Source organism: Rhipicephalus sanguineus, chromosome 1 (assembly GCF_013339695.2).
Source record: "Rhipicephalus sanguineus isolate Rsan-2018 chromosome 1, BIME_Rsan_1.4, whole genome shotgun sequence".
In the NCBI taxonomy this organism is placed as follows: domain Eukaryota; kingdom Metazoa; phylum Arthropoda; class Arachnida; order Ixodida; family Ixodidae; genus Rhipicephalus; species Rhipicephalus sanguineus.
In genome coordinates, this window is record NC_051176.1 from 190,580,999 (window position 1) to 190,725,177 (window position 144,179).

The 144,179-nt window shown below is 44.8% G+C and overlaps 3 protein-coding genes across 4 annotated transcripts in view; 1 reads left to right on the plus strand and 2 right to left on the minus strand.

The window, feature by feature from the left end:
- Positions 1-28,033: 28,033 nt before the first annotated feature.
- On the minus strand, positions 28,034-81,924 carry LOC119404298 (DNA topoisomerase 3-alpha). Its single transcript, XM_037670857.2, has 19 exons — positions 81,531-81,924; positions 76,565-76,752; positions 76,316-76,459; positions 75,804-75,974; positions 71,226-71,332; positions 71,061-71,135; positions 68,958-69,138; positions 67,425-67,531; positions 65,735-65,845; positions 63,838-63,912; positions 62,375-62,425; positions 58,202-58,280; positions 55,476-55,589; positions 53,627-53,696; positions 46,346-46,374; positions 44,495-44,553; positions 41,875-41,941; positions 28,661-28,789; positions 28,034-28,246 (listed from the first exon to the last, which is right to left on the minus strand). Exons 1-19 carry the CDS (start codon positions 81,869-81,871, stop codon positions 28,209-28,211), a joined length of 2,136 nt encoding a protein of 711 aa, XP_037526785.1. The 5' UTR covers positions 81,872-81,924; the 3' UTR covers positions 28,034-28,208.
- Positions 81,925-88,840: 6,916 nt separating this feature from the next.
- LOC119404310 (tRNA-specific adenosine deaminase 1) lies at positions 88,841-114,154 on the plus strand. Of its 2 annotated transcripts, XM_037670866.2 has the most exons (11): positions 88,841-89,127; positions 91,982-92,050; positions 94,254-94,308; positions 94,685-94,720; positions 96,937-97,070; positions 97,228-97,345; positions 99,913-100,143; positions 100,690-100,853; positions 105,124-105,223; positions 107,983-108,069; positions 113,991-114,154. In XM_037670866.2, exons 1-11 carry the CDS (start codon positions 88,986-88,988, stop codon positions 114,133-114,135), a joined length of 1,281 nt encoding a protein of 426 aa, XP_037526794.1. In that variant the 5' UTR covers positions 88,841-88,985; the 3' UTR covers positions 114,136-114,154. The 2 variants fall into 2 exon arrangements, with proteins under 2 accessions (XP_037526794.1, XP_037526801.1); XM_037670873.2 differs by lacking the exon at positions 94,685-94,720 and having other exon boundaries at positions 88,842-89,127.
- A 14,337-nt stretch (positions 114,155-128,491) lies between these two features.
- LOC119404343 (gamma-aminobutyric acid receptor-associated protein-like 2) overlaps positions 128,492-144,179 on the minus strand; it is a 16,932-nt gene continuing 1,244 nt past the window's right edge. Inside the window, exons 2-4 of the mRNA XM_037670890.2 lie at positions 139,806-139,861; positions 132,485-132,657; positions 128,492-129,454 (exon numbers count right to left, since the gene is read on the minus strand). Coding sequence (XP_037526818.1) covers positions 129,331-129,454; positions 132,485-132,657; positions 139,806-139,861 — 353 coding nt within the window. The 3' untranslated portion in view covers positions 128,492-129,330. The remainder of the gene's footprint in view (positions 129,455-132,484; positions 132,658-139,805; positions 139,862-144,179) is intronic.

Genomic DNA, 144,179 nt, shown 5'->3' on the forward strand with positions numbered 1-144,179 from the left:
CCGGACATGCCAGCGCGGGACGGAGCCGACGCTTGGCTCGCCCAGACAAAGAGGCGCCCTGGCCGCCATCTTGGCGATTGCCGGTGCCTAAGTGCGCCCGGGCTACGCGGCCGGCACGCGCGCGGCAGCTGGGGAACGAGGCGCCAGGTAGGAGGACGCTCTCGATCCCCACATTCCCCCCTCCTAAGACCGAGGCCAGCCTGTGAAAGAGGCTGTCCGAGGCCAAGTGGCAAGGTCAGCTCAGCCGCAAGGGGGCTGGCCAACGGGGCAAAGTCCAACAGGGGGGTGTCGTCTTCCCGGAGGTACAAGTCCATAGGTCGGCCATGGCCACGCAAAAGTTCCACCACAAGGGAGAGCCCACAAGGGAGAAGGTCCGCAGCCCAGGAGGAACGGGGAAGACTGCACATGGGCGGGCAGCCGGCCCGCTTGAAGTTCGCCGGACTGGAGAGGTTGGCAGCCGGGAACGTACGAGGCGTGGCTGCAGGTTGCGAGCGGCAGCCAACCGCCGGAAGTCGCTGGGACGGGGGCCTCACAGGAACGGCAGGCCGGAACAGCAGGCAGCCAGGAACGGAAGCCGGAGCGACCACGCTCGGGCCTGGGCCAAAGCTTGACTGGGCGGACCAGCCACCGAGGGCGGCTGCCGAGGCTGTCAGGTGGGCAAGGCAGGATGGAGGTGGCCGCAGGGCAGAAGGCAGGAACGAGACCACAGCTGGGAGGACCAGGGAACGGCAGGCCATCAGGTCTGGAACAGGCTGGTGGCACGGTAGGCGCAGGGAGACGACGGGGCGATGCAGGAGTGGACAGAAATGCCCCCGGCATAGCCGGCTGCCGAAAAGGGGTGCCTGCCTGACCGTGCTGCCGACAAAGGGGGCGCTTGCCAGGTCATGGCTTGGACAACACGTCAGAGGGTATTTTCGGCCAAGAGGGGGCCTTCTACCACTTCCAGACGTGTGCCGCCGCACCTTAGCGGTTATTCTCCATTCGCTGTCATGGTCTGGAATAAAGTCCAGCTACCTGTCAGTGGGAGAAAGGTTGCTTAGGTGCGTTTCCGAAGGTTGTACCGGTGGCGTGGCTTGGAGCCAGCCTTCTCACGGCTTTCCTGCAGTTGTGCGACCGCCTCCCCCCTCCCAAGTCGTTGCTGCGGGCAACGAAAGGTTTGAGGTCGGCTGCATGAGCCCGGGGGTTTGCCCGCACGAGACTGCACGCATTGTCACACGAGGAGCGAAGAGCGTCACGTTTAATGCCTGGCCAGGTAGCAGAGCGGCACAACTTTTGGAAAGTCTTACGGCCACTCGCATGTCCGGCCAACCGCGAGTCATGGAAATAGCCGAGGGTGGCTTTCCCGAGACTGCGGGGTACCCCCACCTTAAAAGACTCCTTGGGAGCTTCCTCTGGACCGAGCAAGTACGCTTGCCAGCGGCGCTAAGACTACCACACAAAGGGCAGCGGTCGAGCACACGAACGAGAAGCCGCCTGCTAGAGCAGCGCGTCAACCTCTCGTGCTAGCCTGAGAGCATCTGACGCCACGAGCGAATCGTCGGGCGCATCTTAGCTCGTAGGAGAGGAGGATGTCACCAGCGGCCCAATGGGGAATGGCGCTGCGTTGTGACGTAGGCCCGCGCAGCGCGCCAGCGTAGCGTGTCCGGACATGCCAGCGCGGGACGGAGCCGACGCTTGGCTCGCCCAGACAAAGAAGCGCCCTGGCCGCCATCTTGGCGATTGCCGGTGCCTAAGTGCGCCCGGGCTACGCGGCCGGCACGCGCGCGGCAGCTGGGGAACGAGGCGCCAGGTAGGAGGACGCTCTCGATCCCCACAAGTCCCAGTGAGTCCGGTTGAGAAAAAATTCAGTGAGTCTGTGTCCGAGTGAGTCCGAATGAGGAACATTTTGGTGAGAGTGAGTCCCATTGAGTCCTAAAGGCAAAATATATTTCGTAAGTGAGTCTGAGTGAGCTCCACATTTTTTGCCGACCTATGTATAGGACTCATGTTGCGACATGCAGCAAAGTGGCATTGCTCAATAAATTAGTTTACCCGCTTAAGTTTAATATCTTTCCTGACAAAACAGTTTAGCCTCGCGAGTTATTTCAATTCGCACGTCCAGCCTGTGAAGACTTCTTTATTCTCACTCATGCGTGCGGTGAGTTAATTCTTTAAAGGGACACTAAAGAGAAACGATGAATCGGTTTAGATCTCTAAATTGTACTCTGAGAACGCTAATGTCGTAAATTTCGCCATCATAGGTTTATCAATAGAGGAGAAAATCAAGTTCAAAGTTTCATTTTTAAATTTCGCGCCGAAATTTCCCCGCGTGACGTCACGGATTTCTAAGTGTACTTATCGTATTTTGGCGCCATTGGCTCAACAAAATTACCCCAAACTTGGTATGTTAAGTGTGTGGCTCCCTCAGAGGGCAATGTACTTTATTTTTACCGATTAGGAACTATACGTAGTCCCTAGTAGGCGCCGTCAAAACTTGTGACGTCACGGCGAATGGTGCGGAAACTTCAAGGTGGCGTCGTCACCCACATTTTATTTTTGCGCGTTTTCTCGCTTACTAAGCGTCTTCTCGCAGCAAGCGTGGTGTTTTTGGTATCGTGAAAGTGTACATTACTAGTATGAGCAAAATCGTTTTGCTCTTTAGTGTCTCTATAATGGTACATTCGACTGGTCGTTTGAGAGCGCTCTGACTTTGTTTAAAAGTGTTAAATTCAACAGCTTTAAAGCTCTCTAACAAGAATAAACAGGTATGCAAGTCATGTTTCTCCTTCCTGATCATACTTTGACCCGATAATGTTAGTAGCAATGGTTAGTTGCTATTTTACGTAATTTTTTTTAGCGTCTGCGGAGCGCTCGAAAACGACCGGTCGAATGTACCATAAGTCGTTCTTGAACGAGCAAGCTGCGAGAAATCCGGAAGCAGGGGGGCCACATGCGTGAGCCAACCTTCAGTGCTTGCCTTGGACAATGAAATGCTGTTCCTTAAAAACAACGGTACTGTCATGTACTTTTTAACACGAAAGTGTTTTATGCCGGGGTCCACCAAGACTTCACTGACGTATTTCCGTCACGGAAATGACGTTCTTAAAATGTACACGAACATACTAGAAAGAAAAAAACCAGAAGAAAAAAGTTCCACAAGCATGGAAAATTTGGGAATCGAACCCACGACCTCTCGGTCCGCGACGATAGATCGCCGAGCGTTGTTGGGAAACAGGTGTCTCAGCTTGCGACTGCTTCTGCGCAGAGCTGATAGACGGAGCGATCAAGACGACGGTGAGTTAAGGCAAATTTATATACATATATACAGAGGCTTTACATATTCGGCGCTGGGGCCGACAGCTTATTGGGCTCGCACAGCGGTGCGACGACGACCCGCGATTTCTTCGTTCGCTGTCTCGCTGTCTCCCTCTCTCCGCGCAGCTTGGTTCTTTTATAGCCCTGGGCGATCGCTTGCATCAGCCAGGAGCGCGAAGCCTCCAATCAGGAACCGCCGTTGGTCGCTGGCTCGAACCGGATCCGCGGGGAGGAGGGCTTGCCGCACGTTGCGGGAGAGATTTCCGTCGGTTGCGTCAGGCGCAGCGCCGGAGTTGCCGGGGATTGCGTAAGGCTCCCGCCTCGTTGCATCAGCGGGTGTCGACGCTGGTTGCGTCAGACGTTTTACCAGCTTGAATTCCTTGTCGAAGCAAGGAAGTTTGGGTTGGGAGCCCTGGCATAACAGCACCCCCGCCGCCAGACAATGCGCCGGAAAGACGAGCTGCTTCCACGTGGCTCGGATGCCGGGCGCGCTCGTTCGCCAGGTCCATCCAGGTTCACCTCCAGGGCCATGGGGACATTTGGCTCCACGCTTCGTTCCGTGAACAGATCCCAGTCGCCAGGCCGGATCCCGGCTCCAGTGGCTTGTCGCCAAGATGTGTCGACTTGCTTTGCTCGTCCCTTCTGACGATCTTTCGTATCAGCACTTCTTGATCGTTCTGCAACTTGTCAAGAACGGTCCGACAACAGACAACACACGACACAAGCAAGTGCCCTCGGTCACCCGACAGAACACCAGACCTAAATAGAATAATATATTCCTAACTACGTTTCTGTCGAAATTTCGTTCCCTCTATATCAAGAGGCACATGTGGGACACCAAGACTCTTAAAAACAGAACTCAAAATATTACACGTGTAACAAACGCAATGAAACAGAATTCAAAATAATCTTGGCCCCTTGAGATCACTCAGGACGGAAGCGCTCAGCTGAGGCCGCAATGAGGACAAAATTTTGCCCCAATTTGCCAGCGAAAACCGAAAGGATAGCCGAAGACGGCACTGATTAGAACGCGCGACTCAGTGCGTCTGCGTTCACGTTTAGCTTTCCTTTCTTGTAACGAACGTTCAAGTTGTGCTGTTGGAGTATCATGCTCCACCTTAATAACCGGCCGCTTTTGGACGACATGTTATTCAACCAGGTAAGAGGACAGTGGTCCGTTTCGACCACAAACTTGGAACCGGAGACGTAACAGGCCAGCTTTTGAACGGCCCACACGAGGCAGGCACATTCCTTTTCAGAGGTACTATATGCCTCTTCCCTGCAGCTCAGTTTTCGGCTTAAATACAAAACTGGTCTTTCGTGACCAGTGTCATCTTCCTGGCACAATATAGCTCCCATTCCGCGATCACTCGCGTCGCACTGAATGATAAAGCCCTTGGAAAAGTCGGGTGCCATGAGAACGGGTTTTTCGCTTAAGGCTTGTTTAAGCTTGCAAAACGCATTCTCTTTCTCCGAATCCCATGTCACTTTAACTGGCTCCGACTTTCGAAGTGCGTCAGTTAGAGGGCTGGCAATGGAAGAGTAGTTTTGCACATAATGCTGATAGTATCCCGCTAGCCCTAAGAAAGCCCTTATCTCAGACTTGGTGGTTGGTCGTGGATAGTTCACGACGGCGGCTACCTTGATCTCTGAAGGTCGACGCCGGCCACGCCCCACAACGTGTCCCAGGTAAGACACCTCGCCGCATCCTAGGTGACATTTAGCAGGTTTCGCTGTAAGACCCGCTTCTTTCAACTTGTTCAGCACGACTCGTAAATGTTCGACGTGTTCTTCCCAGGTGTTCGAGAAGATAGCGACATCGTCGAGATACGGCAGTGCGAACTCGGACAGGCCATTAAGAACGCGGTCCATTAGACCCGAAAAGCAATAAGGCGCATTTTTCAGTCCAAAACTCAGCATAAGGGGACGATACGTTCCGAATGGAGAAACGAACGCGGCGTAGCGGCTAGCACGCTCGGTAAGAGGGACCTGCCAATAACCTCGCACGAGGTCTAGCGTGGAAATGTAGTTTGACTTTGACACTGTTTCCACCCTTTCCTCTAGATTTGGTATCGGATAGGTCTGGTCTCGAGTTATGGCGTTAAGGCGCCGATAATCGATGCATGGCCTAGGATCCTTTCCCGGCACTTGAACCAATATTAGAGGAGATGTATAGTCACTCTCACCCGGTACTATGACTCCCAACTCAAGCATTCTATCGATTTCCTCCTTCATGATCTGCTTCTGCACAGGGGAACATCGATATGGCTTACTACGGATTGGTTCCTCACATGTCAGCTCGATGTCGTGCTTAATAACCGTCGTTTTTCCGGGACGGCTGGAAAACACGTCTTTAAACTCAGAAACAATCCTCCTCAAGTCCTCCTTCTGGACTTGACTTAACCTTGGCTCCAGGTTCAACTGTTCCAACATCACCTCTGAACCCCTTTCGCTTACATCGCTAGAAGTCAGAATTTCTGCTCCTTCCTCCTCTGAAGCATTCTTTTTCCTTACTCGCACTTTTACGCGTTCCGTTTTTATCGAGATGTCTTCACGCTGCTCTCGAATGAGCGTCGCTCGATCAACCCTCGACAGCTCACACCAACTTTCAGCTACAGGCTTGAGCGTATTGCCCGCCTCGCCCAACGGCGCCACTTCGGTTTCTCTGCCGACGGAGACGACGCTACCCGCTTCAGCTGCCGGCGGCTCGAGTAACCCACCCCGAGAGTTTCCTGTCCGAGGCTCGCTCGACTCGCTGCCAAGGTCACGCAGCTCGGCCGCTTTTGCCGGTGGTGGCGTACTACATGGAACGAGATCAAGTTCCTGTGAAAGCTTCCGCGCTTGCGATCGCGTGAGGGCCATGTACGCAACGCTGGGAAAGAACGATTTACCCTGTTCTTTGAGAAGCTGCTCCGAGTTGTTCGAAAAAAGATAAGGAAAACAATCTGGGAGAGCAGCAGACACAGCCGCTTCGGTGTGAAGCTTACCGAAAGAGCCTTCAATGATCACCGTAGCGATCGGCAAGCAAGTGCTCTGCTCCTCGGCGACTTGCCTGATCCATGCGCATTCTCCTGTCAAGTCGTTCGGAGACACTAATGAAGGATGGACAACGTCCATAGTTGCCGCTGAGTCTCGAAGTGCTCGACACGTTTTCCCATTGACGCTAATCTCCTGAATATACGGTTCTAACAACCGCATGTTCTTTTCTGATTCACGGATCGTTGCGAAAGCAACCTTTTGTTTACAATTTACCGCGATGTGCCCTTCTTTTAACACGAAAGTGTTTTATGCCGGGGTCCACCAAGTACATCCGTCACGGATATGACGTTGATAAAATGGACACCAGCGGGTGAGAAAGAAAAAAAACCAAGAAAATAATACCCCGCTGGGATTCGAACCCACGACGTTGCGGCCGCGACGGCAAGCGCCATCTCAGGAGATGCTAGACACGGCGCGAACGCGCGTTATATCTTTCACACATTCTCTTTCGCGGCGGGCGGAGCGGGGCGGTGCCGCCGTCTGTGAGAGGTGAAAAGAAGTAATACTTCACGATCCACACTTACTAGCGCTTACTCCGAGATTGCACGCGATATCTGAGGTCATGGTTAAAGCGTCTCGATACCAGACAGGTAGAGTGGCCGCGCTGGCGTCGCCGAGGCACCCTTGACGCAGTTACGTTCTTTGCCTTTGGCTTCGTGTTAGCGTGCGTCGGCTCAACGGAGTAGTGCGGTAGTGCATCTTCCACGTGCACCAACGGGATTTCTCCGCCGCCGACTGCTTCAATTGCGAGAGCACCGACTAACAAAACTGCTGCAATATGCGTTGCAGAAAGGACGCGATTTCGACGGGCGAATGTCGTGCCTTGGTGGAGCGAGAGCAGCGCCTGCGAGACAGAGGCCAGCGGGACGCACGCGTTTGCGGCTCAGGCTACGAACCTCTTACCTCCCGTGTTGCTGAAGCGGAGTGCGTGTATGTATGCATGAGCACAGGCGTCGGCTACCCATTACTAGAGAGCGCACACCGTGCCGTTTGTCTCCTTAATTGACGACGCTTTGAAGAAGTGCATAGCGGGTACCAGTGTTGATTATGAGCTTGTTGATATCATCCTTACGCGGGATTCACGATTGGCTGTGTCCAAATATATGCTCACACCGTCAGCTACCACAACAGTTTAATCATGATCATGGGCGTTAGTCGTCGCGATAGACATGCTGTCAATATGGGTGCATCCATGTCAAACGGTGCTATAGCTGCCAAACACGAATAGACGTTGTACAAGCTCTGACATATCATTACACAATAAGCACTACTTCTGTGAAGACGCGTTTCACTTTCGTGTTATACCGATTCCTATGACGGAGGGATCAGCCATGTTTTTTTTTGCAATTGTAACAGATTAGCGGCTTCCGTGACTCAAACGCCCGTGTAGCATCAGTGCGCTCTTTTGGGAAGCTCACTCGACTTCTGCGCTTCCGTTTGCCCTTCCCTCACAGTCTCCTTCGTAAAAGACGGGTCTCTTCTTAAATTACGGTGCGAAGCATGTTTCCGGTCATCAGGTTTTTTTGAAAAGCCCTCTTTTCTCTCAGCTTTTTCAACACGCACGGCCCTACTGTGCAAGTTTCTACGAGTGTAGTACTCTTCAGCTAACTCTGCTGCCTTGTTTAGCTGTACTTCTCCAAGCCTATCCTGCAGCCAAAGCTTGACATCATCCTCGATACAGCGGTAGAATTGCTCCAATGCTATGCACTCTACCACTTTATCGCGATCGTCATAGACATCTTCGCCCTTGAGCCATTCAATTAAATCGGCTTTAAGACGAAACGCGAAGTCAACGTGTGACTCATTCCCCCTTTTTGCATACCGGAACCTTTGCCGGAAAGCCTCGGGTGACAATTTATATCTTCTCAACAGAGCCTCCTTAACCTCGTCATAGCTCTCAAACGCCTCCCTCGACAAGCACGTTATCACGTCGGATACTTCTCCGGGAAGTAGAGCTAACAGGTTCTGTGCCCAAAGAGACCGCTCGATGCCATTCCTATCGCAGACGTGTTCGAACTTCACGAGATACTTCGCCATGTCCTCGCCCACTACGAACGGTGGCAGTTGGTCCCGAATTCTATGTCCACTAGCCTGAACCGTCGCAGAAGCTACGCTAGGCGCTTGCGAACACTGACGGAGCGCCAATTCTATTCTTTTCATCTCGAGGCGCTCTTCGCGTTCCTCGCGCTCGCGGCGTTCTCGCCTTTCCGCCTCTTCACGCTCACGAAGTTCTCGTCTTTCGGCCTCCTCGCGGCGTTCTTTGATATCCGCCAGGCCTCATCGACTTCCTCAGCCGTTACTCCCTCCTTCTGCATGATCTCAAGGATCGCTTGCTTTCGCTTCGCACGGCCCAGAGTAAGGCCGAGTTCTTCACAAATTTCGATGAGTTCCTTCACTTTAAGGTTCTCCATCGTTCACACTAGCCTCTTGCTATTTGCCCTCGTTAGAATCTACTTGCCGTATCCCCTATAAGTCTACTAGAAAGACACGCAAGCAATTCTCAACCTGCCGTGTTTACACCCTCCGCGTTAACTTTGGTTTCAAAGCGCTCCGACTTGGCTCGAAACAATCAAAGCTCACTCCAATGCTTCACACAACCTTCTCTAAACTACGATAACCTGTGCTAGAGAAGTCTGGTGAACTGAAGGGAAAACATCAGGCACTCACCGCATCGAGGTAGCTGACGCCGGCCGATCCCGCAGCTGCCATCAACTGTTGGGAAACGGGTGTCTCAGCTTGCGACTGCTTCTGCGCAGAGCTGATAGACGGAGCGATCAAGGCGACGGTGAGTTAAGGCAAATTTATATACATATATACAGAGGCTTTACATATTCGGCGCTGGGGCCGACAGCTTATTGGGCTCGCACAGCGGTGCGACGACGACCCGCGATTTCTTCGTTCGCTGTCTCGCTGTCTCCCTCTCTCCGCGCAGCTTGGTTCTTTTATAGCCCTGGGCGATCGCTTGCATCAGCCAGGAGCGCGAAGCCTCCAATCAGGAACCGCCGTTGGTCGCTGGCTCGAACCGGATCCGCGGGGAGGAGGGCTTGCCGCACGTTGCGGGAGAGATTTCCGTCGGTTGCGTCAGGCGCAGCGCCGGAGTTGCCGGGGATTGCGTAAGGCTCCCGCCTCGTTGCATCAGCGGGTGTCGACGCTGGTTGCGTCAGACGTTTTACCAGCTTGAATTCCTTGTCGAAGCAAGGAAGTTTGGGTTGGGAGCCCTGGCATAACAGCGTTTAACCCATTGCGCCACATACGCATTTGCAAAGAGCGACACAGACGCGCCTTATATATCTAACACTCCTCCGTGTACCTGCGCTCTTGCTCGGGGCGGTGCCGCCGCCTACGAGCAGAAAAGAGAAGTACTGCATTATGACACTAACGCGCACCGACAGTGAACGCTTCGGTCGCTTCGGTGGTCTCAGCACCACGACGCCTCGATACCAGCATTCGAAGGGACGCTGGCATCAAGAAGCACTACCAACGCCACCTAGGTGGCGTTCGCCCTACTCAGCGGAGAGGACTTATTGGATGACAGCGATGGAAAAGAAGCCGGCTCTGAGTAACTACCGAAAAGGAAAAAACGAAATAAGGAGGGAAAGGTTTTATGATAATTCAAGGGGAAGCGCTTTACTGTTTGAAGCAAGGTCGGGCTGCCTTAGAACGCGTAGTTATAAAGCGAGATTTAGTAACGAAGAAGAACAATGTACATGCTGCGGGGGAACTAAGGAAACGATGGAACATGTACTGATTGAATGTGGCGATATTCACCCAGGTATACGTGTGGGCACGAGTCTACATGAAGCCTTGGGTTTTAGGGACAACAATGGAAAGCTGAACACGTCCGCGATAGAAATAAGTAAGAGACGGTTAGAGTATTGGTGGCAGAAAAGTAGAGATAAAGAACAAAAATAAATAATGGGGGAAAAATAAGGTCATTCTGCCTTAAGAGGCAGAGAGATGGACCGTGAATTTATATTTTTGGTATAATAACATAGATTTAATCAATGTAGATAAGGTATTAGGCCAACATGAAACAAGGAAGCTTTTTTTTTTTTTTTTTCTTCGAGCCTGGTGGCAGACATGTCACCGCCCCGTTTTAAAGGGGACGCTCATAGCATCCATCCATCCATCCACAGCGGAGCGTGGCCTCCGCAATTAGCTCTGAAAATGTTTCTGAAGTTGATCGCGGAGGCTGCAATTGCGACGCGCTTTACGCGCTGATTTGACTCGGTGACGATTCAGTTACGTGCTTTGTCGTTCGCGTTGTGCTAGCGTGTGCAGCGTAGTGCAGCCTGCATATGCACCAACGGTGTTTCTCCGCTGTCTACTGATACGAGTGTGATGGCACCGACTACGAGAACTGCGGCATTAGGCGCCGTCGAAAGACAACGACGTCGGCGAGCTAACGTCGCGCAAGTGAGTTTGGTGCAGCAATGGACACGCCAGGGGGGAGCGGGAGGCCTTCGCGCGTTCACGGCTCAAGCTGAGAACTCTGCCTCTCGCTTTCCAGAAGTTGACCGCATCGTGACCCAACTGGCTGCCATACACACACCGAACCAAGACCGAAATGATCGTACCTTCGCCGAAGCGACCCGCGAGCGGGACGCCGCTCGACAATACGACGCAGGATGCCCAGCACCCCCACAGGATGGTCCACGACCCGCAAATCATGCACCCTTCGCTGCAGCGGACCGCGAGTTCACCAAACGATTCATTGACAACCCGTTCGGTTTCGCCTGCACGGTTTGCGAACGCCTGTGGTTCACGCGTGATTTGCGCGATGCTCCGGCGCGTGCAATGCAGTGTCTCCGGACAATGTATCCCGGTCGCGAGTCTTTGCAAGACTTCCGCTTATGTGCCAACTGCTCACTTTCGTGTTCTATACCGATTCCTATATCAGAGGGATCAAGCACAATTTTTTTTTTTACTGTTGCTAACCGATTTACATGTTAGACAGCGCTTTTTGACTATTTGCTGAAGCAGATATACTCGGTTACAACCCAAGAAAAAAATTTACACATCATCTCCTCCTACGGGCAACCATGGTGGGATGCGAAAGCATCTTGGGGGGTGCGCATCGAGTTTCCGTTTCTCTTATTGTGACTTATGACTCATAAATCAAGGACAGGCGCGCTGCGGTTCAGTGGGCGGAGCTGGCATTTTTTTCTTGGCTTGTAACCGAGTATAGTGTTTTATCGTTTTTAGCCATTTAGATAACTAATATGTGAGATAATTGTTATTGCAACATTATATATTACATGCGTGCTTCTGAATAAATGTTGGTTTGAAGCCAGCGCCTTTCATGTGTAACTTCCTTCACTGTCCTTGTCGTTTCGCATTATTCAACGAGTCACCATGCAGAATACGACATAGCACTCTACAAGGTATGTTTTTTTGTCGTTTTTTTTATACAGGACAGATTTTTAATAAAAATGCTACGACAGTCGGGCACCTGTCGTCTTCGCAAGCGAACTCTACGTCGAGGCGGAAATACTTGGCCGCACCTACAATACCTAAAGTTACATAGAAGTGAGCAATTAACAAAAACTCGTTAGTTAACACTTTAATTACTAACTTGTGGGCAGTTGTTTATACGTTGTAGGACGTGACAAATTATGGCACGTCCTGCAACTTTTCGGTGGCGGCGCCGTAAGCGAGAAACCCGGAGCCTGCGCGCGAAAAGAAATGTGTCCCATTGGCCCTCGAAGGTGCTCCGGTCACAAGCGCCTTTCTCCAATAACTGATGCTCTCTCGATCGTAGGCTTGTCGGCGATCAGCCGTTTCTAATTTGTGGCAATCTGATCTGTCATCGAGGTCACTTCCGTCATTTTACGTTGCCACATTTCATTGTTGCCCGGATATACGAACGCATGACCCTCGTAGTTGACTGTATACGAACTGAAGTGTATAGGGCTGCTAAGCAAATCCTTTGGGAGCAATCTAAGTGATGCGTAAGCGCTGCGTTTTATTGTACTTAACGTCCGTCCCTGGAACGCCGTTTCCGGGTGGCATCGGCATGGCGTGTATCTTCTCTCTGGCACTCGTCGGCGTTTCATTTTCTCTCTAGCAGTCGTGCGCGTGCCATGGGACAGCGTCCCGTGCCACTGGCATCCGGCTACCACTGAAACGCGTGTTTGACACCAAAATTTTGCCAAGTTTGAATTTTCCTGATGTGTACAGCTTCCCCCCGTCGGCTTTACATCTTGTCCTGCAGAGGGATTTTATTCTAATTCCACGAAATTCAACGAAGCCTTAAAATTAAGGCATCTTCGCACTAGTGGTGCCAAGCCTGAAGGAGCAGCGGAGCTGGGAGGCCTTTCTCCTCTTTATTTTTCTTTATTTCTTCCTCAATTTCTTTATCTTTCTATTTTTCTATATCTTTATTGTCTCGCTCGTTTCCTCTTTCTCTCTATTTCTTTCTCTTCCTGTCTTGCTCTGTTTTTTCTATCTCTTTTTTGTTCCTGTTTCTCTTCATCTCTTTCTACCTCTGTGTATTTCTTTCTCTGCTTTTCTACCTTTTTTTTCTTTCTTCCCTTTCTTTCTCTCTTTCTTGCTCTTTCTCTCTCTCTCTCTGTACTCGTTCTCTCGCCCATCCGAGTTATTGCATCCCACGCCGGACAAATCGGCGCAGCGGGAGAGCGCGCACCGGGCGCACATGTTCGGGGAGCGAAGCAGAAGATGAAGAAGAGGATGGAGACAGAGCGCGCCGGCCGAGTTATTGCGTTGCGCGCGCTAGAAAGGCAGAGACCATTCATGATGACGATAGTTTTTGCAAAATATCGCGTAACAGCTCCGCTGTGAAAAGTATTCTCTCAAAAAGTTGTTTTCATTCATTCATTCTCGCTACATTTGTTTTGCACCGCGGGTGCAACTGAATCACGCAGGGTGTTTACATTTTGCAAGCGTGGATGCGAGCACAGTGGTTAAGACATCCGCCTTCGGAGCGTGAGCTCAAGCCGCGGAGTGGAAACCTATATATATATATATATATATATATATATATATATATATATATATATATATATATATATATATATATATATATATATATATATATATATATATATATATATATATATATATATGAGGCGTTTTTTTTTCGAAATGGGTCAAATCCATCCAAACAGAATTTGAGAAAACGGCAAAACTTTGCTATACAAACTAAATACAACGCTGTAAAATCTATTCTAGGATATGTTTTACATGTCGGCTAGGGGAAGTTTCTGGCCACAATCAATTAAAAAATATGCAGCGGATTTCACCATTATTAGCATGATAACTTTGGATTTGGCTCATTTCGAATTGAGACATGGAATTCAATGCGGTATTCTTGAAAAAACTTTATTCAAATTCGGGCAGTGGCACATTCTTGCTTCGTCGGCGTCGACATTGCTTCTGTTCACGATGTCGTCGACGTCTCGGGACCGATCTATCGCCGATCTCTTCACTTCCATCAGAATCCATGATAATACAGCTCCGAAAGGGCAAAAAAAAAAAAAAAACTTGCGCAAACACCCAGAAAACAGGCAGAGTAGTCAGGCTAGGCGGGAAATAACACGGAGGCTTCCACGTTCGCCGAATCACGTGATCGCCGAAGCGCTCTACTATCGGCATACTGGATTTGACCCATTTCGATCCATACAGCGCATGGATCTGGCTCAATTTCGTTTTGAAACGGGATCTGTGAGCACACGTAGCTGTTGGTATTTGACTCATTTCGTTACAATCTCTCTTTTAGAGGAAAGTTGAGAGAATGTACTTGCGAATGGAGCAATATTTGAGCTAGTTTCGGTTTCTGGATTTAGCCCATTTCGAAAAAAAACGCCACATATATATATATATATAGTGTGATGACGAGAACGACAACGGGGCTCTGGCGCGAGAGCAGGATGCGCCTCTGTCACCTCTGTGCGACGCTAAAATTATGGACACTGATGACTCGGCAGCGCTGAACCTTCTTCCAAGGTCGCGCAACAAGGGTCATCCACTAGCGTCATTTCCTGCCGCTCAGCCTGTTCAGTCACCGCGTGACCAAGGCCTCCCGACACAGCCACGACCACCCCGACACAGCCAATGTCGCCCTCCGGAATGCTCGGCAGCTCAGCAGGACAAGTCACGGCGTATATACAACACCGACCACCGCGACACAGTCAATGCCGCCCGCCTGAACTACGTTTGGCACCTCATCAAACCAAGTCACTGCGTGGCCGAGATCGGCCTCGATGCAGCCAGTGCCGCCCACCAGAGACACTGTCGGCAGCTGCGGCCGCTCGCAGTCGTGGCCGAGTGTGATGACGAGAACGACAACGGGGCTCTGGCGCGAGAGAAGGATGCGCGAAGAAGAGAAGAACGAGGTTCGGAATAGAACAGCCGGCCTAGTGAACAGGCGTTGTCTCTGTTTCTTCTTCACAATATATATATATATATATATATATATATATATATATATATATATATATATATATATATATATATATATATATATATATATATATATATATATATATATAAGCGTTCTTTCGTTATAGAGTCAAATCACAGAACACTTATACCCTCTGGTCAAATTGTATTGCACGGAGTTTTCCAGATGCTGCCCCACACACCCTTCAGAAATGCGATAACCACATCGGCTGCTAGCGCAAGATTTTTGCCTATAATTGTTACACGATCTATCTTTCCCCACGATTTACCAGGAAAACGGTCTAGGACTTTTATTTATGAATCTGTAATGTTTCAGATTGAAATGAAATAAATATGTCATTGGCCTACAAATTTGGGAAAACGCAGCCCTAAGAATCCAGTATACGATGACCCTGCACTATATAGTTTAGATGCCAGCTGTTAAGCGCATTCCTATTACACACTGCGCAAATTGATGCTCTTGTTCAGCTACCTCACCGGCATCTGGGCCGACCGACCGGGACTCATATTAACACCGGATGAATATTAAATAAGATGTTAAAATGATTTAAACTGGGATTATCTAGCACCGAAGCTTGATGCGACAAACCACAACGCCACAGAATCATGCCTCAGTACACATTTAATGGGCCCGCGTGCAAGCAAGCAAGCAAGCACGTTAAGACGCTTAGCGCGTTTTCCACGACACTGTTGGTTTCCTTAAGAATTATCACAACGCTGACGGCGTCTGAACGAGTTGTCGTGGTGCACATAAGTACTTTCAGAGAAACACTTAACCAACCAAAATGGTATATATACGCAAGATTGGCGTCTGACCACCGGGAGCGAATGGCCAAGAAGTGCGTCTGATTTTGCAGACCGGCCATACATATTTCATCGTACACAGCCGCCTGACGCATTCATAGCATTGACGCATTCCTTTGGGACATCCAAGTCGTCGACGTCCATCAGCCTCTCGACCTTGCCTATCTCCCCTTCGTCCGGGAGACTTTCGAAAGTCTGTGGGTTGAAGCGAACGTTGTTGAATTTGTAGAACGGACTCTGGAAAAGGACTTCTATTAAATTTAGAATCTGCACCCTTGAAAAGGTTGATGGCATAGTACCTTCGTCGCTTACGCTGAGCGCATACGAGCAGCGGCGTCGAGCACGTCTATTAAATTTAGAATCTGCACCCTTGAAAAGGTTGATGGCATAGTACCTTCGTCGCTTACGCTGAGCGCATACGAGCAGCGGCGTCGAGCACGTATGTTAAATTTAGAATCTGCACCCTTGAAACGGAGCGTCTGAGCACGACGCCTTTTTTTTTTTTTTTTTTTTTTTGCCCACGGAGGGTTCGCTGTAAAAATAATTTTTCTGGTATTAGTAAATTACCCGTTCATGACACCAAAAGCACCACTCTTGCCGCGAGAAAGCGCGCGAAAAGATTATGGAGCCGGCGGCGCCACCTTGAAGTTCCCGCAACAACTCGCCATTACTTCATAGATTTTGACGGCGTCTGCTAGGGTTGAAATGCCTTTTAATCGATGGAAATTGGGTACATATGATCCTCTAAGGGGCTGACCGGACTACAGCTCCCCCCCACCGACCGAAAAAGCCACCTGCGCCGGAAATTATCTGGATTTATTCTAGAATTCCTTTCCACAGTCGAAAAGACACATCGGTGCGAACATTGCTGATTTGGTCTGGCTGTTCTCGCTACGCCTATGGCGGCCCTGTAACTGCCTGCGCAGCGCATGACCCTGCAAATAGAGGCGTAGTGCCATGGATTGCCATTTTGCGACGCAACGACACGCTGATTAACGGACTCCGCTCTATCACGCTGAGCCGTGCTACAGCGAATCAGTAACTATTGTTGACTAGCCGGACGCTCGGGATTAAGCTATAGAGATGGTATTGTGAATACACCGTTGCGGCGGGGACGTCTTTGAACTGAAAGGATTATATTTTCGACGGTCAATCGGTCGGGAGGGAGCGGCGGTGCACACAGAGTCCAGGCCAACATTCGAAAGCTCATGACGAACGATGGTATGCACTAGTGGCCCCATTTGCGAGCTGGAATCACAGGAACGAGAGCACGTGGAGGCAGGAGAGATAATTTCGAGTTCACGTCGGACTATCTTCGTCACGTGCTCCGCAGTCAGTGGTGCCTGTCAGGGGCGCAGCAGAAATTTTTTTCGAGGGGGGAACCTCCTTGATCTGTAGTGGGAGTCGGGCAGGCAGAAGGGGTCGAGTGTCATTTTCTGCTCTGTATGCTATGGCAAAAAAAAAAAAAAAGCATTTCGGGGGGGGGGGGGGGGGGGGGGGGGGGCTTGCCTACGCCACTGGTGCCTGTGTTAGGGGGGCGTCTTCGCACGACCATGTTGCTGCTGTATTAGGAAGCCGAGTAAATTCATGGGCAATACGTCGGCTTTTGGCGGTCTCGAAACGCTGGCACTCACGGATGATGGCATCTACTGTGTCACAGTCCTTGCAGATCAGGAGGTTGAATGCATTAAGGTATGCGCCACTTTTTCAGACTCCTCCATGCTGTCGTCCGCTTTGCGGCAAAGAGCGAGCACGTCTTGTATATAAGACAGGTAGGATTCCATCGATGTCTGAGCACGAGACGCCAGCTCTTTTTGGCCGCTATCTTTCTACCAATCAATTTGCCAAACAGGGCACGCATCTTTTCTTTGCACGCATCCCAGCTGCCAATTTCTGCTTCGTGATTCTCGAATCACACTTTGGCTGTCCCTTTCAGGTAGAACAAGATGTTCGCCAACATAAGAGTGTCGTCCCAGCGATAATTCTTGCTGGTGCGTTCGTACATCGGCAATCATTCTTCGAAGTCGACATTGTCAGTCCCGCAGAACGTGCCCGGGTCTTTCAGCTGTGTAAGGACAACTGTCGTCGCTGCGGTTGCGGCTGCGGCTGCAGTGGCCGAATCCGGCTCTTCTGCCATCGTGGGTTCAACCAAGTGTCGGCCACTTCGGAGCTCCGTTGTACCGTGTTGGTACCCAGCACCTCCACCAAAATGGGGAGTGAGAATATCCGCAATAAAGGAAGAAAGAATGTAATGTATTTACAGGATGTAGACGGGGAGTCCTTCAGCCAAGATGGCGGAAAACCAACAACAACAACGCGAGCGCTATTGCAATCGTCGTCTTCATCGCCTCGATGGAGCATTCCTTCTTGTTCGTCACGGCTTGTAACAATATTGTGGTAACGGAGGGCCCAAAAGGGGGGTGGTCATCTAGCTTTGACAGCTGTCCAGAGACGTTTCGTTCTCTGTACGTAGAGCGGGGAGTCGACAGTCATCTTCGCCTTTTTAACTAATGCCCCTCAAACACGGCGTAAAGTACAGTACTTCACAGTAAGCCCATTTCGTAGCACTGCAGAATCCTTTGCAGAAAAGGTGCGCCGATAACACGCGGCACCGCACTATAAGTTCCTTAGTACGTGGCCTCCGCTATTAGCTGCGGTTTCTCAGCGCCACAAAAAAAGAGAGTGAGAGAAAAAAAGTGGCTCTGCTCGTTAAATCAGCAGGAGAGAAAACACTTTAAAAGACCACGTTGTTGCAGTTGCGCCTTTTGTTGACGGCGCCCACTGAGCAGACTACGACGCACCACACTATTTACAAAGCAAATGACAATGCCGGAATTTAACATGAAAACGCTAGCGAGTTGATGCGGGCGTACAAAGGGCGACGTCACTGCCTCGGCAGTGCGTTTTAGGAGGGTCACGCATATTTAGAACATCACAGAGGGGATTAGGCGGCACCCACGGAGCCTTCGCTGAAAGGCTGCATTGTTGAGTTGTGCACGTTGTGTGCGAGAGCACCCTTAAGCGGTATTCACACGAGGGAGAAATCCTCGGGGGATAAAGGCGGAGCGTAGTGACGTCAGCTCGCGAGGAGAATTCCCCACAAATGTACCCCATTCACACGGACAAGGCGAACAGAGGGGAAGTGTCGAAATCTGGGCCAGTTGGTTCATGTTACTTGAAGAAAAGCCAGCAAATTCAGCAAACTGACGGGCACATGCGTTGTGAGATTTCTTGGGTAAATGTTCCTTTCAATAAAGACACAGTCGTTAGTTCCAGCGTTGTGTGCGTTTGCTTCTTCCTCATGTCCCGTCAATTTGTCGGCTTTTCTTAAAGAGGGGAAGACTAGTATTACCAGACTACTCTGGTGGCTTGTACCCCCCATTTAACCTACTGCTGACGACGAGCTGCAGACTGGACACCCACTGCCGCTCTCTGCAGGAGCAAGGGCAATAATGTGGCCAAACAAGTGCCCGAAATTCCGCTATATCCCCCACCGCCGGGGGGATCGTTTGTCCTGTCGGGGGAAAGGTCCCCGTGTCCTCCGAGGGGGCGCGGGGAGGTCGCGCCCACTCACTAATCCGTGACGTCGCGGCGTGTGAATACGAAAGGATTGCGGATCACGTGACCGCGACGTCACGGATTAGTGAGTGATGTCACCACCGGTGACATGCAGTTTTATTGTACGTGTTGTTTGAGAGTGGCATTTGACCCGTTTGACGAGCGCTTTAGAAAAAAAAAACGAGTTTACGACGACAGTTTCCTGTTATTGTGTTTGTTCTAAGTTAGATCGTTTATCCATAATCCAAGGCATTTGTATTCTGCAACTTCTGTTAGAGGGACGCTAGTATTGCCACACTGACAACATAAAGAATATTTCTTTAGTATTTCCCTATGGACTTTTATGGTATTTAATTTCCATTTGCCATTCCTGACCCCAAGTAATGAGCTTGTTAAATTGATTATTCAGCCTAACCTGATCCTCAACTGAAGATATTACATTCCTATATCTCACAATATAAACTACAATGAGCGGCGTCGAGGAAGACGACGTGATTTAGGACTGGCATGTGATCCGCCATCTTGTCCACGCTTGGGCATAGTGTAAATATATTGTAGATATGCCTTGCTTCTTGTCTGCCTTTACGTAACAAAATTTTCATGTAAACACAAATAGTCCACATGCAGCTTCACATTTACGTAAAGGTCGGTGACGATGTCATTAATAAATAACAGAAATAAGAGAGGTCTGAGGACGGAGCCCTGGGGTACAGCAGAATAAAGAGGAACTTTACTAGAACAGGTGTCATCTAGAGAAACATATTGCCGGTTTGAATTTTCGAAATAAATTCCAATTTATGCAGTTATTTTTTTATGCGAAACTTCATCAAAGCCCTTTTGAAAGTTCCAAAACATGGCATGTACCTGCTGTCCTTCATTCATTGTGGTAGCAAAATCGTGGATGGTTTCAACCACTAGTGTGCTGGTTGAATATGCACATCAAAACCCATGCTATGCCTTTGTTTGTAAATAATAATAATATCTGGGGTTTAACGTCACAAAACCACGATATGATTATGAGAGACGCCGTAGTGGAGGGCTCCGGAAATTTCGACCACCTGGGGTTCTTTAACGTGCACCTAAATCTAAGTACACGGGCCTCAAACATTTTCGCCTCCATCGAAAATGCAGCCGCCGCGGCCGAGATTCGATCCCGCGACCTTCGGGTCAGCAGTCGAGCGCCATAACCACTAGACCACCGTGGCGGGGCATGCCTTTGTTTGTGTTCTTCAAGAAATGTAGCGATGTTTGTATTAACTATGTGCTCTAAAACTCTACAGGCTGTTGAGGTTAACAGTCTGTTGAGGTTACAGACTGTTGTGGTCAGTGGCATAAATCCAGTTAAATCACAAGGAGGGACACACATCTTACCATGGCGGCCATCTTGTTTTTACAGGGTGTCTACCGAGTCGACATTTCTAAATTCCCTGAATTTTCCAGGATTTCCCTGAGTGTTCTTGCTAAAATTTCCTGAGTGAAACAGAACTTTCTTTTATGTAAAGATGGGTAGACACCATGTTGTTGATGATGTCACTCTCCACTCTCCAGTAGGCACGTTCAAAAATAAAAATGACTTAATCCCATTTGAATAGTACAGAGGACAGTTAAACCTCAACATAGCGAAGTTAGTAAAAGCGGCAATTTACTTCGTTATATTGAAACTTCGTTGAACTGAAATTTGACGTTTCATGCAAGACATAGTTACCGACGGATTAATTTTGAACTGAAAATGCCACAATGCTTGACTAACACGGCAACACGAAAAAGCTTTTTTTTTTTCGCATGAAAAAAAATCTTGTTGAGCCTGAGGTGCAGCAATCACAGTTGGATGCATGCCTTGCCAGAGTGTCATGTGTAAAGACGAAACAAATGCAGGTTTAACGCACTGTGGAATTGCGCTTATTCTGCTGCTGCGGCTTGTCAAATCCTTGTGCGCTGCCTAGAGCAGTGCGATGCCTTTGCTATCACGTTGCCCAGCCGAACCATTTGCTCTCCACGAACGCGCAACATCGAAAACCGTCACACGTAAGAAAAAAATAGTCACAGCTTCACCGCGAGAGCGAAATAGTGAATCCGATAGCAACAAATAGGAATTTTATATGAATATAGGCTAGCAGCTCACTCCTTCAGGAAACGCAGCCGCTGCAGTAAGAGAAGTGACCGATATATGGCTCAGGGGCGGATCCAGGTGCCTACTTTGGCGGGTGGGGGGTTCCATCATCCGATCGGGCAGGGGGGGGGGGGGGGGGGAAGGGTTACAAAGGCTGAAGCCACTGCCTTGGCAGTGCATTTTGATGGGTCACGCATATTTACAACAGCCCAGAGGGGATTATGGCGGCGCCTAAGAAGCCTTCGTTGGAAATGTGCATAGGGAAACCGGAAAGGGTAGCGCGATGAGGAGAAAGGTAGTGAGCAGGGACAAGATTCTCAATCTTTACCCCTTTTGGGCAGTGGTAGGCAAAGCAACCTGACAAAGGGGGCAAACTCAACAGGCAGCCTGACAAAGGCGGTGGACGACAGGCACTGGAGGGAGGGAGCGGGAGCTAGCTCGGGGGAGGGAGGGATCGCCGCTACCGCCCCCCACCCTCCTCTGGATCTGCCACTGCTATGTCTTCGACGGAAGTTTTGCAATTACAGCACAACACCTACAAAGGTATGAGTTGTCTGCTGATCCCCTCTAAAACCGCGGCACACGCGACCACACCCGCTGGTACAAACTACACACTTCCTGTCGGGCTCACGCAGCCCCCCCCCCCCCTCCCCAACCCTCCGGCTCCTATCTCCATGTGCCCATCGCGCGGAGGAGGCTCGTTTCATCTCTGGTTACGCCCCGCTCGTCGGCAGCGCTCGCGCAGTTTCACTCGCACACAGAGTATACGAGGCGCGTGGTGATGTAATCGCGATTTAGACTTAACTGATAAGGAATTCAGACCACGGCGAAGGCCAAAAATTCGCCTGGAGTGGAGTTTCTTGCTATCGCAAAAAAAAGCAAAATAGCTGCAGGCTAAGATCGCATGAAAGCACGGCAACAGCCTGAATTACGGCACATCCGATTATGGTGGTCACGTTACTGTTTTCAGACATCGCGCGCCGAATCGAGCAAGTGGGACGCGTGCCGCTGTCGCGAATTTCAGTTACCGCTATGCCTTGACTCTGAAAAGTTTTGTAATTCGGCTTTGTTGCAAAACACCCACATAAGCAGTGGTGTAGGTGGTAATTGTGATGATGATGATGATAATAATAATAATAAATAATAATAATAATAATAATAATAATAATAATAATAATAATAATAATATCTGGGGTCAAACGTAAGAATAGCAAGGATAGCAAGGGGGTCGAATGAGAAGTGAGGGTGAAGAGGAGGGAAAGGGGGAAGGGAGAGGGTAAAGCATAGCATGGCCACGTACACCACAGTATAGCGAGGGGGTGTGAAAGGGAAGTGAAGGTGAGGAGGAGGGAATGGAGGAGGGAAGGGCCACCAGCTCCGCTGCTGTTTCCACTTCGCACCAGTAGTGCGTACCTGCACCAATCTTTTTACAGGGTGTGGGGAAGTGGGGTTCAATTAACCTTTATGTGTGTTCATGCGTGTGTTTGTATGTGTGCTTGTATACAGGGTAATAGTAATAATAAAAAAACAGTTTCGCCGCAAGGGCGAAGCAATGAATGCGATAGCAAGAAACTAATGCTAGACGAAATGAGGCTCGCCAATGGATACTCTCAGTTTGAACAGCGCTCCTGTTGCAAAGGCGGCCGAAGCAGCGAAGGAAACTATATAGCGTCGCGTGCTTCAAGTGTCGAGCTGTGACACTTGATAGTTCGCGCTCATCTGTTTGTTCGTTTGGCGGCGTCCCTTGAGCTCGAGTGACTTTCGTACGCTCCGTAACATGAGCGCGGACATCACGGTGAAAGCAGTGAAAGCTCGAAACATATTCTTCCCCTCACCACGAGAAAACCGCGCGAGCAGACAGCGGAAGGGCAAGGTTCTCCCTGCGCAAATGTAAGAAGCGAGCGAGCTCGCCGACGACTTTTAAATGCGCCCGTCCAGAGTCACTGGAAAATTTTTCCAGTGACTCTACGCCCGTCGCGCTCCTAGCGCCATCTTGCTGGTAATGAAGAAATTATAAGCGCCTGCCGTCTCCGAGTTCGTCCAGCGGTAAAGGGTGTGCATATAACGCTCGCCGTTAGCTACGCGGAGGAGCTGCGTTTTGTGGCGTAGTGGTAAGCGTCACTCGCTGCGGAGCAAGAGGTCCCTGGTTCGATTCCGCGCTTCGGAAGCATTTTTCTGAATTATTTTTCTTTGGGGCACATATACGGTGCATGACGGCGGCGACGGCAAAATTCAGCCGAGACTGTCCATATAGTTGCTATCGCAATAAAATAATATCTGGGGTTTAAAGGGGTAATGAACCACTTTTCCAAGTAATGATCTAATGACCTCAGTATCGGAGTTTACTGCCTCCCGAATCGATTGCCGCAAAAATTTCTCGAATCCGTCAAGAATGAGCGGAGTCACGGGGGTCTGGCGCACACTCTCAGCGCTTTCTCTCTTTTCTCGTGCCGACGAGCGCACTGGAAGCTAGACAGGGAGGGATGACACGGGGGTAAGAAGTTACGTCAGCGCGCGTCATGAAACGCGATCGCTCTCCCGCTGTGATTCGCATGCGCGAGTGCGGCTACCGTGTAAATTTAGCAGACTGAAGCCTGTTTCACATGCAGCGATTTTGCTCCAAGAGCGGAGCGGCTGCCGTCGCGGAAGCCCGAAAACAGGTTTTTTAGAGCGACCAGTGGACGCGCGATCGAGATCGCCGGAGTTGGAAAAATTCGCTAGCGGCAGAGCGGCTGCCCAAGGTCACCCAATGGGAGAGCAGCGACGTGGGGAGCACGTGATTGCAGGGGCGGAGTCGAGGAGCGGGAGCGTCCGCCAGGAGGAACTCGGTTTCCTAGCAGACGACATTCGCTGTAACGAGCTGGCAGTGTAGAAACGCCTTTCTTTTCGTTTTGTTGTTCTCTACTGCGCTTCCATCACAGCAGACAAATCGTTTGCACGTGTCATTTTGTTCTTTTGTATCTTTATCGAATCGTGGCACCAACACAGGTCCGTACAGGGGGACCCTACGGCACTGCGCACTTGTTGGTCGCATGTTTCAGTTTTTTTTTTTTTTGCTACTCTGACCCAGCACGTTCGAATAGTTTACTGTTTTCTTTTTCTTTTTTTCAATGGTCACGTACCCCGAAGACGACAAATGCGAGCCCCCCAGACGACGACATTGTGGGTTTGCAATGGTTGCCGGCCCAGACGGCGCACCAACGCCTTGCGGCATTCGAGAGCAAAAGCCACCGAAAGCACTCTGAAAGCTTAAAACCACAAAAACCAATTCTTTTTTTTTTTTTGCTTTTCCATGGCCAAGTGTATGAGCGTGCAAGAAGACTTGCGTGGTAAAAAAAGAAAGCTGTAACAGAAATAAACGTGACTACTGAAGTTGTTTAATTGCACTCTGATACACTGCACATTTTCGTCATTCAAGGTTTAGGCGCGTGAAAATCGAGCACCGAAGCAGAAGGCTTGTGAAACTCGCAACCCAAGTGCACCAAAAGAAGCGAACTCGGAGAAAGGAAACCGGCGGGTAACGGGCGCTTTCCACAACCATCACTGCGCATCGCAGAGGCGCGCGCCGCGCAAAAGCGGTGCATGTGAAACGAAGCCGCGTGCGAGCGTCCTGTCGCCGCTCAATCGCCGCGGGCCCCGCCGCTCAGTCGCTCGCATGTGAAACAGGCTTGAGGAGTGCGGCGCGGGCAAGTGGCGGCACCCCGTGGCAAGAAGCGCATCTCATCCGGCTATCGGCCAATAAGCATGCTATATCTCTTGCGACGTAAACTGGCAGATCCGCGACGTCAACGTGCAGACGCCCCGCCCACCGACGAGAGTGAGAACCGGCCTCTGTTTGAAAAGAGGGCGCCTGAGGAAACGGCAACTTCGTGCTCCGCTTGTGGCATTTACGCGGCGCGCACGACTGTAATATTTTGCAGAGCAGTTCATAGCCGTGTCAGCTTTCCGCAGGATGTGTTTTTTCAACAAGCCCAAGGGGTGTTTCATGACGCCTTTAACGCCCCGAAACCACGATATGATTATGAGAGACGCCGTAGTGGAGGGCTCCAGAAATTTCGACCACCTGGGGTTCTTTAACGTGCACCTAAATCTAAGTACACGGGCCTCAAACATCTGGTAATTGCGAGCTGCAGAACCCCCCAAAAAATCGATCGACTGCCTAAAACTTGTTTCAGCAGTGCCCTCACCGGAAGAAAGAAAGAAAAAAGCTTTCACTTATGCGATCCGACGGCCGACGCGGCGGTGCGGCAGCCGGAGCGGTGACGTTTCACGGCTGCTATCTTGCAAGCCATCCCGATCGGCGACAAAAAAAGAAAAAAGAAAGACGACGCTTGTTGGCGGTTATCGGAGTGCTCACTCGCTGTGATCCCGAGCTTCAAAGATGCTATTTGGGACTCTGTGAAGAATAGAATAAATTTCCAGGCGTGAGCGAGCGGGCCTGTTAGTTACGCTCGCTCACGTCTGGAAATTTATTCTATTCTTCACAGAGCCCTAAATAACATCTTTGAAGCTCGTGATCACAGCGAGTGAGCACTCCGATAACCGCCAACAAGCGTCGTCTTTCTTTTTTCTTTTTTTTTGTCGCCGATCGGGATGGCTTGCAAGATAGCAGCCGTGAAACGTCACCGCTCCGGCTGCCGCACCGCCGCGTCGGCCGTCGGATCGCATGGAAAATCGAGACAGACGGTAGATTTTCCATGCGATGCGCCGGCCGACGCGGCGGTGGGGGAGAGGGAATGGTGGCTGTCCGATGCTATGAAAGGTCACCATTCCCGTTTCCCCACCGCCGTGTCGGACCGTCTGTCTGGAAAATCGTACCGCCTGTCTCGCCCTTTACCGCGACTTTCGTTGCCTTTCAATAAGGTTACTGTGGATTTTTCCTGATGGGAACAAAATTTCCCTGAGTTTTCCCTTAGTATTTCCAGACGATCCAAAATCCCTGAGAATTCCCGGTTTTCCCGGTCGGTAGACACCGTTTTATTTTTATTTATATAAAAATTAAAATCATGCTCTCAAATAAAATTAAAAAGAAAACGAGCATGGGTTCCCAGCTCATGTAATTGCATTGTTCTATTGAGTCTTCTCCGAAAGCGGTCAAGCGGCAGTTGCAGTTTCAGTAGTCTCACACAGCTGAAGGGTATTGAACGCAGGCAGGAAGTGGGCAGGGCAGCAACACTAAAAAGTGGTTATCACTGCAATAACATGGCACAGGCAAGTAAGCACTAACCTTCACCGTAAAGACAAACGGATTTGTAAGCATTTCACCTGTAGCACACTGCCAAGCCCAGTGAGGTTCAACAGAAAGATGCAACTTCCTATAGCCTTTGCAGGATCAGAGGTCCTGTCATCATTGATGATGGCGCATGTGTGAGAGTCGTGACTAAGGGAAGGGTGGCTTCTTCTATAAGGTAACAGTGACTATGCAGTGGTATCTCGATGCCGTGTTGATCCTTCCATTAATGTGAAGGGTCAGTTGCGATGTGAACACAGCAGTGGCAACCTGCACCACAAAGACAAACAGATTGTGAGCATTTCACCCGTAGCACTGCAGCCAAGCCCACTGAAGAGCGACGGAAGGAGGCAGCTTCTTATAGCCTTCAGAAGATGGGAGGGTCCTTTCGTCACTGATGTTGGTGCATGCGTCAGAGTCGTGGCCAAGGGAAAATTGGCTTCTTCGATAAGGCAATAGTGACTGTGCAGTGGTATCTCGATGCTGTGATGATCTTTCCAGTAATGTGATGGGTCTGTCACAATGGAGGCAGATTCAGCAGTTTGCGTTGTGAACACAACAGCCACAACCTGCACTACAAAATGAACGGATTTATGAGCATTCCAACCACAGCACTGCTGCCAAGCCCACTGCTTGGGAGCAGTGCTGCTTTATTTAATAGCTTTTTACTTACATTAAATCTATGGTATAGCTACGAAGTTTGCAGTTTTGTAAAAGCAGTGCATTGACAGTGATAGCATAGCTAAGCGCTGCGATTAGTTGGAATCATCGGGCAGTGTTCTCTGCAGATGCATCATGTTGGCACCACGCCGTGAGAAAAACCCTAACAAGGTGTCTCATAATTCACAACAGGAAATACATAAACATGGAGGACAGGACAAGTGCACTTGTCCTTTCCTTCATGTCTATGTGTATTTAAATTTCCTGTTGTGACATTTTAGTGTGAAATACGTACCGACTAGCCCAACAGCACGTTTTGGTCAATTGCATCTCACAACAACGGTGTAAAGAGAAGACACACACACACAAACACACACACACACACACACTTGGCTCGTTAATACAACCAAAATGTGCTGAACACTAAGCATCAGGCCAGGTGCTTTTAGCGGTTTCGGACAGGACAAGTGTGCCGCGTAACGCTGCCGGGTTGGTGCCGGCAACGCTGGAAACTGAGCTCAGTACTTTTCGCATCGGAGGCGGGCGCTCTGACTAACCACTCGCCCACCGCTGCGGTACCAATATGTAGTGTCTTGTCGATCACGAAGTAGCCCCCTCTCCTGCCATGCCCCTCCCCCAATAAATTTTTTGGCTAAACCTCATTCACGAGTCAGTATACTTGTGAGTGAGTATGGCAACCAATAGGTTTGTCTCAATGCAGCTCACAGGTTATCACCAGAGATGGTGTGGCGGCGAATTATTTATGACAACCTACGCATTTCAACTCTGTACTGAAAGTATGAAGCATGAGTGTTTTTGTATTACGCTGCTACTGGAATGCCACTACCAAAGCTGGAAAATGAACCCATCAATCCATGAACAGCAGAATGCCACTGTCAGTGAATCACCAGGGAGGGGTAGAATAAATATTGGAGTTTATTCTCAAAGCTGTGTAAGTAACAGGATAAAAATTCTGTAGTTTTTCTAAGATACAACACTAAAATCAGTGTAAAGATTATATTACAGTAGCTATTAGCCTCTCACCCAAAACGAGATTTGTCCAATGTGTGCTGCATGCTTCCAGCTAACACCTTACGGGGGCCTTTGTGGACAGCGTCGTCGATCATGTCCTAGAAAAAAGTAAGAAGTGTATCAGTTTGAATATTCCAAGAAAATAAGGACCCTCTCCTATATGCAGAGAAACATTTTTCATTGCAAATACACAACTGTAACATATGTGAAAAAGTGGTAGTAGTACTTTCTAAATGCTGCCTCCCGGCAAATGAAGCTATAAATGAGCAATATATTATGATTTCTTAATTTTTTATGAACAACCAATTGTTCCCTAATTAGTCCAAGTGGAAAAGTGTTTTGCTTAGCATCAAGCTTGATTACACATGTTACATGTGAGCTTGACTGCCTTCCCAATCATATTATGCTGAGACGAAACATTTCATAACATATTAAAAATGAAAGATGGTGTACACACACAAGTTAAAATAATGAGAGACAACAGGCACCCATTTCGAAATTCAGAAACACACCTTCTTCATTGCAAATGCCACATCTACGACCAGTGCCACCTGTGGTGCCTCCTCGTCGATTCTGTGGTTGAGCAGCAGAGTTGTTGCTGTTCCGTACAGAGCCTGCTCGTGCATTGTTTTGTCTGGGTCCTGCAAGCAATCAGGGGTAGACCAAAACACAGTTATGAGTACTTAAAAGGAACTATGATTATGACCCATGGGTTGCTTAGCAGCATGGTCATTGGTTTGTAATAAAATGAGAAAATCCACCAGCCAAGAAATCAACAAACTGGTAGGTTTTGTGCCCACCACTGCACTGCAGAGGAGAAAAGCAAATGTATAAGTTACATCAACTGCAGTTTGTCTTCTTCAACATCTGGTATATAGTTGCCCTCCTTTTGACAACCTTAACTTGTAGCAAAATTAGCCGGTGGCACAAGAGAATTCTAAGCTGTATCTCAGCACAATGAACTCTAAAGGCAGCCCCTCAATAGGGAAAGAGTAGTGATTGAACTGACAATCTTCGCATTATATGAAGGTTGTTGTTTCGGTCCCGACCAGTGACCAAGCTCCTTTTTTTTTTGTCCACTTTCATTTCCCTTTACCTCATAATTACTACACTTCAATTAAACAAAATTATTACAAATAATGCCTCCTATGCTTTTCTTGGGCTCAATCTTTTCATTATCTTTAATTTCATTTTCATTAAATTCATTATCTGTTACCTTCAAATGGTTGTATAGATCAGTTATGATATAACCTTGTCACAGAAATGGAAAATTTCTACACGAAATTTCTACACAACATCCGAAGTAGCAAAGCGATCACTGTTTGACACTAGCACTGCTAAAAAGGATCTTTCTAAGCAAGTGCTCCTACCATCCATTCAGCGACAAAACACATTGGCCAAAAAACTCTGTATTTCACAATAAAGAGACAATAAACCAAAAATTGTTTGAGCTGTGTAGCTGTGTGTTCAACCTCAGAAAAGCCGCTCTCACTGCAACAAAACATTTGGTCAGACAGAAAAAAAAACATTTCTGAAAAAAAAAAGGAATGAAAGGGAAGCGGCAACGCTACCGTTAAATTCCTGCACCAGTTCACTGTGACATCACTGACTTTGCAGGCCTAATTAACTAGTTACGTTTTTTTGGGGTAATGATCCACTACATTACATAGTATTTTAGTTGAGCCACAGATTGAACTTTAAAAGTTTCAAGGACATTTACTGAACCACAATGCCTAAAATGCAGAAAATTAACATTTGTGACGTCACACTGACGTGCTGGACCAGTGCTTCAGCATGAAATTGCAGAAATTAAACATAGACCTTCATTTTCTTTTCAAGAATCAACCTATTACAGTAAAAGCTCATTAATTCGAACTCGAAGGAGACTATAAAATTGTTCGAATGAAGCGGATTTCGAATTAGTAAGCAGGCATGACAATGGATGGACATCGCACCACACTGCGCGGGCAGAACCCAAAGAAGCCACCTCTAGAGTCGTTATCAAGAACTAGGCGTTACTACACATTTGTGGCTGGTGATTTCACAAATTAAGTTCATGGAGCTCTAACAGTGCACAGAATTAATTGAGATCAGTCACAGTAAGTGATACACCAGAAACAAGCTCCAACATGCATTCAGGTGAGCAATGAGCCTTAATGTGAAATATATGACGCTCTTTATGCTCCAAAACACGTTTACTTACATGGCAAAGTTAACGCAATCAAAATTAAAAGCAATCAGTAATTTGCATTTGCTTGCGTTCCTTCTTTCGCGACTCCATGAGCATCGTTTGCAGCTTGCCCAAGAGCTCCAGCGCAGAGTCCGAATTCTCATCTGCTGAGAAATGCTGCTGTTTTGTTGTCTTGCATCTCTAGTAAATTTGGTTTGGTTTTGCAACACACTGTCATCACTTTGGGCCGACTTCTGCGAGGAGCAATGAAAACCAGGAGCTCCCAGTTCGAATTATCGAGAGTTTTTTCCCACAGAAATATAGAGGGCTGTGCCGGGACCAGGGCGTCAGTTCGAATTAAGGAGCTTTTACTGTACCATAATATCTATGGCAATAGAGTCCTTCAGGAATACTTTATCAATATAAAGTGATACTGTGTTGGCACTGACTACGGTGACGGGGCCCGTCAGCGCAGTACCGTCGTAAAAGTGACGGGGCCCGTCACCTTAGTGTAAATTGTAATAGTGACGGGGTCCGTCATAATAGCGACGTATTTATAGCGACGGGCCCCGTCATCGTAAAGCAGTGACTACGGTGACGGGGCCCGTCAGCACAGTACCATCGTAAAAGGGACGGGGCCCCTTTACCGTCCTCGTCGTGTGGCGTTCGGGGCGCAGTAGTTACTTGTGCGAGGCAATAAAGAAAAAAAAAAGCGTTCATGGCGTAGTTGGTGGGTGCGCTCTCCATGAAGTGTTAGGGCTGCAGGTCGTCAGTTCGATTCCTCCCGTTTTTTCTTCCTTTTTTTTTCAGGTTATGCGTCAACATCAACGTTACTGCTCTCACGGAGTCGTAACTTTTTCGTTCATGTCTGCGGCGGTTAGACAGCCCTAGCGTTCGGATGATGCGTTGTTCCTATTTGTGCGAATATTCGAGCAATTCGAATATACGAATGAATATTACAGTATTCGAATTCGCTTCGAAACGAATTTAAATTCTAGGAAATTTCAAAGTATTCGAAATGAACGAATATATAAATATATAAACCGCATGTAACTCCCTGTAAAGGTGGTTTCACTGCAGTGAAGGTGTGCTATACCGTGAACACACCTTTCCAAGAGAAATCCGCACTGCCGCGAAGCCCCACTTCAAGGTTAAATGAACATGCAGTAAAACCTTGTTAATTCAGAATCACTGGGAGTGTGACAAATTTAATTAAGCGGGTTTTCGAATTAACCAAACATACAAAAGGCGGGATGCAAGGAATTTTGTATTACTGGAAGTAAGCAGAGGTGGTCGTTTGCTGTGCCTGCTAGTTTGCGGTTACAAGGATTTTTTCCAGCAATACTTGGTCCGAATTTTGCCGCTAAACCGGGGAAACGGCGGGCCTCGCTGAGGCCAGTGCAAGAAAAAAAAAGAAAGAGGAAAAAAAAACGGTCTCGTGGTAAACTGAAATGCGCGCCTGTGAAAAAGACGTGCTTCGCTGCAACACAGTGGTGACACACGGGCAGCATGTCACCTGCTCCTCGCAGCGTCAGTGCGTCATGATGCGGCCATTCGCCCATTCTTTCTGGTAAAATAAAGAATGTAATAATGACCAGTGTGACGGAATTTGCGATGTGTTCTGGCTGGAAAAAGAGGTTCATTGAAGCTTTCGACTGAGTTTTCGAAGTAGGCGTTGCAGGCAAGTACTCCGCCAGCAGTGCAAGTGCGCAAATTGCCGGAACAACCGCCAATCGGAGGTTCACACACATCACGAATTCCGTCAGACCGCCCTTTATTAATTTCTCTATTTTCCTTGAAAGAATGGGTAAATCATGCCGCACTGACGTTGAGAGAAGCATTCGTCATGCTGCCCGCGTGTCACCGCTGTGTTGCAGTGAAGCACGTCTTCTTTTCCGCAGGCGCACATTTCAGTTGACCACGAGACCACCTTTTGTTTTGTTTTTTTCTTGCGCTGGCAGCAGCGAGGCTGGGATACTTCACTTGTCACTCATTAGTATCGCTACATTGCATTGCCTTGTGGCTCCTAAGGGCCATCGTTTCTGCGGATTTGCGGCTAAATCGGGATCGGGAATTGGCACATGGCACCCAAAGTTTTTGAATTAACCGGGCTGTATGGTACTCACCGCCGCTTCAAATTATCCACTCAAATTTACATTGCAAAATACAGGGCCATAGAAATCCTTCTAATTATGCGGGATTTCGAAATAAAAGTTCGAATTAATGAGGTTTTAACTGTATTACCCTCACATCGATTCGTCATTCTTTAAGTTTAAAAGCTTGTTATGCCGGCTTATATGCTCTAATTACAGTAAATTTTAATTAACATATTTTATATGTTATCACTTGCATTCAACCGAAAGTCAAATCCTGCTACTACTCAAAGTTGCTTCGAATTCGCTTCGGACCTAAAATTTACTATTCGCACAAACCTAGTTTGTTCCTATGCGACCTCGGTTCCAGTCGCGCTGAATAAGAAAATATATATGTTTCCATTTTTTTTTTTTTTTCAGTATTGTTTCACAATACCGTTCCGAGCTTCCGGCTAGTCAACAAAAGTTACTCATTCGTGGTAGCATGGCTCAGCGTGGGAGAGCGGAGCCCGTTAATCAGCCTGTCGCTGCGCCGCTGACGGTCATGCGCTGCGCAGCCAGTTACAGGGACGATGGGCGCAGCGAGGACAGCCAGTCAAATCAGCAATATGTTCCCTCCGAGATCTATTTCGCGACCATGGACTCTAGAAAAAATCCAGGAAGACTTCAGGCGCAGGTGGCTGTTTTGGTCGGCGGTGCACGTCAGTACGAAAACATTTCGGAGGTGGGGGGAGGGGGGGGGGAGCAGCGACGCAGCGACATTGGCGGCATGCTGATATGCAGCGTCAGCGGCGCAGCGACATATGCTGATTAACGGGCTCCACTCTCCCACACTGAGCCGTGCTACCACGAATGAGTAACTATTGTTGACTAGCCGGAAGCTCGGGACGGTATTGTGAAACAATATTGAAAAAAGTAAAAAAAAAACGGAAAAATTTTTTTATTTAGCGCGATTAGAACCGAGGTCGCATAGGAACAACGCACAACCGCCGCAGACATGAACGAAAAAGTTACGACTCCGTCAGAGCAGTAACGTTGACGTTGACGCATAACCTGACAAAAAAAAAAACCGGGAGGAATCGAACTGACGACCTGCAGGCTGATCAACTATGCCACGAACACCACACGATGTGGGCTAAAACGACCAAAAATCTGCGGTAAAGGGGCCCCGTCACCATAGTCACCGCTTTACGACGACGGGGCCCGTCACTATAATGACGGGCCCCGTCACTATTACAATTTGCACTACGGTGACGGGCCCCGTCACTTTTACGACGGTACTGCGCTGACGGGCCCCGTCACCGTAGTCAGTGCCTACTGTGTTTCTTTTTAGTGCCACTATAAGCACTTGCAAGTTTACTTCCAATGGTTTACATTCAACACAGAAATTTGGGCTAGTTGGTGGTAACAGAACTTATACATCTTAACAAGCACAAAGGAACAAACACACAAGGAAGAGACACGTCGTAAACTGCTAGCGCCCATCCTGTTTACGTGTCTCTTCCTTGTGTGATTGTTGCTTTGCGCTTGTTAAGATATATAAGTTCGGTTTACTGTTCTTGTTTTACCACTTCCAAACCACTTTCAAGTGGTTTACTGTCTTGGAATTAGAAGCCACAATGAGCAAGAAAAAAAAAGGGGGGGGGGGCATTCATGGTAGAGGAAGACATCACTCAGAGGAGTACAATCAGAGAACAGCAACGCCAGGAGTTGCTGTGAAGGTGGAGAGCGAATCAGAGCTGGCGAGCCAGTGTGAAACATGACCAGTTACTCCTCACTCTTCAAAGAGTTCAGGAGCGCAATGCGCAGTCTCCGACAGCTTTGTGGGCGATGGCGTTCATGTATGCAGAGGCATGGAATGCTGGTTCAAAGAATGACATGCTCAAAAGACACCAAAAATTTAAAAAGAGAGTTCAAACGATCCCCCAAAAATCACAAAGGTGCTCAAAAGATTCTAAAGAGTTCCTAACCATCAAAATGAGGGCATTCGAAGTTGCTTTTCCAAAGCAAGTTATATTTTTATGCACATGTTGGTATTAAAGATTCCATGTAGTGAGAGAATGAAATTTTATTTTACGACCAGGGGTGCCTTCTCTTCGCGCAGAAGTGAGTGACTTCCTTATTCCAGGCAGCCATGGCTTGCAGGCAACGCCCGAGCCCTGTCCGCCAGCAAGAGCTGGTTTTTGGGGTTAAGTGCAAAATGAAAATTTTTATTATGGGTTGGTTCCACGTAAGATCGAACAATCGATGGCTGGTCGACCTCTCAAATTTATTTCAAAATTTTATATATTATTGCCTGATGAGTGGAAAGAAGAGATCCGCAATTTGTTTTGCTGCGAAAATTTTTTTCGAAGCACAGGAAATCAATAACGACGAAGAGGTGGAGTGCAGCGCTCATCCACTCTGCTGTTTTGGCCAACTTTCGTTATGAATTGCACAAAATATATTAAAGTTAGGTAGCTGAAATTTTTTTAACTAAATATGTGCATGTTTTTGCTTCTGCTCAGGTATTTTTAGTTTTGATGTGTAGTGTACATGTTTTTATAAAAAACCTCAAAATTGGCCCAGGAAACATTTTCTTTACTTTGAAGGTCTTTATCTCGAAAAATCCTTGTAGCAGAGCGACAAAAATTGCGCATTACGTTCTTCGCATGGTTATCTACCACACTGCCGAATCTTATATTTATATAACTTTTCAGTAAAGAGATATGATCGGGCTAAGTTAAAGAAAACACCGGACAATGAAAACTTCTGACGACAATTAAAAAAAAAACCCATTTTTTATATTTCTTAAACTTTGTCCACTTATTCTCCTCCACATCAGCTTTCATAATCATTGAAAACATGTTGCATAATGTCGTTGCACTAATAGTTACGACCCGTCCAATGAGACCCTTAGGCAAAGATTGGCAATTCCGACTTCTTGCCCAGCAAGTGTATAAAATGCAGGCAGGATTGAATTGCTTTTTATTAAAAGGCCAGCAGGTACCGAAAAGGGTGTCGCCGGCACTGAAGACGTTAATTTTGAAATTATTTCGTCACTGCAGCCGCCACGAGTGCGGGGCTCCCGAGCAGGCGCGCGTTGTAAGAGACGGCGCAGTGAGAGCTCGTTTTCGCATCCTCATACCGATTGAGTTCGAAACAGCAACACCTCTGGGGTGACTTGAACGCACGTACACCGATAGTCGCAGTGATCTGGTTAATGACGTCGATTTATTTTTCAGGGGGCATAAGAATGTCATCGTTAAACTGTGCGTTCCGTGAAGGTCTTTCATTGCAGTGGTAGCAAAAGCATGCGTAGCACAAGTACAGTAAAACCTCATTAATTCGAAGGCCTCGGGACCGAGAAAAATATCCCAATTAAGCGGGATTCCCAATTATCCGAAACAACGCGAAATCAAAGAAATCAGCCAGAAAACGTGATGTACGGAAGTCACACCTTTATTGTGGCAAGTCAGCCTACTTGGAGAAAAATTCCTCCATGCGTGACTGACGCGTTCGGTAGTTCCCAGCACTGAAAGTCATATTTTCCAGCCTGTCAATGAGGCGCAGCATCTCAGCCTCGCCGCCGTTGCACTCGACGAAGCTGCGCACAACACTCAAGGCATCGATGACATCCGCCAAAGGGGGTGCTCGGGAGGGCTCGTCATCGCTGTCAACATTAGAGGCCGAATCGGTCGATCTCGCAGCTATCTCGCTGTCGATGTCGGCGTAACACGTCTGCACTGTGCACTCGACATTTGCGTACTCGGAGAATCCGATTGGAGTGCACTCCTCGTCCGCGTGCAAAGCCTCATATCGAGCGCAGAGAGTCTCCCCTTCTTCATCAAACGGGCAAGTGACAGCGGTGACAGCAAACTCAGCGGAGGTTGCCTCTTCTTTCACAAAACCGGCGTGCTCAAAACACCGTCGAATAACGGTGGCCTCCACCTGCCTCCATGCGTGAACAATGAGGCAAATACCACCGAGGAGGTCAATGTTATACTCCTTTCCGTTGTCATAGCAAAGGAGCATTCGCTTCAACAGATTGTAGCGATATATTTTCCTGGTATGGTGTATGACGACGCCCTGGTGCATCGGCTGCGATAGCGACGTCGTGTTCGGGGGTAGAAAGACCAGCCTGATTGCCTGCAGGTTCTGAATGTCGCCGTGAGCTGGGCAATTATCGACGACGAACAAAACGCTGCGCCCTGCGGCCGCAAACTTGCGGTCAAGGTGCCGCACGTATTCTTCAAAGAGTGCAGCCGTCATCCAAGCTTTCTTGTTGTTTTTATAGATCAGGTCATCCTTGGATGGCAGTCGTGCATTTTTGAAACAACGAGGCTTTTCTGTCTTCCCAATAACAAGCAGTGGCAGCTTGTGCTCACCGCACATGCTTGCACCAAACAAAACAGTGATTCTATCTTTGTTCTGTTTCCGCCCCTTAATGTCTGCCTCCTTCAAAGCGAACGTCTTCGTAGGCAACATTTTGTAGAACAGAGCAGCTTCATCAAGGTTGTAAACATCTGCTGCTTCGTACTTGGCGAGTAGTGGAGCCAAGGTGTGCTGCTTCCAGCCGTCGACAACAGACTGATCCGCGCTGCCACTCTCGCCACAAACAGTCACGAATGTCAGGTTGTTGCGCTCCTTAAATCGGCAAAACCATCCATTGCTGCATTTAAACTCAGAATGTCCAAGTTGCAGCGCCAGCTGGTTGGCCTTCTCACGCAATATGGTCCCATTCACAGGAAGGTGTGCTGCGTTGGCTTTCTGCAGCCAGTCGATCAGAGCTGCTTCAACGTCGGCGTACGTAGGCGGGCGTACTCGTGTACGCTTTGACGAGTGCGTCTTGCTGTAAGCATCGAGAATTTTCTCCTTATTCTTGATGATGTTGCACAGCGTTGACAGAGGCACGTGGTGCTTTTCGGCGAGAGCCGTTTTCGACGCCGTCGACTTGCTGGCCTCTTCAATTAAGCACACCTTTTCGTGCAGGGACAAGCTCTTGTACTTCGGCATCTTCCTTCCAAGCACACCTCAATCAACTAATTCACAGGGAAGACACTCAAGCGGAGACAGGAGACAAATGGAGCAGTCGCACCGAATCGCACAATGCTCACCAGCCGACATCCAAATGGCACAAAGACTCCACAAAACATTTACTTCGCTAGAGTGGCTAACATCGCTGTTGAGATGATGATGATCATGATCGCAACCGCACGCATCGCCGCCTGGCAATTGCTAAAACATGGCGTCTACGACGTATTTCCGGTAAAAAAAAAAACATGGCCTTCGAGATCCGTACATCAAAAAAAAAAAAATGCATGTTTTAGTTACAGCCTCCGAGATTCGCAACACCCTTTGCATATCTTGGAAGTCGCGGCCAAGTGTGCCAATTAACCGGGAAGTCGCAGACTGGCCGCACCAATTATCCGGTTAAATTTACATGTAAAAATTTGGGACCGCGCAAATAATACAAATTATCCGGGATTCCCAATTAACCGAGTACAAATTACCGAGGTTTTACTGTAGTCCGTCTCACTGGCAGTCAGTGATCTTTCGGGCGTTATACGTTTCTTCAAAGCGTATATGCCTAGGTCGGTAACTCCGCGAAATTTTGGCTTCTTTGCAATAATTAAAGAAGTACTGACACGATTTTGAGACATCGCAAAAGGGACATTTTTTGCTTCGTTGGTGTGCAGTGTCAACGCTGTCCGCACACTGGAGTCGGAGAACACGTATAAAATATTTCAATTTGACTTTGAAGTTTTCGTCGCTGAGCATCTGCAAGCCAGCTCCACTGCAAGGACATTATCCCGACGAGTCAAGACAGTTCCCCCGAGTTTGCGAGTTCTGCGTCCTGCATGCAGCCTAAATCGTAGAAATCACTGTCAGGGTCACAGGACGACAATTCACTCATCGTTGTTTATGTGCACCACGAGCAGATGACGAATTTGCTGCTAGTACGTCGTGAGTTTCTGTATCTCCGTGACGTCACACTGCTATGAAACGACACTGAGACGCCACTCCCTCGATATCTAAACCGAAAGTGTCTTTTTAAGGTAGCGCTAAATAAAATACATACGATGCATTCCCAGGCACCACAATAGTTGTTTTAGGTTTCTCGACACCAGTATTTTTATTTAGAGCAACAATCCGAAATTTTTTAAAATTCGTGTCAGTACTCCTTTAAGCTTCTTGTGCTTCTAAAGGTAGTCTCCACAATACACTCATTCCGAGCTATACTTTCTCGCCATGAGACGCACAGGAGGAGTAGTGTAAGAGCAAAGCACAAGAACTATCCGCGCCGAATGAAGTCTGAACAGCACTCTGAATGCGCGGCTAGTTCAGGCCGTCTGCTGCCGACATCTAAGATAGGCAAGCGCATCCGGTTACCGATAGTTTTGCTTTTCTTTCCTTTGACATTCCATATTTTGCTTTGCCACTGGAGCGCCACGTTAATGCTTTCCACTGATCGCAACTGGCGCAGCGCAGTTTCTCTGGCAGCAGCGTGCGTGAAGCGAGTGCTCATAGCTCCCTTATAGAGTTCTCATATTGCTTCCATCTCTGCCTTGTTATCAGCGCGTAGCTGTGATGCGAACAGAGGGCGGATAGAATAGCAAAGCTCCAGTGCACGTGCGTTCAAGTCACCGGAGAGGCGTTGCTGTTTCGAACTCAATCGGTCTGAGGACGTGAAAACGAGCTCTCACTGCGCCGTCTCTTACAACGAGCATCTCGGGTGCGCGCGCGCCTGCTCGCTAGCCCCGCGCTTGTGGCCGCTGCAGTGACCAAATAATTTCAAAATTACCATCTTCAGTGCCGGCGACACCGTTTTCGGTACCTGCTGGCCTTTTAATAAAAAGCAATTCAATCCTGCCTGCATTTTATACACTTGCTGGGCAAGAAGTCGGAATTTCCAATCCTTGCCTAAGGGTCTCATTGGAGGGGTCGTAACTATTAGTGCAACAATATTATGCAACATGTTTTCAATGATTATGAAAGCTGATGTGGAGGAGAATAAGTGGACAAAGTTTAAGAAATATAAAAAATGGGATTTTTTTTTAATTGTCGTCAGAAGTTTTCATTGTCTGGTGTTTTCTTTAACTTAGCCCGATCATATCTCTTTACTGAAAAGTTATATGAATACAGTAGAACCCCGCTGTTACGTTCCTCACTGCTGCGTTTTCCCGGCTGTTACGTCGTTTTCCGCCGGTCCCGGCATAGCTCCCATAGGATACAATGTATTGGGAACCCCGCTGTTACGTCATACCTGTCGGACCGTTCCCGTATGATACGTCGCGAAGTGCGCTCGGAGCCGACCGAGTGACTACCAAAGAGAGCGGCCATGGTGCATTTTCACGCAGCTTGGTCTTGTTTGACCGTAATATTATCCGCATGAGAGGCGCAAGCAACAGGATCTTTCAATTGATGCAAACAAATGCATGGCCTTCGAGATTCAAATTGCAAAGATGGCGTCTATGACGTAACAGCTCGCGAAAGCAAGGCCTTCGAGATTGCCATTTACTATTGACAAAAGCATAGCCTTTGAGAGTTGTATTGCACGAACATGGCGTGTATGACGTAATTGCTTGCGAAAGCAAGGCCTTCGAGATTGGCATTCACTTCTGCCATCGCATTGGCGTAGACTCATCATCATCGTTATTTGTCGGAGAACGGGAGGAGTTCGAGCTGGTTGGAGCTCGCATGGTCGTGCGTACGGTTCGTGGTCGGACTCGCCGCGCCGGTCGTGATTGCGTGTGCTTAGTTCTTTCATGCCTACAGCTGTTGGTGTTAAAAAAATCACATACGTTGATTACATTTCTGTGGATGCCGTCCTAAGCGCCGCGTTTCTATCCATCGACTAGATCGCGGCTGAGCGCGCCAATTTTCATGTGCTCGTAAGAATTGAAATAAAATTCTGTACCACTAAATATTTTGCCGTTTTTCCTGTTTTTCGGCTCTTACGTTTCCCGTCTCTTACGTTTATTTCCTACGGTCCCTTCAAAAACGTATCAGCGGGGTTCTACTGTATAAGATTCGGCAGTGTGGTAGATAACCATGCGACGAACGTAATGCGCAATTTTTGTCGCTCTGCTACAAGGCTTTTTCGAGATAAAGACCTTCAAAGTAAAGAAAATAATGCTTCCTGGGCCAATTTTCAGGTTTTTTATAAAAACATCTACACTACACATCAACACTAAAAATACCTGAGCAGAAGCAAAAACATGCATATATTTAGTTAAAAAAATTTCAGCTACCTAACTTTAATATATTTTGTGCAATTCATAATGAAAGTTGGCCAAAACAGCAGAGCGGATGAGCGCTCCACTCCACCTCTTCGTCATTATTGATTTCCTGTGCTTCGAAAAAATTTTTGGCGGCAAAACAAATTGCGGATCTCTTCTTTCCACTCATCAGGCAATAATATATAAAATTTTGAAATAAATTTGAGAGGTCGACCAGCCATCGATTGTTCGATCTTACGTGGAATCACCCTATGGTGTTTATTGTTAAAAAACAACCAACAGGCAGTGAGACACATTGTAATGGGTGGCACACTGGAGCAGTATGGAACACCTGAGGTAGAGACACTAAAGGTGAACAATTAGTCGACGTGGACTGTTAAAATACCACTCCTGAAACTTGCAGTGCTTGTTTCATGCCAAAAAAAAAAAAATTAAGAAAAAATCATATTTCAAGGGTCGGCATACTGCTAGCGCAATCCAAATTGCTCATCCCAAAATCGGGAGTTGCAACATTGCAGAAGCTATCACTGTTCTTCACTGCCCAACAGTAGGCACTACGGTTTCTTGCATAAAAGAGATCAAGACCGTATAAATGACATTACATGGACGCGGTAGCTTGCCTTGCTGGCAGTTAGAGCTTATTTTCGCAAACGAGCAAAGCCAGTGCAACACTATGCAATAATAAAACTGAAGCCAGACTGCAAGGTCAATGCATAGCCGGGTGAAAACAACTTTTCACTGCCAAGGGTAACATAAAGTTTCCTTTTTCAAGAAACAAATGGAAATGCACAAGTAGCATTTTATTCCACCTTACAATGCACTGCAATGATCTCTTTATAATGAATAATAGAACAGTACTGGCAGAATTATACGGAGGAGTTGCTCTGTCATCAGGCTACACTAGAGTTCCACCGGAGACCCAGTTCATGTACTATATTTACCTTAACTTCTCAATTACTCATGCAGTGTTGTTGGTAATAATGACATTTTAGGTATTCTAAATCATTATTCTATTACGATTTGCATTCAGTGTCCCTCTAATATTGCACCCAAACCTTGGTACACAAGCACTTTTGCAGTACACATCCTTTGGAATACGGCCGTTAGGCTAGAAATCAAACACTAAAACCTGGCATTCAACAGCGAAACATCGTAGGCACTCAACCATAACAGCTATAACCATTAATACAAGCTTTAAATCACACTAGCTCTGTGTTTAAAAATATGAATAAGCCACCAACCTGGAGGAGAAGAACTCTGCTGCCCAGTGCCCAGGTACCTCTTGAGAGCTTCCCCCAATTTTTTAATCTATCAGCAGGCAAAAAAATAATACATAACGAGGAGTTATTGGCATGCAGACCAAAGGGTATGAACTGAAAATAACTGAACCAAACTGTACATGATTAGTCACACAGTCTGTAATTCATATTGATACAACTGGAAGATTTATATTTCATAATTTTATCAAATACAGAGCTAAAGTCCATGAAAAAAAGTACTCTATATTCCTGTCACTGTCTAGGGTTTCCGTGTGACAGTGGAGTGGCCTATTCTAAAGCCGCGTTGACAACTTATAAGAATGCATTATTGTGAGTCATAACAATGTGCTCGAGTAATTCGCAGGATGACTAGGTTATTGATAACGGGCAATAATTTCCTAATAAGTAATTGCTTGCTTTAAAAACAGAACATCTTGTGCGGTCTTCGAGCAATTGGGCAGTTCTGCCCATAACATGAAAACTCCAAACAATATGACCAGAAATTTGGCAAGAATTCTGACATGATGCCTAAGAAACACATTCAGGGCTACACACAGCATAGATTTTTTTTTTTTTTACTATTTAAAAACACAGACAACATCACAGTAAAATATGAACACTACAATTAGAAGGGCACATGAACTTCAGGGAAGAAAGGAAACGAACCAGACATAGTCCAGTTAGTTATCCTACATATTGGGAGGGGGGTACTTTAGCTACTTCTAATAGTGAACATACATCTAGGGCTGGCCAGCCGAAGCTAACAAATGGCTCTATCCTGCCCATTCTGTTGCATGACATAACCAATAAGATCCTTTCTTTTCAAAGTCCAGTAGTTGTAAAGTCAATAGCAGTAAATATCTAAATGGAATTAGCACATGATGCTAGAACAAAAGCATCTGAGTGCATGTGAATGCTATTACTGTATAATATTTGCAGCTGCACTTCGTGTTGTGGAGTTATCTTGGTTGATGTTCTTATGAGATTAATGACTCTGAGAGAGCTTCATTTTCTTTACTGAACTAGATTATACAGGCAGTGAACAAGCACAAAGTTGTGTGCACTGAAAGCCTGCTTCAGTGTGGTTCCATTTTGTGTGGCTGGAGCAGAGCAACACTTTAAGGGGGGATGCGGGGCTAAAACACCAATTTTTGAAAAAAGTGTGCATTTTCAAATTTGAGTTGTTCTGGATTGCTGGTTCATTAGAGAATATGCTCACCAATTTTGGTTGTTATCTGAGCAGCAGAAAAGAAGAAAACAAAAATTCTCTTCACGAGACCGGGGTGCGCATTAACTGCCGAAAGCGTAATTGAAATGCCCTTTTGAAGACGCGGCTGCAGAGTGGGCAAGAAGCCGAATGCAAAGTGAATGTATGTGCTAGAACGTTTCTTTTTCACGCATTTTAGTCACAGAAGACCTTCTGTCAAGAGTACACCAGAGGACAAACAGAAAAATAAAATAAAAAAGGAAGGCATATTTTTAGCCACAGCGACAGTAGAGTCGTTGGCAAATCGAAACCGAAGGTCGGATTGGCAGAAACATATTACATGACCATCCACTGCTGGTACCGCACCAATTCTGGGTTACTCCTGCTGTGTTTGTGTGCTACTCGACTCTCTGTTTATCCGTTTTTTTTTTCTACTGTGAGTACTTTGTGATTAACGGGTGGTGCGTGTTGTGACCAACATGAACAGCTCGAAAGCTGCGAAAAAAAGAAGACGATTGCATGCAATTGCCACAGGGCAGCGTTATGTTGAAGGGAAAGGCTCTACCTATGTGTCAGGCCACTTTGATTAATTTTTTTTACCATCCAAGTAAATAGCGTGTTGTGAAACCTTTGAACTCATTTCTCTCCGTTTGCACTTTTTGAGATAACGAACCTGTTAGGAAAACTATCATTTCCTAACTGCTTCTCCAATAGCTGCAAACAAGGTGGTTTCTGGACTGAAATTTTGACAGGAACAGGATAAGATATTTTTCTGATCCCTAAGTATTATCTAACACAAAAAAATTATCAGGTGTCTAACATACAGTGACAAGCAAAAACATGAACTTCGGTTTTAGAGTGCTGACACTTTTACAGAAACGACATAAAAATACGATTGGCCTTATCCTGCACTACAAATCATATAGAAGGCATGTAATTATAAAAAATTAGTATATTTTCATTAAAATGACAGCTTTAAGTGGCATATCTGATTGATCATTATAACAGCTGTACAAGTTTTTTTTGTATTCATGCTTGGAAGTTGAAATTTAGAATATGTTCTAATAACAAGAAGATAAGAAATCCCTGAAATTTTCATCAAAATCAGTGCAGCAGAACAAAAGTTGACTATTCAGCCTCGCATCCCCCCCCCCCTTAAATTATGTGGTCGCTGCAACACTGCTTACAGGAGCTCCTGTGTCAAATACGAAACGTTGGGAGAGAAAGAAAAAAAAAAAAAACATTCATCGTCCATCTGTGTAGCAGAGAACAGATTTATCAGGCTTGAATAATTAGCACAACATCAAAGGACCATGCAAGAACTCATGGGGACTCAACCAGAAAAAAAAAATCGCTGTCTGGAGTAGTCAAGAAGCTACAAAAAGCATACAATACCTGTCGTTCTGAATCATAAAAGACATCCCGGTAGAGATTCACTTGATGTCTTAACACATCTGATAAAAGAAAAAAAACAGGTACATAAAGGAAGCTCTATCCAATGTGCAGCATTTAAATAGTGAGTTTTAGTTAGCATAATGCAAAGCACTTATCATATGCAAAGCCTCAATGTCTACTTGTGTTCTATTGCAAACCAATTTGGGTCCTCTTGTACTTCTGGCAGTTAGTGTACGCATAGCTTTGCATTACAATAGTGCTAACTCTAAAACTTTTTAATATCTCTGAGTGCACTCCAAAACTGAAAGACTCATGGAGTAAAATAATTTAATTATGAAATTGTATTTGGACTGAACAAGTAAAAACTGACACACAAGGGTAGATATTTTATGCATATGCAATTAAATGCCAAGCATCAGAGGTCCCTACATCTCTGTTTATAACACCTACAACCAAAAATGCAAGTAATTTAGCTATCATAGGAAATATACTTTTGTAATACAGCAGCAGGACGGCCATTTGAGCAATAGGAACAGATATTGGGGGAAAAAAAACTTATTCGGCTCAGCGATAAGCATGTTTCATGCAGAGTCGAACATAACTACATCTATACAACCCATGGTCTGAATATCAACAGAAATAGTGAACAAATATAAGAAAGCCAGCTTTATGCTTATTGATGCCATGTTCAGGGTAAAAACCAACAAGTCCTTTTCATAATATTAAGCAGATGTCCTTTGCTTCTACATATATGTCATAGACATTGAGCCACGTCTATCATTTCAACATGCGATTGGCATTTTGGTATTTGGCATGCTTCAAGTCGGAATGCAAAAAAGAGACTGAAGAAGAAAAAATACCATGAAGTTATTGACCAGCAGTTGCTAGCCTCCCTGTTTATACATCCCTTGCCGCCTCCTCCTCCTCCTAGCCAGCAGTTGAATATGCCACTACACAAACACAAGGCACCTCTAACATGGCAATGCTAACAACTATCAATGTTTGGTCACGATATGTGCAAAAAAATGTTATTCAAAGCTTTTTAATTCAATAGCTTCCTCGAGAAACCTCCATATCACGACAGTCAAGGCATACACTACTGCTCCACGTATGGCATACACGAGACAAAAATTCTACAAAAGAGAAAGGCAGCAAATCAAGGCTACACCAGAGACTAGGGCCATTCGATTCACCTCGTTGATCATAATGATACCGTGCTTCAGGTTTTGCTTTTATTTTTACTATTGAGGTACCTTGTATGCACAATATTTGGCTACAACACTACTTTGGAGCATGATGGCACAAAGTATCGCTCTTGCCACACATGGCACATTTGGCACAGCTGCTCCTCTGCTAGTAATATGTGTGTAACTGGCTTTTAAAAATTGTTTACAATAAGTACAAGGTTCTTGTTATACAGAAACATGCAATCAGTTTAGTCGCAAGCATACCATGAGACACCGACATGCAAAAAAAATATTTTTTGTAGTTTAATGTTATCAGTGTGTTTGATCTTTATGACTTCAGGCTAATTTGTACATGCAAAAATGCCCTTAGAATAGAAAATATATCCAAGTGTATTTCACAACTGTTTGGTATATACAATAATTCATTATATGTGGGTTTGACATACGTGGGTTTGACTATATGTTGAACCCGCATATATACCGAACCCACATATGCCACTGTCATATCAAATTTATTTATTATAAGTCAATGCAAACGTTGGTAAGCTAAAGTTGATTGCAGTGTAATAAAGATAATACATTTCCACTAAAACTTTATGATACGTGTATGATGAAGGCCCCGTGCCTCTCTTTATGACAGGAAGCAGAAGTGAAAATTACCCACCTTTAGCATTTTTTACACCTTCACATATCCTGTAACAGAAGAAAAATTATATTAGAACCTGAAACACTAGCTTTTTTAAGTCTTAAGATATGGCACTGTAACACACTAAATAGAAAAAAATAAATACTAGGTAATTTAATTAGATTAAGGTGTTCACGATCCCAAAGCTGCACAGTGATCCATGAGAGAGACAGCAGTTCAGAGTGGCAAATTAATTTTGACCAGCTATTGTTTTTTTGTGTAAGCCCAAAGCATGGCACTTGAGCCACTTTGGATTTCGTCCCCATTAAGGGGGACATGGTACCTGGGGCTATCTTGTTCATTTTCTGACCAGATTCAATTAAAAAGCACAGATACATATGTATTTCTTTGTGCTGATTTTAAAAGTGCTGTAATTTTTTATTTGACCCAAATCATTATTGAGATAATTAAATGTTAATTACTATTATTTGGTGAGACAATAGATAATAATAAACTGGGCAGAAAGTTATGTTTAATGCATGAGTGGAAAGCAGAATGAATAAGAATCGAACTGCTGCAAGCAGTTTTCAAATCCAACAATAATTAGGAATTTAGCAGCCCATTGAAATTTAGCATTTACAGTACAGCTACTAACGACCAAGAACACAGGCAGTTTAAAAAATTATAAAAGAAGAAAAGAAGGAATCTGCTTGCAGCATTTCAAGCTTTATGCTTTTAGCTTCATACAGCAAAAAACGTGACAGCTGTGGCTATTCTAGAGCTTGAGCAATTGTTGCACCAAACAAGCAGGGTGAGTAAAACAGGGGTGCAACAGCCGAAACAGTATTTGGAGCAATTTTTGGAGCAGCAAAATGTTGCTTTTGGAGCACAAAAATGAAAATTTGGAGCAGGTTGCGAGAAAAAAAACCTGAATTTTTTAGCCTGAAATTCCAAATTTGGAGCAGTATAACAAAGAAGGCTCACTTTTAGAAAAGAAAACAAAAATACATAAAAACCATTCAACATCAGCTATTCGTGCACAGTGCACGTGAACATGCTATTTCAATAAAAGCAGCGTGTTGAGCCTCCCCACAGTGCGAACAATGACTAAGTCCACATTAGGGTCATTCCATGCCAAACGTCCCAGCCATTTTTGGCAACTATCTCAAATGTATTGAAAAAAAATTGTGCCGATTTATTACGTTGAAAACAGTGAATTGCTAGAATATTTAGGAGAGAAAAAATTTTTTGGTCTTGTGGGTGCCTTTCAAATTTACCAGAATGTCACCTGGGTGTTGTTTGTAAGAAAATTTATTCTGAGAGTATTGTTTCTTGTTTTAATACCAAATTTGGTTTGCATATTAAGCAAAGGTGTTTGTGTAAGCTGTTTAAAGCTCAATAATATTAGTAAAATTTTGCTGCCATATACGCCTCCAGGAATTTCGCCAAAATGTTCTATGTTTGCATTTTTTCCATTGCGGTATTGCGCCTTGTATGAATATACGAGTAATGAATACTTACTCTACAGAAGGTATATTTTGCGATAAAAATATTTTCAGACCCCTCAAGTCTCTAAACATTACGTGAAAAAGACACGAATTTCAGAAAATCGTCGTTTTGGTGCACATTGAGACGCGATTTACACCACGTGGTGCTCCAACTAAAAATCGGCTTTATACCTCAATCGAAAGCAACTAAAGAGTTCTTCTTATATGGCAAGTTTTATCATTACAATTTTCTTTTTAAGGAAGAAAATAATTTTTGATGTTCCCCATTGATGGCTATCTCCCCATTTGGTCACATGGCAGCTTCCTCATTGATATTCCCAATTGCCGTCAATGGGGAACATCAAAAATTATTTTCTTCCTTAAAACGAAAATTGTAATGATGAAACTTGCCATATAAGAAGAACTCTTTAGTTGTTTTCGATTGAGGTATAAAGCCGATTTTTAGTTGGAGCACCACGTGGTGTAAATCGCGTCTCAATGTGCACCAAAACAACGATTTTCTGAAATTCGTGATTTTTTCACGTAATGTATAGAAACTTAAGGGGTCTGAAAATATTTTTATCGCAAAATATACCTTCTGTAGAGTAAGTATTCATTACTCGTATATTCATACAAGGCGCAATACCGCAATGGAAAAAATGCAAACATAGAACATTTTGGCGAAATTCCTGGAGGCGTATATGGCAGAAAAATTTTACTAATATTATTGAGCTTTAAACAGCTTATACAAACACCTTTGCTTAATATGTAAACCAAATTTGGTATTAAAACAAGAAACAATACTCTCAGAATAAATTTTCTTACAAACAACACCCAGGTGACATTCTGGTAAATTTGGAAGGCACCCACAAGACAAAAAATTTTTTCTCTCCTAAATATTCTAGCAATTCACTGTTTTCAACGTAATAAATCGTCACGATTTTTTTTCAGTACATTTGAGATAGTTGCCAAAATGGCTGGGACGTTTGGCGTGGAATGACCCATTAGCATTTACAGGACCTGTCAAAATATTCAAAAGGCACTGGAAATGCTAATGTGACCTGCGAACCTGTGTATTTGGGAGATTCGTAAAGCAGGAGCAAGTGGGGGTAGCGAAAAATGAAAACTGGCATACGCTTTTGTTTCTCAAGGTCGCAGAAACGCCATACACAGCAGCTCCAAATGATTGCCAATAATTTTTTAGATGTCAGCGATCATACTAGTACTCGTAACTACACGGCGCGTGCACGAATGAGTAATTAAGGAACAAAATGTGCCGTCTCCCTGACAGCTAGTACGAGCATGAAAACACGCGAGAGGGGGGCGGAGGGGGGGGGGGGGGGGGGCTGTCGCTCGAGCAGCAACTTTTGAACTTTGATTCTAAGGGCGCGGTCGCGAGCGCTATCTCTGCAGCCATCAGCGGGCGGCTCATCCTGCTACGTGCTGTGCTCTCAATGCGAAGACACTGTGCAGAAAGAGCATCTTTCCCTGGAAACGCCGTATTCTCTTACACCAACGTTTTATAGTTACGCGAGATCGAATACAAAAAAGTTTGCTGCCAGCCTCACTTCGTATAGCATTACAATTTGTTATTATCGCATTGATTGCTTTGTCCTTCTGGTGAAACTGGCTTTTTTCTTTTCTTTCGTGGGGGGGTTAGGGTTACGGTCTGCGCGTCTGTATTGGATCACGACGCCCACACTGCAGATTTTGAGCAACTGAAAAAATTTTAAGCTGGTCGGGCATTTTGGCGCAGCGTGGCGCAATTTTAACAAATTTCGCGGTTTTGGCGCAGCTTGGTGCAAAAATAAGGAATTGTATCAAATTGGCACAATTGGCGCAGCTGTTGCATCCCTGGTAAAAGCTTGTTTTGAGAAAATGCAAGAAAACAGATAAAGCTCATTTTGAACCACATGTAATAGACGATATTGAAATATTTTTGTTAGAAGATTAGTCTCCGCCAGGGACATAACCTGCACGCCTACTGCTGCAGCACATGTCATTCAGAAGCAGCATGTCAATAAAAAAGCCCAATATTTGCGCTTTTTCTCAATCGAAATATTCGCAACTTTCACGGCCTATAGGTGGCGCGACTGTACATCCAACATGGCGGTCGTTGAGATTATCGGCCCGCTACAGACGGTTTAAGATTGTACATGTTTGGCGAAGAGTTCAGTCCTTTGCGCTTCGGTTGCACTCCGATTTATGTTTTTGTGAAAGCAGGGTTGCGGTGACATATCGTAATAAGGAAAGGAATGTCGGATACGTGATTGGAACCTCATTAGGAAGATAAATATGCACACAATTGTAAATAAAGCAAACGCACTCGTCGCGTTGCTTGCGGCGCTTAATCGCTCATTGCAACCACCGCTGTGTTGTTAGCACAATATGATAGTAGGAGTCTCAGTAAAGATCTCTCAGTAATATCAGAGACATTCTCGGAGACGTGCTTTATCTCATTTTTGCTTGCATTGCATTCTGCTGCGTAGCTTGCTCAGCTCACTTCAAAGCACGAATTAATGTAAGTAAACGAAAACAAAAATGTGTTGCCCTTCGAGACCGAAGCACAAGAACCACTTGAGGCATGTGCGATTATCGGAAATATGATTTTATTGCGCTTTCTTGGTAAAAAGAGAAAAAAAGAACAGCGAAATGCCACAATAGGTCGACAAGCAGCGAATGAAACCAGCGGCGAAACGCAATTTTCACATTTAAGATGTGACGTTCTTGTTTTCATCCCACGCTTTCGGAGTTTGAGAAGTGCAGTAAGTAACATCGTACGGGACAGGGATGAAAAAACAGTGCCATCAGCAAGTACAGTCGAAACCCGCGATAACGAAATCCCGAGCGAACGAAATTCTCATCGCAACGAAATATTTTCGGAGCACCGGCGAACGCCCATAGGAGTCAATGCATTTTGTAACTCGCGACTACGAAAGATATTCATACCGCAATCCTCATTAACGAAATTTTTGAAACACGAGTGCGCAAATAATCTACTCTCGCAACATTACCTACATTCGAAAACTGCTGAAATGCATTCATGCTGCACTTAAATTATGCAAAACTATCGCTACAGCACACTTAAGAAGCAGCCGCCATCATCGTTTACAAAAAAACATAAAGCTGGCGACAATGATGATGATGATGGGTTGCCGAAACACCTGCTTGTTATCGCGGACTACGTAGCCAAATCTAGATTTCTCATGGAGTTTCGTTCATTGGCTTGGCTCTGTCGGCTTTGCGCGCACATGGTCGCGTGTGTGGAACCATTTGTGGAGCGTTTGCTTGGTCACTTGGTGCAACGTGAACTGTGTGTTGCAAATGCTTCGTCCGATTTCGCTGCCTGCGAAGATGCCGCCTCCAACGAAAAGGCGGAAGTTCATCGCGCCGGAAGATAAGGCTGCAAACATCAGTGAGGTGGAAAAGGGCAGGAAAAAAATAGACATCGCCAAAGAATTCGGCGTAGCGTGCAGCTCGCTGTCCACGATTCTGCGCTGATCCAGCGGAGCAGGAAGAAGGTTCGCCTGTAGACGCACTTGATGACGGTACTGGTGACAGCGCAGTGCTGCCGTCACTGACCAGTGCATGGGGCGAACTTTGTGCCGTGGCAAACGATATTCCCGTTAGAGAGGCATGAAATCGCTGCATGGTAAGGCCCGTCAAAGCAAACTTACTGACTTTTGGAGATGAAATGTGTGTTTTTGTAAATTCCATGTCTTTTCTGCCGCATTCTCGCGCCAACGAAATTCCCGCAAGAACGAAATTTTGCACTCTTCCCGCTGATTTCGTTATTGCGGGTTTCAACTGTAATACCGAACACAAAGTGCTGGAGATAGGAAGGTCACGGAGGCACTTTATAGCCACTTCAGACGTGGAATGGTGCGATGGAAGCTTTGAAATCGGACATTTCATTATATTCTGTAGAGGCGGAACACATTCCTAATCAGTTCTGGTACTGTATGCACAACGACTGTGTCGAGCGGAGGAACGAAGCGCGAGAAAGGTGATATGACATATACTTGGACACAAAATGGGATTCTGCATACATTCATGGGCCTTGGTTATTTGCTTGCGAAGTTTAACCCGCTAACCACTCACGGCTTTTCGATGCGCTAATCTGAAGGAGAGGCTTCTGCTTTGCCTCCCGCTGTACGCTGTGAGCATCGAGGCCCGCAATAAAATCAGTTGCTTTTTTTTCTTTTTATTTTCCGTTCACATTGAGGAGCCGAAAGTGTCACGCTAATATCGAGACCGTGCACAACGTCGCAAAACGACCCCAAACGAGACAAAACAAGTGGCAACATTCGCTGACTCCAGAGGGTCCAACATTTCAATAATCTCAACAGAGCTTCCAGCGGTCACCGCTCGGCGGCACCACGGTACGTGAAAGTTGCGAATAGCTTGTTCTCGTGATATAAATTGTTGTTGGGGCTGAAATATCAATCCAAGATGTAAGAAACTTGGTCAGCACTTGCGGCAATGTCTACATGTTACGAAAATACTATATTCAGAAAATTGATTTTTTCCATGATTTTTCATCTTCAAGACCAGTGTCCCCCCTTAAAATGAAGCTGCTGACACTCAGCATTGAACTCATGACCTCATGCTCAGCACCAGATCATCAGAGCCACTGAGTGGGTACATTGCATAAGTCGGCAAACTCACTCATGAGTGGACTCACTCAGACTCAGATCGAACCGTGAGTCTGAGTGAGCCCGAGTGAGTAATATTTGGGTGAGTTTGAGTCCGAGTAAGTCCGGTTGAGAAAAATTTCAGTGAGTGTGAGTCCGAGTGAGTCCGGCAGAGGGAAATTTTGGCGAGTATGAGCCCGAGTATGAGCCCGAGTGAGCCCTAAGCACAAAATATATTTCATGAGTGAGTCTGAGTGAGCTCACATTTCTTTGCCAACCTACGGTTCTATCTACACAACTTTAGCATTATTATCAGCCTTGCGTCGGCTCACGTTTATACTCCTGCCGACTCACACATACTTCAAAGCCCTAGAGTTCATATGCAAGCTCAATATTTATTAATCAGAGGCATGAGTTACAGAGGGTGGGATGCCGTGACCTGACCCCGCAAACTCTTTCACAGGAAGTTCTTGATAAAATTATCTTGTGTGAGTCACCACTTTCAATAAAAATGTCCTTACTGGATTGCGACCACTGATAACTCACATTTGAAGGTTCAAGATCAAAAGGTGCGAAGTAGAGCACCAAATATGCAAGATATTGGTGTTAAAAGAGTGTTGACACCATGGGAAAAAAAAAGCCAATTCTACGCTAACGGACTCATGAGTCGACTCACTCAGACTCACTGATACTCAGATGAAGCTGTGAGTCTGAGTCTGAGTGAGTCCAGGTGAGTAATATTTTGGTGAGTTTCAGTCCGAGTGAGTCCGGCTGAGAAAAATTGCAGTGAGTCTGAGTCCGAGTGAGTCCGGCAGAGGGAAATTTTGGTGAGTCTGGGTCCGAATGAGCTCTAAGGGCAAAATATATTTCATGAGCGAGTCTGAGTGAGCTCCAAATTTTTTGCCGACCTGTGGTGCATTGTTATTTTACATTAAAGTGACTATAAATTAACTCAATGAGCCATCAGTCACAGGCAACAAATATAAAATTTCACTGCAAGAGAAGGCACACATTTTACAGCAAAAAATTTTACAACAAAGCTCACAATATGTCCACATAGTGAAAAACTAGCTCTCTTTCTGTCTGCTACAGTTCAGCTCCTAGCTGAGGAACATGTAACTTTGGTATTCCTAGGCATAAATTTGAATGTGACTTTTTCCCCCTTTTAATCCACATGCATACAGCTAAGACAACCTCACTTTTTAAGGTCAGCTTCTAGTTCTGCTCTCAGGTGGGGCTTTGACATCTCGAGACCCATGGAATCGTAACCTATGAAGGATAAAAAGTATTAGTAGCAGCAATGAAAGATAAAAAAAGAAAAAAGAAAAAACCAGCAAAATACTGTATGACGGTTCCATATGGTTTTATATATGTCTGTTACGTGCAGTTACGTGATGTGGTGAGGCACAGGTTTGCACATCGTGTTTTGCAGGAAACATTCGTCTTCTGTGTTACTTTTTGTTCAAGATTATGCATTTATGCATATTTATTAGTTGTGCTGCAAATCTCGGCGATTATTTCTCAGGTAAAGAAGAGCATGAAGAAATCGACGGCTCCAACAAAACGACGCGCGGCACTACGGAGCACATTGCCGAGGTCCACTCCGGGTCGTTTTCTCGCGCGAAACTCCACACGTTCAGCAGCCGCCGGCAAGTGGTCCCGCCCAAACGATGCTGATACTCGGCAGATAAAAACTGTGACCTTTAGAACACGCCAGATATCTTTCGAACGGAGCGTGGCAGCGACAACTCGGTTCGGAGATCAAAACGAAAGTTACCGGCGATTACTTGTTGATGTTCCGCGGCTGTTTGAAGCACTTTTGCTGTCTGTGCTGAAGGCAGAGGAGTCAAAATTATCTTCCGCATCTGCGCTGCTGCAGCCTAAATTTGCCATTTCAGAGAGGCAGGGGCGAGCGATGTCGACGCCATGTTTGAAGCTACGAGCGCTAGGACCTCTCGAATTAAGTGGCACATCAAAGCTTTCTCCGCGGCGGAAAAAATAAACGAATAGGGGAAACTGCAAAGATAGCCGCTGTTTTATACGATGGATGATGTTGGCTGTCCGTAAGCACTCCTAGCACGTCAAAATTTGAAGTTGGAAACCATCGATAGCAGGCTATCGATGGGTATAGGCGCGGACAGAGAAGTGTTAAGAGGAGGGCAAGTAACTATATTACAAATCCAGTGTTTCTTAATGATTGCCTTAATTTCACATTTCTGCATACAAAAAAAAAAAAAAAAAAAAACCGTTACAAACTGTTACAAAACATTTTTTTTTTTTTCGTTCCAGAACAGAAACAGAACGGAACTTTTTATGGTGGAACGAAACTAAAACCGAAACGAAAAAGATTTCGCTCTGACACCCTGCCTACACGACATCCATTTTTTGCATTTTCACCACGAGATTCACTTCTGCAGCAGATAAATGTATGGACGGCATGCTGACTCAATTGTCATCACCCAGAGAGGCCATGATAGCTGCTTCACAAACCAATCTCTCTCTGTTGTCTTTCACATGTTTAACGATTTTTGTTTTAGCAAATTCAGGCACGCATGAGCATCGATTACAGTGTGTAGCTAGATTACCTGGATTGGTTAGTTGTTCGCAATTGTACCGATACTCTCTGAGTCTTGTGTTGATGCATCTCGAAGTTTGGCCTATATATTTTCAGCACCGCAAAAGCTGGTAAGTCTTTGTAAAAAAATCAACACTGCAAATGAAACCCGGAAATGCAAGATATGTCAAATAAAACATGCGCAGAGGTTTGTTGAGTGTGACGTCGAAGTAGTGTACAGTCTACCACTAACTTGTGGAAAGCAATACATACGACAAACTTATACTGGATGACCCTAGTAATGCACTTTAATTAAAAACTACAAGTAACACCCGCTATGCTTTCTTTGGCTTCATTATCTTGATCACAGATGGTAATATGGACAGTTAAAGTTTACTTTCGAGAACTGCAATACAAATTATAAATCTATACTGCCTTAACATGCTCAGAGAAATTGCCAGTATTTCAGGGAATGTAACGTGAAGGCACATTACCTTCAACCAATCCCATTCCGAGTTCACCAGGAACTAGGTAGCCATCACCCGTCAAAGCCACGTAGAGTCGATTCTTTACTGTCTCAATATGTTCAGCATGGGTGGCATCAGTGCCTGCGACAAACATGGCGCGTGAAGTAGAAATAAATTATTGCGAAGGTAAAATCTTGGCTCAGTTATCTTCCGAATAAGTTTTTGAATGTCCACAAGGATTATGATCCTTTTTACAGCCTCATTAAAGGCACCTAATTGCTTCACGTGTAAAAAAATCTAAAATATGTAAAGCCTCCGTCAAAGGCTTCAAAGCTACTGCATGCATGGTCACAACTACCATCAGCTCATGCAACGTAGCCTTTGAACGTATGGTGCTCCAAAGCCCTAGAGATTAAAATGGGTGCTTTTCATCACTCTCTTGAGTGTTGGGGTGCCAGAAATGCTTGGGGCACCCATCAACATTGAACTGTCCTTTGTGCAGTCACAGCAAAACTTGCAAAAAAGACTAAAATTATCTGCAACATGTATTTCATCATGCTGTGAACACAACGCATGTACAGCTTGCTGCAAAAATGCAGAGGCTACTGCTGCTGCTACAGGCCATCACACAGCATGTGTTGAAGCTGCTTTCAAGTGCCCATCATTAGGATAGAAAAAGATTTTGTGCTAAACACAGACAAAGGAAGAAAAGGTACAGGTGTCTAGCCCAAACTTTTTGATATGCACAACTAACTCATCCAAACTGCGGTTTTCACATCATTAGCAGCATTACTAAAGTTTGGCCTTGCTAGTAAGTAAAGGCCAATGAGAACAGAATCAGCACATGCAAAGCAGCATTCTCCAACCATGAGAGCAATAGCCCTCCCCGCTTTTGCCAGTGGACTGCACATACTGCCTACACTGCTGAAGCGTATACAGTAATCAAAAGTGAAGCCTGTAAAAAACTCACAGTGAAAGTTCACCTCTTCCCTGGCATGCTTATATTACAAAAGGAAATCATTTATAAAACAGCCGCTGATCTCATGGCCAAGAGCACGAAAGTTCCAAATTTTTAGTTTTTCGAAGAAATCACCAACCAATGTGTACCGTGCCAAAGGTCAATAAAACAATGTAGAAACGTAAGTGGGGTCATGCAACACATTCTGAGTGTTTGGTAGTACTCAAAACAGCAAACACAGAAAATCAAACTTTTGAAGAAAGAATTGCAGTTACACCCATATTGCAATGCAATGATGCTATAGCTGGTGCAATATTATACGTAATAAGGCTTGCCTTGTGTTGTCTGGCATTGATTGGTTATGGTAAGCAATCACAGGTGCACACAACCAATTTGGGGTGATATCACTTTCAGAGATAGCCTCACTTTTATGACATTCAGTGCAACTAGCATCAGATGTGTCACTGTCCTTAAAAGGTGCTGCATCCAGCATTAACCTTGTGAAATCTCATTAACGAGTGATCTGAAGTGATCGCCTGGGAATACCACCATTGATTTTGAGAAGAACATATACTTCACTGTCGATAATTGTCCATGTTTATTTGCAGAGGTGGTGGTGATGCCTGCTCAAACATGAAAAGTTTTTTGAAGAATTGTGTTATACCAAGGTTATATATTAAAATGTCAGATTGTCTGGGATTTCTTTTGTAGATTGATGGACATTGTTATACAGCTGGCATTTTTATTAATTGTACCTGTCAAGTCTAAAGTGGTGTGCTATATAGATCACCTGGATATGGCCAACGCTGGCATGCGTGCACACATCCTAACATCCCAATACAGTGTGCTGTTTCTAACTTAAGTATTGCTAACCTCACCACTGTTGTCCTCAAACATTTACCATAAAAAAAATGGGGGGGGGGGGGGTGCTGGCTAGTGACATCAAGCACAAGCCCAACAGGCATGGGCATATGTGAGTAAGCAGCCCTCATGCTCTTTACGTAAATTCTCAATGGTTTCGTGGATGACTTTATTACACCAACACTGGCACACATGATGTTGGGTTACATCGCAGTTTCTGTGCAAATTGCAAAGCCCAACTGAATGCTTCACTGGCATATGCTTAACCAACACAGAATAAACAAGCACCACACCATGCACTTTCAAACTGAACTTATTCTATTAAAAAGAAAAAAAAGGTCACGGTGGTCTAGTGTGCTCGACTGCTGACCCGAAGGTTGCAGGATCGAATCCCAGCCGCGGCGGCCACATTTTCGATGGAGACGAAAATGCTTAAGGCCCATGTACTCAGATTTAGGTGCACGTTAAAGAACCCCAGGTGGTCGAAATTTCCGGAGCCCTCTACCACAGCATCCCTCATAATCATATCATGGTTTTCGGACATTAAACCCCAACAGTTATTATTATTTTATGAAAAAAAAAAAAAATGTGTGTGTGTGTACTAAAAAGTAGAAGCTTTCACGAATTGGGCATACGTATTATACCCCATTCCTAGTAGTACAATATGCTGAAAAATTTGCTTACAAAACTTTGATTACTAAGAGAGAAAGATGTAAAAAAAAACTAGATATTTCTACCACAAAAAAATGAATAAATAATCTACAATGGAAAGTTTCGAAGTAGATTTTGATGCAAACATTGGAGAGGAATGCCTAATAATAACTACTACTAAAAGCATTTCATGCTTGAACCTGTGCATAATTTTTCTGCTTTCGAGATTGTTTTGCAAATAGACTAAAAAAACAAAAAATAAGATAACTCATGAGGCCATTACCTATGCCATGTTTCTCCATGAGAGCAATCAGATCAGCCTCCCGCAACAAAGGAGGAGGTGTTGTTTCTCCTTCAGACATCTGGAAAAAAAATTCACATGCTCAACTCAAGTAAAATGAAGGCCACAAAGCTAAGCTCCACAACAGACAAGGGAACGAAGCATCATTTCTAGAGTCTTGGATGGATGACACAATTTTCTTGTCATGAATCTTCCTACACCTTGTATATTTCTTGGACTTAACACGTTCCTACAGCTATGCCCAGGATTTCAAGGAAATGTGGAGGGCAAGGCTGTAAATACGTCTTGGCTGCAATTTTCCTACTCTGCTGTCACGAATGGGAAGCTATAATAATAATAATTGTTGGGGTTTAACGTCCCAAAACAATGGGAAGCTATGTCAGAGGCCCATCACAGACGGCACTTGCTTATCATGAGTAAAGGATCCTAGGCATGACTCCTGGTTCGCAATGTTGGTAAAAGGCATATAACAAGAGAGGAGAAATTCACAATATAGCAGGCTAGTGGAAACCTGCTTGACACCATGACCTCCACTGCATTTTGTGCGACATCTGTGATTTGGAAATGTCTACATCCGCCACAAAAAAGCTGAGCTGCTAAATGCTTTTACAATGTAGCTGCTGTTCAACAGCTAGCATACATCTAATATGCTGAGCTTGTGCGCTTGGTCGTAACTACTGCCATTCCCTTTCTTTGGCCTAAAGCTTACAGACCAAATTTTGTTCTTCTTGATTTCTTTTTTTATTATTTACAGATGACACATATGGCTGTCACCATGCTTCTTATAAAAACTATCGCTTTGAAATGAAACAATGGCTGGAACTGTTTAAACCCAATTCTCCAAGGAGGTCCCTGTGAGTGTAACATTTTCTAAATTTCATTTTTTCATTCAGAACGCATGTAGAACGCACCATTTAGGGAAATTTATCATTCATAATGGAATTGGCATTCAAGCGGTGTTCTTTGTGTTCTCATTTACTGTTTACCTGGGACCAATCACATTGTATTATATTAACTTCCTTTGTTTTGGAGGCACAACTATGGGAAAGCAAACTGTATATTCCTCATACCCCATCAAAAGCATGTTCTTGAAAGATGGCACCACAGTAAGTCCTTGCCTCCAATACTGTTTTAGATATTGCCCATCACAAATGGCATCCTTGTAAAAACAGAGTGTTTTTTGCAAAAAGAAAGTTACATGTCACTAGAGTGTACTAGATAGGGGTAGTGGGGTGAGGGCGAGCTCTCCGGTGAAGCCAGTTGCATCGACGACGGAAGATGGCGCTACTGCGACTTTCACCTGGGCGCCGCAAGCGCGCTGGGCTGGCCGCCTACCAACCTATTGATGCGCCTGTGCTCTGATCCAGTCCTTGAAGTGAATACGCGTACTTTTTAACAATTCAGTCTGCCAAAACTGCTTATTGCATTTGAAAACAAGCAGGAACATTTTATTTACAACAGGATACATCGGCAACAAATGCACGCGAGGGAGTTGAATGGTCATGAATTTACGCACAATTTTCATCTAAGTAGTCCTGCTCAGTTTAAGGTGCTTGGCCTTCTGACGCTTAGTGCTGTTAGCACTGTTCAGACCTTTAACCAAAAAAGTGCGGGCACGTAAGAACATAAAAAGAAACAACTTTGAGACTAATTTCCTCACTGTGAATTGTGGCGAAAATGTTTGAGGCCCGTGAACCCAAGTGGTCGAAATTTCGGAAGCCCTCCACTACGGCGTCTTTCATAATCATATCGCTGTTTTGGGACGTTAAACCCCACATATTATTATTATTATTATTCACTGTGAATTGTGCAGCCCACGGTGTTGGAAGGAAGAAAGTTCTTGCTCGCAAGAGCCACAACATCGGATATGCTGTTTGTGTGAAGCTTGCTGACACTAAAACATTCTGTGAATAGGTCCTCAAGTGCAGAGATGAAAGTGTAAAGCTCCTTTGATTGATATAGAAGACCGCCACAGTCACTGCTCTGTGAACCCTGACGGGCATGATGAACAGCCAAACTTCAAAACATTTCCTGGCTAAAGGAAAGAAGAATATTTTTAAAAAAGGGCTCGTTTTTCGTTGTTATCCACAATATTAATGAGAACTAACAGGCAATTTCCTGGCTAAATAACCTGCCATGTAGTAGACCAGTTGTGAGTCACTCTTTTCCACAACTAAAGACAAGTGGTGCGTGCAAAGAGCTGGGGTTGAAACCAAACATTTCTGTGCTTCGTACAACTTGCCTTCTACGAGCAGGTCATCGATTTTCTTTGGTGTGCCCTGTCATGCGCATTAAGCAGTGAACTGACGATGTCGGGAGTTGCACTGGCATCACCGACACTTCTGGCAATATTGTAGAATGAAAGGCAGTTCACAGTGATCAGAAACTGCTCTGGCGACGGGTGAGCGTTACAGCCACTGGACTGTCGAACAATACCGAAGTGGTGCTCTATGGGGTCGGTACTGAGACGCGAAGTCAATATGTACTTGAATCCAAGTGATTCAGTAAGGTATTAAAGTAATGAGAGAGTGCTGGCAATGAGGACTTTCAGTCCTGTCGTCGTGGAGTCACTTAGAAATCCAGTCTTTCCAGGGCTGCAGGCTTTTTGTCCAGGTAATCGAGAAAGTTAACTAGGTCTGCAGCAGTGGAGGAAGCAGGCCTTCGCGATAACGCGAAGAATTTTGAACAAAGAAACAACGCTAGAACAGGACGATGACGAGAGGACACAAACACGGCGCTGACTACAACCATATATGTTATTGCTTTTGCACATCAATATATACGGCGAAAGCACAATCAGTATACACATCGGGGAAGAAGATATCGCTGTAACATTGTCAAATCAGCGTTATGAAAGATACATTTCATTTTTGCGAAGTGATAGCGAAGCTGCGCTGACACAACAGTCTCCACTTATCTGTATGCAAAAAGCCTCAAAGATTTCACGTTGGCGTTGCTCTACATAAGTGCCTAGAACTTCACAATCTTTAAAAACTGGTTCGCAATCACATTTCCTACAGTGATCTACCAGATGACTGCTCACGGTCCCCGATGTGTATACTGATTGTGTTTTCCCCTGTGTATATTGACGTGCAAACGCAATAGAATATGGTTGTTAGTCAGCGCCGTGTTTGTGTCCTCTCGTCTTCGTCCTGTTCTAGCGCTGTTTCTTCGTTCAAAATTCAGTATGTACCAACCAGCCCAATTCAAGACGCTAACGTGAAGAAGTTCAGCAGAACATGTCGAGGCACTCCAAACATTCCAACAGACCGCGCCCGCCATGCGCGCCGCCAGTGCCAGGTGAAAGGCACAGCAACGCCACCACGCGGCAGGTTAAAATTTCCGTATTTTGAGCTTCACTGCGCGCCATTGCCGCCAGCTCTCCCTCGCCTCACTACCCCTATCTAGTACACTCTACATGTCACTTATGCTGCAGAATGCTCTTCAAAGCTAAGCCTAGATGCCTGTGCCGCTGACAAACAGCATAAAGTCGTGCCTCTTGTGCGAACAAAACTGCTCATCATTTGTTTTAAATCCAAACCAACATTGTGCGTTAGCACACCAGTTTCACAGAAACTGTGCCATGTGGACAGCTACGCACCATGAATCATAAAATAATGTTGCATGAATGCACTCCGCATTCGGCAACAAAATGCTGTTGGCAACCCGAAAGACAGGCAACTGGCCATTTCTCAGCTTGCAGAATTTCCAAGCTGATTCCCACACCATTGTTACAAAGCTCACAAACATGAAATGGAAGTATTTAGTGCAGCTAAGATATGCCTGCGAATTAAACAATGGCAAGTCGCGCACACTGCTGCCGTGCGGGTCTCTCGTTGCTCCCAGACTACTGAAGAGCAAATGTGGCGTGCAATTACTTCGTTAAATCCTAAATGCAATGAGATAATTCATCTTTAAGTTGGTAAATCATGCAACTTAATGGAAGAAAACTGGATGCTGCAATCGTTCCAACCACTCACAGAACTTCAAAATACTGTTCATAAAACCACCGGGTTCCACAAACCCCAATTGGAGAACCCCCGCCCTAATGAATTAGGCATTTGTATGGTATCGGCTATCTTATATGGCAGAAATTGACTGCCTTGCATAGACAAAGCATAAACTTTACTCGATGTACACAAAGGAGTCATTAACCTTGACAGAGTCCGGAACAAAACATTCGCCTTCCTGATAGCTCGGAATTTCCTGGAAGAAAAAATCCACAAATATTTTACACATTGTAATAAAGCTGCACATTACCATAAAAGCAGGCACTGCCAATTAAGTAAGTATAAAGAAATTCGATACTATAACATACTTTAATATGAAAAAGTTGAGGAGCCATTCCACTGTGTGAAGGTGGATGGCCAGCGAAGCTGTTTAGCACTCAACACAAAGGTGACACAGAATTTCACACCATAGCTAATTAAACACCGTGCAACTAAATATGAAATGTCTGTCCACAAAGTCCCTTTTGAATTTGACGTATGCCTCTTTAAAGTTTTTCCATTTGAACACCATGTGTCTTTTTGCTGGGACATGCATCATCTTGTCTTTTGTGTGGCCCGTATGCAGATGTTTGACACCTGTGTGTTCCATTCTTCATATTTAGTGGACCAATTGTGAGCAGTGGGGTTTGCCCAATTTCGGTGGTGCATACATTCTTGCCCACAGACTTCTTCCTTTTTAGATAATAATAATAATAATAATAATAATAATAATAATAATAATAATAATAATAATAATAATAATAATAATAATAATATCTGGGGTTTTACGGGCCAGAACCTCAATATTATTATAAGGCACGCCATAGTGGAGGGCTCTGGAAATTTCGACCATCTGGCGTTCTTTAACGTGCACTAACATTGCACAGTACACGGGGCTCTAGCATTTCACTTCCATTTAAATGTGACCACTGCGGCCGGGATCGAATCTTACTAGTCTCTTTGTTATATCAGATCGTAAAGCGATTCCTTTGGAAAGACATTGCTCCACGGTTCAAATCCTGGTCCAGAACAAACTTTTCGTCAACGGGTTCCCTAGAAATCCATGGGGATTTCCTCTGTAGCTGTGTGCTACAAACAGGCGGACAAGTGAGTTCAGTGCTCGCTCCCGCTCATTTACGAGTGCAAAAGTACCAGCATTTCATGAAACAAAAGGGGCCATCATGTCCACACCTCTAGGATACACCAGTGCTATTGAGTGAACAAAATAATATCACAGTGCACAGCCACGCAAGAAATCTTCGAAGACTAATGTCAGTAAAAGCACTGCCATTTATAAGCCCAAGGACACCAACCAAAGAAATTTGCATTGATACAAATTACAAGTTTTTTTTAATCAAAACAAACCGATAGGGTTAAACATAGGAAACTATCATGAGCAAAATGAGACTGACAAACAACGCTGAATTTTTACAGCCTCTCGGTCCTGTACACAAGGCTCAGCAACAGCAGTAATTAACTGCAATGTCCATTCTGTAGTTTCAACAAATAAAAAAGACTGACATTTCTGTAAATGTCCGATTATAAGATTAGATGGGTGCACACAACTTGATGAATAATTGCAGAAATGTAACTCTAGACAAGAAATAAATAAAGATGAAACATGGTTACCTTTCCATTCCATTTGTCATATATGTAGACTTCCAAATAGTTTCGGGCAAATATGACAAGGCCAGTGGCAATGAACTGACAAGAAAAAAAAGGCAAAATGCAAGACACAAAGTGAGGCAGAGCTGTAATAATATCTGGGGTTTTTATGTGCCAAAACCACGATATGATCATGAGGCACATTGTAGTGGAAGGCTGCCAAAATTTCGGCCATCTGCAGGGGTGAAACAGCCAAAATAGGATTTGGAACAATTTTTGGAGCAGCAAAATGTTGCTTTTGGAGCACAAAAATCCAAATTTGGAGCAGGTTACGAGGAAAAAAAACTCAATTTTTTAGCACGAAATCCCAAATTTGGAGCAGTATAACAAAAAATATCACTTTTCGAAAAGAAAACAAACATATGTACAAGCCATTCGACATCAGCTAACTCGTGCACAGTCCACGTGGGCACTGCTATTCCAATAAAAGCGGTTCGTTGAACCACCCCACAGTGCAAACAATGACGAAGTCCACATTAGCATTTGCAGCGCCTGTCAAATCAATAAACAGGCACTGCAAATGCTAACGTGGACCTGGCTACCTCGAAATTTGGGAGATTTGTAAACAGGAGTGAGTGGGGATGGCGAAAAGAGAAAAGTGGCTAACGTTTTTGCTTACTGTTCGTCAGAGTCGCAGAAATGTTACACATAGCTCTCAATGATTGCCAGTCATTTTTTAGACGTCAGAGATCACATTAGTAGTACTCGTAATTATGTGGCGCATGCATGAATGAGTAATTAACGAACAAAATGTGCTGTGTCCTGTAACGGCTAGTACTAATTGCTCCTTCTAAATCTTAGTACGCTTTTCTGCACGGCACCGGCGTATTCTGGCGAAATTGGCTTAAAAAGTGTTCTGCAAATGGTAGAACAAGGACAGGAAATTTTAGAACCACTGTCCTTCTTTCTTTTCTTTCGCGGTGAGGTTAGGGTTGTTTATTGGGAAATTTATGGCCATATCAGCACAATCGGTAGGTTTGCTAAAAATTCGGGAGTCTCCTGCACAAATCGGGAGAGTTGTCAGGCAGGGAAATGGCCAATCTTTCCTCGAATACGCCAGCTAACAGCTAACGAATACACAGTTAACAATTTTTAAGCGGAGTTTCCACTTCGATTTTCAAATGTCCATGTGGATCAGCATTGCAACCAGCAGAAAAAAGAAAGTTTTTGGGCGCCCAACACAAAGCACACCTACGCCTTTTCTGCGCATCTGGACCGGATTGGATGATGATGCCCAAACTCAGGTGGCCAACGCAGCCTCCATTTCTTTCTAAAATTAGCACAACTGTGAAAATTTTTAGGCTGGCTGGGCATTTTGGTACAGCATGGTGCAATTTCAACAAATTTCATGGTTTTCGATCAGCTTGGTGCAACAATAAGGAATTGTATCAAATTGGCACAATTGGTACAGCTGTTGCACCCCTGCATCTGATGTTCTTTAATGTGCACTGACATCGCACAGTACACAGGCCTCTCGCGTTTCACCTCCATCTAAATGCGACCACTGCGGCCAGGATTGAACCCGCGAACTTTGGGTCAGCAGCCTAGCACCGTAACTACGGTGGCACCGAGGTGGACAGGCAGAGCTGTGGGCTTTAGCTTTATATAAGTAGATAATGTAAATCCAAATGCTATTCAGACATAGCTTGTATGGTTAGAGTAACGATTGATAACCTGCATACATACTATGCCACCTGACTTATTAAAAATCTGCTCAAATAAAAAGAGACACAAAGGTATATAGTAGAACCATAACGGGCTCAAACAGTATACACTGTAAGAACTTCTGTCTGAGCACTAGGTGCCCTCAGTTCAGCACATTATTCCATAATGAAGTCATTCTTAAAACAAGGACACTCACACGTTCGCCATTAAGATCTGCTTCCACAGTCGTCTCCTTTCCTTCGGCATCCTTAGAAAGGCAGGCAAGGAAATGGCGCACCACAAGCTCATACACTCTTTTAGCATTGCCCTATGGGATGAAGTTGAAAGTATGAAAAATAAAGGTCACTTCAGTGGCACATCCAGACACATGGATACCAGTAATGTGTACAGGACAATGCCACCCAAATTATACTCTTATCATCTACAATTCACAAACTGATCCCACTGTTAATGTGGGCCAAGTGCTACTTCGAGCCCAAAAAGAGTCCGAAAAAGAATGGCTCTGGAATAGAATGGTTGCATTATTCTAACCAAACATACCATCAATATCATTCCCTTGCAGAGAGAAAAAAAAATTAAGGCAGCTTCACACTAGTGGTGTGACGCCTCAAGGAAGTGTGGAGCTGGGTGACCTTTTTTGTTTCCCTTTATTTTTTTCTTTCCTTCTTTTTCTCTCACCTCTCTGTTTTTTTCTATATCTCTTTGTATCTGTTTATTTCTAATTCTTTTTTTCTGTCTCTATGTATTTGTTTGTCTTTTGCACTCTTTCTCTTTCTTGCCCTTCTCGCACTCTCTCTCTATTACTCGCTTCCTTGCTCTTTCTTCCCTTTCTTTCTCTTTCTATCTATGCTATGCTTTACTCTATCCCCTCCTCCTTTCCCTCCTCACCATCACTTCCCATTCCCGCCACCTTACTATAATACACTGTACTATACAAGGCTACAAGGCCATGCTATGTTCTGTCAGCATTCCCGGATAGCCGAGCGACTAAGACGCTCGCCTTCGGATCGTGGGTACGCGGGTTCGAATCCTGCCACCTCAGAAGAAATTTTTTCGTCAAGATTTTCTCTTTCTTTATATCTTTCTTTCTGTCTCTGTTTCTTTCTCTTTCTTTTTCTCTCAGTCTGTACTCGTTCTCTCACCCATCAGAGTTATTCCATACCGTGCTGGAGAAATCGACGCATGTGTTTTGGACGCGAAGCAGAAGATGAAGAAGAGGACAAAGACAGCGCGTGTCGATTCATGACAATGATAGTTTCTGTTCGCACTACCTGGTGCAACAAAAAGCTTAAAGAGCTCCGCTCTTAAAAATTTTTCTTCCTTCGATGTTGTCCTTAGTACAAAAAGGTATATACAGGCTAAATCTATGGATGACTTCGGTGCACCAGTGGTGCCAAAAGTGCTATGGGAACTTGACGGAAGGTTTAGTTTTGTAGGCCATGTGCAGCGTAGCTAGGTAACGTGGTTGCTTGGGGGCTATGTTGTTACAGCCCGCTCAACAGTGAAACGTCCAGAAACCTGCATGTCGAGTCTTTTCAAGCATGAAAAGACATTCCACATAAAATCCAAAGATGGTCAATGTAACAGCTGGTTGTCTTAATTGCTGTGCACATGAATGCAAGACAATATTTCAGAGAGTGGAAGCTGACCCCCAAAGCTCCCCCCTTTCTGGCTATGCCCCTGACAGGGGGCAGATAGCTTTGCAACCAAAGGCATGTCTTGATGTGAAATAAACATAAGTCAGTAGAGCATCTCTCAATTGACAGAGTGGAGTTGCAAGCTCTGCAATCTAGTGTCCAAGAAACAACAAAAAAAAAGGGTAGGGAATGTTTTTTTTTACCTATGGCAAGTACAATCATATCGAAGCTAAAGGCAAGCCCACCCACCTCCAAGCCAGGGGCGCTTTTGACTGGATGAATAGGTGGATGAGCCTGGTCTGTTTTGTTGCCCTGCCGTGGAGTCAAACCATCTTGCAACAGACGACGCGCAAAATCTGTAAAGGTAATACTAGTTGATTTACACATACGAGTGAAACCAAAATTCACCATTATCAATGAAAAAAGTTTCGGAATAAGAGTTCAGCACGCCAAGTAATTTGCCTCACATTGCTCTGACAGAACAATTAATTTGGCTGTTTAATACTTCTGCAAACAATGTTTTAATGTTAACGTGATGCTACCAAAGATATCAATTGCTTATATGCTGCCTGCTTTTTATATTTTTATTGTTACACAACCTTCCCACAAGTCTAGCATTCCTTCTTGCCATTAATTTCTCTAACAGAGCATACTAATAATATTCATATTTAATACAACTGCGCAAACATAAATAATTATACAGTGAAACCTCGGTGATACGATCACAGCTCATACGAATTTCGGGGTGATACGAATATTTCGTTGGTCCCGGCCAAGGCCCATTGGCTTGCAATATAATGGAGTACGGTTGTTGCGAACCGATTTTCACCCAGTGACTTTTGATACGAACGTACGCTACCGCCCAGGTACGAAGAGGTGCTGTCCGCGCTGTCGCGGAAGACGCGCCAAGCATGTGCGAGCACGGGAACGCAAGGGTGGGCATCAGCGCCACACCGCCAAATCCTCAGAATCATGGTTTAAGAAAAACACTTTTCTTACGGTAAGAATAAACCTTCAGAAACGCGTCACGACCTCCAAGATTGTGTGCGCAAATCTCTGAGGCTCTTATGAGCCTCCATGCGCCTTCGCGTTTAGATAACAGAGGTCATTAGCGCCATGCTTTTTTTTTCTAATGCGTCGATGCGGGCTGCTGTCGTTGTGCTGTGTTTACACGTGCCTGCCTCGTGAATCAGACCTCCTATGAAAGGTGGACGAGGACCGAAAGAAGGCGAGGACGGTCTTGGCGAAGGAGTCGGGCCTCACAACGTCAACATGAGCGACCGTTGAGGTCGCACTTGTGCGGGCACGGCTGTAAATCTCCCAAAAAACATCCCCAACACCTCCACGATAACAAAATCATAACACAGGACCGTGGTTCTGTAATTTTGTGGTCTTGATTCATCGTGTCAAAGCGCTTCTTTTGTTACTTTCGCTGTAGTACTCAGGTGTCATGCGAAAAATCATACTAAAATTTGGAAGGGGCTACTGCTCTTGCAGGTCACAGCGCACCTGGCTCATTAATTAAATATGCGCGTACGGGCCATATATTTACGAATGCTGGTATGATTGCCGACATCTAAAAACTTAACTGACAATCATTCAGGGTTCTTCCTGACATTTCTGCGGCCCTGAAAAACAATAAATGAAAATGTACGCTAGCATTCTTTTGTCGCATGCTAATTTTCCATGCTTTCTGGTGATACGAATATTTTTGGCGGTCCAGTGAGATTCGTATCACCGAGGTTTCACTGTAATACTGTCAGAGCATAAATGGTAATGCACCTCCCCAACGTGGGTCCTGTGCTTGGGCTTCCACAAGAGGCCTCAGGTTGAGGTCGGCTGGGAACTTGGTGGTTTCAGTACGTGGGTAGCTAATGAAGCCATCAGTATAAAGCTTTTCAGCCACTTGCATCGTGTCCTTGGCCGACATACGAAGTTTCCTGGATGCCAGCTTCTCCAGCTCCTGTGAACATTGTCAATGACACACACACAATGCATAGCTCAGCCCTGCAGTCAAGGAAATGGTAGGACGCGTCCACCAATTTGATGGGCAATACAGTAGAACCCCGCTGTTACGTTCCTCACTGCTGCGTTTTCCCGGCTGTTATGTCGTTTTCCGCCGGTCCCGGCATAGCTCCCATAGGATACAATGTATTGGGAACCCCGCTGTTACGTCGTAACTGTCGGACCGTTCCCGTATGATACGTCGCGAAGTGCGCCCGGAGCTGACCGAGTGACTACCAAAGAGAGCGGCCATGGCGCATTTTCACGCAGCTTGGCCTCGTTTGACCGTAATATTAGCCGCATGAGAGGCGCAAGCAACAGAATCTTTCAATTGATGCAAACAAAAGCATGGCCTTCGAGATCCAAATTGCAAAGATGGCGTCTATGACGTAACTGCTCGCGAAAGCAAGGCCTTCGAGATTGGCATTAACTATTGACAAAAGCATAGCCTCTGAGATTTGCATTGCACAAACATGGCGTGTTTGACGTAATTGCTTGCGAAAGCAAGGCCTTCGAGGTTGGCATTTACTTCTGCCATCGCGTTGGCGTAGACTCATCATCATCGTTATTTGTCGGAGAACGGGAGGAGTTCGAGCTGGTTGGAGCTCGCATGGTCGTGCGTGCGGTTCGCGGTCGGACTCGCCGCGCCGGTCGTGATTGCGTGTGCTTAGTTTTTAGGGGCGAAGCTCCTTAAGGCGGCACCCGTTCGTCCCTCGTCGTCGTCGTAGTGCGTAACCAGTCTTACGCTTTGACCTCCAAGGTGGTGCCGGTGGGAGATTTTTCCTGTGCGTTGTTGAACAATAAAAAATTCGCAGCGGTAGCTAAAAGCCAACTTCTTCTGTCTCTCATTCCTATTAGCAGCCATTCTTTACCTCCAAGGTAATGCCTGGTGAGATTTCTCCTGTGCGTGATTAAACAATAAAAATTTTGTTCAAAACGCCGTTGATTGATGAAATAAACCAACGAAAGACGCCAGATGTTTTGTAAAAGCAAAACGGAAGAACGCCAGATGTTTCTAAAGCAAAACGAAAAGACGCCAGCTGCTTAACGAAAGACGCCAGATGTTTTCTAAAGCAATGGTTTTCTAAACAATGAAAATTCACAGCGTACATGTAAAATTAAAGTGAGCTGCAAGTCGTCATAACTCATCGAACCTTTAGTATAAACGCGCCCGATCTCACGTCGGTGATGATGTACTGGGCAGAATTCACGGAAGATTCACGGTTTACCGATGAACCTCCGCAACTTCGCCCACTCATCATCATTCACTCCGTGGATATGCTGTGATTTTTTTCATGCCTACAGCTGTTGGTGTTAAAAAAATCACATACGTTGATTACATTTCTGTGGATAAGGCCGTCCTAAGCTCCGCGTTTCTATCCATCGACTAGATCGCGGCTGAGCGCGCCAATTTTCGTGCTGCTCGTAAGAATTGAAATAAAATTCTGTACCACTAAATATTTTGCCGTTTTTCCTGTTTTTCGGCTCTTACGTTTCCCGTCTCTTACGTTTATTTCCTACGGTCCCTTCAAAAACGTATCAGCGGGGTTCTACTGTATTTTGTTTCTGTGTTTCTCTTCAGGAACATAGGCTTTTCAATAAAATGTCTAGCATAAAAAAAAAGTAGTATACTTCATATTGTGAATGTTAAGCAAGTAAAAATGAAACGTAACGTGAAAGTTAAACGTTGTCACAAAGGCTGAATTTCTGGCAATAAAGTACGAGTGAAAAAAAAAATGAGGACTTTCTTTTTTGATACAATGTAAATAATGAATAATGAGCAACAATGAAAACTGCTGAATGAGATCTTATAACTTTGACAAAAAAAGAAAGCTGCGGAAAATATATAAAGAGAAAATGTGAAATCTGTTCGAGACTTACCACAGTGTCCATAGGTTGTGGCCGCCATTTTGACTTTGGTTTACTTTTTACTTCAACCACTTTTGCTTGAAGAGGCTGCAAAATAAAATGGCAAACAGCACTATCTCTTTCTGGCACAGTATCAATTTCATACAGTTGCATGCAAACACACCCAAAAGGACTTACATTACCATGCAGGCACCGCTCATACAGCAAGAAACAGACGTGGTAGTCAAACAGCCGGTGCCGCTTCCATGAAAATTCTGCTTTTATGTCATCCTTTGAATGGTTCACTAAGTGACAAAAAACAGTATGGGCAAAATACTCTTTGCATCACGTGTTGTGGCACAAGCTAGCAATTGAAAAAAAAATTTTTAATCTGCCTTCCAACAAGCAAATACCTTTACTACATAATCGGGATAAATCCATAAAGTGTGTCACATGTATGAAATGCATACCTTTGCCGCTATCATATCCCCACAGTGATTTTATACTTCCAGGTGGAGAGAACGTTTCAGCAAAGCATCAAGTGTCTGAGCTTTCATTAAAGGGACACTAAAGGCAAATATTAAGTCGACGTTGATTGTTGAAATAGCAGTCCAGAAACCTCGTAGTGCTACTTTTGAGCCAAGGAAGTGCTTATTTTGAAATAAAATCACGTTTTAGTGGTCCGCATCGCTTTAGCGCACTTCAAATCACCTGCCTGAAAGTGGTCTTTCTCACGTCACTGTTGCCGTGCCCATCGTTGCCCGCCTTTACTGCGCAGCGGCGTGCACTGGCGGCGTGCACTATTCAGGCATCCGGCAACATAACATGCATGTGGCATTTTGTCGAACTTTCTGTCAGAGCGACTTTCACGAGAAACACACGCGGCAGTACGTGATACCGAAACTACCACTGAGACGCGACCGCGTGAGCGAAGCAGGGCGCCGGGCAAAGCGCAGTTCAGCGAAAACAGAACCTTTGAACCACACGCGCCATTCCCCATGGCAACACCAAAGAGGTTCTTTTTTCCATGAATCAAACAAAAATGAACAAGCAGCATTGTATTACGATGCACGGAAGGTTCTTTTTTTTAAATGCAGCTAGTTTGATTACGAGTGATTAATTGTAGTCGGACTCTCTCACGTCATCGCGATCATTTCCAAAATGTCCCGCTTGTGGCGCTCATCGTGTGGTACATTTATCTTAATTTCTCGGTAAGTAGGGCACTGCTGTTGATAATACTGCCGTTTTAGACGTTGTCATACATTGAGCTTTCACTCTGACGTAAATTGTTATTTGCCTTTAGTGTCCCTTTAACCACTTAAAGGGCCCATCTCTGGTCCCCAATGCAAATTTTGGTTGCATACTGGGAGCTGTAAGGAAAGAATTTTTTAGGTCAGTTAATTATTGAACAATTTGGAAGAAATTGAAATGTGCTGTTGCCGTGAGTCCAGGGGGCGAGCTTCACTGCCAAAGTGCACACTTTTCATCTTTGCCTCGTCTACTGTCCACAAGCAGCATATCTCTCCTGCGTTCTCCCATGCGCTGGAGGCCACACCATGTTCATATGATGAGGCCCACCTCGTTTCTTTTCCCCTCTCACTTTTTAACATGCTTCACGACGCATTTTCAGTGGGCGGCTTGTGTGCTCCACATTGAAGGAAGTACTGAAGCCGCTTGCCATGGTCAGTGAGATTTGAAGAAGCACCTGTTGCATTGGGCATGCAAGCACGTAACTTTCTCTCTCTCTCAAAATGCAGCTCCCTCGAAAGGAAGAACACACAGCCTTAAATTTCAACCATTTTCACACCACTAAGGCATTTCACACTTTGCAGATGCAATCGCAACTGAGCAATCTACGCGCCATGCTTGTTTGTTTACAATGCCCAAACCAGGTGAAGAGCCTTTTAGGAGCTTTTTAATCTGGCCAAAAGTTACTTTATTTCGCTTCTTTCTTTAATAGCATACTTACAAACTTCCTCATTTCCAGAGCAATTCTATGTTATTTCCAACAAATTTACTTCACACTTTATGCTTACTAATCTCATTTCGGCCTCTTCACTAAGCAATACACAAGTATTTTTTTAGACAATAAATACTTCTTATAAAAATGGTATGACAATAAGGCACTTGTCATCTTCGCAGACGAACTCTATGTCAAGGCAGAAATACTTTGCAAGACCTAAACTTACAATAAAAGGCTACTTTAGACTTGATAATTAACTTCTTAATGGACTACAGGGTAGTTGTTTATACGGAAAATCTGTAGGGCAGCATAATACATGACATACCGATTTTTTTGAAACCGAAAAAATTGCACGTAAAACTTCAAAATTCATCATCGAATTTCAATGCCCCGAGCACACCTGGAGCACAGAAAAGGGCTGCTGTGTTATGCCAGACAGGAACATCCCATGACATTACATTTTAATGTAAATCTGAAAGAAGGCAAGCCCTAGCAGTATCTTTTCATGGAAAGCAGCAAGTTACCTCACTTGCACTAGAGGACCGTTTTACCTTTGCGTGTGATGCTTGGCGTTTATCTGTCTCTTTTGCACTATGCACAAGAAAAACCACAATGCCCACCTTTTGTTTCACTGTACAGACTAAAACTCGGGGGCAATCATTCCAGCGCTTCTTGCAGAGAGGTGAAAGAGTGCTTTGCACCTAATTATAATTTAAGAAAGAAGCAGATAAGCACCACATATTACGCACAGGAATAAGCTGTCCACTTGTGTAATTCAGATGACATGCAGTTTTCCCTGACCAGAATGTGCTGCAATGTGGCTTCATAATCACTTCTTCATTAGAGGGCATTCCTGCCTGACGTAACAGTGCTGCCGCCTTTTCTGTGCTGTAGGCACACTCAGTTTCTATGTTGTCTGGATTAGGGCCTCGAAATTCGATGAGTATCTCAAATGACGTGCTGCCCTCAACTTAGTAAACTGCCCTCAACTTAGTAATACTTGTTGAAGGGCTAGTTGGCACATGCCCTTTCCTTGGCTGGATGCCCTTTTCTTTCTCATCTCCCTTCAGACGTGGTAACACGTCTTGTGTATTAAAAACTGTCCTCAAGTTGATTATAAAAAGTTAATGAAGAAGTTTTGTTAGTATCTTAAAAGTAACTTGAAAATCGCAAAGTAGGTCCACCTTCATGTGGAGTTTGTATGTGATGACGATAAGTGCCTGACTGTCAGAGCATTTTTATTAAAATCTGTATTGTCTAAAAAGACGCATTGTATACATGCAGTTGTCAATGACACAAACAGGTCAGTCACAAAAAGAAAAAAAAAATTTTTTTTTACAGTGCTTCTTTGGAAATCAACCATTCTGAGAAGAAAAGTTTGGCACCCCAAGAAAACTTCACCCATTCCTCTACTGCCAAGGCAAAGCACAAATACTGTAGTGAAATTTCATAAAGCACAGAAACAGCACACAGAGCTTTGCCACAGAGCTTGCATGAGATCCTGTGTGACTCATCTGCTAGGTGTTAGTGGTAGGCATCATCTTTTTGAACCTCCTCCTAAAGGCACCCAAAAAGTCAAAAATGCAGTCTTTCAGCATCAACAAAGTTCTGCCATCTACGTAGCTGAACAGAAAGACCAAATACAGTAAAACCTCGTTAATTCAAAGTCACTGGGACTGTGAAAAGCTTTCGAATTAAGCGGGTTTTCGAATTAACGAAACATACAAAAAGCGGGATGCAAGGAACTTTGAATTACTGAAAGTAATCAGAGGTGGTCGTTTGGCCTTCTAGTTTGCGCCTCCAAGGGTGGTTTTCCAGCAATACCCGGTCCCATTTTTGCCGCAAACCCGCGAAAACGGCGGGCCTCGCTGCCCCCCCCCCCCCTGTCAGCGCAAGAAAAAAAAAAAAAAGTCTCGTGGTCAGCTGAAATGCGTGCCTGCGGAAAAAACGGCGTGCTTCACTGCAGCACAGTGGTGACACGCGGGCTCACCTGCTCCTCGCAGCGTCAGCGCGTCATGATGCGGCCATTCGCCCATTCTTTCTGGTAAAATAAAGAATATGATAATGGCCAGTGTGACGGAATCCGCGATCTGTTCTGGCTGGAAAACATGATCATTGAAGTTTTCGAACTGAGTTTTCGAAGGAGGCGTTACAGGCAAGAACTCCGCCAGCATTGCAAGTGCGCAAATTGCCGGAGCAACCGCCAGTCGGAGGTTTGCATACATCATGAATTCCGTCAGGTCGTCCTTTATTATCTTTTCTTTTCCAAAAAGAAATGGGTAAATCATGACGCGCTGACGTTGTGAGAAGCATGCGACATGCTGCCCGCGTGTCACCGCTGTGTTGCAGTGAAGCACGTCATATTTTCCGCAGGCGCACGTTGTAGCTGACCACGAGACCGCGTTTTTTTTTTCTTTATTACTTTTTTTGCGCTAGCACCAGCGAGGCTGGGTTGCTTCAACTGTCACACATTAATATCGCTGCACTGCATTGCCCTGTGGCTCCTAATGGCCGTCGCTTCCACGGAGTTGCGGCGAAATCGGGATCGGGAATTGGCACAAGGCACCCAAAGTTTTCGAATTAACCGGGCTGGCGCTGACCGCCGCTTCAAAATATCCACTCAGATTTACATTGGAAAATACGGGACCGCAGAAACCCTTCGAATTAAGCGGGATTTCGAAATATCCGAGTTCGAATTAATGAGGTTTTATAAATGTAGCCTTTCAGTGCTTAAAAAAAAGTGCAACTATCCAGTATGTAGCAGAACATGAAGAGCACAATAAACATGAAATTATGCAAGGCAAATAACTCACTTTCAATTTTCCAAAAAGGCTCTGGAACAAAGTTGAGGATGGCTCTATATCTCTCAACCACGAATCCTAGAGTAGGAAATTGACAGCTACCGTAGCTGACAAGGCGGTCACCCAATTCTTGCGGAAACTCGCGCTTCAGACGAAGAGTTTGCAGCCGAGTGAATGCAGCACCTGAAGTAGCCAATAAATTGTGAAAAACAGTTGTGCCATCAGAGACATGCAATTGCATCCACTTCAATTAAAAGAGATGCAATGACAACAGTGGGTACGTAGACCGAGGTTGTAATATCCAAACGGCACCTGTGCTGCCTAGACCGTTTTGCATAAACCAAAGACAAGACCACTGTGATTTGCTAGCTAGCAAGAGAATAATGAAGGTCAGTATCCTTCTTCAATTTTAGAGACTTTACAGAACACTGGATTATAAAATATAAACATCAACTGCATAAACATATTTCTAAGGGACCAGCAATATATATCTTCATAGCTAGAGGGACACAAGTTTGCCATACCTATCCTGAGATCAAGCTCTCTGCGCACGTACACGGCTGCATTGAGCCTTGGATCAGGGTCAGTCAAGTTGCCAACTGCACGTGTCACTGCAGCAGGCGTGATTTCAGAGAACCGAGCTCTGTACACTCTCAGATTTGGCTTCACTGCAGTAAAACAAGAAATAAAGATGGGCTTTTTTGAAAGTGCAGCGAGAGAGTGCAAGTGGTCAAGTGTATCGGCATCTGTAAGCACAAGAAGGAAATACTAACCTTTCCGGCAGACGCCAATGATCTCAAATCCAATGTTCTCGCCTTCTCGGTCACAATCAGTCCATATGATAAGCGTATCACAGTACCTTACTTCCCTCTCGAGTGTCTGCTTTATAAGTTCATATTTTTGGTCGGGGCATATCTCTGCAACCGGAGCATCAAAAAGCTCTGATGGAGCACAAGAATGCCTGAAATGATAAAAGAACTAATGAAATGCAGGAATTCTAGAGACAACTTGACAGCAAAATTCGCAAGACTTTTCACATTGCACAATGCAGTGAAACTGCAAGCAGCCTCTCAGATTTTCATAGCACGTCATAAACATTCATTACAAGACAACAGTTGTCCTCTTTCATTTTATTAAAATCTAAGCCTGCAAAGTTCCAAGTCAGTTACTGAATACAGCAATGGAAATGAAAATATCCCAAAATTTCTGTGCAGAATTACCTCACAGACCTTGATCACTAACAGTTAAAATTACTTAGAAAGAATGGTTCCATTTATTTTCTATCACATCATATTTCAATGTTAAAATTACAACATTCCTATAATTTTCCTTGATCTTTTGTTTAAATTTTAGGTCAACACTACAAAAGTATGTGATTGCACTTGTGCATTAGAAGATTCTGTTTTCCTTTTCAGTGAAACAAAATGAAACATTCAGATGTACTCATCAGTACTCACTCACATTCCTTCTTACACTCACTATCACTCACTCACATACATACTTACCAACAGCCTCACATTCATACTTATAACTTTCGTGCATATTACATTGACCACTTATCTCCCGAATTATTTTTTTAAAAAAACGTTCCCGAATTACCAATTTTCTTTTTGTGTGCTTAATGTGATTTGCACACTAAAGAAACACAAAGCATACAAAAAAATATATATATTTCACTGCAGATCATGCACAAAAAGTTATTGATGTATATTAAAAAAAATTGGCTTCACTGTATGGCTTGATGTCAGTTCTGCTATCAGTATTGTCACAAACAAGAAATTAGCTTCAAATGGATCACTTTTGTGCTCTTTGATTCATGCATGAAAGCCAACTGTAATGGTAACCACATCCAGCACTGCATTCTAACAGCACCATTTGCCTTGTAACGCTAAAGAAACGTTTCTGCCCATTTCCACTTGGATTGTAGCACCACTTGGACCATAAAAAGAGAACTGAAGGACTAGACATGCTCAGGTCATGTCATCTTTGATAAGAGAAATCGTTACTCTTAGTTGGTTGTCCAAGGGAGAGGAAGTAAAAAACATGCGGATGACCTAAGCTCATTTATAGAAAATAAAGCGACAGGCCATTACTTCCATTCATACTCACATCCACTCACACTCTTACTGACTTCACAACACCCACAGCAGTAGCTCAGGAGGTAGGGTGTCGCACTGTTACACTCGAGGGCAACGGTGACCATATTTCAATGGTGGTGAAATGTAAGAACACCCGTGTCCTTAGATTTAGGTGCACGTTAGAGGGCCAGTAAACAGGCACCGGCTTCTTTTTCTACACCTCCCAAACAAGCTCACTAATTCGTGCAGTAGGCTGCGACAATCATATTTTGCGAATATCACAGCGCTGCGCAGCCACTCCATTTCGAAAAATAATTCCCGCACCCCTCTCCAGCGCCTGTCCAATCCTCCTCGTACACGCAGTGACGTAATCTTGCCCATGGGCAACATTACACAGGCCCGATTTCGCTAATTGGTCCCTTGCACTACGAATCAGCGCTTTGGCCCTGCAGTGATGCAGTTATGGCCGTTTTGACTGCGCAATCCGCATTTTCATTTTCTTGTGCGGCCCTCTGCCATTTTGTTAGAGCCCCAAGAGTACTGGGACAAGCGGTATTACCAGAACGAAGGCCTCCGAGATGAAGATGTGTCTCGCGACTTTTCCGCTAGGAGTAAGGTGCATGCCTCGCCAGTGCCCAGTACCCCTCGCACCGCGCTTTCTTCTCGCATCGCTATGACACGGGTGACACGTGGGGGGAAGCCTGGCTCGATTGTTGGCTGCACGCCGATGACGTAGTCGCTGACGTCGTGTTACGTTGCCAAAGTGGGCGTAGCACAACAAAGGGCTACGCCATCCCCCCTCTGCTGCCGAGAAGGTTGGGAAGGCCGAGCGAGAAACCGAAACCAGCCCAAGCGGGTTGTTCTATACACTGTAACTTCCTTATTACACCACTTATTCGCAAAGTTCTTGCGGAAACGTGTTCACCTCGTACAAGGGTGCAGTTATTTTTTACATCAGAAACTTTGTACCGTGAGGTTGTTTATTGGCCCTCTTAAAGAACCCCAGGTGGCCAAAATTAATCCAAAATCCCCCACTGCAGCATGCCTCATGATCATAATGTGGTTTCAGCACGTAAAACCACATGAACTATCTACTAACTCACTCAGCAATGCCCATCTGTGAAATCAGTGTCAGGCAAGTGCGAGTCGATGTACCTACGAGTGCTTATGCCGACCTGTGTTCTCATGATTAATATTTGTTACTGCTGGTTCTTCAACTGCATGAGGAACACGTACTGCAATAATTTGCTCCAGGATAAGCCCAGGTTATTGAATTTATTGATACAAGGTCCCCAACTCAAATGCAAAGGATATGCAATGTTAAATAAAGACATAGGACAAAAACAAGGCCACAGTGCTGTAGATATCGTTCTTATATCCCACCTTCCCCTCCTTACACACATGTATATATACAGTCAAACCAGGTTTCATTATAACGAAACAGCAGTGGGACCATAAATTACTTTGTTATAATCGACATTCACTATAACAGTGGAGATAAAAATCTGATCTAGCAAATCAGTGATCAGGATCGCACAAAAATACTGGATAAAAGAACACATTATTATACACTTCAAGCCCACTATAAACATGGTAATTCTTAAATGTCCCTTTATGGCATTTTAAACTAAGTAGACCAGACCATGAGAAAGGAAACTTGCAACAGAACAAAGTTTGACAAAACAAGCCTGCCTTCACATTTATTTGAAGCAGGGTGTGATCTTCATCTTGTGGCTTTTTGCAGCACTGTGCAGAATGAAGTTTTCCACAGTGTCCGTGCACAAGTGGGCCTTTTCTACTTCAGTAATTTTGGTCACTGGTAGTTTCTCCAAGTAGCTTCTCAGCCTCCTGGCCCTGTTTACGGCATCCGCATGGCTTATTGGTGGTTCAATAAGTTCACCGTCACCTCCACTGATGCTGTTTTTTTTTTGTAACTTTTTTAACGACATTTTAAACCAAATTTTTTATCTTTCAACCACATTTTGAAAATATGCAGCTCTGAAATTGTCTTTCAATATTTATTTTGCTTTTTATGCTACCTTTATAGTTCCGAGTATCACATGAACCAAATATTTCTTCGTTACAGCCGATATCACGGGGACTCTCACATTTTCGGTTTCATTATAAAAAACCAAGTGTCCCTGAAATGAAATGTGACCAACCAAACTTTGTATTTAGTTTGTTATAACTAATAATTTGCCATACTAGTATTCATTATAATGTGGTTCAACTATACTTCCAATGCTACATTAGATTTCAAAACACAGAAACTCCCCTAGATTAACACATATATAAAACACAAATAGGAAGGATCATGAAAGCAGTAAAATGAAAAGAAAAAGATAACTAAAACACAAACAAAAGGGAGGGAGAACAAAAATTAATAAGGCAGTGAGTGACGCAACCATTTATAACAAAATGCATAAACACAATGAAGGTAAACTTAGCCATGCAGGCATGGGCTCAAGACAAGGGAAACAGACAACACAAATGCTGAATATAAAGTGAAAGGCTGCGCTGTGGTGAAAAGAAGGTAGACACAAAACTTATCTGTGCATGAAAGTGCCACACATCAATCTGGGACCCGTGCAGCGCTATGTTAAACAAAGCTGTTTAGGCATGAGATTTCTCTTTTATGCAGGGCATCTAAAGGCTGGCATAGGTGCACACTCCCACCAATTATGACAACATGCCACACCTCAACCATGAGACACACATCTCCATTCTTATGTCTGTAAAAACTGTGCACTTACAATGACGACCAGTAGTGAGAAATTAGATGGTGATCCTCTGTTCAACAACCTTTTATGGTCAATTATTCTCATATTTAAACAACAGCCTGCCTACCTTCTTCTCTACTGCTTGCGAACTTTAAGTTGATATTCTGCATTCGTGTTGTCTGCCTCGCAAGCTTGAAAGCAGCTGTCTCTACTGATGGTGCACAAGGAATATAAGGACCATCTCTGACTTCACACTGATGGCTCGACAACTGCCTGAAGGGTCTGCAAGAGCTGTGATCTTCCTGCTGTCGAAAGTTGAAACCTTTCAATTTGAAACATCTCACAGGACAACGTTGACTGACGCACAGTTTGTGGCACCCAGCAGTGGACTTCACAGGCCATTGCGGAGTAGCCAATATCACAGGCAGTGGACAATAAGCATTACTGCTGTCGACATACGAAATACTCCTAGTAGATAATTTCTTTATAAATAGTAAATCAAAGTAGATTACTGCAACACAGTGCAAAAACACACAACACTAATTCTAAGCAGAATGTTTGTAGAAACTCGAAATGACGATTTCTCAAATAAAATTTTCCAGGAAAATAAAACTTTTCTCCCTTTCTGATGCTGTTACATCACGAACAAAAGCACTGAAGCTAGTCGTAGAACATCGAAACAAGAGTTTCAAAATGATGAAGACTCCGGACAAAATGTATTGCCCCGCCGCCCCGCACCGGTTGATGCGTACTGCACTAACTGGCAGAATAAGTTCATCCCTAGAAAAATGGGATTCTCCAAGTAAACAGAAAAGCTTGCAATAGTGAAAATGTTACGTCACGTCAAACGGGCACATCGCTAGAAGCAGTCACCTCAAGTGAACTCGGTCTTTTTAAAAACGGCGAATGAGAAATGAACGCAACAAATTACAGCAACCCACCATTTTCTGTAGCCACTCACAAAATCCAGGTTCAACAAATGTCCCGACACGGACGTCATGACCATCCTACACATACTGTTGAATATCCTGTAATCAAACTCGTAAATCTTGTTATACTTCGACAGTCCTTCGCGTCGCTGAACACGTCCTTGCGACAAGAGTTCTGCGATATTCTTAGCGGCATCGTTTTTTTCGGCCACATTCAAGACCCGCATTCTTGAGTCAGGAACTTTAGAAGCAGTTGTCCTGCGTGCTAAAACAAAGCCATGGCAACTGCGAAGCGCAGGATCAACGCCAATTGAACTTCGGCGCCTCAACAAAACGCGCAAACAAGTCAACATCAACGCAGAACACACACCACCACGCACTCCACTAAAGTACACCGACACACCACGCGTCAGACGCAAGCAAGTTGCTTTGGGTCACGAGCATGTGCATTGTGGTCCGAGGTCTGTTGTAAGAGCAGTAAGAGTAGGTTCTTAAGTCTCTCAGATTCTTTTAACGTGCTGGCAAGTCAAAAGCAATCATAGCATTTCATTCGCATCAAGTCGCGTGGATAGCCGCTAAATAATACCGCTCACCTACGCGCCGACAAAATCGGACAAGACCAGACAAGACACCTTGCCAGGTGTTCGGTGCAGGCAATTTTCCCTTTTTAGGGGAATTTCCAGCTGTCATTTTGCACAAAAGGGAATCCCTGCGATTTTGCAGGGCATTTCAGGAATGGTGAAATCCAACAGTGCGCTTTCGGCTTCTGTGTGGTGCATGCAGTACGCAAAATCATAGCTCTTGATACTTGTTTTTTATAAATATGTGGAGCGATTTCTTGTTCACGCCGGGTGTTAGACTCGAAGCCCACATATGCACAGTGTATGTACTTGCAGCACAAGTTACGAACATGATTTTAACAGTCGTTTACACGTCATACACATGCATAGTGTGTGGCGTGCAATATTAGTAATGCGTGTGTGTGGGCTCGCAGAAATGCTGGGATTTTCCGTGAAGTATGCAGGGGAAGATGCCCGAAATAGGGAATTTTCATGTCTCGGAACGGCAATCTTTCGGCGTAGTACGGAACATTGCTGCAGGCACAGCCTCCTATCTAAATAAATAGGCTGTGCCAGAGAGTAGTAGTGGTAGTTTGAGGGTGAGAAAGCCGCATATTTTTGCAACCCACAAGAGACCACGGCTCACGTCGTTGGGGGGAGGGGAAAGGGGAGTAAAAAGGAAGTACCCACAACACCAAGCGCCACACTGGGGTACCTCTCTCCCCATTAGAAAAACTGGTGGGTGCCCGGCGGCACTCACTGGGAGTCGAACTCAGTACCTCCCGCAATGGTGGTCGATTTTTAACCAATCGACCACCGCTGCGACGTTCGAGTTGTTAAACCAACGAAAAAGCAACAAGCCTTTTTTGCTCCCCAAATTAAGCATAATTTGCACCGACACACAACTGTCATGATATTGATGAAGCAGTGCACAAAAGACATTCACGCACACATAAAGAAGACTTAAACACAAACGTTGGACAGCACTTGTTGTGTGCTTGTGTCCCCTGCGCGTGTGTGTGAATGTGCACATTGCATGCTGCTTCATCTATACCATGGCCACGGCCGTGCCATGGCTCACCAACCAGCCTATCAGTACACATAAAACACTGTCAGCCTACTAAATAAACTATTATTTCTTGATATATAGTATATAGGTACAGGTCAATAATAAATTCTTAGCACACAGGGACTCCTATAACAAATTTTCAAACTTACCGAGTGGTTTAGGGGAACTTTTTACCTTATAATGTAAAAAGTTGGCCTCAAAATACCACTCAAGCTTGAAAATTTGTTAGAAACAGACGTGTACCAGTCTACAGTAAACATATAGCTGCAATAACTTTTTTTAATGATGCTGTATTAACACTTATATAATTATACAGCTGCGACAATATTTTTAAATAACACTTCTATGGCGTTTTATGAACAACTCTGCATCTGCTGCAGTTTCTCGCTAAGCTTCACGGGCTTGAACCTTTCCTGCGCTCCCCATAGCAATGTGCTCCAGCATCTTTATGACGACTGCATAGTCTCACCAACTTCATGCAGTGCAGTGAAAATTGCAGGTCACAGAAACATGCCAGGAATATTTTACTGTTATGCACGCTTGCATACATGCCCTCCATATATGTGCAATTGCCAATTGAATGAAAAGCTTCATAATCAGTGCACACCATGGATGAGCCCCCATGCTTCCTTGAAGCATTCAATCAGCTTTCCAATCAAAAGCTTTTACCCTTGTCAAATTATGCACAAAACCTTGTTGGTGTCACGACACATAAGGACTGAATTGGGGCCTGCAGTATGTTATAAATAAAATAAATAATTTGAAGAAGGGACTCAAAGATCCTCGTAGAAGAGCAAGAGGTTGTTTTTCCAAATTTTTTACTTTATGCAGCACTGTCACATTTGCCAAAAATGATTATCACACCATCTTGTAAATGATGGATGTGTTTATTTCATATGTGTTTAAACTTATGTCAAAGGTGGCTTTGCGGATCTTTATTATGCATAAACAGGATGGCACAAGAAATTGACAGGACAATTACGGCACTTCTCATTTTATTGCCTAGCTTCTTGTGTTGTCATCTTAAATTTGCAATGAAGTATTGTGACAATCTGCAACCATCAACACATGTAGCTTTCTCCCTCATAAGTCCAATTTCATTCCCCACACTGAAAAAGAAACTTGGTTTTCAACCACCATTTCTTATGACGTTGTTGCACTTAATGGCAAACTTAGCTACTACATGCAGCCTAGTATGTGTACTTGCCATTGCTTTCCCACTTTTCCAAGTTCTTTCCTTTTCAGTTCACAAGTACCATGTTCATGTAGTATCCGGCATGTCCCAACATGCCGGATACTACCATGATGAAGTTACAGCCATTGCTATTAACAAGCACATGGTCAACACAGACAAAAAAAAACATGACACATACTTCACTGTGATACACCACCTCGCACTAGACAACAAGGCAGGAGAGGCCCCACCCAGATGATCGAAGTGCGACTGCCGATTGCTTCAGTGACTAAAGAAATAGTCCCGCTCATGAGCAGGACGGCAAAGTCATTGGGCATCCAGCTCATGTCAGTCTATAGTGCATGCCCATTGGTGCAGGCACATATTCATCCGCCTTAGAGGAGGAAATACAGCTGCCATCTAAAGTTGTACCCAACTTTAGTGTTATATCTACTTCACTTGGTCCGTGTTGTGCATATGCAGGTTTCCCTCCAGTGCAACAGTATCAACTTGCCCAGCTTACCACAGGCACGTAGGCAAGGGGGGGGCCCGGGGGGCCCGGGCCCCCCCGAAATTCGTCCAGCCTTTTATATTCCCGGACAACATTTTTTTTTCTTTTTGCCATGAAAAGACTTTCTTTCGAATAATTAGGCCTTGGGCCCCCCCCCCCCCCCCCCCCCCCCGGAAAAAAAATCCTGGCTACGTGCCTGGCTTACCATGCACTCTACATGACCATTCTGCCACACTTCATGAATGATGCAAAAGCAACTTTTTCAAGAGAAATCTCAAACTGCAACATCCTAAAAAATGTTCCCACAATACGACTGGTGCAGAGTTACCAGTGATGCTATTTTCCACAAGAAAACTGCATTGAATCAGCCAGTGTTTAATGAACTGTGATGAAGTGCGCTTTAATAGATTGATCCCATTCTTGTGGGCACTGCTGTAGTCTCATAGATTGATCCCATTCTTGTGGGCACTGCCGTAGAGTCTCATTAAACTCTTCCCGTATAGAGTTTTGTCCTCTCTCCTTTTTCTTTTAAAGGGGCCCTGCAACACTTTTTTAGCATGGTCAGAAAACGCAGCCGATCAGTAGTCGAGGCTCCCGAGAGCATGTGAGCCAAACATAGTGCAGCACGCGGCCTGGAATTTACAATTAATTGTCGATGTCAGCAAGAAATGGCTTGCTGTACTCTCGACAAATGATGCCATAAACCCAAATGACCGTGCCATGAACCCTAAGTCTACGGCCATTGGCTGGTTTGAGCATTGCAAGCTTCATAGTTACCGCGGCTGCCACGGGATGGGGCGACGTGCCCCAATTAAAGTAAGCCGCGCGTCCGAAGAAAAAAAAAAAAAGTGCTCAAGGTCATGATGCACGCGTGACGTAACTTCTTTCCCCCTGTGCCATCCCTCCCTGCTTAGCTTCCAGCACACTCGTTAGGACAAGAGAAAAAAGCACTTAGAGCTCGTACTTGACGGATTCTAAAAAATTTTGATGCAGTTGATTCGCGAGGCAGTAAACTCCTTTAATGAAGCCGTTCAAAGATTACTTGGAAAAGTGTTACAGGGCCTCTTTAAATGTAGTCATCCACCTACCTCCTTTTCATTATGTTTGTGTTCTTCCTTGTCCTGTCGTGATTGCATTTTGTTACAGGGTTATACCATTGCATGGTTCAAAACTGGGGAGAACTTGTCATGTGTGCTTAGGCAGGTTTTGCAGCTAGCTGCCACATCCAATGTGAACCCTTCATCCAGGCTTTGTAGTGATCAGCAATGCTTAGCTTTGATATTCTTTGCAGAGTTACATTCAGAACAGTATTTCTGTGCCTTATTTTAACAAGCAAGAAGGTGCACTAACATCAATAGAATGTGTAACTATGTTTTTTAATGTACCTCCATGACGAAATGCAAAACAAGTAATATGGTTGAAGAACAAAGCAAGGACTTATTCCATGCTTTTCTGTCTTCCTACACTGTTTTGCTTCACATATGCATATATGGCACAATATTTCCTCTTGTTCTGCCATGCAGTATTGTATATCTTCAGACATAAGCTACCAGTGCAATCAGAATGACATCTGAACATCAAAAAATCTGTAAACAGGGTGTGTGTGTTCGAGCTGACGTTTCGACAAGTGGACTTGTCTTCTTCACGGCTGGAAACATCGGCTCGAGCACACACCCCGTTTACGGATTTTTCATCACAAGCTTCCATCTTCCACTTCCTGCTGCTTTTCTGATCTGAACATCAAGTATCTTGGTAAACGCTGTGCAATTCCAAAACTATGAAAAAAAAAAAATCTCACTAAAAAGACATATAGGAGATACCATTTCTTAACAAGGGAATATTTATTTCCAATGAATGTTCAATGTACAAATGCGGTTATGGGAAATTATAATGTGGTGGGCACGGAATGTGTGTTTACAAAGTAGAGGTGCAAGTTTGAGAGAAATGTTAAGTAAAAAAAAATGTTAAAATCTTCAGATGCCACTGCTGCATAGTGTACAAGAAACTTCTTCCAATAAACTTTACTGACATTGCAATGTTGCGCAACCTTTCACGTGTTGCCTGCAATAAGTAAAGTTCAGCCCCAGTGGTTTGGCCTGCATGCCAACAAATCATCAAGAGTAGGGGCTCGCATAGATATGCTTAGGTTGTTGTTGAAAAACGACAATTGTGTAGCAATCATATCTTTGTATGCAAATGGTTCCGGAAGCTTCTCCTGAGTTTTGAAGTGCTTATTAGCCCACTCTGTTATAGTTACACTTTTAGGAAGGGGTACAGAAGCACACTGTTTAGCAGCATGCTTTTCAGCCTCTGCATGCGCTGCCAACTCGGCTAATTCACCAGGACTTAAGTGTGAAAACTTGCACGTCGTGCCATAATCACATTCTCCTGTTTGCTGAAACCTCCTGCACGGCTTCTTGACTGACTCGACCTGCATAGGATGAAAAACATTCCAAGACATGAACTCTAAAAGGCACATCAGAGCCCAAGAGACTGTGCAACAAAAGCACAGAAAAAAATAAAAATCCTGCATGGTACCACAACACCTTGCAACATGAGCAACTTATACTGTGTATGAAGGAAGGGAACTATTAAGCTGTGCAGCCAGATGCTTGAACACATAATTAGGGCCCTTAGTTTTCAGGTAAGCCACCACTATATTGATTTTTGTGGTGCAAGTGGGTTCTTTACAAATATGATTTTTGTAATCAAATGTTGAGAGCTTGAGCTTGTGCGACTTCTACCAACAACTGCTCGTCTGGTTGGATAAACCTCCTTATAAATACATTACTTTTATGGTATTTTGTTACACCTGCTATAAGTAATACTGAAGGCTGATTTTCTGGCATTTTGGGGAGCAAATTTTCAATATAGGTCACCTCACAGTGTGTAGTTCGACCAGTAAGTGCTTATCAGGGTTTCGGTTGTTGAATGTCTGATGATTTACCTTCTCAGCCCATGTGCCTGAGCCCGCGGTGCTACTAGCCTACCCTGTTGTCACAACTTAAAGGTACAAAGAAACGATTCGTACAGTCTTGCGTGGGCACACTAATTTAGTAGAGGTGGCCGTTTCGAATGTTAAAGTTAAGTTCACTAATTCTGGCGTGGAGTGACGCCACTGCTAGTTCGCCGAGAAGCAAAATAGAAAGAGAAAGAAAAGGGAGGTGGAGCTCATCACGTCAAATGACATGCTCCTTCTCCTCCAGCACTTGAAAGAATGCGAGGAAGCTATGCTGCCTGTGGATGCCGAAACAACGGCGGAGAGCACCGTCTGGATTTCTAAGCCTAAGCCAATAAAGTACTACAGAAGGGATATGATGCACCATCACGCCACAATGACGTAGCACCAATCACAAACCTTAAAAATCGTTTCAGCGTCACGAAATGCGTCGTAGTGAATTCTCTTCATCCGCGTGTGAAACGCGCCTTGCAAATGCTTCTTCCGGTTGTTCGCACTGTCAGGGAATGTCTTATCGCAGTAGTCACAGTGGTAACGTTTTCCCATCTTTGTGACGGTATTTACAGACTTTAGGTCAAACAAGGAGTTATCACCACCACGTAGCCTCTCAGAGCCTCAGCATAACAGGGGCCACAGGAGGCGCAGGAGGGACGATCAACGATTGAATGGCCAAGCCGCCAAGCACGCTACACACGCTCATACTGTGCATTCTGTGAACGAGACACTGCAGAAATAAAACACTTAAAACATGAAAAAACTGAAAGAAAACGTTAGTGGAACGTAGCACAGAGAACAAGAAGCTTTTACTGCTTTTACTTTTTGCCTAAGGCGCATCGAAACCGAGTGAATGACGCCAGAGAACATCTATGTTTCATTCAGTTATTTTACATAAAGGTCGTTCGTTTATGTACAGCCGTACAGCTGTAGTTTATGCTCTTGTTGAACATACAACCGCAGAGAAATTAAATAAGCTGTATTCGTCCGTGATGCAACCTTAAATTTTCTGTGAACACCAATTGAATATCATCATCATTTTGTCATGGCGCGTGTATTCCATGTGTACGATTTCTAAGCGCGTGTGTGGCCGGTGTGGCGCGTGCGTTGCGCGTGCAGCCAAAAACGCTAATCATAGGCGCGAATAAACTTCGTTAATCTCCAGTGTTGAGCAAGAGCAACGTTGGTGTAAACGGGGTCATGGCTCAAATAGACGACTTCGCCGAAAGGGTTGCTTCAATTTGCTACTTGGCATACGATGGCCTTCCAAAAACAGGAAAGCCTTCCAGAGATTGCGAGTGGACGCTCCTGTCTACGTTGTTATTGCAGGATGTCAACCAAGGCATGTAGCAATCTCTTAAGAATGCTGTAGCTTTTATAAATGCACAAAAAGAGTGCTGCATTTAGTATTAAGACTATCGAAGGGCTCCAACCAAAAAATGGGTCTATTTCCCTGTAATGGTACTTTTCTGAGCTTGCAGTGACGATGGCTTTGTGTTCTTTAGCTCCAAAACTGTTATGCCTAGCATCCCCAAGCAACTTAACTAAATAAATACCGCTTTCTTCCCATTGTACTCCTTTTGCATTCCTTTGTATGAGGACAGCATGCAAAAACACTCAACGTCAAGCTTCTTGTCCTGTATGAGGATTTGATGCGTAACGTTGTCCAATTTTAGACAGAAGTAGGCTAGCTTACCTACATCTTGCGTAGAAGTAAATTACGCAGTTTTACGTTATGTCAGCAGTGTGCACTGTATAATGCTGTTCAAGCTTTTCATGTGTGCCCTAATTTTTTTTTATTTGTCACCCCTGTGTTCAGTCTGCTGCTTGCAACAAGAAAAATCAAACAAGAACATTAGGCGTGCTTATGTACTACTGAAATTCTCAATTTATGCTCAATTTACGTTATTTTGCCCCAGCCCTGTAGAAAATTGTAGCAAGGAAAAAATGTAAACTCCTTGTCTATTTCTAAATAAAAGGAGTAAACAAGAAGTGTGTATTTTAAAAACAAAAAATAATTACACAAGTACTTAAAACCTTGTAAAGCTTGTGTGAAATGTTCAAGAGCTTTTCTTGTGGTTTTGATTTTCCTTGTACTGTTCTGAAATGATTATGGTTTAGGTTAAGCTTTTTTGCTGAAACATCATGATTGTTCTAGTTGATCAAATGGTCTCCTATTCATCGTGTCTCTGCATGTACCACATGTCCATATAGAGGCCTAGATTTGTGTAGGTGCTGGTTTCGTGTGCAGCAATATCGCTCACATACTCAACGTTAGAGTATTCACGTACGTGCATGTCTATGGTAAAAAAAAAAATTGCATAGGAGATTTTATCCTATGTAATATCTCTTGAATTTGATTACTGCTGAGAGAGCCATTTACGGTGTGTTTTAAAATATGAACTGTTGTAAAGTTTGTGCCATGAAATGTAAAGTACTGATGGCATGATAGGTGTAAATTTGGAATAACTGATATGCCTACCTTCGTTTCCCAAATCTGGAGTTTTTACGAGGTTGGAACTTTATTAAATGTGCTCTAATGGGATTGCATCGGGGAGATTTATACAAATGCTTGACATTGTCATGGTTTGCCTCTCCTTCCATTTTATATGTACTTTGGCATAAAAATATATATAATTAGCTTTACCATGTGGGCATGCAGCACAGGGATCCATAATAACTACCCATCCTACTTTCAAAGCTGTGCACATGGCCCACAACATCAATCTTTCTTGGCTTCAGTAATCTACGTCTCACTTTTCTCTTTCACTCCCATTTCCTCCGATATGCTTTTTAGTGAACTGATGTAAAATAATAGAATAAGTGCCAAATTACTAAACTGCTGCAATTTAAGGCGTTTAATGTAGTGACTTACTTGCATACTGTATGAGTAGCAGCATACAGATATCTTTATCTTAATGTTTTTTTTTTCTATTTTCGCACCCTTCACACCTCTGCCTGCTAAACGTGTGGCACCTGTTCATTCTTGCATATATTATAGCTTGTTGGTTTGGTTTACTACTACCCATACTATCCTAGTGAAGTTGCTCACTATGCAAAGTAACAATATCTGGGCAATAAAAAATTTATCCTACCTTGCAGTGCTTTTTGCCTTTTTTCCCAGCTTGATTTACATACAGGGAAACAGCTGTGTAAAAAGAAGTTGACAGGGAAACAGCTGTGTAAAAAGAAGTTGCTTATACAGATGGACAACCTTTTTAGACATGCCATAACCTACTTTGAGACACATGCTATCGCTATCACTATTAAGTTTATACAGCCTGTATTAATTCCACTTTCAGAGGTCACATTACCAAACACACATTATCTAAACTTGCACCCCCACATAGCTCTACGAAACCAATCAAAAGAGCAATTTAAGCACACTGTTTATAGCCTACTAACCATGTAATTGTACCGCAACATAATCATGTCAGCCAAACAAATGCTTCCTCTTTCTTTGATTTTCTGCATATGCTTGTTCCTGTTTGCCTTGATAAATTTTATGCCGCTGTCTATTTTGCTCCTTATACTGAAACTCTGTGGTTTGAATTTTGTGCTGATGCATAACCATAAACAGACGATCACATGCATTTGTTTCCTACCCCTTATCAAAAGGCAGGCCTTTATGATGTGTGAATGACACCTTTTACCTGCCCTTCTGTGGTTTTACTTGCAAAATAAACCAGAACAACAAATAATTACTATTGATTTTCTCTGGAGATTTGGAGCAATTGTTTGTGGCTTTTGTGAACCGTGGAGGAGAAATAATTAAATAGACTGCAGCATGATTATAAACCTGTGTTCACTGCTCTAATTTGCCAATTTGAAGCCATTAACAATCTCTGTATTATTTTTAATTTTTTATTTGCTTTTTAACCACTGCAGTAGCTCCTATACATAGCATAAATTGATTATAAAAATGTTTTCAGTTCATACTATTGCATTTCAGCCATTGAGCATGGCATTTTCTCATTCTGATTGAAGTTTCTTTTTATTTATATATGAAAAAAAATGGGAAGGTACGCTACGTTAGAGCCGGCTATCCCATAGTCATGATATTAATATTGGAAAAACAAAAAAAAGAATGAAAGAAGAAGAAAAAAAAATAATCAGAAGCACTGTGCATCCTGATATATATATATATATATATATATATATATATATATATATATATATATCTTTATGTTTTGCAGATACATTACAGATTGTATCATTTGCAACTGGTACGAAAAGCATACCCACAGATCATGCTTGCAGACTTGGTATGTACCTATGTCAAATCGCATTTTTATAAAAAAGGGGTTCTGATGAAAAAGCATCATGGTCGTTGGCTACACTGATTGTCACATTGGTCCAGGGGGGATATAACAGTGTGACAATTTACAATGTTCTTTGTCAATACTTACATGATTGTTTTCAAACAGTCCTCGGCACTTTAAGATGTGAATCATAATTCATGCAGCAGCAGTTGGTTATGGAAACTTTTTGATTCTTGAGCTAGCTGTATATGCCACCATCGCAATTATAGTCCCAATGCTCCAGACAAATGCAACAATGGCCGTATGTTACCTTGAGCTGTGGGATGTTGGTACGCTAAGCATGAATAATTCTTTGGTGTAACAAGTTACTCCAGTGGTACAGAGTATTTAAAATAGTTTAAGCCTCAATATTTACACAGCACTTTTATCAGATGCGTCCAGTACATAAAAATCCGTGGAACGCATAAGCCATTTGGAAGTGAAGACTGGCAAAAGCCTTTGTTGTCTATGGGTAATACTTGTTTTGACACCAGATAACTAGTAAAGTTGTGGAAGCATTATTAGTGCTTAACGAGCAAGACCTTTTCCCAAGACCAGTTCACAACTGCTTGACATGTCCCACAGCTTTCACTGCAGTACATGGACTTAGTGGTATGGAGCATGGGCTATATATATCTATCACTGGCAACTTTAGTGCTGTGCTGGTTTATTAATTATGAGCATTTACAAAAAAATACTGTACAAATATGAATCTGAATATTTTATTCCTTTGCTGCATTTTATATGTTTTTTAACTGCGTGTTGAACCATTTAAGCACGAAGTTGAGGCATTTAACTTGAAGTGTAGGCGTAGGCAAGGGCATAGCCAGATTATTTTTAGGGGTGAGGGGTGTTCAACCATTCTCTATGTATGTTTGTGTGGCATTTGTATGTGTGCTGCTGTGCACGTATGCAACCATGCAAAACTAAAAAAACTTTGGGGGGGGGGGGGTGAACCCTCCCAGTTGTGTATTCTACCACAGAGCCGTGCCAGCAAGCACTAGTGCTTGAAATCACTTTGGAAAAAGATCCCATGTCGGACAAGGAGTAACGTTAGCAGATGTAATATTGCTGGGCAGAAGCATTGAATCACGCCAGCCGTGTGAATTGAGTGACTGGTTGAAAGCTAGCCAACCCTTCACCAAGGGCTGACCTATAATTCATCAGTCACAGCATCAACAAAGTGTACAGCTACTTGCATGACCTCTCGAGCTCCGATAATGGTGATGATGATGATGAATACGATGATAAAATAGCCACACTGGACGGCTTTTATCATTGAGTTGTCTTAGGCAAGTGCGTAAGAGACCCTGATTTTTCTTGTGGCAATGTAACTGTATGGCATATAAGTCACTGCCAGCTAAAATGTGATAAAAGAATAGGAGTGCTTAAGGGACCCTGATTTTTCTTGTGGCATTGTAATTGTATGGCATGTAAGTCAGTGCCAGCAGCAATGTGATAGAGGAAGTGAACATATGATGAAGAGTGAAATACAATGTAAGAAAGATCAAGGCAAACACACTGCACCTGAAAAAGAGAAACTGTGTGTCATTGCTTTACTTGTTAATTCATACTATGCATTTGCCTTCTCCCTTGCTACTTAACATAGCTGGTAGCTTTTGATTCTAGTGTGTCCTGTATACTTCTTTTTTGTTGAGCCCGGTCCTTGTTCTCATGCTGAAACAAAATTTAACATAGCGTGCTTGATTCTCTTTGGTAAAAGAAATTCTACGAAAGTTGCTATTGATTTTCTGATGCAGTACAATGATTTGTAACAAACCAGTATAATGTATTCATGGGATGCTTCCGGAATCTGGCAGGCTAGAAAGCTGGTGCAGGAGTTTTGACGTGTTGCCACTTGGTCGTGCTTCCATTTGTTTTTATGTCATTTTCTTTTTAAGTTTAGGCTTCTCAGTAAACATCATGCATTCGGTATTAAGAAGTGCAATCTGCCCATGGTGCTTAACTTTATATATTTCTATAATGTCCTTCATGAAGAGAAATCATTTAAGACTATTAAAGCTGTCAAAAGGAAGTCCATGTTTCTCAGAGGACATGTTCTTCAAAATTTTACTGCTAAGAAATATTTAGCTCAGCCAAAAATGCCGTTCCGTTGATAGCAGGCCTTAATTCCATAGAATATATTGGCTTTCTTATTTCATTCTAGGCAACCAGGTAATTGACAACCATGCTGAAGTGTTAGCCCGGAGGTGCTTTCTCAGGTACGTCATTGCAAACAGACTGCATTAACATTGAAAACAAGCCCAATTCTTCAGTGTATTTGCTAAATATCTTTATGCGGCATGAATAATTAATAGTAACAATAGTTAGTTGAATAATAATAATAGTTGCATGATTATGTAGAAATACTTAAGGCACTGAGGTGTCTTTGTGCTGCCCCCCCCCCCCCTTTTTTTTTTCTTTCTTGGAAACTTTCAGTGTAGTGTGCCCCTAAAATTTGTAGTATGTGTATTAGGCCTTGCTAATGGCTCCACAATAAAACTTACTGGGGAAGGAGGCAGATTTTCTACCATGGAATGGTGTAGTAGAGTTACTGAACCTGTTAGATTTCCTTTTCTTTTTCTTTTTTTTGCTTAGGAACACTTGCATCTACCTTCAAGTGGAGTGTTTCTTGTGAGCAAATAGCACCTTTATATTTTTTTTCTCGTTACAGTGCCACAAGTGGTAAATTTTTGTGGATTGTTACAGTGCCGTCCTGGATCACATGTGCAAAGTGTAAGGAAAAAACAAACAAACAAAGAAAACTCGCTTTACAGGCAGAAATTTTTAGTTCATCCATGTTTTCTGTATCAAAGTCTTTGTTATGTACCATACTTTAACATTTTAAGGGGCAGTGGAAATGCCTCGCACATTAGGGATCAAATGGAAGTACAACAGCTTCGTGATGGCATTTGCAAAAGAAATAATTCCGCAGAGCTAGCAGGGTGACTGCCTCTCTGCACTCTCTGGGGTTCCCACTTCTGCCAAATTTCAATGCAGCTGGTTGTCTTGCTCTTACCAGTGTGGGTGACTTGCGGTTACCAGTGGTAAGAAGTAGTTCGTATAAATATAAGCTTTTTGTTTATGCAATCATGAGGAGTTATAATGTGAAGCACAGTGCTAATCAGTGGTGGATCCAGAGGGGGGTGGGGGGGGGCAGTAGGGGCGATCCCCCCTCCCTCCAAAGGCTGTGTCAGCCTTTCTGCCCCTCCCTTAAGTGCCTGTCGTCCCCCTCCTTTGTCAGGTTGCTTCTGCTACCCCTGCCCAAAAGGTGGAAGGAGAATCTTGTCCCCGCCCTCTTTTTCTCTCCTTATCTCATCCCCCCCCCCCTTCCCGTTCAGATGAAGGAACCGCACCCCCAAAGTCGGCACCTGGCTCCGCTTCTGGTGCTAATACATACTCAAAATTTCCAGCCAGCTCTCGTTTTCAGGGCAGCTACAAATGTAATGTCTGGGCATTTCACCAGGACATCCAAGGGCAGTGCGGCTTCAGTCATTTTCAGTAATTTTTTGCATATCTAGTATATGCCACTGCATGATTTTGTAACTGTTTCTTAATGCTTGGAAAACTGATCTTACAGATAATAAGAAAGGTATGCAGGAATGCACTGTCAGTGTCATCCTGCATCCCATGATTTTTCTGTATTCTGTCTGCCTGTTGACACAATGGAGATAACACCAGCCCAAATTGATTGGCCAACTTCCTTCTGCACACAAGAGGTGTGAACATTGCAAAAGGCAGAATACAGAAATAAGAAATAGTGCACATGTACTCATATTCAAAACTGAAATGTTAAACTGGCTGTTTGGAGGATAAGAGTGCTAAAACAGTAAAATCCAAACATCCTGGCTTTAAGAAATCTTATTGTTCTTTAAGCACTAAGAAAACATCCTCTCACTGTGGCCTACCTACACACTCTTATTGCTATGTATGTTTGTGAGGAATATAAGATGGAACACTGCAGTTACCTTTTAGAGGCCATAGCGGCTAAACACAGTTGGCAAGCGCAAATGTGTTCTTGACACTAAATGCTCAAGCGGAAGGCATCTGTGGCAATTCAGTACATCACGTTCATATCAGTACATTAGAAGTAATCTTTGAATAAGCATGAAATCAATGTTTGAGCTCACATTGCTCATGAGAGTATGTACTTATGTATGACCTCTTTACAACTGCTCATGTGTGTTATTGTTATGACTTTATATTAGAGGAAAATTGAAGCAAGAACAATGCTCATATTAGGCAACCCGCTTTCCTTTAAACAGAGCATTATTTCATGAATTTCCCAAATTGCAGATTGAAAACTTATACAGGAAAGACTTCGTTAAGTTCGTGTCTCTCCTTTAACAGCGAAAATACTTTGCATGTTCTCATAACACCTGTGATGCTGTGAAGAAACCTAAGTGGATGAGGTTTCACAAGAATTACATGAAACAAGATGTTAAGGCATACCAGGTGTGTGAGATAACAAGAAAAACTAGAACTATGATGCTGTAGCACAAGGCCTCTAATGTTTATGTTGTGGCAAAATATCTTTTAATCACCAGAGCTACTCTGAAAAAAAAAAACAGACATAAAGCAATATATTTAATTAGTACTTAGAGCATTAGCCTTTTGTTTGCTCAGCCATGTGATACCTGAGTTGTGTTATGTACTCCAGTGTAGCTACATGCCTGGAATTAATAAAGAATGAAAGAAATGTACACATGTGATCTGACTGTCCACGGAGCCCAGTTATGGAAGCCATGTGCCGGAGGAATGCATAAAACATAGTCGTCCTTTACCTTTTTTTTTTTTTTTTGTGGAGATAGCATCTTACCTGCTTTTCGTGACATGTCTGTCATTAACAGGTTTGTCTACTCTGAACTTCTAAAGTTGGCACATGGTGGAGATTCGTCTGTTTTTGAAACCACAGACTCTTCTGTATTTGAATGTCGACTGAAACCAGGATTGAAGATTCACCTCTTCTCAAGTCATACTCCATGTGAGCAGTGTTCTTGGTCTGTGCAGCACGTGCATAACAAATTGTGAAATGATTCATGCTGCGGAGCAGCTGCGTTGACTACAGTGTTTTTTTTTAAATCGGAATGATAATTTCTATTTGTTCTTTTTATTTACCCATTGGGTCACATTGCTTTTAGGTGGTGATGCTTCCATCTTTCCCAAAACTGGGGATGTGTCATCTGCAGCGGAAGTTGAAGATGTAGAAAATGATGCAACGCCTTCAAAGCGACCCAGATTAGATCCCGATATATATAGGTGAGCAGCAGCACCACTGCTGGATGCCGGACTGGTGATGGCAACTAAGCACCCTCACTAAGCCAAAGATCGCACCATTTCATTGCTTTCTTTCTTGGTGCGGCAAATAAGAGTGCGAGAGGGGGTCTGCATTTCTGCATTAATTTGGTGCAGTCACACTTGCTATTACACCCTAATTTCCTTTATTTTCACAGGGAAGACAATGTGTCTTTTATTTCTTCATATTTCATGTTCTTTGTTGCCTTGGTGCCATGGCATTCATAGGCATGCGCAGGGTTCTCCGTTACAGGGAACAAAGTTTCACTGCAGGCTACTGTACTTAATTTACCCTTGCTGGAATTTGCTATGCCTAAGTTGTTCAATCGTATAAATGACAGCACCAACAGCCTTACAGTGTGACTACGTTATCTGTGTTTTTGTTTGTACATTGTCTTTATTCCTTTGCTTAGAGCCAATCTAGAGAAACGACATAACAGAAAGGGATGATTGCATAGGAACTGTGGCATACCCCGCCCACTCTAAACGGCCATGCCACGGTTAATCATCGTCGTCATCGTTATCATAACCACCTATCGCACACGTAGTCACATGTCCAGCTACATAATTGCACAAGTTGTGTCACAGTTGTATAGTATCAAACCAATTTTCACGCCATGCTATTTGCATAGCATGTGGGCACTTCAACACTGCGAATTCGTTACGAACAATTCTGCCACAATTATCAACAGCAGCCTTCAGTCACGCATAGAGTCACGTGTGCATCTATGTTGGTGCACATGTTGTGTTGCATTGCATAGTATTGTACCAGGTGTCATTCCGTCTGAGTTTCATAATGTGTGGGCATTTTAAAGCTGCCCATAGTCTCAGCCTTTTTTTGTCATCATTATCATCATCATCATAACCGAAGCAGGCTTCTCTAGCATGTGTAGAGTCACGCCTGCATCTACGTTAGTGCACATATTGTGCTGCAGTTGCGTAGTATTGCACCAGATGTCACGCCATAGGTATTGTTTAACGTATGGGAGCTTTAAGGCTACCCACGCATTAGAAAGAGTTTTTTCACAATAGGCCTTTCCTAAAAGTCGCATGCGCCACTGTGTGTCGGCGCACTGCATCTCGGGGGAAAAAAGAGCACCGAACTCCGTCGTCTGCTTCAGCCGCGTGTTGAGGCTTGTCGTAATGCACATGGTTTGTTGCTTCACTTGCCGTCTCCGAGTACTGTCATGCAGTTATCACTTCTTACATCAGGCTGGTCATTTTAGGCTACGGAGTAAACCTCGTTGTACCTGGCAAGGCATATCATGCGATGCAGTTGATGTTAGCAGTAACAATGTAAATAATCACTTCATTGACAGCTCACGCACCTTTCACATGTGGTGCGTGTCTGTAGCAGCAGAAAACCACTTGCTCATACCACATATACGCAGGGTGGGCTCGTAATTTGAGCGAATCGCTGCTTATATTGGAATAGTGTCATGCACGGACAATCCTCCCAACCGTGCAGAGCTCTGTAGTGTGCATGTTTTTGATAGCCCACGTTTTCTCTAAACTGTCATTGTCGGACTTCTATATTTTTTGCATTGTAACAATTTAAAAAGCGAGATACGCTTTTTCTTTGTAGATTATATGGCAGTTTCCTAATTGGAATGCATTAAACGGAATTCACTAACAGTGGTTACGCGTTCCCGCAGCATTTCTTGGCCATATGTATATGGCTGCGAGACGTGTTACACTGCACCCCCATGGCTCCCATTTTGATGTAACTCATTAACATAAGTAACATATATGCCATGCCTTTCCGCACAAAATCCGATACTTACTTAATGAACCTTGTTTTCTCAGATACATGGCCACCAAAATCGGAGTTTGAGTGTCGGTCATTGCCATGCTAGTTTTGACTACAATTTCAGGCAACTCCTTCCAAGCGTGCATTCTTACTTCTTGCTGTTATTAGGCACTACCACCTTCTGCACACAAACTCATGCAATATTCTTAAAGAAATTGCGAGGGTGTATGCTTGCGTGTCATTTCCGCCTTTCGCTTGTCACTCTCATTTACCATGTTTAAATGTCACACGGAGGACAAAGTATGGCTCAGTGAACATGTTGATTTATTTCACCATACATTTCATAATTATTTTGCAAGTGTGATATCTTAGCAAGTGAGCAAGGGCCAAAGTGTTTCAAAGGGCCCCTAAATACGCCTGGAGAAAGCAGTATAGAGATTTTCCATCGTCATTCTGTGAGGCCAGTGTTATTACACAAGAAGCCAGGCACGGTACAACCAAACATGCCATTTCAGGCTACAGAATTTTCAAGGCGGACAAAGTATCATGTGCAGAGGGTTGCCAAAGTGTAAACCGCCCTCCTCGTCTTTGCCGGTTTATCCGCCACACCCACTTGCTATTCATCGTCTCGTTTTTATGGAAATATTGAAACGAAATGTGTGCATGCCTCATCCTGTTGAACCTGGAACATGGCACGTCAGTGGCATGTGCAGCTTATATCTTTGGATAGCTTTTACCCACATGTGCATGCCTTAAGTAGGAGAGTTACTTGTCTGTGCAGGACTGGTGCCAAGTGTGTGCCAGGTGTGGCCCAGGACAAGAAACTGCCTGGTGCAGACTACCACCAACTGGGTGTGACTCGGACCAAGCCTGGCAGGGGCGCTAAATCTCTCTCCATGTCATGTAGTGATAAAATGGCCAAATGGCGCTGCTGTGGCCTTGAGGGGGCATTACTGTCCCATTTTATTGCAGGCGATGAACCACTGCGTTTGTCGTCGGTGATTGTTGCTGGGTGTGTAAGCTGTCGATACGTCCCTTTCCTTCCTTTTCCTCTGATACATTTATCTGGAAAATAGTTCTTGTTTTGTTTGGTAAAACTTTTAGGCATCGCAGTGTTTCTAAGCATGAAAGCATTCGTTTCAGACAAATCCACTACTTTGTATTATGACTGACATTTTTACATTGTAATTCAGTGTAACATGCAGGTAGATCTTTTGGATACCAGCATTGAAGCCTCAGTCATGTTGATGTATAGTAGGAGTCTCTGTGAAAAAGATATAAGACAAAAGAGATATAAACAGGACAAGCACAGCAGGCGATCCACCAAGTTTAATCACTGCCATCTACTACTGAAAATAGTAAAGTGCAAATTTCTATGCACTTGTGTCCTTTGTGCGGTGATTTCTACTTTCTAGTGTATGTTAGTTAGGTCATGAAGGAGTCCTAGTGTAGTATAACACATAGTTGTTGTTATCAAGTTAAGAAGAATGCTTTTTAGTGCTTTTGCATCCGCTTTCTTTGTTCATGATAAGGTGCACTTGGACATTGTTTTTTTTAGGTGTCCATACAGTGAAGATGCCATGAGACGTGCACTTGATGAGAGGCTTTCAGTTTCAGACGACGTTCCAGCCCTTGAGTTTCACTACAGTATGAAAACATTCTGCCATTCCCGCCTTAAAGCTGTTGAAAACAATGCTGATTCTGCCATTCCATGTGCTTCAAGTGAGTCTTTGTTCTTGGGTGACTTCATTATTTTCACTTTTACATCAGCATGTTTGTATGATTCACACCATCAGTTTATTTAACAGGATTCAAACCTTTTAGCAGTCTTCACAAAGTCTAGATCTTTGAGTGGCACCCTCTCGTGTGTTACATCAGCAAGGACGTTCCCCTGCTGCGTGGTGTGTGGGCTCTCCACATAAAGGCAGCTTGACACTGTCGGTCTACCTATCCTTCTCAAGTTATTGAAATACTAGTCAGCACATTCATAGAACGGGTTGTATGGAAAGTTTCAGAGCCCTATATATTCCCCATGAAATCGAGCAGAGCCACCATCAAGAACATGCTTAGTGTGTCTTGGTCCTGGTGTTGTCTGCTAGTCTTCGGCATGAACGCATGCATATATGCTGTGGGTTTCCTTTCATGACCTCTGTTAGTCCGGTGTACAGGATGACTTGCTGGCCCTCTTTTTCACTACACTTTTACTTAATTTTTTGACAGCCTTTAGCTGAATTGTCAGCCACAGTATCTGCACATTAATGCAGTGCTAATTGTTCAACACATTCTGCATGTTTGGTCACTCTGCTTCACTGTTGTTTTTAATTTTGTTGCTGCTCAGCACTTTAGGCACTCTACAAATACGTTTGATGCCTTTCTTAAGAAAACAGGTGGTTGCTACAGGCAACAATCTTTCATTAGGTCAGTTTTCACCATATGTTCTCTGAGCAAATGTAATAAGTATTTGAAATTATGACTAGAAAATTGAGAAGTTTAGGTTTACTTGTACTTGACTGATTAAGTAGTTTGAGTGCTTAACATACAAAAGAAAAGGAGGAGCCCAATGGTACATTAAAATATTGACATGCTTTCCTGCATTTTTTTTATATAACATCCATGTGTTTCAATTCAGTGTTTTATCAGTTGTCTGTGGTCATCTCAAAATGCATTGAACAGAAATAGTGTAGTCATACTGGCTTAAATAAAGTTCTCATATTGGAAAGTAGTAATGAGATTCATTTGCAAGAAAGTAGTGTAAAGCATGCTTGACGATTACAGAGCATGATAGACGGTGGTGGTGTTTGAGATAAACCACTTGTCAGCGAAATTGTTAAATTTCCATGTCAGCAAAAGTTTTATATACACAACACTGTGTGACTAGAAATGAGTGAAATGTCACACTACAGTTGAAACTCACTCTAATGAAACCCAATTTTACTAAGTTCCAAATCTAATGAAGGAATCTCCCATAGACATCATAGGTTTCAATGTTGTCATCAACCCGAACTAACGAAACTAACTTGGCATCAAACCTGGTTTAACGAAGTTTTTCCTGAAATAAATTAGTAAAAAAGAGTTGTTTATTTTTAAATTTTACAGAGGCCGGTTTTTCTTTGAGCTTGCACCCTAACGATATTGGGGTAAAAAATCTAGCTGCCCTAGTCAACCCTGGTTTGATTTTTACGAGGCTGATCAGGCGCCCATGCATGGAACAACGGACTCAACAAACGGCAGCGCTGTTACGTACCGGATGTTGCTAGGGGCAGCGGTGGTTTATTGTCCCTGTTAATGCTTCCACAGGAAGACTACAGTGGTTGCTTTCGTTATTTCATGGTTTTACGACAGATGGCACTTACCGTCTCATCACAACTTTCTCACTTAGCCTGCTCGCACAACCACTGCATTTGTTCTCCCCATATTTGCATATCGGCCAAGTGCGATTGCTTCACATGACTGTTTATGTGGCCTGCATCGCCCGGACATGAGAGGCTGCATGTCTGGGCCGCCCACGCGAACTTTTCACACGTGCAGGTGTGGGCAGTGGCAACTACAATGCTGTGGTAGGTTTTGGGTGTCAACACGCTACAATTTTAGATTAAGAAGAGCCAAAAAATTCTTTTCTCCATTTTACGAACTTCCCAATTTAACAGAATAATTCAAGCTTGGTAATCACTATGGAGTTTCAACTGTATTTGTTTTCAACTAAAATGGTGCCTAGTTTATGTAATGCTTTGCGAAAAAGCCAAAAGGCTGTGCTTTGTTTCCAAAGCTATGTGTACTCTCATTCACTTGCTTGGCATGACGTTCATGCTTTCATGCAAAGTCTGTCAGCACTACATAGCCCAATAAGCTGCACTACTAAATGACAAAAAGGTCATGTTTTTGACCACGATGGTTGCATGTATACAGAAGATACATTAAATATGAACACTTATTGGCCTCCTGCTGCTGTCATCTACCAACTAACACTAGAAAAAAATACGAGTAGTCATTGAAGTCTGCTGTGTTACATAAGCATATAGTCGGAGGACTAGCAAACGAATGAAAATGATGCTATTCTAGCCAGAATATTGCAAATGGAAAAGGCAAATACTCGTACTGATTTTGCTAGAGCAGGGGTTCTCAAACTTTCTGGCCTTGGGAAACCCCAACGGCGTTTCCAGAGTGACGTGGACCCCTAACTTTTTCTTGAGCATGAAGACAGTTGAGCGCGGCGGGTGTGATAACCTTGCTCGATGCGCGCAGCCACACTATTAACTCTGCCTGCGTTGGTCTGTTCTCTTTTCATTAATATCGAAGGCAATTGCCGTTGATGTAGAACTCCCGATATTACATAGACTTGCGATTTCCTGCCTCGAGTCAAGTAACCGACCATACAGTGCATGCTTCAGGCACTGCGCACCATAAGCAATGTGTTCACGCAAACGAAGCACCAAACGTACAGAGGCCTGTTTTATTTTAGGGGTGAAGCACCTTAAGGCCGAGGCTTGTCTGTATGGCGTCCGTGCGCACGGCACAGCAGCATGTAAAATCGAAACGTCCGGTTTAAAAATAGACTAATATCAATCATAATTGTGACGAAACAATATAAAACACCTACAAGCACAAACCCTTTATACTAGTCGGCGACTTCAACGTACACATTATGGACCTTAGGACCTAGCTTTGTCGTCAACTCTCACTGTCTGCTGTCACGGTATATACAAAACCGTTGCTATAGTCGAAACATACATGTGTGTATGTGAATAAAAAAAAAGGTTTACAATAAATGAACATCAATCATAATTGTGACAGAACAATATAAAACACCTACAAGCACAAACCCTTTATACTAGTCGGCGACTTTAACGTAGACATTATGAACCTTAGGACCTAGCTTTGTCGTCGACTCTTTACGTCACTTTATGTCACTTTGTATGTCACTCAATTTACATTACATTGGGCAACGCTCGGATAACGTACGATTACTCATGCATACGATACCCAGAGCTCTGCCCACTCATCATGATTCACTTCGTGGAGATATGTGTTTTTTTTTGCAAAACATGAAAAGAGGCATGCCAGTCGCACCGCCAAACAGTCGCCAGCCGATACACCGGTCGTAAGGCTAAGCCTAAATGCTTGTCTAGAGCAGTCTAGCCCACATCCGGTACGAAGTGACGCCTCTTGCACATATCAAAGCGCTCGCTACGCATTTTGATTACAAAACCGAAATAGAGTAGTGGCAAATCACCATGTATGAAAACTGTGCCACATGATCGGCGACGCGCCATGAGCTACTAATAAAGCGCCGAGGTGCCCGTTAATGTCGTTTGATCTGTTTTTAACACTCACGAGCATGAATTACCAGCGCACCACGTGTTCTGTCACCAGTCCACAAATCGTGCAAATTTCATGGTGCACACTAGATGTGTCTTTAGTGCTGCTACCACGTGGGTCTCTCGCTACCCGCAGACAACCGATGTGCGGATGCAGCATGCGATGGCTTCGTTAAATGCAAAATGCAATGCAAATTTGCTTGTCTAAATAAATAAATTAGTTGCCAATCGGGGTAAAACGGGAGCAGGTTGCATTCGTTCTGGCCGCTCGCGGAACCCTAAGATGTCCTTCACGGAACCCCTGGGTTCTGCGGAACCCAGTTTAAGAACCCATGCACTAGAGCGTTATCTGCAACACCACCATTGGTGGCACACAGCGCCAATTGTAACACCTTTATTTTTTTTGTACACTCCATGTCTGATAAGCCTTTTTTTATCCAGATTTCGACCTTTTAATGTCACCTTGCTTGATGCGTACACAATTTATAAGTCTTATAACACTTAAATGAGCCTGTGGCTATCTTCTGTGTGCATTAAAAAAAGTTATAGTTGCCCAGCGGAATTTAAAATTATTCTATACAAGTTTTGCATCTGGATAGTTGCAACCGTAAATTTCATTTTATTCCAAGAACCTGTTGTACTTTTGTAAGTGTATGTCATGTTGCTTTGTTTTTCAGGCATTATGTGGTGGCTCGGATCGGACAAGTCAGTGTATGTAGGAGTGAATGGCTACAAGCAAGGAGTTACTCGCAAGAACCTTTGCAAACCAGTGGCTAGGTGCATTACCTTATACTCATCATTTTGCATTCTGAGCAATGAAAGAAAACTTACAGAAATTGTTTAGTACTGCTAACGCGCGAACGTTAAAGTTCATTTTGCAGAAATTACAGTGTTGGCGTCGGCATCGTTGGTGGTGAGTGAAAAGTCAGTGCTGTCCGTGAGCGAAAAATGACAAAAAATGCAAATAATAAAAATCATGGCTTCGAGACGGAATCAAACCCAGGACTTCTGTGTGGGAAGCAGGTGTCCTACCACAGGGCCACACCAGTGCTTGGAACTGTTCCAGAGAAAAACCCTATGCAGTTGGGAACTGTCCCAGAAAAAAACCTTATGCAATTGTTGTGTAGTGTGAGGAGTCACGTTAGCACATGTAAAATTGCATGGCAGAAGCGTAAAATTGCACCAGGCGTCACACGATCTGAATTGCACGGGTGGGTGTTTTAGAGGCGCACCCATTACAAAGTGCTCAGGCATAATTAATGATCATCATCAGCAGCAGCAGCAGCATCAACAACAACAAAGTGTGCAGAGGAGTAACTCCACGTAATGCCTTACGGACACATAGTGGGTACTTCGCCAATTCACAAAATGATGAATGATGGTATAGTGGGCATTTCGCGACTGTACGTGCAATAGGCATTGTAGAATATTTTAGAAAGGCGAAAAGTTATTTTCCTCATGACACGGTTAAGGTGTCCACCGAGAAGCGAAGCCGGGCTAGCGATTGAGAAGGCGATGAAAATGGGGCCCGATTACGCTACCGTGTTCTACCCTTGAAAGCAAAGCTCAAGCGTCCTCCAAGTTTTTCAATGCTGCTTTTGTTATGTATGTATATTAAAGGGGCACTGCACACAAATTTTACCCTCCAAGTTTTGCATTATAATGTGTTCCTTGTATCATTCCAAGGTGAATGCAAAAAGAATTTTGAAAATTGACATGGGCAAACAAAAGTATGCGACCTACATGTTCAAAATAAAAGCAGACGACAGATGCTTTCGTTTTTAACTCACCCACTGAGGTGGTTCACTGCTACCAATTCAAATGCTGCGTAAATCTTGTGGTACTAGAACGTCTCTGCTAATTGTGGCCTTCCCACCGCCGCACTTTTTCTGAGCATAACTACTATGGGTTACAATAACCATGGCAACAGCTGAAAACTACAGCAACTTCAGCAGAAAACACAGATAGACTGAAAGTACAGTGAGATCGGGAGATTTGGAATAATGAAATAAATGGTTTTGCCCTAATGCAGAAATGTGAAGTACGGTATGTTGACATAAACTGCGCATTGTGTAGGCCATTGGACAGCATTCCTTGGGTCACTTGCACACAAAATGAAATCGTAATGCAGAAATTTGTGTTTTTTTCGTAGCTCTAGCAAGCATAAAGCGTTTCTATTTTTAAAGTCCTCATAGTAAGTACATCATAAGCATGCATAATATATTCTTTATTCCCAACCAATCAACACCTATGACTTAAGATACGTGCCTTTGTGTCTCATCTGCTGCCAGAAATTGTTGATGTATGACGTTGCATTCGGCGGAGGAACTGATTTCAGGAGCAAATTAAAATATCAAGTCTTTGATTTTGCTGCTTTCACTTGTGGTACAGTCTTCATCAAGTTCAATAATAAGCAAATGCAGGGTTTCTTTAACAGAGCCCCCTCAAGATACTGTCTGATATATTATCAAATCCAGATGCATATGGAACAGTTGCAACATCCTCTTCTAAATCCCATGCAGAAGTATAGCACCGTGCTATGCATATATCAAACTCCTGTTAACCTCTGCATTAGATATATCAAATGATCAGAGGCGCAGGCAGAAATTTTTTTCGGGGGGGGGGGGGAGGGGGGTTCAACCATACTTTATGTATGTTCGTGCGTGCATTTGTATGTGTGCGTGTATATATACGCAAGCAAAACTGAAAAATTTGGGGGGGGGTTCGAACCCCCCCCAACCCCCCCCCCCTGGCTACGCCCCTACAAATGATGTGCTTTACCTCTGAGAGTGTGCTTCTTCTAACTGGAACAACATCACTTGCATCACCGGAATTATCGATGCTGATGAAACAGCAAAGTGCGTGTCTCAAAATATGGATGGCTTGCGCAGCAAGGAGCTTATTTGCACTTCGTAGCAATCGGTCAAGCTTCACCGCAATAGAGCTGTACAATGCAGTAAGGAATACTAATAGTGGAGAGAACTTCCATGCAGTTAAGCATTCTACCTGTGGTTGCTATCGAAAATAGTACTGCCACCATGCTGCAAAAGCTTGTGAAGCCTTCCAGTTAGATGTGCATGTTCCGTAAGAATGCATGGATGAAAAATAACTATAATGTAAACTTTTATGCCTTCAACATGGGCTTGGAGAAACAAATGGGTGTATCCCCTTTTTCACAACATCAAGAGACTGTACAATACATGCAAATTTTTCATACAGGCACATTTTGTATTTTGAATTATTTGTGTATTGGATTATTTTGCTATCCCTTTCGAGTTTCAGGTATCCAGGTTTGACTGTATTTTATTAAAACCTTATTTATTCTTTGTGTATGTATACAGAGCATGAAGCACAATAGGCTGCAGGCTAATAAAACAAGGTACCGTCAGTGGGGTATGTCATCAAAATGCACATGCTGTTCACATGGAGGAAGAAATTGTGTGTGAGAGAATTCAAGAAGTTGCAGATTTAAGCATTGAAGGTTTAGTTACATCAGTGTATACCCTAAGAATTTGTTCCGTGGGTTCTTCATACAGGTTACCAGTTTGTAGAAGTGAGCTGTTTGAGCTGTTCCACAAGCTAATGCATGAAATCTCACCAGGAAGACTGCCCAAGACTCTCAGGCAAGTCCCGATTGATGTGTGTTAGGGCATTATAAGTTGCCACAGGAAAACTGTTGCAGCTAAAGCATGTGTATTAAAGGGGCCCTGCAAAATTATTCCAAGTAATCTTTGAATGGCTTCATCAAAGTAGTTTATTGTCTCATTAATTGACTGCCACAAAAGCTTTTAGAATCCGTCAAATACGGGGAGGGTTACAGGGATTTGTCGCCCGCTTTAAGCGCTTTCTCTCTACTTTCGTACCAGCGAGCGCGCTGAAAGCTAAAAGATATGCGGGGGGGGTTACAAAGGGGCAAGAAGCTACGTCCGTTCCTCAGCGCGTGTCATGACCTTAAGCACTTTCTCTTATTTTTTTTCTTCAAACGCGTGGCTTACTTTCAGTGTGATCGCAAGCACGTGCGCTGGCACATCGCAGCATTTCGCGGCGGCCACGGTAACTGTGCAGCTCATGATGCTCAAATCAGCCAATGGCCGTAGACTTTGGGTTTCTGGCATCATTTGTCGAGAGAAGAGTGAGAGATCTCTAGCTGACTTTGAAAATTAATTGTAAATTCCAGTCTGTGTGCTGCGCTATGTTTGGCTCACATGTTCACAGGAGCTTCGACTACCAATCCGCAGCATTTTTTGACCATGCTGAAAAAGTGTTGCAGGGCCGCTTTAAGCAAACCTTGAAGTGTGCTAAACGCACCTTAGACAAGTTTACAGACGGAAATGGCTGCAGTATCTGTGCAATTTTCAATTTTGAGACGTGTGTATCCCCAAGTGCCTTTCGTTTGTTGCTGCATGAAGCTTTGATCAGGTACGATCAGGTACGGTTTCATAATGACTGTGTCACCTGATGTTGAAGGTACGTATATGCAGCAACAAGTTTCTTGCTTTGGAGAACAAGGAAGTCTGGGTGAATTTATTTTACACAGGATTGCCCATTTCGGAGGTATATATGAGAAGAAAAAACTTGTGTGATGTGTGTTTTATTGGGTCAGCCACAGTATCCCACCAGGTTGAAAACGTGCAGTCATGGTCAAATGAAATGCAAACAGTGAATGACAATAATAAGTCACAATAGGTTTCATGAGTAATGACTCAAGAGCACTACCCTGGATTTCTAATTATGTGATTGCCAAAGATTGTTTAGGCTTCAAATTAAGTGAGCAAGACGGTATCATGCTGATGTTAGGCATACTGGTAAAAAGAATGAAAGAACGAGTTTTTGTTAACCCTTACTTGTTCGTATTTCATTTGTCCATGACTGTACAGTCCTGTGTGTATACCCAGTTCCGGTGCCACTTGTATGTGAAACTGACTGGCAACAGAGAACCGCAGACAACCATCATGCACATCACAGCCTTAGCTGAAAAAGTCTTCCGGAAACAGTTAGACGTATGTACCCGTGCTATGTGCGTACCTGTCTGTGCTATGCCACTGGTCCCTTCCCTGACACTTCCATGCAGCATACCGTTTTCCTTCAGACACAGCAAGATGAGCTTGTTCTTCTGCATATTACTTTCATTTAGCAAAGGCGGGATGACCTTAACCATTTTGCACTGGTGCTCGCTGCATATTGCTCTTGTATAGGGGTGATGCAACAGGTTCTGTCTTCTGCTGTTGTGATGGTGGCATACTGTGCCCACTGAACCGCAACTAGATGTTCACATTCTTCAGGGGACAAGTTATTTGCCACATGTCACACAGCCCTGTGCTTGTTTGTGTTCTTTGTCCTATAATTTGTACCGTAAATTTTTTTAAAGGGCCCCTGACAGCCGATTTTTTGTTTGTGACATTTATGTTGTAATAAGTAGGTCTATGTCTTGTACTCACGGAATGACACCGTAAATGCTCCAATGTGATGTCTAATTAATCCTAGCAGCGTTAATTATGGTCATTTTTAGTGTAGGCTCAAAACGCGCGCCGAAAGAGGATAAGAAACTAGCGCCGCACCGTGGCGGTTGCGCCTCGGGGCACGCGTGATGACGTGCGCTTAGTATTGCGTGACGTCAGCCACGCGCTTGTTGAACTGCCATTTGGAGAACACACACACGGAGAGCTCACGCTGCCTGCCGACACGTACCGAAGAAGGAGAAGGTGGGAGGAGCAAAGAGCAAACATGCTTCGCAATATACCACAGTGCACCGCGCATATTAGATGTGAAGCATCTTATAGCGAAGTTCAATCCGGTGTTGGTGGTGTGCGGTGTGACCACCCTTACTGCGTATGCGCAAGCCCTCTCCGCACACCTCCTCACCCTCTTCACTTTCCCTCTCTCCCATCCCCTCTCAACTCTCCCCTCCCCTCTCCCCTCCCCTTTCCACTCACCCTCTGAAACGCGGGCTCTACAAGCTGAAACGCTGCTTCGCATCGCCTCAGGTCTCCTTTAGCGGAAGATGGTATGATTTTTTTCTGTCTGTGACGTCGACAACATTTGCTTTACCTCTGCAACGTCACAAGGGGCCTACGTCTACATCATACTAGTGGTTATGTTGATAGGAGTTCAAAATTCAGATGAGCACCCTGGCTTACTTTAAAAGCAAATAAAAATATCTTAAAGGCAACGCTCGTCACTCATAATCGGTCGGAAGTGCCCCCGCATATAGAACTATCAAACAACACAAGCATCTCGAGTTTCCAAATTCGGTGTCAGGGGTCCTTTAATGTACCCCACTAACAACTAGATCAAACCAAGATTCTGCCTGTGCATTGCCATGAACATGCTTCTAATAATTCTAGCTCATCGATCTACTCTGAAAACACATACACATTGTATGTTTTTTGTTCAGTTATTCTATAATCTCAAAAATCACATTCCCAGAAGATCTGGCTTGTTCCTTAATCATTGTTCACAACTTTCCAAATCACAGTAATGAGATGCAGGGATGCAGCCAGGGCTGCATAGCCAAGTGATGTGGCACCCTGTGCATGTGCCACACCCCCCCCTCCCCTCCACAAAACTTCTGTTTCAGGAAGGAAGAGGGGGTAGTGCAACTTTATAAAGAACAACTTTAATAATAATGTTGGACCATGTTGGACCCATGTACACAGTTTGAGAGTAGTGTATTTAGATATCGCTCTAGGCCCTGTTTTCATCGTACCTCCTGATTAGGTTATTATAATGAGAACAGGGCAGAATGTAATGAGAATGGCTATGAAGTGAACTGCAAGTTTCGGAATATGTACACTTCGCATATTTGACAAGCAAAGTGGCACTGCTTGGCGGAGGGAGCGGGGTGAAGAGTGGCAAGCCCTCACCTCACTTATGGGCACTCTTGTTCTCCAGCCTCCACCTCACAGCATCATGTCTTGTGTAGTAGATACAGAACATCGTTGTGCGTTTAGCTGCAAGGACGATGCATATTAGCAACACACTGCTCAAAAAGTATCGTGTGTGCTCTGTGCTACATTTTCTGTCTCTGAACTGATAAAACGAGAGTTGAATGTAAAGGTCAGCAAAGAAGAACTCGAAGCATTTTATACTGCCAATCAGACCACCTGCTATCTCCGATTCTTCCAAGAGCCTTTTTCAGAAGTGGACAAGAAGAAGGCTCCTTCAGAATGGGGTGCATGAAAGAGAGAGGTTAGCTATATATGCTATGATGTTCTAGTTTTGCGCTCCTCACATGAATCTGCATTTTCAGCCATGTTTTGAACTTTCCACTTATGTTATCAAAATGCTACACTTGTTTACAACAGTACTGGACATTTGGGCTCATTATCACACATGTAGTCTTTGGGGTGGTTATGACGTTGGTTTTGTAGCTATTAAAATGTGTTCGCTGTAACTTTTGCATACATTGAGGGTTTTATATTCCAGCCTCTTTAGTTTTATGGAGTAAGGCTGTATTCAGTATCTTTTTGTTTTTTTCTGTTGCCCAGTGACATGTTTACAGCTTGAAAAGCAATAAAAGTTACTGGCATATGTGTTTTGCAAATATTTTATGTTTGCAATATGAATCGAATAGCTGTTTGTATTCATGTATAGTGCTCACTGTTGGAAATTGTCAAATATTCATTTCTTTTGAATACACAGTAACAAAAGTAGACACAAAGAGTGACAAAATAGACAAAGTAGACAAAGACATAGTGACGAAGTAGACAAAGTGGACAAAGAGTGACAAAGTAGACACAAAGAGTGAAAAAAAAGAGTAACAGATAACAACCCTTTGGAATCTCAAAGCAGAGAGAATGATAAAACTAAGGACTGTTTCGTTCTGGTCCTGACTTTTACATATCATGTCATTCAGGTAAATAATGTCAGTAAGCATGATATGCAATTTGAATATCATTTCCTCAAATATTCATATTGAATTTAAACCTTTCACTAATCGAACGTTCGTAAATAGAACCCATTTTCTCTGATCTTTTGACATATGTGAAGCATAACACAGCTAGAGGGCTGGCAAAAAAATTATGGCAGATTCAGCTTTGATACAAATCATTCATAACCTAAAAATGAAAAGTGTGTTCGTAGAAGTAGTTGCAGCTCTCTTGAACATTAAAAAAATACGATTTGCGATTTGCACAGTGTATATGCAATTGAGTCAGCATGATAGCTTTCAGCATGGATGCACCCATGTTGGTGCACCACTGCCACATCTCCGCCAAGCGTTTTGGTCCATCTTCGTAGTGTCTGTGGCAGCCTGGTATGTTTTGACGCATGCAGCTTCATGAATGCGAGAGCCACAATTCGTAGTGTTCACCTTGAATCATAGGTCGGCAAAAAAATTGGAGCTCACTCAAACTCACTCAGGAAATATATTTTGCTCTGAGGGCTCACTCGGACTCAGACACACCAAAACTTTCCTCATCCGGACTCAGACTCCCTAAACGTTTTCTCAGCCAGACTCACTCAGACGCAAGCTCATCAACAAATTACTCAGCCAGACTCACTCAGACTCACATTCATGGCTTCACTTGAGTCTGTGTGAGCCTGATTCAGTTGACTCATGAGCCTGTTGGTGTAAAATTAACTTTTTCGGTCATGGTGTGAATCCTCTTTAACGCTAATATCTCACACAATCAGTGCTCTACGATACGCCTTTTGACCTTGTACCTTCAAATACGAGTTATCATCATATATCATATATCATCGTTATCATATATCTATCCAGTGAGGACGTTTTTATGAAATACGTGACTCACACAAGATATTTTTATCAAGAACTTCCCATTAAAAAGTTTGCGGGGGGAGGTCATGGCACCCCTTCCCCTAACTCGCACCTCTGATCAATAAATATTGAGGTGGTGCATGAATGCTAGTGTGCTGAGATATGTGGGAATACACTTGAGCAAAATCGTAAGCCGGCATAAGGCTGATAGTAATGCTGAAGATGAGAGGACCATAAGTCAGCAAGAAAAGGTGGAGCTCACTCGGACTCACTCAAGAAATATATTCCGCGCTTAGGGCTCATTCGGACTCAGACTCACCAATATTTTTTTCAACCGGAGTCACTCGGACGCAGACTCACTAAAATTTTCAACCGGGCTCACTCGGACTCAAACTCACCAATATATTACTCTCCCGGACTCACTCAGACTCAGACTCACGGCCCGATCTGAGTCTGAGTGAGTCGACTCATGAGTGAGTTTGCCGACCTATGCCTTGAATGCATAAAAGCGTTGTGCTTCTCTGTTTGTGTTTGTGGCATAGTGGTTAGCTCATCCAGCTTTTGTGCTTGAAAGCCGTGGAATTGGAGGTTCGATTCCCCACTCAGATAACTCGGCCAAAGCTTCTTCCTAAATTTCTCACCTACCTGCATGCCCTCTTATTAATGCCAGTTCCATGATGGAAATGATGTGAGTCAATGCTTGGTGGATCCTGGCATAAAATACCTTCGTGTTAAAGGCCTCAACTGCTGCTGCTTGTGCACTTTTCAGTTTGTGTGCAGAACTCAAGATAGTGAGGCTACTTATGGACACTTTTTTTCTTACAGGAAAGATGACCTGCGAACTTATGCACAATTCAAGCAGGCTGCAAAGGTCTATCAGAAAAGGAAGGTAGGCTTTCATGCCCACTTGCCTGGATGGACCAGCAAATCTCCAGACCTGCAGAACTTCACAATTGCTGAAAGTGCGTGATCCTCAGCGTGAGCAGTGATGCTGATCATGTTCTGTGCAAGAAACACCAGATTAAAGGAACTTTATACTACATTTGCATTGAACTGTGTGCGTGCACACAAGCAAAACTATCTAGCAATGTCACTTATATGCATGTGATGTATTTTGTAACAATCCACTTCACTTTCCATTCATGTTTTTCGTCAAGCCGAATGATAATGTGGCATTCCAGCTTAAAAATAGGGGAACCAAAATTAGGGAGCACCATAGGGTAGGTGCACAAAGAAACTTTAGTTAGAGTACCTTGCAGTGCAAGGTGAACACACACACGCAAGCCATCTGTGACTGTGTATCTAGAGAAGTTAAAGCGATCTTGAACTGATTTGGATGATTTTTTCCAAACCCATTAAGCTGGCTACATAAGTTTTTTTTGTACCAATAAGAGACCAATTTGAGCACTCTGCATGAAGTGCATGAATTATTATAAGGTCTTAAACATGTGTGTTGCTACAGATCAAAGTGTGCTGCCACATTGAGTATTTAGCTGGCCCTGTTTTAAAACGTCACAAGTGTGAGTGATCTAATTGGCTTCTAGCAGTGCTAGCAAAAGGTAGGCGCAACTCTGCTCCCTGTGGGAGCATATATCGGAGACACTTGAGCGGATAAAAGGGCATACAGGTCTACAATTGTAACCTTCAATTGCCTGTAGCTTCCTTGATATGTGTGCTTCATTTAAACACATTTAAATTATGCTGTGAATGCTTCACTCTAGTTGTAGCCTAATTGCACATAATTTTAAAGAACCATTTGAAGGACACTGAGAAAAGTGCAGCAAAGAATCCGATTTTGTCAGAGCTTTCTTTTTTGGTGGAATAAAGTTGGGAGTTTTTTGGCCTTTTAGTTTTATTCACCTTTCAGCCTCAGCTTCCCTGTAGGCCATACCTCAAAAGTATCTTTGATTGCAAAAACAAAACAAAGAAAGCAGTATAAGTGTAGGAATGTTATTTAGTCACCAGGTCGAACCAGTGTCGAATCCTGGACCTTGTCAAATTCCGCCATCTTGTCCAATTTCGTAATGGCGGCATTCTAAGCCCGTCGGAGAGGCCGTAGCAGGTCTCCGGGCCAATTAGAGTTGATCAACTCTGATTGGCCCGGAGACCTGCTACGGCCTCTCCGACTGGCTTAGAATGTCCAGAATAGGCCTCGTGCGCTGCTGTTTCAAATCGGATATGCAGCGCCACTGCGGCGGCTGCTGGCAAAATGTCCCTGTTCCCTCCGTACCGCCGCGCTTGGCCGCAGCAGGTTGGCAATGACCCCTAGCAGCGCAAGCGTGTGTACGCGGCGAAAAAAGTCGACTTCTATCTGCTCTTGAGAGTTCGCATGTCATAAGAGCTACAAGAACACGGCCGGGAAACTACCGAATGTGCAATTTTATCATTTTCCATGGAATTCGTACGAGACTATAGTGTGGCTCACTATGTAATGTTAGCAGACTATATGGAGCGCGGCGCCGGCATGTGGCGGCACTCCGTGGCAAGAAGCGCATCTGACGCAAATGCCGCTCTTGATTTATGTCGGTTATTTGCCAATAGCATGCTACCTGTTGTTCGACGTTAAACAGCACGTGCCGACAGCTCCGAAGGCCGTGAGCACGGGCCTCTGTATGAAAGGAGGGTACCTGAGAAAATGGCAACTTCGTGCTTCGCTTCTAAACTATCTTTGCCGCGCACGACTGCAATATTCGGCTTAGATGTTCATAGCAGTGCCTCCTATCCGCAGGATGTGTTTTTCTCACCAAGCCAGGGGGGTGGTTCATGACAATTCTTTAAAGGCCCACCCATATACAAAGCGCTCAGGCATAAAAATCATCACCATCAGCCAAAGCATCAACAAAATGTGCAGCTGCGTAGGTACACGTATTTCATTGCAGACGCGTAGTGGACACTTCGCAACTGTGTATACTTCCAGTAGAGTTCAAAACGGCCAACGTTACGCACACAGACGTTCCTTTCCTCGCGGCGCGGTTGAGGTGCACATGCATGTCCACCGAGAAGCGAAGTATACTGGCAAGCGAATGAAAAGAAATTGCAAACGTGGCCCGATTATGCTATATGGAGTTCCCCTCTTGAAGGCGATGCGCAAGCGTACGTCCTCTAAGTTTTGGTCAACGCCGCCGACGCCTTGTTAAAACGTTCATGCATTGGGTGCACTTTAAAAAAACCCCAGGTGGTCAAAATTAATCAGCAGTCGCACACTATGGCGTGCCACATAACCATTTCGTGCTTTTTGTGTCTGCAAAAAGAGTCGGCCATTTTTACGGATACACCAAAATCGAAATCTCGAGATGTTTGTGTTGTTTGATTGTCCTGTATACGTGGGCACTTCTTGCCGATTATTAGTGGTGAAAGTTGCCTCTAAGGCATTTTAATTTGGTTTTAAAGTGTGCATGAGTGCTCGTCCGAGTTGACAGCACTTCGCAACATCACCACTATTTTGAAGTAGATGAAGGCACCGTGTGACATTCCACAAGAAAAGCGAGTATTGTCGACGTCGCAGAACATTCGCGGGGCGCATAGAAAACCACGACTGGCACCCGGCGAGGACTGTTGTTCCTCGCCCCTCTCGCTCTGTTGTCGGGCTGCTCTCTATAATCGGATACAGCTTTAGAAGTCCGCGGCATTTCCTCGTCAAAGGCGGATGCACACAAGCCTGCACCAATGGGCGCGCACTCCGTACTGACGTCATGAGCCGGACGGCCGGTGATCCCGCCTTCGGAGAACATAGCCGGGTGCACGAGCGGGACTATTTGTTTAGTCGCGGAGGCTATTGGCTATCGCGCTTCGGTCGTCTGGGCGGGGCCTCTCCGGACTTCTTACTTATACCAGGAATGCATTCCTTTTCCCTGAGGGGACACGCTCTTTAAGCGGTATTCACATGAGGGGCAGATCCGCGAGGGATAAAGGTGGAGCTTAGTGACGTGCGTCAGCTGGCGGGGAGAACTCCCTACAAAAGTCCCCCGCTCACACGCAGTGTTGGCGGTAACGCGTTACTTTTTTCAGTAACTTAGTAGCGTACTCGTTACTATTTGGGAACTGTAACTGGTAACGTACTTAAGTTACCATTTTTCGGTAACGCGAGGTGTGACGTTACTCGTTACTTTTTATTGCAATGATCTCATGAACATTACACGAAATTTTTTCGTCTCGTATAGAAGCTACTTTCCCAGAGCTCTCCCCGATATTTGCGAAGTTTAGCAGCACGAAAGACGAGACGAAAGACACATGTACAAACAGGACCAGTGCTAATGTCGCAAATACTGCACCAACTTGCCCAGACAAAAGCTCTCCCCGATGTTATTTCGTCGCAGTGCCGGACTGCTGTCGGCCCGCCAAGCGTTGACAAAGCGACCACGTGCGGGGTCCTTCGTTGCGCACGGAAAATTGCAATGGGGACCAAACCCCCGAAATTTCTTAAATGGATCTACTAGTTTTCACGGACGTCACAACTGGGGCTTGTGGGATAGGTGGCCGCCATGATGGTGAACTGCTAGCGCGGTGTTATCGTTGGGTGCGTGTGCAGGTCCGATATTTTCGCGTTGTGCGGGCTCAGTAACAGCGCGGCGTCGCAATGCCGATGTGTGCGATGACTGGCTGCAGTGCGAGAAGCACGTCTGCCGCACAGAAAACGGACCTGGAGCCAAGAACCGGGCTCTACCGATTGCCGAAAGTGATAACTCGGCAATGCGACCGCACGAAAGTGTTGTCGGAGCAGCGTCGGCGTCTCTGGCTCGCTCGCATCAACAGAAAGAGCCTCAAGAACCTGGATTACCTCCGTGTATGCGGTCGGCGTTTCATGTAAGCAAAACAGGACGAAGCGAAAACTTCAAAAAATTAACGCCACCGCTTACAATCGCCTGCAACACAGCCGTCGCTGTGTGTGCAGCGGTTTAAACCTCGCAGGAGCTCTCCGGGTCGCGTTCGAGCCCGTTCCGGATCTTCTGCTGCTTAACGGGCACCTTCGACTGCGATCCGCGCGTACTGCAATCGAGTTAAAATGTCACTGTCTGCACCAAACTGCTGAGTTTAACGTGCTCGATGCGTGTTGTTTGTACCGTGCATTGAAACTGCCGTTCACATCGGGCTACTGATCGCGAGTGCCTTCTGTAATTTTGCGCTGTTCGTAACAGCTTGTAACGAGACCGTTTTCGCGCTGAAGTCGCAATTTCACATGCAACAGCGCGCCAGGTTTTCACTGTTGATGTTTTGTAATTTGCAGGACAGCCAGCGAGTCTAATGGACAACACAAACCCAGATTGGGTGCCGAGCCAACACTTGGGATACAGCAACCGCACAGCACCGGGCGTAAACTCTACTTCTCGGTACAAGCGCGCCAAAAATCGGCTGGCAAAAAAAAAAAAGGGGCCACAGCCGCGAACGCAGCTAACATTCAGCCGGCAGAGGTTGACCATCCTTCGCCCGAAATGGTCGATGCAGACGATCACTTCAGTCAAGAGATGCCTGCTGAATAACTTTACCTCGCTCAACACGATGACGCGCTTGGAGGGTACCCGCTTTGCTGTCACGCCGCTCACACGGCCACTGGTGAAGTAGTTGTGAGCCTCAAGTGACTTGTAAGCTTTCATTTCGGTGAGCGATACGTGGTTCGTCCGCAGCACCAAATAGTTCACGATGTCGGCATGCGTCGTAACCGGTAGTATAGCTCCACTGCCGTCGTCGTGTCAGTACCGGCGCACAACGTGTAGGGGTCAACTCCATCGCACATGCTGATCTTCGCTTCATAACGTGCACGCGTCGGATCCACCAGCTCGGCAAAATATGACGGGCAGAATTCCTTCCGCCTGACAGGCGCCATCATTCAAACACTCGATAGCTCGCAAGGTAGCAAAATCAATGACTACCACGCCGACAGACTGCAGGAAGACAGCGATGAACACTCGTGCGCACGCTTGGGCATGCTCGCGCGCGTTTGTCGCTGTTCTCCAACATGGCGGACACCGCCAGCCGACGACGGTGTGACGTCACATGAAAACTATGTATCGAGGTTCAAGTTGTCGTTGATCGTCGATGAATCGAAGCGAAATGCGGTTCTCGTAACCGTCAAAAGCGAGCTGTCGAGATTTTCTTGGCTTGCGGAGATCAAGATTCCCTGAGCTGCAGCACAACGATGGCTTCTTCGCAAATGCATTCTCAATATCATCGCCAACTGTATATGAACGACTGTCTCGGTACCTTTGGTGCCTCATTACATCGCGCCGAGTGGGTTCAAGGAAAACCCGTGCGTTCGCCAGCTCCTTCTGAAAGTGAATACAGGAGTGTCACAAAGCGTGTCTGTCGAGCGCCTATTTAGGTGCGGACATATTTACCAAGAAACGAGGCAAGTTGTCCGATGACAACTTTGAAATGCAATTCTTCTTATATTCAGAAAGTTGCAGTTACATTAGGAAGTTGTTCGTGCAATACTTTGGCACTGCTTATAAACTTCGTTTCCAAAATTAGTCTTGCTATCTGCAGTTGCGATTAGCTTTCTGGCTATCGAATTCCTGAGGAAGCCAGGCTGACCCTAAACAGCTTCACATACACACTCGCAATTTTCCCGGTAATTATGCAGGTTAAATTGAAAAAAAAAATTTGCGCGCAAATACTCTTTCCCGGATTTATGCGATTTAAGCATTTTCTTATTGCTTCACGTTTGCGCATTAATTTTGCTAGCAGAAGCACGCCCGTTATAATTACTGCATGTTTGTTCAGTGATGTTTTCTTTGCGGAGAGCGCTGATGGTGACATCGATCGTCTTATATTTAATGTCACATTGAGAAAAATGGCCTTACCACATGCCACAGAGTTAAAAGCCATCAAATATAACTGTACAGGCAACGTCAGGCCACTATATACAGTATGCCAAGGAACGGCACATTTGTGCAAATTATTCTCGTTAAATCAGTATTTTGGGCTTTGTGAAATTCTTATTTTCGGTTCCTGTAGCGAAGATGTAATGATTAAAATTTCTCATGATGGAGTAACGGCAGAAGTAACGTCCGTTACTTTTTTTCGGTAATGGTAACGGTAACGCGTTAACTTTTTTTATTGGTAACTTAGGGCGGCGTTCCTTTTTTGTTAGCGTAACGAGTAACGTATTTAGTTACTTTTCTTCGGTAACGCATACAACACTGCTCACACGGACGAGGCGAACGGAGAGGGAGACCACCAGACTACTCGGGTGGCTTCAGGAGCTAAGACGTGCGCTGCTGCCTTTCGCAGAATGCGCGTAAAAAAATAACGACGCTGCTATGCCCTTTGGTTGGGTCGCCAGCAGTATTTCACGTGCTCTTGTTGTTGCAAGCCCGGAGTGAACAAAAGTTACATTCTTCGCGAAGTCGTTGACGGCGGCTTTCTTTTTCTTTTTTTTTCCTCTGCTGAAGAAGTTGTGCACATGTAGCCTTTCGGATCAGTCAACATTGGTTCTAATCAGTGAGGCTTTGGTCATGTATAGGTGAGTAATAGGAATTGAAATTAAGCATTTTGCGAAGTTTGTCGGCTTTGTGTTAACAAAGAAGTGCAGTAATCATAGTTTATTTTTTTACGAGAGCGGAAGAGATGTCGCCTCTTGACAACATAGATCTCTATGAGCGTTTTATCAAAACTTTGGAGTGCACAAAACTGCATGGATCGCTGCTGTCTTCATCACGCAGAATCAGTGATCAATGCAGCGGAAAAAAAATCTGGCAGATCCCACGCGCTGTGGAAATCGATCTAATGCGAAGCAGCCAGCACAGAGCTGCATACATCGCCTTGTTTTTCTTTGAGGAAAATGAAGTCGTTCATGTCATGATATCTAGTTCACTATGTATACCCTTGTCATGCATGCATGCATGTACAATCTTTTATATAATGAAACGTATATTCTGGTATATACAATGCATGACCTCATTTATGTTCGTCAAACACTCATGTCATGTCATACCAATTGCCACACGCGGAAGCGCACCAAGACAGTGTCATGTAAATCATGCCGTACATGACATGAATATTAGGATTTGTGTGTTAGGACCTGTCATTTATGTTCGTCATACTCGCGTCGCGTAATACCAATATTGGTGTATGTCAAGCTAGCGAAACAGCCGCGAGCAGATCATGAGCGTGGCATGTAAATCACGCTCTACACGACATGCATGTCATGATTTTAATGTTACCACTTGTCATTTATGTTCGTCATATACTCACGTCACGAAATACCAATTTTAGGGTATACCAAGCTAGCGAACCGGGCGCGAGCGCACCATGAGCGTGGCGTGTAAATCATGCTGCACATGAAATGCATGTCATGATTGTCATGTTACCACCTGTCATTTATTTTCGTCATACACTCACGTCATGCAGTGTCAGTTTTCGTGTATGTCAAGCTAGCGAAACGGCCGCGAGCGCACTGTGAACATGGAATGCAAATCATGCTGTACATGAAATGCATGCCATGATTGTCATGTTACCACCTGTCATTTGTGTTAATCATACAGTCGCGTCGCGCAATACCAACGTTGCTGTATGTCAATGCTAGCGCAACGGCCGCGAGCAGACCATGAGCGTGGCATGTAAATCACGCCCTACACGACATGCATGTCATGGTTTTCATGTTACCACGTGTAACTTATCTTCGTCGTACAGTCACGTCACGAAATGCCAATTTTGGTCATATCAAACTAGCGAAACGGCCGCAAGAGCACCATGAGCGTGGCATGTAAATCATGCTGTACATGACATGCATGTCATGATTGCCATGTCACCACCTGCCATTTGTGTCCATCTTACTGTCGCGTCGCGCAATACCAATGTTGCTGTATGTCAAGCTAGCGCAACGGCCGCGAGAAGACCATGAGCGTGGCATGTAAATGACGCCCTACACGACACGCATGTCATGATTTTCATGTTACCACCTGTAAATTATCTTCGTCGTACAGTCACGTCACGCAATACAAATTTTGGGGTATACCAAGCTAGCGAAACGGCCGTAAGCGCACCATGAGCGTGGGTTGTGAATCATGCTGTACATGAAATGCATGTCATGATTTTCATGTTGCCACGTGTGATTTGTGTTCTTCATACAGTCACGTCATGCAATACCAAATTTTGTACATGTCAACATAGCGAAACGGCCGCAAGCGCACCATGAGCAGGGCATGTATGTCATGACTTACATGGCATGCATGTCATGGTTTTCATGTTACGACCTGTCATTTATGTTCGCCATACTGAAATGTCTCGTCGTACCACTTTTGGTATATATCCATCTAATTAAACGGCCGCGAGAGCCCCGAAACCATGTCATAAATAATGCTGCACATGGAATGCGTGTCATGATTTGCAGGATAGGACCTGTCACTTATGTTTGTCCTACACTCTTGTCACGCCATACCAATTTCGGTATATATCAAGTTAACGAAACTGCCGCAAGAGCACCAACACTGCGGCATGTAAATCAAGCCGTTCATTACATGCATTTCATGATTTTCATGTTATGACCTGTCATTTATGTTCGCCATGCAGTCATGTTATACCATACCAATTTTGATTCACATTTTATTAATGAAATGGCCAGGAGAGCACAAAGTCGTAGACGGCTAGGCAGACAGACAGACAGACAGACAGACAGACAGACAGACAGACGGACGGACGGACGGACGGACGGACGGACAGACAGACAGACAGACAGACAGACAGACAGACAGACAGACAGACAGACAGACAGACAGACAGACAGACAGATAGATAGATAGATAGATAGATAGATAGATAGATAGATAGATAGATAGATAGACTATCTATAGATAGATAGATAGATAGATAGATAGATAGATAGATAGATAGATAGATAGATAGATAGATAGATAGATAGATAGATAGATAGATAGATAGATAGATAGATAGATAGATGCGCTCAAAGTCGCAGAAGTTCGCTAAAAAATGCTTCGCACTTAAAATGAAATCCTTGTTGCGCGAGTAGCACAAATTGAGGCATCAATCACGCTTCCGGCGGCCCGTTAAAAGAAATTTCTGAGTAATGTATATGCATAATGTGGGAACCTCTTATAATTGACGTAAGTCGATGCTCAGGAGTCAGGTACGCACCAACTTTGTGTTCAATGAGGATAATTTTGCTCATTATAGTTCCAAAAATTTTCCTCCTTATAGCGCTGAAATTACGTATAATGAGCCGGACCCTTCTGCATGAGAACTACGTAGTGTGCGAGAGCAAGCGACGCTCCACCAAACATCTAGAAAAATCGTTCGAACGTATTGATTATTGCTTTTCATCATTAATATACTACTACAAGTATGCGCTGTGCTTTTTTCTTTCTTTTTTTTTTCGTTCAGTCATTATTTAAAGAAGACCGGCGACGTCGGATTAAACGGTCTCAAGAAAGCTGGCAACGTAAAAATGCTCATAAAAACCACCACATTCGAAAAAAAAAAGTTAATATCAGTGACCGGTATATGGGCCCATAGTAGCGCTCTGCCATCTGGCTGAAAATCACCTCTCAACAGCATTGAAGTTCAGCAGCCCTCGGACGCATCTTCTCAGACTATCGAAAAAAAAAAAGTGGGATTTTCGCTAAGTTTGGCCATCCCGGCTGCCGAGGCTGCGGCTAACACATCTGCAAAGCAACTGCGCCAAACACCTTCCCGAAAATCCGCTTTCTCCCCCACCGCGGGGGGATCGTTTGACATGTCGGGGAAGAGGTCCCCGTCTCCACCGAGAAGGCGCGGGGGGAGGGGGTGGTGGAGTCGCACCCACTCGCTAACACGTGTCGTCGCTGTCACGTGATACGCCATCCCCGCTTCTCCCCCGAGGATTTGTCTCCCGTGTGAATACTAAAGTCCCTAGATTCTTCGATTCCACTTATGTACCGACAACTGCCTCCTTTTCCGGCCCCTCTCACGCGCAGCTGGCGTCTGCCGCCATTTTCTTCCTAACTAGGAAGATTTACACAGCCATGTGCGTCTAAGTACATTAATGAAGGAAAGAAGATGACTCTTAAGGGCTCGTTTTCTTTGTTAGGCACAATATTAATGAGAACTAACAGACAATAACGCCAAGGAACGTATAGGGGGGGTTATCTGTAGTATTTAGAATATAAATGTGAAGAAAGTAAAGTGGACGAAAAGATAACCTGCCGCCGGCAGGGACCGAACCTGCGACCTTCGAATAACGCGTCCGATGCTCTACCACTGAGCTACGGCGGCGGTCATCCTCCCGTCCACTTTATGGGGTATATATGTGCATTTAAACCTTGGAGTGTTAGTCAGCACCAATCGCAGCCACGGCGGCGAGTGTGGAACCAAGGAGGTTCTATTATCTATAGAACCTCTGGAGTGGCAGTCCTGGCTGCCGCCAACGGGAGCAAGTGAAGCCGCCGGCGGCCATGTAGCTAGAGGAAAAACAGGGCGCGACCGCCATAGACGGCAATGGAATACACGCGGCGCGCGCGTTGGTTTGCAGTCCCACAATCAAAAAATGAGATGGAAACTGCTTTAAAGTTACACCCACGAACAGTTCCCTCTTCTCGTTTATGAACCAAATTATGTCATACACCCATTGTCAGCTGCAGAATTTCAGAATAATCTGTTGTCGAAGGGGTGCTTCATATATCGAGCGCGCTGGCGCACTGTAATTACATATGTGTTACTAGGAACTGGGTTTTTGTGATGTAACGGCGTCAGTGTTCAAGGGGTAACCACAAGCTGACGTGGAACGCTCTTATTCTCTTTACATGAGCACACATCCATCACGCGAACTTTTGGCGAGAAGGAGGATTCGCATGCATTCACGGCAAGCGCAGCGCGCCATCACGGCAAGCGCAGCGCGCACAGCCTCGAAACGAGGTAGCTCGCCCTCTCCGACTAGACGCATAAAAAAGTAAAGCAGCGTCCTTCGGTGTTTCGGTTTGGTCGGATTTCAAAAGAGTTACATCTTGCTTTTGCCGCAATTTCTTCTTTTCGTAACTATTTGTGTTGAAGCTACGTCAAGGAGGTGGAAACTAACAGGCTTTTGTAGATGCGCTGGGAAAGCAGGAAAAATTGTAGGTACACTGCCAGGCCTTCTGCCCTGGTAGTCTGCCCCGTTCTGTCGAAGAGGTGGTTGGTTGGTTGGTTGGTTGTTCCTTGGCAACCTGGCGCAACCCACCGCGGGGGATCGGCCATGAAACGGGCGGCACCTTGTTTTAGAGATAAAATTGTTTTACATGAAGCAGAGGTGGTCAGAGCTGGTCACCGTCCTTCAGGGGCGTAGCCAGAAATTTTTTTCGGGGGGGGTTCAACCATACATTATGTATGTTCGTGCGTGCGTTTGTATGTGTGCGTGTATATATACACAAGCAAAACTGAAAAATTTCGGGGGGGGGGTTCAACCCCCCCCCCCGAAAAATTTCAGGGGGGGGTTTCAACCCCCCCCCAACCCCTCCCCCTTGGCTACACCCCTGCCGTCCTTAGCTCTCTAACCACTTCTTCGACCCAGCACGTTCCCAGGTAGAACGCTGCGCGCAGTCTTTTGGAAACATGTAACACGGATAATCACGTCATGGAATGTTGCGTTTGCCAATTCCTCGATAAACATGCATCAAATTCGATATCCATGCACCGGATAAATATGCATGCACGCCGTCAGTCTTGACTTGCAAGAAAACACCAGAAATCTCGGAATTCTAAGGGCGTTCAGACTTCCCACTCGTACCAACAATGCTCGGTACGTCCAGCTACTGCACCCAATTATTTGGTACTTCGTGCATACACTTAAAAATCACGTACAACGTCGTGTCAGCGAACATTTAAAGCGTAAAATATTCGTCGATACAACTGTACGCATGTATTACATGTATGCGCACCTTTCAAATTGTTTCCAGTTTAACAGCATGCACGGAAAAACAGACAATCGTCAGCGAACGAAGTGAGGACACTTACACGTGAAAAGTGATCCCAGGCGTCTTCTTATTGCGATTTGTGCAGCCATAAGCGACGCACGAAGTCACCATGGCCTCGTAAAATGTTGAACTGCTTTACAAAAGCATGCCACCGTCCCCAAAGACAACTGCGATGGCGGGGCAACGGAGCGCACTCCGTCGTCTGCTTCCGAGTTTTTCGTTTTGCAATATGGCGGCGACCGGCTTCACTTACGGGGGCGCCACCTCCACTCCAGAAGAAATAGTATATAACCTCCTTGTGTGGAACACTCTTTTTCCGCCTACATTAGTACATTAGCCACGTATCTTTCAGCGGACAATATGCTAACGCGACGCGCCTTTCTCCTCCCGTCAACCCCCTGTCATTAGTGAACGGGGGACGTGTTTCACCGGGTTATAGTGAACTAGAATATTTGTAGTTCACTTAGTTCACTTAACTCATACCGAAGCACCCACATCGTTTCATTCTTTACCGCGCGCAGGGCCCCGATTTGAAAACTGCGCTGTCAGCGTCACCAAAACTTGAGCGCACGTGGTCTCAGGCGCTCCCCCACTGTGGGCCGCTAGTTTCTTACGATTTTAGGCGGGCCTTTTGAAGTGACGTTAAAACTGGCCACAGTTAACCACGCTAGCATTAATTATACGATACGTTAGAGCATTTACGATTCAATTTCGGCATTATTAGACACGAGGCTAAAAATTTACAGTAAACAAGTCACAAAAGTTCGCTGTTAGGGTTCCTTTAATTCGTTCCATTGTTTTTTTTTTCTCCCAAAAGTTCTATAAAGCCCGATATATTGAGCTATTTAAACCTAATTTATGGTACGCTCTTATGCTTGCATCTCCGTGAGCCCTGCTCTGAACCTTCGCAATGGCCTCACAGCGAGAACATAGGTAGCTGCCGATTACTTTTCGTATACTTGCAGTTCCTTCGACCCTGTTGGGCAGCTAGGATATAGTCTGCACAATGCGTACCGCTGCAAAGGCAGCACGACTCATCATGAGAGGAGTAGACATTGTGTTTCAGTTCGCTATTTCTCTCATCTTTCTTTTCTCGCTGTGTGCTCCGCGAGCTGACGGAGAGAACGCGTTGCAGGTCCAACGCTGTCTTATGCTCTTCTCTTTCTTGTTTTCCATTAATGCGCTGCTTCCAACTAAACACTGACGTTTTTACGTTCCAGAACCCAGACATGATTATGAGGCACACTGTAGCGGCCGGGAATCGAACCCGCGGCCCCGTGCTTGGGAACCAACGTCAAAGCAAGGTGTGTGACCGGGGCTAGTTGGCGCGGGAGAAACAAAGACAAGGGACCGACGAGGACTGTCCTCGTCGGACCCTTGACAAATCCGAAGACCCAGTCATATTTTAATCCCCCCTTTTTAAATACTGAAAGAATCCATGAGAATCGTACGTACTTGAGATATTGATCAAATTTCAAGGCCAGGTAATATTGAAACCAAACGTGCCACTATAGCACAGAAAATTCCGTCCCGGAATTTACGTGGAAAACCCACGTAAAGCACACGACGAAGTTTTATCGCTTCTGAGGCAATGATTCCTCTGTGGATCGCGTTTTGAAATAAATAATTGCCATAGATAAAAAAAATCGAGAACAAACAACAAAACTTGCACGAACCAAATCTAAATTTCGCCAACCTTGTGCCTCATAAATAAGAGTCTCCGATATTTCACGAATATCGATGCGTTGCATCAAGCTTAGGCCTTCGTTCTGAATTTTTGGAACGTGCTGAAATGAATATCACCTACTTTGACGAAAAATACGTCTTCGTGGCTGGTAACAAGGATTATTTTAATGAGTCTCTTGTCTGCAGCTACCAGCAACCAAGTATACCGTCGCGTTTCTACGAATCTTATTGCTCTAGATGGTAGCCACCTTCCTGACCCAGGAGTGCAAACGACACGCGCCAAGTATCCTGAACTAAACGTTTTGTAAACGAACGTTTCATGAGGTCAAGTCAAAACGCCTTGCAGAACACAGGCGATGTCTGAAACATGGCGGTCATGACGAGTCAACCGGCTCCCGAAATTGAATCCAGAGCTTGCAGTAGACAAAACAGCCTTTCAGATTTGTAGCTCGGACTCGGGAAGGAAGAGTCTCCTGGAGCATGAGTTCCGACAGTCCGTGGGGAACTGTTTTCATGCTGAAAAAAGTGTTCCATCCTTCCGTGGCCCGTCACTGGATCGGCGCTGTATACGCGCGTTCGCGTTGGCAGATAGGAGTGGCGAACTAAAATCTTCAGTAAATAAGACAGGATCGTAGTTCTTGATTTGCTTTTCGTGTGAACTTTATTTTTGGCTGGTCGCATTTTTTACCATTCACATCATCCGAAACAAATAAAATTGAGCAAAAGTTGAAGTCTCGTATATTCACGCATTAAAATCACTGTATAAATGACTACGCGTTCGAAAGAGAAACATGAGCAGGCAATATAGAACGCCGCATTTCTGTTCAAACAGTCGAGAAAACCTGCATATCTATTCCAGATCTTTCATGTCACCAGTGAGCACATTTATCAAAGATCTATTAAGCACTGCCTTGCGAGTCTTAATACTGGTCTTAATGGAGGCGCAGAAAGCGGCATACGGGAGACATGGTACGTAGCACGCTTGAGTTTGTAGTACGCTTGTTCGTTAAGAAAAAAACAACGAAAACGATGTCTTTCTTCAAACAATCAGACGCTGCGCGTACGCAACAAGCTTCAAATGAGCATACAACACTGAATATGTAGCGCACGCTCTCCCCTGTGGGCGAATAGCAATCGCCAAACCATGGATGCTTTGAATGGAATGGTAACCGAAAGCCTGGAACTTGTGACACAGCTCGCTCCAGATCGCGGCCCCAGGCGAACTGTTGGCCTAAACGTTTAAACTTGCAAACCGATAGGGCTGGTCAAAGCTTAAATACACCATCGAAAGCAACGAGCCGTGAAGCGCGGTTACAAATAGTTCGTGATCACTGTCTTCGTGGTGCATGCGCGACACACAGTGATCGAAACCCGGCATCACATATTCTTTAATAGCTAATTTTATTTGTAACAAGCTGCCATATGTTACGCCACTTCATATAGGATGCGCAAGGGGTTCCGACCGCACAAGAGTTAAAAAGAAAAAAAAAGCCGCCACAGAAGAGTACGCGAGAGTATTGCTTTAAAATGAAGGCGGCCGCTTGCTGCACCGCGAAGCATACGGACGAACAGCGCGCTACGAGGCACGCAGGCACGACAGTTCAAGTCTGTAGGGGCACACTTGTTCCGGAGCGTAGGCCGCCGAACGTGTTTTCACCACTGTAGGCGAGGTAGAGGAAGCCGTCGTCGTCGTGGTACGTGGCATATAGGTCTCCCATGCTGAGGCTGCGGGGAGAGACGAAAACTACTCAACGACTAGCACACATTGCCAGAAGCACTTACGAGCAGACTTGTCACGTTTATCTTCACTGCAAGAGCGATGTGCGGAAGTGTTTACTGCCTGGTTCTAGTGGATGCATCAACGCCACAACTGGTTTGCTGATGCCACAGCCTCCCTGGTGGAAGGAACTGTACCTTTAAGCCGGAGAGGGTAGATTAAAGGACCTAATTACGTGCAGTGTTCTTTCTTGAAAAAACTTGTGACCGTTCGTGTGGCCAAGCGCGGCAGTAGACTTAAGAAAAAAAGAAAGAAGAAAAGAAAGAAAGAAAGGTAGCAAAAAGCTGGGAACTGCAGCATTTACTACCCCCATGCCGCTAGCGTTTCACTGCTTTTGAAATATGACAGGTAGTAAACGTTGTCATTACTACTCAGCTTGTCAGGGTTAGTAACGGTTACTACTTGCGTACGCGACGGGTTGGTACACGTTACTACCTCTACTGGCCGTAGTATGTTATGCCGCAAACGTGGCAGTCTTAACGGAAATTTTAAGCGAACGATAATTTTCATGATTTTGTACGAACAGCTTTGTGCTACGTCATGGAACACGTATATGCAAGGAGTAAGGCACAAGAATCCTGGTCCAAAACGTCGATTATGTGTCTTAGTTCATGGCTACTCACCGTTACTACGTGTGCTGCCTAGGGATGTGCGAATATTCGAAAACTTCGAATAACGAATCGAATAGCGTTCTACAGTGAAACCTCGGTGATACGAACCTCACGGCACCACCAAAAACATTCTTATCCGAAATTCGTATCACCAGAAAGCATGGCGTACATTTTCATTTAGAAAGCTGGCGTACATTTTAATTTGTTTTTCAGGGCCGCAGCAACGTCAAGAAGAACCCTGAATGATTGTCAGTCAAGTCTTTAGATGTCAGCAATCATACCAGCACTCGTAAATATACGGCCTGTACGCGCGTATTTAATTAATTAACCAGATGCGTTGTGACCCGCGACAGCAGTAGCCCCTTCCAAATTTTAGTATGATTTTTCGCATGACACCCGAGTACTACAGCGAAAGTAACAAAAGAAGCGCTTTGACACGATGAATCAAGACCACAAAATTACAGAACCACGGTCCTGTGTTATGATTTTGTTATCGCGGAGGTGTTGGGGATGTTTTTTGGGAGATTTACAGCTGTGCCCACACAAGTGCGACCTCAACGGTTGCGCATGTTGACGTTGTGAGGCCTGACTCTTTCGCCAAGACCGTCCTCGCCTTCTTTCGGTCCTCGTCCACCTTTCATAGGATGTCTGATGCACGAGGCAGGCAGGTGTAAACACAGTACAACGACAGCAGCCTGCGTCCACGCGTTAGAAAAAAGAAGCATGGCGCTAATGTCCTCTAATCTAAACGCGAAGGCACACGGAGGCACATAAGAGTAAGGTAAAAAGTTGGGCGAGTTGGTGTTGGTTCATGATAAGCAGAGGGGCGCGATACAACGGTACACAAAAGGAAAAGAGTGGACGCAGGACGACGCGCTACTAGCAACTGAAAAATTTTTATTCAGGAAAGACATTTATCCCCCGTGCAATCATATCAACTCCAACGAGTCAACAAACAAATAAACTAAAACCTTGCGCTCAGCATGCCTACGTCAAGTGACGTTCCAGAAAGGCTATCTCCCCTTCTTGCAAACTGATAGAGGGGTGACTAATGCATGTCTTTCCTGAATAAAAATTATTCAGTTGCTAGTAGCGCGTCGCCCCGTGTCCATTCTTTTCCTTTTGTGTACCGTTGATATCGCGCCCCTCTGCTTATCATGGCACATAAGAGCCTCAAAGATTCGCGCACACATTCTCGGAGGCCGTGACGCGTCTCTGAAGGTTTATTCTGACCGTAAGAAAAGTGTTTTTCTTACACCGTGATTCTGACGTTTTGGCGGTGCGGCGCGCATGCCCACGCTTGCGTTCCCGCGCTCGCACGTGCTTGGCGTGTCTTCCGCGACAGCGCGGACGGCACCTCTTCGTACCTGGGCGGTAGCGTACGTTCATATCAGACGTCACTGGGCGAAAATCGGTTCGCAACAACGCGTGCTCCATTACATTGCAGGCCAATGGGCCTTGGCCGGGACCAACGAAAAATTCGTATCACCCCGAAATTCGTATGAGCTGTAATCGTATCACCCAGGTTCCACTTATTCGATTCGGTACTCGAATCGAATAGGGCATATTAGAAAAACCGAATACCTTTCGAATCTTTTTGAATAATAAGCACCGATGAAAAAACCTCAAACGAACGAAACGTTGGAAAAGAGAGGCGTAAAGTTTGTTGTTTTAATCGTAGAATTACCAAGATGCAAGCAGCCCAAGGTTTTACGGGACTATCAACGCTAGATTGATCACAGGATGAAGGCGTTTTTTTTTTGTTGCTTAAAACTACAGGGTCGCCGAAGCGAAAGAGTAATCAACGCACTATCTTCATCATGACATTCATGATATTGACTCGGGAATATTGTTTAATATTTATACACGAGTTTAACCTAAATCTGTTGACAAAGTGCCACGTTGAATACTTTAGTCATTCTGTATTTCAACCTGCAGTCACGAAACATTTCTAAGGCTGAACCCCCCCCCCCCCTGGCTACGCCCCTGTCGGCCAGGTACGTGCCGCTATTGCAGTCCCGTTCAGTCAGCGCGTGTGCAGCTGGGTCCTCGCAGATGCAGTAGCGACAAGTCATAACGGCGCACTGAAGTTTCTAGTCTCGATGCGAATTCTTATAGCCACAAGTACACGCAGAGGCTGCAATTGTACAAGATTTACTTTAAAGAAAACATCCGATAGAGGCTCAAAGTCTGCCTAGATTCGATTCTATGCTACTCGTATACCAGTTCACAAAGACACACGCCTTGCATTTGGTACGTGTGCAGTAACCCACTTGAAACGCCTTGCGGTCATACCGCTGTGAAGCAGCTGCGCTCTGCCGCTAAGTAACATCCACAATCGAAGCTTGGCACGAAAGGATCGCTCACCTGGATTGGGGCATAAGGCGACCAACGAAGACGAAGAGTGCCTTCTCCGGCGAGAGATGGATGCGCTTGCGCACGATCCACATAAACTGCGCCACCGTGATGTCATTGGGCACCAGGAACTTCTGCTTGTCTATGGAAGGAACGTGCGAGTTGGGCGCCCGCTCCACAATCACCTGAGACAGAGAGGAAGAGGTTGGTCCCGCTTTCGCGCAAGAGTCGCAGCCGTGGTCAAAACCGATTCACGATCCATATTCCGATTGTTTAGAGCCTTAGCTTGGAATTTACCAAACTGTACAGTATTAACAGGAATCACGAGACCGCATCAGGAGACCGCCTTTAAATGCAACAGCGTAGGTTCACATTATTATCAAGTACGATATAGCGAAACCCTCAAGTCTGTGGGCGCACGACTATACTTGGAAAGAGCGCTGATGGTAGAGCACTGCACGGGATCAAAATGACCTGCTACAACAAAGTTAAATGTATAGCACCAAAAAACCAAGTTAGCCACGTTTATAAAGACTGGCCGTTGTGGTTTCAAGGTTAAGACCTCGGCTCTCCTGAGGAGAGTTTCGCGCTAAGACAAGACATTGACGATCCGTCGTTCGACTGCAGACGGTGCGATGAGGGACAGCGTCAAATTTATCGTAGCTCAGCCCTTCGGCAAGGTGGAGCCCTTTAGGCTAGTGCAAAGTAGCGATGAAGGATAAATTTCACGAGTTATAAGACCTCGCAGTCAGAACAAAATAACCACGAGTTCATATTCACATTTTGGTGGTACTGAAGAGATGACGTCTGCTCGAATCATAGAAGGACCACAAGAAAAAAAAATATTTCTAGATTGTCTTCAGTTGCAAACACATTCGTCGCACAGCAGTCACAAGTGCAAGCACTGAAAGATATTTCAGTGCAACTCGTTAAACTAAAGAAAAAAATCCGGCAGATCCCATGCACTGTGGGAATCGATGTAATGCGAAGCAGCCAGCAAATAGCTGCATACATCGTTTTGTTTATTTTTGAGCCGAATGAAATCATTCATGCCATGGCATCTAGTTCAGCATATATCGCATGTTTGCCATGCACGCGTGCATGTACAATGCGGTATATACCATGCCAATGAAACGTATATTCTGGTATATATACTGCATGACCGGTCAATTGTGTTCATCACGCACTCCTGTCATGCCATACCAATTTTGGTATATATCAGGTTATCTAAACGGCCGGAAGCGCACCATAACAGTGTCATGTAAATCATACCGTACATGACATGCATAACGTAATTCGCATGTTAGGACCTGTCATTTATGTTCGCCATACAGTCACATCGCACAATACCAATTTTGGTATATCGAAGGAGCGAAATGGCCGCGAGTGAACCATGAGCGTGGCATGTAAATCATGCCACACATGACATGCATTTCATGGTTATCATGTTACCACCTGTAACTTATGTTCGTTATACATTCGCGTCACGCAATGCCAATTTTGGTGTATATCAAGCTAGCGAAACGGCCACGATCGGACAATGAGCGTGGCATGTAAATCATGCCGTAAATGATATGCATATCATAATTTTCAAGTTACCACCTGTGATATATGTTTGTAATAAAGTCGCGTTGCGCAATACCAATTTTGGTGTATATCAAGCGAGCTAAACGGCCGCGAGCGCATCATGAGCGTGGCATGTAAATCATGTCGCACATGACTTGCCTGTCACGATTTTCATGTTATCACCTCTCATTTATGTTCGTCATACAGGCGCGTCGCGCAATACCAATTTTGGCGTATATCAAGCTAGTGAAACGTCCGCGAATGCACCATGAGCGTGGCATGTAAATCATGACATGCATGTCATGGTTTTCATGTTACCACCTGCTATTCATGTTCTTGATACAGTCACATCGCGCAATACCAGTTTTGGTGCATATCAATCTAGCGAAACGGCCGCGAGCGCACCATGGGTGTGCCATGTAAATCATGTCGTACATGACACGCGTGTCATGATTTTCATGTTACCACCTCTAATTTACGTTCGTCATACAGTCACGTCGTGCAATACCAATTTTGGTGTATATCAAGCCAGCGAAACGGCCGCGAATGCACCATGAGCGTGGCATGTAAATCATGACATACATGACATACATGTCATGGTTTTCATGTTACCACCTGTTATTCATGTTCTTCATACAGTCACATCGCGCAATACCAATTTTGGTGTATATCAACATAGCGAAACGGCCGCGAGTGCGTCATGAGCGTGGCATGTAAATTATGTCGTGCATGACACGCGTGTCATGATTTTCATGTTACCACCTCTAATTTACGTTCGTCATACAGTCGCGTCGCGCAATACCAATTTTGGTGTATATCAAGCCAGCGAAACGGCCCCGAATGCACCATGAGCGTGGCATGTAAATCATGACATGCATATCATGGTTTTCATGTTACCACCTGTTATTCATGTTCTTCATACAGTCACATCGCGCAATACCAATTTTGGTAGGGTTGAGAGCTGGGCTAGTTGGTGAGATATCATTTTAACGTATGGTGTAGTAGCGCAAATTCGACGGGGACAAAGAGGACAAGGAGCAAAAAAGCGCGAGTGTCGTGTTTTTTGCTCCTTGTCCTCTTTGTCCCCGTCGAATTTGCGCTACTACACCATACGTTAAAATGATACCAATTTTGGTGTATATCAACCTAGCGAAATGGCCGCGAGTGCGTCATGAGCGTGGCATGTAAGTCATGACGTGCATGACACGCGTGTCATGATTTTCATGTTACCACGTGTCAGTTATGTTCGCCATGTCGAAATGTCTCGTCATACCAGTTTTCGTATATATCCATTCATTTAAACGGCCACGAGCGCCCCGAGACCATGTCATGTAAATCATGCCGCACATGACATGCGTGTCATGATTTGCACGTTAGGACCTGTCATTATGTTCGCCATGAACTCTTGTCACATCATACCAGTTTTGGTATATATGGAACTAACGGAATGGCCGCAAGAGCCCCAACGCCGTGGAGTGTAAATCATGCTGTTCATGACATGCATGTCATGATTTTCATGTTATGACATGTCATTTATGTTCGTAATACGGTCATGTTATTCCATACCAATTTTGGTATACATCCGATTAACGAAACGGCCAGGAGAGCACAAAGTCGTAGGCGGCTAGATTAGATAGATAGATAGATAGATAGATAGATAGATAGATAGATAGATAGATAGATAGATAGATAGATAGATAGATAGATAGATAGATAGATAGATAGATAGATAGATAGATAGATAGATAGATAGATAGATAGATAGACAGACAGACAGACAGACAGACAGACAGACAGAGACAGACAGACAGACAGATAGACAGATAGATAGATAGATAGATAGATAGATAGATAGATAGATAGATAGATAGATAGATACGCTCAAACTCGCAGAAGTTCGCTAAGAAATGCTTCGCATTTAAAAACACAGTCCCTTTGGCTAACGTTAAGGGGAGCGCATGAGACGAAAGCCTACGCTCTCGCGAGGCTCAATTACTTTGACGTATCTCATTCGATGGAATTGTACCCCAACCTCCCCATTCAGCTTTCTGCATCTAGTCCGGCTTTGGATAACCTCCAGGAACGGCCTACCCGTGACCAAGCGACGATGTCAAGTTATAACGTCATCATATGACGTCATGCCATGACGTCACAAATTTCAGTGACCTGAGGCGTCATCTGTGATCATGTGACATTTTGTACCGTTCGCATAGGCGTGCGCAGGGTTGCCCATCGGGGGGGGTGGGGGCAAAGGATCATCGCAGCCCCCCCCCCTACTATAAGTCAATGTACGGGGCAGATTTTTCGCCCCCCCCCCCTCCTCTTAGGTGATTAGGGGGGCGGCCCACCCCCCTGTGCGCACGCTTAATGACCGTTCGTGTTGACGCCGACGATCACTTTTGGCGTTTCATGAGGCATCTAAGGTTTCCGCATTAAAAAGATTTTGAAACCACTGGGCGGGGCTCTAGCGGGCCATTGCACGACGCTTTCTAGATCGGGCAGAGCCTGTACACCAAGAAAACAGGTACATGCAATGTTCTAGCTGACGGTACCTCCTCACGTGATGAAGCAGAGTTAACTCTGCTTACGGGGCACCACAATAAACTTGGGTGCCTGCAGGAAAGGCTACTGCCATTCGAAACATTAAAGATATAAGTTCATTGTAGTTCTGTTTGGAATCGCTGTCTGAAATATAAGTTATGTTTGGAATCGCTCCGAGAAAATAAATACGGAAAACCATCGAAAATTAAGCACATAGCCGGGCCTACTATCACTGGGTGTTCACCACACATTTGATGTGTAGAAGTCTATTTTTGTAGAATTCTCTGCAGCTAGCGATAGATGAAACGGCGCGTCTTGACGGCGCGTCTTGAGTTCGTGGAGACGACCGGGACCACCAGTCACCCGTAAGCATCGACCTTCCGCGGGACCTTGCCATCGGCGTGGACTGGCCTCCTTTTAACTCCCCTTCTCCCTACGACGCTGCGCCGTGCGCCCGTATAGGCTTCCCAAGCAACGCTTAGCGGCGCTGCTGCTCTTGACAGGCAGCGCCATCTCTGGCAGAAAAAGAGAAACTGGGGCGTGATCAGCGAGCGCTTTCCCTTCTCGTCACCGCGTTGCCGCTCGCTTCCGTGCACGTGCAGAGCTCTCGCGGTGCACTTGCGGCGTCTCACAATGTACCGCGTGCAGTGCGGCTTCAAAAGGATCTTCAAGCTTGACTGGCACTTCCGCAAAGCGAACTTGATAAAATGAGGAAAGCTCGTCAATCACGTTAACGGTGAAGAGCAGACGATCGACGACAACCACGCCCGACTCAAAGCGAAATGCATTTCCCAAGTCGCGATTACACCGTGTAGGACGTATACCTCGAGGTAAGTCTCATTCTGTCACGTTAAAGATGAATAATGGTCCACATGCACTCCGAAATGAAGCCGTACACGCTATCGATGTTCTGCGGCGTGTACTACGAATCATATGATTGTTGTTTTGATATGGCATGCTTACAGTAGCAGCCGTGTACTTTCGTGAACAAACGTTTGCGGCGTGCGAAAAAAAGATTATACGGCCATGGCACTGCTTCCTGAGAAGGTTAGAGTCAAGTCCTCCGTGCCGCTGGAGAATCACCCGCCGATTAAGACGCGAGACAGCTAGCTGAGCTTCAACCACTGTGAAGCAAGATGAACTGCTCGCCTCGTTTTTTCGGCTCTCGCGTCATGCTTGCAGTCTCTTTTTATTATATCGACTTGACAGGCGTATAAAACCTGCTGCGTGAACGCGGCTAGAAAATCGCACAAAGTCAGAAGGTAGTTAATTCAAGGTTGCAATTGCAAAGCATGTATGAAGTGCCAGTTATATTTAGCGGCTTAAATATATATCACCCCAATAAAGTGACAAAAACAAAGCAAACCTGCAGAACGATGTCAAAGCTTGCTGAAAATGCACAGACGTCCGTTCCGGCGTGATAAAGCAGCCTTCCCGACGCGTGAAATGCAGGCGCCGAACTTCTGACAATGTGCGGAGTTCAGTTGAATTTAACCAACCGCGCAACGCTAACGGTATAACGCGAATGTGAACGTTCAACAACGACGGGTAGGTCTCACGAGCACGGGGAATCAAAACACAAAGTTGCTTCACCTACAACCGTAACTGGACTTTAACAATGCGAGAAGACAGCGAGTAATCATTACTGTAGTCGCTGCGTGCATGCGCCCCGTTACTTACCGATTCAGGTAGTCGGAACGAACGAAAGCGATGAACTCAGACAGCCAAAATAGAAGGCGAGACAGCGCTGTCAGCTATCCACGCTTGCCGCCTTTATTTCTCGTGCGACACGCCTGGGAACCGATACAGTTTAACACGTGAATCGTGTGCCTTGTCTGCACTGTTGTGGCTGGCCACTAAACCGCAATACTTCGGACCACGCTTGCGCTTCCGCGGGGTCGCTTCTGCCATCGTGGAAATGCGCAGCTTCGCACAGCAAGCCTCTCGGTTCAACGTGCCGAGCTGACGGCCCCACAGTTACCCGCACCGAGAGAAGAACGCGAGCGCACGTACGCTACCGCTACCGTGAAAGGGGCTGAGTCGGCCGCGCGACGGTTCAGTGTTTTCCGACAGAGCCGCAGCGCGGCTGGCGCGGCGCTGTCGTCGCGCCGCAAACTTGAGCTTGGGTTCCCTATGGGCTGCAGGAATAAGTCTTACCTCTTAATCACTATATTGCTAGTACTACTACTACTACTACATTCACAGTGGTGCGTGTCATTGGGCGATGTAAAATTGAACTGTATGGTAGACGTATCACCGTAATTTGTGCATTTCGTGTTGACAATAAATGTGTAAGGAGAATAATGTGTAAAGATCCAGAAGCTCCTATTCTACTTCGAACCGCTAGAAACATGCTGAGCGCTGCTAGCTTGCTCTATCACTCGGATATTCCAAGTAAAAAAAAAAAAATAAGGTGTTTCGATCTAAATTTTGTAAAATTTTATTTTCCTTCCGTCTACGCCGACGACACGATCAGCCTTACTAAGCGATTTAGAAACGAAGTAATGTGCAACTCCGTGCATGATTGTGATTTCGAACACGCGATTAGCTGAAGAGAAGCTCGAATGAGCGCGCCGGCCACGAAGTCGAGGAAGGTTCTCGTTAATAACGTTGGGTCCACAAAGAGCGGGGCGTAGCTTCAGATCAGCTTACGCGTTGTTCGTTTTCTGTCTTGATATGTTGCCATTTTTCAGGTGCACACGGAAAAGTCGCGATAAATCGCACAGTGCAGGTCGCATCAACCGCGCGTATGACTTCCGCACAACTTCAATGAGAGCATTTATTTTACACAAAGCTATCCGCTCACGACGTTGCACATGCATGCCGTTCATTCCAAACGTTTTTGGGCCAATGAGTGTGTGGTCACTCACAACCGACTACGAACTGTTCAACATGTCAGGAACACTTTGGGGCTACTCTTTCGCACACACCATACGGCACTTGCACGTACACATATATCAGTAACGTAGCTTGCCGGGCGAGTGGGTTCATTAAATTCGAAAGAGGAAACCGACTATTATAAGACGAAGACAAGAACAGCCAGACAGGAGAAACGCTGGCCCTGTCTGGTTGTTCTTCACAGTCTTCGTTTCATAATCGCGGATTTACTCTTTCCAATAGATATATAAGCTCAGTGGTATGCGCAGCAGTGGCCACGCGATATCTACAAACACGCAGTACAGAGGTGCAAGACGATGCGCAGTCCACCACTGCATGCGGTACTTACAGGAATACGTTGAGGGTACTTCTGGAGGATAGCGTCCGCCTCTTGCTTCCTCTGCTCTAAAAAAAATATAAAAGCAACGGTTATGTTGGTATCAATGCAAGGAAGCAAAAATACAACAAGCAGCTCGAATGAAATAACCAGGAGCGGTTACACGGGGTTGACTAGCGCAAGAGCACTCGATAACGACACGAAACAACGCAAACGTGCACTCCTGACCAAGAACAGAAAATAGATTTTGACAAACCAGTCCGACTTCATCCCTTAGTGTATTTTGGAAGTTCTATTTTCGGGTACTTACTTTGGGCGATTCACTTTAACCGAAATGGTGGTTCTGGCTTGGCAACCCGTTCTGATAATATTGTTGGAAGTTTAAAAGAAAGACGCGCTATAGCTCCAACTACAAGGGAAAAAAACGAAACAGCAAGTAACGCATAAGGCGGCGATGCACGTAGCAGCTAATTCTGACTCTGCAGTTTTTGTATGCTTGCAAAAACTGCAGCCCGTACACAGCCAAAACGGCCCCCCGTACACGAATGGGCCGCGCCCGCTATCGGAGCAGCGACTGTACTGCTGAAGCCGACCCAAGGGCGAGGCTACGTACGAACTATCACCGGGACGAGCAACTCGGTTGCGGTACAAGGCGCGATCACGTTGTGCGGTCTACGTCTGTACATATAAGGAGCGCTCGCGGCAGGAACGACAGTCATCGGCAAAGTGTTACCGGTGAAGAAGTCGTCCGTTTCCAGCTGACGGGGAGACCCCAAGCGTACGCTCGACGTCGCGTTACAATAGAGGTACTAACGCGCTGCATTATACGCTTTATCGGCCTTATCGGCATTCAAGGGCGTCCGCAGAACTTTTTCCAGGGGGGTGCATCAGCAGAGTGTGGGGGAGGGGAGGGGGGCATACAGCATAGGTAGCTTTTGTTTCATTGCCGTGACATGACCGGCAAGATAAGTCCATAGCAGTATGTAACGTGCAAAGTTGGCTCGTAATCCTGAATGATGTTTCACGCGGATATACGGGACAGGAGTGTGCTAATCAAGCTGTGTAGCTTACTGCTACTGCATAGAAAATTATTATCCAAAATTCCAAGGGGGGGCAGCTGCCCCCCCTTGCACCCCCCTCCGGACGCCCATGTCGGCATTCTCAATATCAAGGGGACGACTGACGGCACGCGTCGTCCTCGCTCTCGGCAGCTGCATGCGACGGCGCGAATTCGTGCAGATGCCCCAAGTTTAGCTTAACAGTTCTCAAAATATGATCATGATGTTTTACAATGCCGATTCTTGAAGCACAGTCAATCGGAACATAAATACACATTTCGGCATGAGTCTAGCCTCAGTATACCCGTTATCGTATGTGCGTGCACAAATCTCGTAGAAACGACTGCGTTTTATACACTCATGTGAAGAAGTGCGCAACAATTCCAACTACTGTTGAAAAAAAAAAGCATAACAAACTTGCTGACTTCGAGGCTTTGCTCATAAAAGTGGACCGTGTATGTCTTCTAGAGACTAACTAGAGACTAAAAGGACGAAAGAATGATCACCCTTTTGCATTGGCGTAGCCAGCCGTGGGGGGTGGGCTTCAAAACCCCCAAAATTTAAAATTTTGCATGTGTACATATACACGCGCACATACAGACGCACGCACGACCAGCCGCGGAGACAGCGAGTACGAACATCAACGACAACATTATTATTACCTACCTTACGGGCAAAATTTGAGTGACAAGCTGTTATGCACTTGTGCTATGTTCCGACAATACACGAGCTCTTCAAAACCACAATTTATTTTTCGGTTACGGGACGCGCGAAAATTGGTAGTTTTCAGTGATTCACTGGCGGCGCTCTCACCGGCATGCGGCATCGCTCTACTAGGGAAACAATGCAAAGGGTTTGCAGAGACTGGCAAATATTTCAGGCAATCAGGCCATATCAGGACCTCAATTATAGCACTGATAAATTGTGAATAGCGATGTTTAATGATGCACAGTGATTTTATATAATTTCAACAGCAAGCCATATCCATAACCAAGCAATACCAATACCGGATGGATACACAAACGATGTAACTTTCAGGTAAGAGAGCAGCCAATGTGGAAACATGACAAACACCTACATCGCAAAGCTTGTATGCCTTCCCTCCGCATAGGTGGAAGTGCCCTGCGCTCCATTCTAACAAATAATTCAAGATATGTAGAAAAACGCGGTTTGATTGAAATTTCAAGGGCTTCGATTTATATTATACTCATTCGCTAATCGAAATCGTCATAATCCTTTAACTTTATGCGATTACAACGTTCCGTTACCGCACGTGATAAGGAAAATTATGTTTCACGTACAATCGATTCAAGAGCCAAGATCCAGCGCCATGTTTGTGCGTAATCATTGAAAAAGAAGAGTAGTCAAATGCGCACGAGATTGAGCGGCGCTTAGCTTTCCATTGGCACCCCGAACTGAAGTTTGATGTTTGACGGAAGCCCGTCTGGTCGGGATCATACATGGTAAAGGTAAAAAATCCCAAGGCACTGCGCCGACCAAAGTGAAAATTAAAACACACAGAAAAAGACGTTTCGGCTCCCACACGGGAGCCTTGTTCACACCCCGAACTCAGTAAAGACCCGACGACACGCATTGAAAACGTGCGATGACTTTATCAGCGCTGTTTATCGCCAGACGAGACATGGCAGAAAAAAGAAATATGCTAAGTTAAAAGCATGATTACATTTTGCAATGTTTCCCGGTGAACGGCTCCAATATCTCGGTTTGCGGGTCAAAACGCAATAATTGAATCAGTCAGTAACCTTTGGAGCGTGCTCGCGGAAACTTGCAACAGCTCAATAGTGAAACAGTTAATGAGCAGTTTCAGGCAAGAAACAACGGTCATGGGATAAAAAGAGCGCCGTAGAGCGAAGCACTTCGTGCATATAGTTTAAACTGCACGGGACTTGAGCGTGCGCTAAAGTGGCCGCGTATTTTCCACATTTTGTTCCCGCACGAGTGCTGCAAGCCACCACGCTGGGCTCTGTCCTTACAGCGATGAATCACTTGCCAGTGAAATTGCAGTCAAGGTCGTCATCGTCTTCCTTGCCCTGCGCAGAGTGCGCAGTCTGAGGCCGATATCCCCGCTTTTCAATAAACACCGGATGTTTCCGAGAAGCCGGTCGAAAATTTCCCGAGGAGAAACTTTTTCGACAACACGTACGTCATTAAGATTTTCGGACATGCAAAATTTGCCGTTAAACAGTGGCGAACTGCATTAGTTCACCAATGAAAACGTGATGACATGAGAGACTACAGAAAACGTCTCGATTAACTAGAGCACTTGCCATGGATTATGAGCTTCCGTAATGCGTGGGAAACGTATCGATAACCAAGATCTCTCTCGAAAACGCTGTTGAGTGTGGTTCAGCGCAATGTGACGCAAAGCTACAGCGCCTTTTGTCACCGGTTTCAATGGCAGTTGTGTCAGAAATTCAGCCTGCGGAGTGTATGCGCCTCGAAACTGCACATTATGAGAGGCGGACGGCGTAGAGGTGAAACGCACGGGGGAAGGGAGGCTATAATCACCTGTATATGGGTGGGGGCGCAAAGTGTGCCCCATATTTTTACTCATCCGGCCTGTTCCATCATTGTTTTAAGAGCAGGGTTACGGCCACGCAGGTTCTGGACGATAATGGCGGCCGAAGGCCACTGGTGCATGCATTTTTATAACCGTTTACTCCCCGTCTTCACTCCCGGAAAGCTAGGGACCAAAGGCAGGTCATTCTAAGAAGCACGCCATCGCTTCATTTTCATTCACTTCATCCATTGTGAAGCATGGGGTCTTTTCGGACTCGACCAACTGGTGGGGAGGGGGGGGGGGGGGTCGCTTCAATGAAACTTTGCTCTCCGCGCTCCAAAAGAAGGATTTTTCTGCCGCACTAAGAATTTCAAGCTTTGCGGAAACGATGGACAAAGTATGTATTTTTCTATCGCGAAGTGCGCTCTGGTTTACAATTGGTTCCTTGACAGAGCACAGCGAAATACCGGGAAGTAGAAAAGCGCTAATCGCATCGTTATACGGGCTGGTTTGCAACAGGCCAAGTCGAGTGCTTTGAAAGTGACCAAGCGCATTATGTGAAGGAGAGGGAACGACACGGACAAAAGCAAACAGATATCTTCGCCGCTTGTCTCGCACGTACTACAGCGAGATTATTTTTCATCTTTGGAGCGAGGCTGTTTCCTAGCTGTGTACTTGTATGTAACCACGTCTACGCTCCAGCCACAAATTCGGAACGGTCACGATCACTGCTACTTAAGGCTGCAGATGTTGACACTTCTCTATAGCGTACTCCAGCAGTGTGCTGTGCAGAAAAGGCAGCACGGT

What these genes read in the sequence shown, in the direction of transcription:
- LOC119404298 (XM_037670857.2), bottom strand. Translation starts at nt 81,871, where the DNA reads ATGTTGACTTGTTTGCGCGTTTTGTTGAGGCGCCGAAGTTCAATTGGC. An exon ending in CAGATCTTAATGGCGAACGT is followed by an intron (nt 63,913 to 65,734) that starts GTGAGTGTCCTT and finishes TTTTCTTGTCAG; the next exon opens with TTCATTGCCACTGGCCTTGT. An exon ending in TTTATGATTCAGAACGACAG is followed by an intron (nt 41,942 to 44,494) that starts GTATTGTATGCT and finishes GCCTGCTGATAG; the next exon opens with ATTAAAAAATTGGGGGAAGC.
- LOC119404310 (XM_037670866.2), top strand. Translation starts at nt 88,986, where the DNA reads ATGGCTCAAATAGACGACTTCGCCGAAAGGGTTGCTTCAATTTGCTAC. An exon ending in TCGTCGGTGATTGTTGCTGG is followed by an intron (nt 100,144 to 100,689) that starts GTGTGTAAGCTG and finishes TGTTTTTTTTAG; the next exon opens with GTGTCCATACAGTGAAGATG. An exon ending in CTTTGCAAACCAGTGGCTAG is followed by an intron (nt 105,224 to 107,982) that starts GTGCATTACCTT and finishes TTCTTCATACAG; the next exon opens with GTTACCAGTTTGTAGAAGTG.